The sequence below is a fragment of the Nuphar pumila genome, chromosome 11 (assembly GCF_984573655.1).
Source record: "Nuphar pumila chromosome 11, dmNupPumi1.hap1.1, whole genome shotgun sequence".
Taxonomy (NCBI): Eukaryota; Viridiplantae; Streptophyta; class Magnoliopsida; order Nymphaeales; family Nymphaeaceae; genus Nuphar; species Nuphar pumila.
The window spans coordinates 15,490,078-15,634,256 of NC_143259.1; the positions used below are offsets into that span (position 1 = coordinate 15,490,078).

Sequence of the window (144,179 nt, forward strand, 5' to 3'; positions counted from 1 at the left end):
CAAACATCTTATAAATTGACAATCCCAAAAAAGTTGCAAAATAGTTTTCTCTGCACATTGACGTAAAATGCATCGGCTCGCAAGGACGGATCCCCGACTCTTAACTGGCATTCCACGTTGATCTTCTGGTAGAGGATTTGAGATCCTCTAAGAGGTAGGCACCCACCCTAAAGAGACTTTTTCGAAAGCCAAATCATTGTTTGAAGGTGCAAAGCCTTATAGAGAGAGGAGAAAACAAACTCACCATCCGATGTCAATGCTCATCTTGGATTATCCAGTACCTATCGAAGTGTGAAATGCAACAATTTATCCATGAGATTGAACCATTCTTGACAAAACCAAATTTGATGGGGTCCTTATAACCACTACATCCCATTTATTCTCTGATGGCGACCAAACATATTTAACCAATAAGAACTTTACCCTCGTGGCTTCATATAAGTTTGGAAAGCATCCCTTAGTCTCCCATCTCCCCACCACCAGTCCTGCCAAAAGAAGGTGGAGCTACCAGATGACCTACCATTATACAAACATAGCGAGCAAAATCAGGTAGAGTGGAGGTCTAACCTTTCCGTCCCCTAAACCCTTTTTCCATTTATGATTTTCATACCAATTGTATGGTCAACCATGTAGTTAGTATTTTTTTCTTGAATAAAATTGCAATATGCTCATCATTTTTGCAAATCTGTCATAACCATTTTACCATAAGAGCTTTATTGAATTTTTGTAGGTTATGGATTCCCAAGCCACTCATATCAAGGGGTTGGGAAATGGTGGAAGACTTTGCCAGTGCGGTATATTTTTCATCTACTTTGCCATGCCAAATAAACTTTTGGAAGATCTTAGTGAGGCGCATGCCAACTTTTTTTGGTAAACTGAAAATATTCAAGTAGTGCAAAACCATGGGAGAAATACGAAACCTTACCAAAGTAATACGGCCCGTGCTAGATAAAAGGTGTGCAACACACGATTGAGTTTTCTTACTTACACGGTCCTCTAAGTTACTCCAATGAAGCTCCCTTGATACACCAAAGAATAAGGGGAGTCCAAGATATTTGATTGGGAGAGAGCCTGCTTCGCATTCAAAGATAGATATTGTCATTCTTTGCCAATGCCAATGACCAGTGGGGTCATTGAACACCACCACTTGGCTCTTAGCTTTATTCATGTGCAAACCCAAGATGCCAGCAAAGCACCTAATAATAACCCATAGTGCTCACATATTTTGTTCACTAGCCTCACCAAACACCAGTAGATAATACGCAAAAAGCAAATAAGAAATAGAAACTAATTGCAAGATCATGCATCCTTTAAACCACTCAGAAGGAAGCATAACTGAAATTGTCTCTATTGCCAAGACAAAAATATGAGGAAATAGCGGGTCACCATGATGAAGTCTCCATTTTGGCTTAAAGAAATCTCCCTTAAACCCATTGATAGACATTACAATAGATGATGCCTACAATAGTCCCATTATCCAGCATCATTTATCATCAAAGCTCATATTGTCATGGGCCTACTTTTTCAATAGGCCAGCACAGTGCGACGTTCCTAATCGCCGCAAGCTTTTCGATCGATCGCTTGCAATTCACATTTTTCTCTCCTCTATTCTCTCACTTTCTTGCACTTTCAATTATCAAAGTTTCCACAACTGCAAGCGAGCGAGCGATTCATGCCATGCTGGCCTATTAAAGAAGTAGGCATGTGACACATATAATGCATACAATTTAATAAATATTGCCAATCAGTTAAAGGCCTTTTACTTAGATGAATTGCTTCATGGGCCAATATGCAAGATTCATGTAATCTTTTATTCAGAAAGCTAGAATCTTATAGATAATTTTGAAAGTCGTGCCCACCAAGCAGATGGGTCTAAACATCCCTATCTCCACTGCATTTTGATCCTTGAAGATTAAAATAAGTAGTGATTTACCCAATGCATTAGGAATCTTTGCATTAGAGAGTAGGTCTGCTTTAAGAAAGTCCCATGATATCTTGAAATATTCAATCGAAAATCCACACCCAGAATTTTATCCTTCATCAAGTTCCAAACTGCAGCCTTAATTTCTTCCAATGCCAATGTCCCACCATAGGCCCAACAAACATCCTCACTGAGCGAAATGGCATGGAGGACATATTATATTGAAACACAATCCAAAGCTGAAAATGAGTTCTAAAGTAAAGAGTGGTGTTTGGAAGAATATCTGTACCTTGCAACAATTGACCATCGATCTCCATAAGAGCAATATGATTAATCCTCCTTATGTTAGAGGTGCACATATGAAAGTAAAGGATGTTCAATTCCTCTAATTTCAACCAATATGCCACGGCTCGTTGCCTTAATCCAATAATTTCACGCTTCCGCCATTCAACCATAAGCCCAACAAGATGTTTCTACTCCACCATTTAGAGATCCTTTACCAACACTTCATTAACCACATCCGCTTCATGAAGTTGAAGTTCATGTAGTTTGGCCTTCCAAGCCTCAATATCCTTAAACTTTATCGCACTCTTGGATTTATTGTAATACCATGTATTTTCTTATTGTCATTTTCTGGTTTTTTCAAAAAATTGGCTAAGTCGAAGAAAAATCATGTGAACCTCGATTTTTAACCGATGTTTTTTAGTCTAGACGTGGCCCATGTCTCATCAGCTAGGTCGAGATGAGCCAATCAAAACATGGAAAAAAGTTTACTTTTTGACTTTTAAATTTAAGCAAAATTTGAGTCAAAATTGAGTTATTTTTAGACGAAATTTAGAATTTGATATTCGTGTAATATGTCGTTGGATGTATCTCGACATGCTGAGCGCAATGGTATGTCACTTTTTCGGATTCGAGATTCGGTCGACCCAAAAAACGCATTTTTTCGAAAAAAAAAAAAAGGAGCAGATTATTGGTTTTGATCCGAAATTGGATTGGACTGGATCCAATAGTTTTGATCCAAATTGAAATGGATCTGAACTCTATCCAAGACCCACATTAATCTAGATTTTCTCCAGTCTAAAATCTATTTGGATTTTTGGAGATGGATTTGGATCTTGGATCCGGATCTAGATCTAAATCTATGCCCAATGATTTTCAAGCTTTAAATTCATTTAAAATCTTTAATTTGGAGCTAATTTAGGTTAGAAAGTTTCCTAAATTAATTTAGCTATTTTTGAAATTTTCTAAATAATTATTAATTATTTAATACTAAATAATTAATTAATTTTTATTAATTCCAAAATTCTTATTGTTAGGGTTGTTTAGGACTTCCTAATGAAGTCCTTGTACATGCCTAAAGAGACTTGAGTAGTTTTGAAAAAGACTTGAAAATTTTGAAAAAAGTCAAAATAGAGAGTTGAAATTTTTAAAAAGAGAAAGAGAGAATCCTCCAAGGAGAAAACTCTCCTTCTCCGACCCATTTAGAGAGGGTTGGGGAAGGGGGAGGGTATCACACCCCACCCCCCCCCCCACACACACACACACACACTTGTCTATATGAAGTCAAAAAAAAAAAAGAAGGAAAGAGAAAGAGAGAGGAAAAGAGATGAAGAAGGAGGAAGAAGATGAGGAGGAGAGCTGCTCCAGACCTCCACCCACGTTTTTCAACCTTCACCCTCATTTCTCTTTATTTTTTTATTCAAGGTATGGGTTTTCTCTCTTGAATCAAGAGAGAAATTGATATAGATTGGATTTCCATGCAATAATTTGATGAAAATCCATGGAAAGAGTATTTAAATCTATGTTTTCGTAAAAACACATGGATGATGATGCATAGATCTTCCTTCATGGTTGTGTTCTTAATTACTTTCTCTCTTTTATGCAATAAAAATTTTGTATATGTTAAAATAGAATGTTTATTAGAAGTACATATGCTTATTTAGATGATTCTTTTGGTGATCTTTGGTTTCATCTGATATTGTTTGTTTAATTTGATCTTTCAAAGTTTTTCGTTAGCTTTGTGATGTTCTTTTGAGACAATATATTGTTACTACGGGAGCTGGTCATGGCTTAATTTGGTTTCATATGATAAGCCTTGTTGTCTAAATTTTCCTTTATTGTTCAAATCTGAGACTTCTCTAATTTGGAGGTTTAGTGAAGAAATTGACTGGTTTTACATTGAAAGACACAATCTAATCTTTTTTTGTGTGTGAGGTAGATCAAGTGGACATGTTATTGGATTTCATATGGTATTTTGTTGGGAAAAAAAAGTCTGCTGATATGATCTAGTTTTTTTTACTTTGTTTTTCTCGAACATAGGTTGCTTGGTCTTTACTCGAACCCGGCTTGAGCTGCAGTTGGCTGAGTTCATGATGATTTGTTGGCTGCCCTTGGTTGACAGCCATCCTATTGTCTTGGGATTGCATCTTGTTTTTCAAAAAAAAAAAAAGGAAACTGGAGTTTTGAAGCATGGTGATCTGGGCTGGACTGACAGCCCCCTAAGGGACTGCTTTCTGTTATATATATATATATATTGCGGCAAAGTTTTAAATAGAGCTTTCAAAACTCTGTAGGTTGGTATGACTGGCAATCGGTCGAGTGGGTCTCGGCTGACTACCAGACCTTGGCAACATGACAAAGGGTGCATAGGCCTAGCAAGGTCGTGTGGCACCCATGTCAGGCCGTGTCGACTGGATCGTCTGGGTACTGGCCTATTCATATAACAAAAAAATGACAAGTTTATATTTGATTATATGATGGGCAAATATGAGACTAAGCTAAAAGATATTGTCCCAATGTAAATGATTATTTTGTTGAGTGAATGTACGTCCACTTCTGGCCTAGTTTTACATGAACTATATATATTTGACTATATGGGTATTGCAACCTACTTGGGGTTTTGAATTATGCTGGAAATGCAAGATTTTAATGTGCTTAAATGTGATGTGGCATTCTTAAGCATTGTGTTATATGCATCTTACTTCAAGTAGATATGTGTACATAAAACAATGTATGGTTTGGGCACATATGCATGTGTGCATTTTCAAAATTTAGCTCTCATAAAGGAAAGCATATATGTGAATGATTACACACTAACACATACACATGGTTGATGTGAACTTATGTATATGGATATTTAATAAATGCACATTGTTATTCGACATATATGAGTGTGCATGTTTGCATTTATTGGATGATTGTTTCAATTTTTGCATATGATGCATCGATGATCAATGGATCATTGCAGACCTGGTGAGCCCTGAGCTTGGTTTGCTCCTTTACTTGTGGTTATGCATTGTAAAAATCATATTTGACAATTTTTTCTATATTGTATTATTCTGCATTTTTACACAGGTTAAAAGTCACGTGATGAGCCTCGCATTTGGATATGCAAATTTGTGATATTAATTTAGCATGTTGAATTGCAAATTAATGAGACAACTATTAATAATAACGTAAAGAAAAAAGAATAGTGTAATGTACTTTCTGAGATGTCTCATCAGGAGTATGAGACTCTTGAAGTTACGATTTTGGGAAAACCGAAAGGATATAAAAACTCTGTGTGCATTGATCTTAGAGAGGGAGCGATACTTCTAGGAGGAGGACTCCGATGGAGGCTGTGCAAGAACAGGTGGCGGGGCACTTCTGTCCACTTACACAATCGAGCAAACCAGATGAATGGCTCGGGTCATGACCGAGGGATCTGAAGCCAACTAAGGAGGAGGGTGTTTGCTGATGAGAGAAGGATTTACACATGAACTGTCTAATCTTCAAATTGAACGATTCTTGTTGATTCATTGTAGTTTGCATATTTGACTAGTTTATATATTTTAGTCTCTCTCTCTCTCTCTCTCTCTCTCTCTCTATATATATATATATATATATATATATATATATATATATATATATATATATATATAAAGAGAAGTGTGTGTATAATGCCCCAAAATTTTTAACTTATAAAAATAAAAAAAATTGTAGTTAGTCCTTTTTTTAGTTAAAATAATAGTACAACAGAATATTTGTTCAAAAAGATCAAGTTAGCTCACCCTGGGTGAGTTACATACGAAGTATCAAGCAAATGGGTTAAGTCCCCAAATGTCTGGGATTTGGATCCGTGATTTTACATAATCATTTGATCTCATAATGATTTAAACCAAAGATTTATATTGAAATAGTTTTATACAAAAGGCCCATATACAAAACACCAAAATGAGCTCATGAGCAAACAAATAGAGAAAGTGGGTTCTTGATATTGTCGCATGGCACCATCGCCTGCAACAATGGTTTACTCATTACCTAGATCCCGTAGAAAGGGTCAGACTCATGAAAGTCTAGTAGGTATAATAATGTCATATAGTTGTACAAAATTAATGCATGGATGACGAATAGTCAAGGTAAACAAATGCGTATAAGTTATATCGATAATGTCATAATACATAAAAATGTACAATCTGTGAATTTGTATAAGTAGAGCATCATTTCCATTTTGATTAGCAGTGAATATCAAATCTTTGTTCTAATATTATCCTACAATGGGTATTGACAGGATGAATTTATAGAGACAGACTGAGACCATTCGAGAATTTATTATTTTATGTAAGTTGATACGTCGAATGACTAGCTAAATTTGTTTCAAAGGGGACAGTATAGCTATTGAGAGAAAATCTCTCAAAGGTCATGACAAACGAGGATGCATCCTAACTTCTGCAGAAGTTGTGAGATCTACCACCTAGGACAATAATTGGTAGTCTCGTCCCCTAATTATGATGATTAGAGACGTCAAGTCATTATTACTCATGGAGCATAGTTGTTAACAACTTGTCCATCAAAGCTTGTACCACCTATCCTGTCCAGATAGGCATTAGGGGTGAGTGAGTTATTGAGTCCTCTATGATTAAGGGGATTTGTCACATTTGCATATGTCTTCTTTCCATAGGCATCATCTACCCATTCTGGGTAGGTTCTTAAGTTTTTATTTTTTTGTAACACATTCTTTGTGCTCTGGTCTTTTAAATCGATCGTGCATCTTGTCGATGAAGGCAATCACAAAATTTTGTGTGCATGTATTTTTCCATAGTGTGGTACATTGTCGCACCCCGAGGTTCGACATAAACCTCAACTCCTTTATACTGTGGTGCATCATTGAACTACGAGGTTTGTCATAAACCTCAACTCATTCATCAGTGTACGGGCATGTATTGCATGTCTTGTAATACAACAGTGATGATAGTCAACTCGATTTTCAAAAATATCAATACTTTGTATTTGAAAACCAACAGGGGTATTCTAGAAAATTATCGTTGTCAAAAATGATTTTTTGAATCTCAAGTAGAGGTGAATCCAGGTTGTTCCTAAATAAATCTCAAAGAACTTGATGTACATGCGACCGAAGTCCACATAATCGAAGTCTTGCATTTGCCAGTTCAAAAATAGATTCTATTATATATTTATGAAATGCATCAAACTTATTCTTTTTTAACAACTTTTAAAGTTTGAACCACACAGGGTTAATGTTTCATAAAGTCTGACATTTGAAAATGTTTGATGCATGGGAATGAAAAATCTCACATGTGCTTTGAATAATGAATTAAAGCACATGTACACACATAAAAGTGTGCATACATAAGTAAATTACGCGTAATATAAATAAAACAAGCATACACAAAATTGTGTACATAAATAGATGCTCGCATAATTTAAATAAAGTAGTGTGCGCATAAATGCCATCATAAATGAATATGCATGTAATTTAAATAAAGCAAATGTATGCAAAACTTCATACCTAAATAAATCATATATATATATATAATACATATACCAGGAACATATAAATATGATCATCACATCTATTTTCTGTACCTCGAAGTATATGTGATTCTTTGGCAAATTGAAATGTAGGTGTAGGCTTGTCATGCCTCATAATTCGTGCCACTTGAATGGAGACACATGCAATTTTGCACTATAATGTGCATCTATTGATTGTGGGAATAAATCACACAACGGTGAAGGTGGAAATGGTGCAATACTCAAAGCGATTGCGATCATGAGGCCCACCTAACCTGATGGAGGCGGTGATTCGCAGGCCGTCCCTTTTTCCTTTTTTTCTTTTTTTGTCCTCCTTTTCTTTCTTTTTTTCCTCTTTTTCTTTGTTTCTTTTCCTTTCTTCATTTTTCTTTCTTTTTTCCTTGCCTCTCATGGCAAGGGAACTGAGCGAGCTCATTTTGGCCTAGTCGAGAAGTAGAGAGAGGGGATGAATTGGATGGTTCTTCCCTGTTGCCAAAAAAAAAACAGAAAAGGGGAGAAGATGGAGGGGATTCCTCTTCCCAAAAAAACAGAAAAGGAAAGAAGAAGAAGAGGGGGGAGTGCGGTGGAGGTATTGAGGAGCAGAGAGAGGGGCTTCCAGTCACGACTGAGGTGGCGGCAGTGCGTGCTTCTAGTGAGGAAGAGGGTGCAAAGGGCGCAGTAAAGGGGTAGCCCATCTAGGTCACCTTCGGCTGAGAAAGAGGGCATACAAGGGTGGCCCCGTTTGGGTTGCCTCCAACTGAGAGAGGAGAGGCGCACGATAGAGGTGCCAATGACCTCCACATTCCTTGATATAAAGATTAGCAAGACTCTCATGGTTTTGCATTAATCGAATAAGTAAGAAATGTGTTGACTTAGTAAATCTATCCACGATTACCCAAATAGCATCGTGTTGATGACGAGTCTTGAGTAGTTCTACTATAAAATCCATAGTGATATTCTCATGTTTCCACTGCAAAATATCGATAGCATGCAACAGACCACCAAGTTATTGATGCTCGATCTTGACTTGCTGGCAAGTCAGATACTTGAAAACATAAACTATGACATCTTTTTTCATGTCAGTATACCAATACCGCTATTGAAGGTCTTTGAACATCTTGGTACTGCTGGGTAGATGGTATATCCATATTTGAGAGCCTCGTCTAGAAGCTCTCACCTCAATTCGAGATTATTAAGTACCCAAATATGATCTTTCATGCGAATACCTCTGTCATCTCTAAGGTGAAAAGAGGTGTCATTCACTTTAGTAAGGGCCTTCAGTTTCTTACACTCAGAGTCCTTAGTTGAGCTATGATGATCCTGTCAACAATATCGGGTTGCACGACAAGACTAGCTAGCTTGATCGTGCTTGGCCCATTGCAAAGGCCCTCCAAGCGATGAAATCCTCTATTGGTTTTCATCATCTAATAATGCAACTCGATAGAACACCACTATACTTTCGGCTAAGCGCATCGGCCATAACATTAGCCTTACTCGGATGGTAGGATAAAAAGAAGTCATAATTTTTAATGAACTTCAACCATCGACGCTATCGCATATTCAATTGTTTTTTGAGAAAAAAAGTACTTTAAGCTTTTGTGATATGTTAACACCTTGAACTGCTCTTCATACAAATAATATTGTCATAACTTCAATGCAAAGACTACAACGATCAATTCAAGATCGTGGATCAGATAGTTGCGCTTGTGGATCTTGAACTGACGTGAGGCATAAGTTATGACCTTATCATGTTGCATCAAACTCACCCCAAACCCGTGCGTGAAGCGTTCGAAAAAACTATGAACCCACCTTTACTTTATGGCAAAAACAAAACTGGAGCTTATGTGAGTTTCTGCTTAAGCATCAGAAAGCTCTCATCGCACTTATCTGACAAGGGAGAGAGGGGGGGGCTAATGTTTTAAATGAAAAAAATCATGGAGGAGGAGGGGTTTAAATAGAGAAACAGAGGATGACAGTGGGGTACCTTGGATTGGGTTGGATCCTAATGGATCCAACCCAAATTGGGTATTAAGGGGTTGTGGTTCAGTGAAGGGGTGATGTGGGTATTGAGTGGGGTTGGATCCTAATGCATCCAACCTAGACACGGTTGAGAGAGAGGTAAAATGGATTGGATCCCTTGGAACCACCACATACGATTGGTATTTATAGTTTGGGTTGGGTCCAAATCAGACCAGCTTCTGGTTTTAATGGGATCGTGGATCCAACATTATATATATTAGTTTATTGTAGAAATGGTCCATTAAACAGATACAAATTTAAACCCGGGGTGTTTAAGACTTTGGATCACTTCTGAAACCAACTTATTTTGGGATTGAATCCACCTAATGGATCCACATCTCAGTCCTATGGTTTAAGTAATCTGGATCTTAGATCCAAACTTGAAACTATTCTTAACTTGGACTAGGTCCATTGAATGGATCAGTGTCCTTATCATATTGGTTTCCAAATTCAGATCTCTCTAGATCCAAACTCATTTCAACTTTGAGATCCAGTGGATCCTACGTGTTCCAGATGCATATTTTGAACTGAATTTCATGAGGGTCGATCCTTGTGGATTCTCCTTTGAGATCCAAATCCAAAGATATTTAAGGAACTCATAAATCTTAAATAACTTGATAAAATCCAAAAATCTTATCGATAATTAATTATTTAAAAAAATACCAAGATAACCCCTTGTTATTTTCAAAAATTATCCAAAAAATTCACAGCATGTTAGGCCCATTCAAAAATTATAGTTTTTGGTATTTTGTCCCACATCTAACACCATAGATGTGATCTATAGGTTTTGTTTACTGGGAACAAATCTGACTTCCGTACAGGTTTTTTCGGTAATCCAAATTTAATGGTTATGAAGGCATCAATTTTTTTTTGGCTTATGAAAATATATTTTTTATCAAAAACATGATTCAAGAGTTGATTCCAACTAAATCGAGCATGCTAAACACATCTAATAGTTCAGATTCATCATAAAACACTTCAAACTATAAAGTCTAATGAGGCAGAACGAGAAAAGAGAGCCTAATATGTTCAGTTCTCATACATTATATATAGGGTTAATATTGGCTACTAATGAAGGTACAAAACTAATAAGCTAAAAAATCATAGGTGCAAGTTGTATAGGCTCAATCTAATTCCATGGTTTGTTTGCTAAGGATCTTGGATTGTGCTTTTCTGATGTAAAATTGCGATCTTTTGAGTTACTAAATTTTGGCACATTGTAGGCCATTATTTTTTGATCCGTAATCGCGTGATTAGTTTGGTACCCCATATAAATAGTTAAGTTTGTTCTGTTTTAGAGAAAAAACAAATACAATTTTCAAAGTACAACAGAAAAGCTTTTGTAATTTTAGTTTAGCTTTGAATGTAATTTTTTTTTACACATTTCCCAAAAAGGGGCACCTTTTGAAAGGCGATCCATGGCAGTCAAGAGATCACCTCCAAGCATCTCCCACCATCAAAAAGCGAAAAAAGCACTAAGCACTCTGTGCTTCCGATTCCTCGCGTTAGGAACAGCTCTTTCATTATCGAAATGAAAAACTAATTTTGGGGACATGCCCGCAATGGGGTAAATGACCCGAAATTAACTTGCAACTAAAGTGGCCACGGGCACCAACATTCCCATTTCTAAAGTTTGTGAGAGAATGTTAGAACACCTCAACATCCCCGGTCAGCCTCACAAGTCAAATCAAGTAGCAAAACTTCCAAGCACGCGCTCCACGAACGATTTTCCCACTACCGCACCGACGGAACGACCAAGCCTTTACATTTGGGGTGGGGGGGAGAAGGAGAAGCCTCCTTCCACCCATCGGGTGCGGAACACACAGAGAGAGGGGTGGGTGGGGGCTCCAGGAATCGGGATCCACGTTTTGGATAACGAAGAATCTCCCATTCAACCCACGGCACAGAGAGGAACAAATCGGGACGGTACCTTGGATGCCGTTCATCCGTGAAATGAACGGCGATCCAAACACCATAGGCAGACTGCAGAGAGAGAGAGAGAGAGGGAAAAAAAATCGACCCACCAAAACCAGAGCTCTTAAGAACGGAAATAGTCGAGACAATGATGTACACGTAAAGAAGAGGAGAGAAAAAAGCAAAAACTTGTCTATGCAAAAGAATCTGACCGTCACCGCCGGCCCCTCTACTACTTCGATTCCGAACCAGCGGAAGAGAGCCCGTCGCCGTTGCAGAAGGCACCGCCCTCGATGGGGTCTCCGTCTTCTTGGGGCTGGTGGACGACGTCCCAGAAAAAGTCGGTCAGAACGGTCTCGTAGCACGGCATCTTGGCGTAGCCCGGGAAGTAGTTGATGTCGATCACCAGGTATCGGTTCCCGATCCTCACGTCCCTAATGACGTCGAAGTTGAAAAGGTTGAGCCCCATCGCCCTCCGCAACCCCCTCGCGATCTCCTCCACGAAGCTCAGGGGGGGCATCGCGCTCTCCTGGAGGCCCATCGACTCGTAGTACGCCTTCCCGCCGTGGTTCTCAGTCATGTTGGAGATCTGCGAGAACGAGAGGGATCCGACGGAGTTGATGAGCTTCTCAGCGGAGACGTCCGGCAACGACTTGCGCTTCACGCACCGGACGTGGTCGCCGGCGACGTACACCTTGAAGATGACCCCGCCGTGGTTCACAAACTCCTGCAGCACCAGTGGGGGCTTCAGCTTGGCGAGCCCCGCCGGGTTGAAGACGAGCGACATCTTGTGCGACTTCGCGCTCCCGTCGGCCACCAGAGGCTTTGCGATCACCGGGTACTCAAGGCCGGCAAGCGTCTTCAGTGTCTCGGCGTCGTAGATGACGATCTGCTTGGGGATGCCGAAGGTCTCGCTCTCCTGCGGGATCTGGAGCTCGGAGACCGCCTGCAACATGGAGATCCTGTTGTGGAGCCGCTCGATCGCCTCCGGCGGGTCGATCACGCGGGCGCCGGGGTTCCTCGCGGCAAATTCGCGCAGCTGGTTCCGCCATTCATCTCCGTAGATCTTGTGGATGACGCAGTCGAAGGGCCCCTGCTCCGCCAGCGGCTTCTCGGCGTCGATGTGGACCAGATCGATGCCCCGCGCCCTCGAGCGGTCGATCAGAGACTCCTGGATGAAGCTGTCCTGCTTCTTCGGCGCGAGGGCGTAGCCGATCCTGTACCTCCTCTCCGCCTCCCCACCTGCCATCAGAATTCCCCAAATTTCCCAGACTCTAACCCTAACGGACACCTCCTCCTCCTTTCTCAAACTGCCATCAGGAAAGAATCGTTTGGGCTCTTTGAATCCCCCCCACAAAAAAACTTGGGAAGAAGCAGAAAATAAGTACCACAAAATACCCGAAATCGTCCCCAAACGGCTTCCTTAACAAGAGATCCTGTCGATTTTCATATCCAATCTCGGTTCTCCCATCCAAACCCTAATCTGCACCAAAGGAAAGCACTAGAAATAGCTCAAAATCTGGAATTCTGCCCAAGGAAACCGGGAAATCAAGATAAATCTCGAAAATACCTGAAACCTATCTCAAATCCCATCGTGAAAGAGAATGCCAATCGTCGGTTTTCTCTCTCAATCTGCATCAGAACACCGTTAAGAATAATAGCTCAGGCTTCGAATTCCCCAACAGCGAAGAAAAAATAAAACGAGCAACACGACGAGAAAAACGCAAACATACCCAAAATAACACAAAAAATCACACTCCAAAGTCCAAACAAGAATTCACAATGAGTTCCGCGTGTGAGATCAGATTCCCAATCCAAAACCCTATGGATTCCAATTCTCGACCTGCATTAACAAAACCCTAAAAAATAGCTCAGGATGCGAAAACGTCATGACAAGAAAAAGCAAATCCCGAAATTGATTTCGAAATTTACCGAAAATCCCGAGACAAAATCACGTACCGAGTCAGGCGTTCGCGATTCCTCCTTAGCGTCTAGATCCGGAGATGGGGAGAGACGAGGCCTTTATATAGACGGGGTGGGCGAGGGCTAAACTGTGTTAATCGGGGTTAAGGATCTAACCTGGGTTAGGTTACCGGAGACCCTCGGCTCGGATTCTATCTCCACGTGGCATATTCTAGAGATCTTCGCTCCGTTCGGTTTGGTTCGGCGAGGGAGAGATATCAGCCGTTGAATTCCCCGGCTTGGACCAACCGACGGCTCAGATGAGCAGGGGCCGTGATTTATTACGACTGTTTTCAAGTTGCTCACAGGGACGCGAAAGTGGGCCCCCCCCTTTTTCCTTTCTCTTTTGGGCACGTTAATGTCTATCTATTGTCATCTGGGACCGAGCCAACACTGCACGTGTTCGAATCTCCAACACGTGTGCTAAGAAAAAAAACATTTGAATTTCGTTGGTTCGGGTCGGTTCCCGGTTTGATCTTCAACTGGATCAAGGCCTTCTATGCTAGATGTCAATATGAGTCTGGAAAACGTGAGTACCTGGATCTGGATCACTGGATCCATAACAAATGGCTTCATAAAACACTGACTGTTGACAGTTGTTAGGCTAGCATTGAAGCTCACCTTTGTCCAGATCCAATATCCGTCTCCTTATTTAAACAGGTCTAGCTAATTTTTGGACATGGGGAAAAAGAGACCGGATCTTAGGTTGGGAACGCAATCGGTATACTATATCAATTTTGTGAATGGAACTAGATCGGGATTAAAATCTGGATCTCATAATAAAATCCCAAATTTGGGTCTGATCTGTGACCCAGTGGTGCTGGATCCACTCAAATCGAGAAAAACATTTTTCACTTGAAAAGGATAAAATGGGTCTGGTTAGACGCGATTCTGGCCATATCCAAACGAATGCCTTCACAAAATTTGGCCCACACCTGATTAGAGCTAAAATCCGATCTGCTTAGGCTGAGCCGCCTCCCAATCTTAGGATTTAGGGATATAAACGGTTAGGATTTAGGTCGGATATTCAACTGAATCCAAATCCATTTAGTCGGTACCCAAAATAGGATCCAATTAATAACCAAACCCTAATTCAGTATCACGTTTTCCATTTGAAACTGAATACATGTAAATGTCGGATTTTAAGCAAGACATAACCATACTTAGTCTTGGCTGATCTCCATTCGACTCTGGGTCTGAATCTGGATCTGGTTATGCTATATGTGATTAAGTCAAACTCCATCATGCAGAGATCCAACCAGAGTCCCACCCGTTTTGTGATAATTAGCTATTGCAAAATTTGGCTCTCCCGGATCCAAACAGATCCGGCTTCCCAAAGTATTTTGAGATCTGAAAACCAGGACCCATTTGCATCCTTACTAAAGACTGACAGTTACCTCAAAACAAAAACTGAAGTGACAGTTTTGCCCTCTCTCTAACTCTCTAGTAGAGGTGGGAGACGGGCCTGAACCGACATGCGACCCGCCGGTTAAGGCCCATTAACGGGCCAGTTCATGAACCGGACCAGTTGAGATGGGCGGGTTCATTGAACCTGACCATTTGTGAGAAGGCCAAACCGCACTGGCCCAGTGGAACCGGCGTGGTTGGGCTGGGCTTAGGTGGATCGGTTCACGGGTTGAACCGGTCGAACCGACTGAATTAAAAAAAATCAGAAATTTGAAAAAAATAAAGATGGACATCATGATTTTACATGGAAAACCCCGAAGAAAAAAAAACCACGAGACCAAAGTCCAAAATTTCACTATGAAAAAAAAATTGCACGTAGATTGCAAATTAAAATTAGAAAGAAAAAAGTTTTAAATTATAAATATTACAACTAAAAATAAAATTAAGAATACTAGTCTTCTTTTTCAAATGGACTTGAACTTGAAACCATCTCTTGCTTTCTTTTCTCTGCGGTAAACCAATCCTTATAGCATACACACATTTCTAATGCATCGGGGGTAAGTCGATTTTTTTTTCATCAAGAATCCTATTAGCCGATTTTGATGAAATTGTGGACACCGAAGGGGTTATAGATCACGTGCCATTGCAGCAAGAATAGGATATGTTTTTTGATGTTCTTTCCACCATTCTAAATTATCAAAATTTTATATTTCTTCATTAGTCATAAAACTAACATAAACTTGTTGTAAATAAAAATTAATTGTGTTTGTGTTTGTTTTTGTTATAATTGTTAATGCTAAATTTTTACTACTATATTGATCAATTATGTTAGACTGTTTTTTACTACCAAATTTTATTTCATATAAAGTATACATGTCTCTTAATAAAGCTTTTGTTTGTTGTTTTAATTTTTTAATTTCAATAATTTTGAGTGCCATATTTTATTTAAAAGTTTGTAAAAGAGCATCTAATTCATTTTCTTTAATTCTTGGATCCATCATTGTAGCTAAACAATATAAAAGTAAAATATTTTTCCAATATTTAAAAAACTTCATTTCCATAAGATTAACAATATTTATAAAAATAGGATTTTTTTATATTCTATATAATATATACTAATATTTACAATTTGAGTGAGAATTAAATGACAAGTAGGATAATGACAACCAAAAAATATATTAGTAAGACTATAAAATACTTTTAAAAAATCACAAAGTGTTGATGCTTGAATCCAATCTTCATTAGTTAAAATATCATGTGGCATTCTTTTATTATAAAAAATACTAATAACATCTTTATAATCTAAACAAGATCTTAACATATCAAATGTATAATTTTATCTAGTTATAACATTTGTTTTAAATTTTCTATATTTTTTACCACTTTGTATACATAATTGTTTAAATTCTTTTTCTCTAGCTTGGTGTGATCTAATATATACAATAGTATTTTTTATTTTTAAAACATAATATTCTAATATTTGTAAACCATTTTGAACACATAAATTTAAAATATGACATGCACATCTTAAATGAAATTTTTGACCGCATAAAATAGGATTTAGTATTGATTTTAATAAATCAATTATTAAAGTATTATTACTAGCATTATCAAAACTAATAGCTATTATTTTATTTTCAATATTATATTTATTTATAGTATTTAAAATATGATAAGTAATGGCATTGGTGGTGTGTGAATATTCTAGTTGTTTAAAACTAATTATTGTTTTTTGCAAATGTCAATCACTATCAATATAGTAATATAGTGTGCAGTAACACAAATAAAACTATAACTATATGTAGATGTTTATATCTCTGATGTAAGTGTTATTGCATAAGATAGTGAAGTTAGTGTAGCTATTAATATTTTTTTATATTCATTAAATAATTTAGTACGCATAGTACTTCTAGGAATTTTAGTATATAAAGGTTCAAAAGAATCCTTTGCCATATGTTTAAATTTTTTGGATTTTGAAATGATAATTCATCTTGAATTATCCATTTTTCGATGTTATCCATAGCTCTTTCATTACAATAAAAAAAAATAGCTAATTCATTACTTGTGGTAGCTAATTGTGTTTGGGTGCCTTCTTTAATAGGATGTTTATTTTTAATATGACGGGTAAGTGTGCCTAAACCGGGTCCTATTAGATAGCTATATGTGTTACCACGTTCATTGCATATAGCTTTTCTTTGATTATTTATTGTTTTAATTCTAAAATATTTTCAGACTTCTGAGGTTTTTCTCCTAGTGCTAGTTGTGGGAGTAAATGTGAATGGAGAGGGATTTGTTGGTAATTGAGTGTTTTCTACTTGGTTGGAGCTAGTACACTCATCAATATAAGAAAAATTCATCCATTTTTTTAAATAATAAAATATAAAAATTTAGAAAGTAGTGATTTTATATTTTTTAAAAATAAATAATACACTATAGTGACTATTAAATTAGTAGTGTGTAATGACCTTTTTTAAAAGAAATGTAGAAAAGAGAGTTCGTGTTAAAAAGAAAGAAAGGTAGAAGAAGAAAAATAAAATTAACAATAAATTTAAATTACTTGAACCTTCAAAATTTGAAGCTTTTTAAAAATAATATCTTGAGCCCTTCTTCTTCTTGAAAGTTGTAAAGAGAGATTTGATATTTGTAGAGAGAGTAGTGAGAGAATGAGAGTTTTAGAAAGAGAAAATGTAGAAAAAATGTAAAGGGTTGGGGGTATTTATAGATTTTTCAAACTGTAATTTTTTTCAATTCCTTTACAATATAGTTGTTGGGAGAGTTAAAAATGTTTTTTGGGTGTTTTAAGTTTATTTGACCAAAAAATCCCTCAAACTAACCCTTTATAGCTGTTAAGAGGAGTTTGAAAAAAAAAATGAAAGTAGCCATTTTATAACCGGTACGGTTCACTGGACACGCTGAGGCGGGTTTGCGGGTTGGTCTAGTCCGGTTCACAGGTTAAACGGGTCTAAATCATAACGGGTTTTTAGGCCGGGGGGTCCGGATCATAATGATAGTCTCATTTGGAATATAAAATCATTCATATTCTCATTCATACTTTTATGCCATTGCCCCCAGCATGGGTCTTCCACCAAGCATGATATTCCAACTTAGAACAATCTGCAATGGCATAAAAGTATGAATGAGAATATGAATGTTGCCAACTTCATTAGAGATAGACATGATTCATGGACCACCAACATATGGTAGGAATAAATTCATCTTAAAGTATTTCTTGATTCTATCCCAAGGGATAAGCCCCCCCCCCCCTTACTTTAGGGCCTATAAAACAGTACAGGAACCTATTTTTATTCAAGACATCTTCATTATAAATTTAGAAAGAATAAGCAAGATGCTCCATGAGCCAACCGAGAAAATTCTCTTTTTAAGAAAAGGCATTGCTTATGAATTTTAACTTGCTTGTCAGCTTGAACGATTGGAGCAAGTTTTATTGAGAAATTTATGTTTGAAAGAATAGACACCAAAGGGTATTTGTCTTGATTCACAAGAATATAATAGGCCAACATGCAAAACCGTTCTCTGTTTATGATTATCCCGATAAAATGGTTACAGATGTGAATCCTTTTTGTGTCATTGTGTATGTAATCGTTTTCGTCCTCAGCCTCAACATGGAAAATTAACAAATAAAAAATTGAATTAAAAAAGAGAATGATGGCAAAGAAAGAAAATCTTTCCAAGATTATTGCTTATAGTTATAACTATTTAAACAGTTTCATCTTCACAAAGTAGCCTTGTTCCTTGGGCATCCTCGTTAAGCAATCTTTTTTGTTTTGGATAGCCCGGGGAATCACCTTAATCATTAGCTAGCACGTTGGTTTAAAAGCCCGAGGTCGCCTTTATCAACCATACTATGGTCATCGTAAAGGCAGCCTAAAACTAGGAGGCTACGACTCCTCTGCCCCTCCCCCCCCCCAAATAGGGGTGGCAATCGGGTCGGGTCGGCGGGTCAGAATACCTCAACACAAACCTGACCCGTTTATTAAACGGGTATCCCGACACGACACGGTTAACCCGTTTAATAAACGGGTCATGTCGGGTAAACGGGTTGGCAGGTCGGGTTGGGTTCGGGTAAACCGGTTGGCGGACGGGGTCGGGGCCGGGTAAATGGGTTGGCGGGTCGGGTTTGGGTAAACGGGTTGACCCGCCCGTCTAACCCGTTTATTAAACGGGTCAGTCGGGTTGGCGGGTTGGCATACCCCTAATACAAAACCCAACCCGCTTAATACACGGGTTAGGCGGGTCGACCCGTTTATGACACAAACCCGTTTAAGCCAAACCTGAACCCGGCTAAGAAGGGGGTTGACGGGTCGTATCAGATTTTGCCACCCCTACCCCCAATGCATATGTTAGGTGCCTGCTTGCCTAAAACTAGGAGGCTAGCACTGAACACTTGTTATACATCTAGCTTGGGAACTGTACATCATATGAACAACGAGAATTGGGTTCAGACGTATTTGCATCAAGTGAGATGGGAGGTGGATATTGAATATAACTCAAGAATTGTTCATATACAATCTGGTGAGATCTATGTGTGACAACTGCTCGGTTTACCTGGACCCAACCTTATAGGGTTTGGGTATTGTGACAAATAAGATGACCCAATTAAGACCCAGGCCCAGACCCAAAGGTCCGGTTAATACATGGACCTGATTATAGTTTGTGAAGTTTTATACCATACCTAGATCCGACCCGAGTTCCAATTAAGAACCACAATGATAAAAGATATTATTTTACCAGGTATGATCCGGATCTGGTTCATGCAGTTTTTATCAGATCATTCTCTTATGGTAGACCCAGGTTTGAACCTGATACCATACCCAAAAATCTGATCCAAGTCTGGTTCCACCTGGGTCAGAACCAAACCCAACCTGTTGGCACCCTAGTCTGATCTGTTCTCCATAGAGTGTTATAATCGCTTGGGTTAATATTAGATGCTTATAAATAGGATCGCTAGAGGGATTAGTAGACGTTGTGCAACTTGTTAAGAGCTTAAATGCCAGGGTTAGATGCGGGTAATTAGGGGTGGCAAAATCTGACACGATCCACCAACCCGACCCGCCAACCCGCTTCTTAGGCGGGTTCGGGCTTGGCTTAAACAGGTTGGTGTCATAAACGGGTCATTCTGCCTAACCCGTTTATTAAACGGGTCAGGTTCGTGTTAGGGGTATGCCAACCCGCCAACCCGGCTGACTCATTTAATAAACGGGTTAGGCGGGCGGGTCAATCCATTTTCTCGAACCCGTCAACCCACAACCCATTTATATATACGTTGCAAGGAAGATAACCCATATGCGATTTTCGAAAAGAATGTTTTTGCTTCTAAAGGTGCAGCAGAGCAGCTCACCATCTGGTCTTGTCTATTTAATGGATAAGTTCTTGACTCTTAGCTTTTAATGACATAATAACTTATGATATTTTGTTCATTGAATGGGTTTTCACATTTTCTTACTTTTTCTCTGCATTAAGGGTACTTATGTAATTTAGTGAGTCTTGAAGGTTCAAACTTTTGAGTTTGGCGCCTAGGATCAACATCTTTTGACTAAAAGAACGCTTGACAGGGGATGGATGCTGAATAGTTTGGGATTTAAATTTTGTTGGTGACAGTAATACCATTGTTTGATGCAAGGAAGACATAGGCTTTTTAGATTGGAAAGTTGGAGACAAAAGACTAAAGCACGAGGTTATTCTTGTCATTGAGGTTGAGTGCAATGTCACCATTCCCTAAATCTCTGATTCTTTCTTGTCCTTTAGTCTCTGGCAGAAATAATAAACTCAGGCGGTTCTGAGCATTTATGGTGACCATCTCTTGCATCATCAACCTATCTTGTCTTGGTCACTATTTATTTTATTTTTTATCTGAATGGTACTAACTTTTGCAGTGACAGAAAGGACCTACAATGTTTCATCATTACCAAAGCATTTTAACAGGCACCATTTCTTGAAAGAAGATAGAACATAATACAGATGGAGGTGTCATCGAGTCGTGTCGACCCAACCCGTTAATTAAACGGGTTAATCGTGTCATGTTGGGTTACTCGTTTAATAAATGGACTGGGTTTGTGTTTGCCACAGTCGACCCGTTTAATAAACGGGTTGGGTTCGTGTTGAGGTATGCTGACTCGCTGACACGACCCGCCAACCTAACATAATTGCCACCCCTACTAGTAATACCCTACTTCGTTAGCATCCCAATTGATGTGGGTCATACCTTCCCGCCTTTTCTATACCATCAAATAGGAAACAAGTGAAAAAAATGGTGCTTTTTTTCATGCGGGCCTCACTAGGGCTCCACTCATTTGGCATGGGCGACTTGTGAATGTCACTAAGTTGACCGGATGTCACTAAGGCTGTCAACAGGTCGGGTCAGGTTGACTTGGATCCAGCCCGCATAGGGTCAGGTGCAGGTTGACCCAAATAAAATTTAGGTCGACATTTTTCATGTTCATACCTTGGAATTCAGGTTGGGATCGGATCAACTTCCCAATACAAATTTGACCCATTGACAATCCTAGATTGCTGCAGGGTTGGAGCTGAGTATACTCTTGTGGAGGAGGGGCAAGGGGGACCTCAAGGGTTTTACCAATTGAAGGCCAACTAATGTGCAGTAATTGATAAAGTTTTTTTTTATGAATAATACAACAAAAAATGTGAAAATAAAAAAAAATACACAAAAATAAAGTACTTTTTGTGCATGGGCCTCACCAATTTGACCCACCCTCGGATCTTATGCCTAGGGCATTCAAACGTGCACCGAGTGAAAGTACCAAAGATCATTCGATGAGCTATGTGTATGTATTAAAGTTTATCCATAGATTGCAAGTGAATTGGGATTGGTTAGGCTTTTAATCCAAATACGAATATATGATAATCTTGGACTAGATAATCGGTCGGGCCATATAAAATACTTAAATGGTACAAAATGGTTTGCATCATATACATTTATCAATATTGAAATAAAAAACAAATCATAAACATATATGATAATTTTAGAATATTAGAAAATAATTTCTTTTTACGTCTATCAAGGAGAAGAAAGCCGCTTGAGAGAGATGTTATAAATAGTAACTCACTAATTTTTTAGAAAATTATAATGTGCCATGTAATTAATAATTTTTTTATGAAAACTTTATGCAAATACCCTTACAAATTTTTAATTATATAATCAACTAAAATGACAATGATGTCAAGAAAAAGTTATAAAGCATCAATTTTTTTGTAGATAACATTGCTCTTGTTTTATAATATTTAGGGTATGGGTCTTTAATTAAGATTTTGATGCAGAGCATGAGTGACAATCCAAGATTCATTTTTATTGTTTGGATCATTTTCTACTTGGATTTTAGTATTTAGATTATGAGTTTGGTAAGATATAGCAACAATCTGTTGTAAGTTTAGTTTTTTTTTATAAATAATTGTTGCTAAGGAATAATTTGTCAGATGAATGATTATATATATGCAATAAATTATATGTTCCATTAGAGATTCCTTGATAAATATAACATAGAATATATAGTAGCATAATATTTTAATTTTTTTTAAGGTTTCCCATCAGAATGTGCTCAGGTAAGGTCATGTGTCCATAAGGTGACAGTTGGGAGGTCATCTTAACAGTCACTTTTTTACAAAGGGTACCACTATTTACACATGTAAGTTATAACAGTTAAATTACAAGCAGATTAAATATAAAATAATCAGATAATAAGACTGCTGAAATACAATTACATGTATGAAACACCACAAAATATGCCTCTTGGGTTGAAGGGATTTCTCCCAGAGATGTATCCTAAGCTTCAACTCCTTACATAATTATAAGTGTAGTGTATTGTAGATGTATGATATACATACAGAAAAACAGTTTTTCAGTTCTCTGAATATAAAGAAAATCATTATAGTTTAAGAGGGTTGGAAAGCGAGGACCTTCCTAGCGATTCTGGGCGATGGATCCTTCTCGGTGAACGTATGCACCTCAGTTGGAATCTTGTGCATCACCCAAAAAAGACAAACAAATAATTGAAATGAAAAAAAAAAAATAAGGTTTGTCGACATTTTATGTTTTGCATTATCAAACAGTGATCATAAATCACTGTTTGGGAAAACTAGTTTATCGGTGTAATAGTTTTCATAAATAGAGGGCTTCAGAGAGCTGTCGACTGATGCCTTTGGGGTTCACCGCTAAGTGATCGGCCTACCAAAAGGGGCATCGGCCCGCTGGAAGGGCTCAATTCCTTTCCCACTATGAAAGGGAACAGTAAGAGAGATGGGCCACCCTTCTCACTAGTTTTTCAAAAAAAAGAAGGTTAGCACCTCCCTCTCTCTATTTCAATCTCAGGTTGCAGATGGAAACCCTTTGCTCTCTCTCTCTCTCTCTCTCTCTCTCTCTCTCTCTCTGAGGAAACGAAGTAGAGGGCATTGTGTACCTTTGATCTTCGTTGTGCAGCCACCGACCAAATATCTCACCCCTCGTCGAAACCCAAATAAAAAAAAAAAAAATTTAGTGGCTCCTTCTCTGTGTTTCTTTTTCGGTTGGAGAAGGAAGAGGCATTCACTCAAAGCACTCCCGTCGGAGAGGCATCCACCCAAAACACTCTCGTCAGAGATCACCTGCAACAGCACAGAGGTGAGGGTTGGGTCATTGAGACAAAAAAAAAACAAAGGATTACCTCTCAAAAGGAGGGGTTTCGGTAGTCATCCACCTTCACCAGTCGAATAGTGCTCCTCAAGCTAGAAAATTCAAATGGGTCACATACGACTTGATTTTTTTTTGCCCAGAAACACCAAGCTGACGTTGAGATCAAACACACCTTAACCGGATAGGTTGACTCTTCCACTCTGTCAGGTTATCACCAGAAAATCCATAGCGACAGAGGCAAATGAAGGATGCTCAGAGGCATAGGGACGCTCTGACGAATCATTGCCATGTACGTGGATGCTCTGTTGTCGTACATGTGACTCGTCCTTTCTGGCAAGTCATTGCCAGAAAATCGTAGGCGATGACGACGACAGTTCTCTGAGAAGGGGACAGATGTTAGGGTTTGGAAGAAAAGGGTCGAGAACCCTCTTCTTTTGATTTTTATTTTCTTTAAAAAAAGTGTTTAAGCCCAATAATTCTTGTTAATTTCATTAATGATCCCCTCTAAATTCTACACAAAGGGTTTGTTTTTTGAAAATTCTAGAAAGAGACTCAATTATAGATTTTTCTGAAATAAGTCTCTACTTATCGTTTTTTGCATAAATAGATTTTCTATTTTCTGAATTTACAAAAAGTGGGTTAAAACTTTATGTTTAACTCTGAAAGTTTAAATTTGAGGTTTTTGCTTTGTTTTTTTGCTTAAAGAGACTTCTACTTTTTCAAAATTACAGAAAAGTGGTTCTGCTTTTCTGATAAACTCAGATAATTTCATACAACATTTTGCTCTACTGAATATTTATATAAAGGGCTAATGATCTTTTTTAAAATTACAGAAAGAGAGTCAAAACTTTTTGTTTAACTCAAAAAGTTATAGAAATAGGTTTTTGTAGTTTTGCTAAAACAAAACCTCTTCTTTTGTTTTCTACAATTGCAGAAAGGTGGTCTTGAGTTTCTGAAAACCACCTAATACTTATTTTTGTCATTAAGTGCTTAAAATTTAACATTTTTGTGTATTTTTTGCACATTTAAAGACTCTGTTGCATGTTAAACTAGTTTGGAATAATTGAAATTAGTTACATTTAATATTTTTTTTATAATTAGGATAATGGTGAACCGAATAGTCATGGCTAAGTTATCTAAAATTGAAAAATTCAATGAAACTAATTCTGGAATGTGGAGGATGATGATAAAGTACTTATTAACACATGACAAGACCCTACATGTATTGAATAATTTGAAACCTTTACTAATTGATAAATCTAGTGAAGAAGAGAAGAAAGTTTATAATAAATTTATCAAGGACGATCAACTTGCTTGAGCAACTCTTCTAACATTCATGCAAGATGACCTCATCTGAGTACTTGAAGACCTTGACACCATGAAAAAAATGATTAAAGCATGATATGACTTTCGAAATATACATTCAACTTTTTCTACAACAATATAACTCATGCAGGATGAAAGAGTTGGACAATATAGTCGATCATGTGAATCGTATAATGGCTAAGGACTTAGTCATAGCGAAAAATGATATTCCTAAGCAAATGTAAATCTCCACCATACTAAACAACCTTCCTCCAACTTAGAAGATGATGCCAATTGCCATGAGATTGAGCTAGAAATGTCTCTCTAACCGAGCTTCCTCTGCAATTGGTTCTTGAGCAAGTGCACGTGTCAAAAGACAAAAAAGGAGAAATCATAAATACCTAAGAATCATTCCCAACAACCTTCCATAGGTTCAAGCCTAAGGGCACATTCTTCAAGAAATTTAAGAAGAATAAATTCAACAAGAAGCGTTCAATACAAACTAAAAACTGCAACCAAAGGGGTATGTTTTTCTTATGGATAAGTTGAGCATTTCAAGAAAAATTATTCAAATAGAACCAAGAAAGAGAATCCAGGAAAACAAGTAACTGGAAAGCGTGAAATAGTATGCACTGTGTCTGAATAATTAATCACAGATGGGGATCTCCCAGGATAGTGGATTGATTCAGGGGCGATGCGACATGTGACTAAGTCAAATAAAAGACTTGTGGAGATGAAGAAGTTGAAGCCTAGAGATCACAAGGTGTATATAAGAAATAACACCTACAATGATATGGTCGAAATATAGACCTACAGGCTCTAAATATAATAGACTAGTCTTCTACTGACAAATATACTTTATGTACCTTTCATAAGAAAGAATAATTTAGTAGTAGAAGACTTTGCTAAAAAGGGCTTCAAATTTTGTTTCTGGGGTGACATGGTCGCTATTGGGAAAGATGAAAAAGTGAAGATCATGAGTTGCTATAATGCTAGCCATGGTCTCTTTCGTTTAAATGTAACTCATTATATAAATAATGCAATGAATGTTTCTGGTTATATTGATTGTGCATTTAATGTTAATATATATTTATGGCACTTAAAGTTGGAACATGTAAATGTCAATAAAATGAAAAGAATAATTCATATGAGATTACTACCTTATCTTAAAAATATAAATTTTGAAAGATGTAAACCATACATATCATGTAAAATGACTAGACAACCATTTCCTAAGGATAGTAAGCCATGCAACTTACTAGTTTTAGTATACACAAATATATGTGGACCCTTAACGATAGAAATACATGAAAAAAAATCATATTTCTGCACATTCATAGATGACTACTAAAGGTATGAATATATTTACCTAATTTCTAAGAAATCTGAAGCTTTAGAAAAGTTTAAGGCATATAAACATAAAGGTGAAGGATTATTAGGAAGGAAAATCTAAATTATTAAATCTGATAGAAGAGATGAATATAACTCTGATGAGTTTAAGACCTTCTTCAATGATAATAACATAACTCGTCATACAATTATGCCTTATACACCTAAAAAGATGATATAGCAGAAATAATGAATATAACTCTAATGGATATGACAAGATTTATGTTGGCACATGCAAATCTTGCCAAAAAAAATTGGACAGAAGCAATATGCACGGCTATGTATATTCTAAATAAGGTTTTTTCTAAGGTTGTAGAGCTTACACTTCTTGAGTTATGGACTGACAAAAAGCCAAACTTGAGTCATTTACGAAAGTGGGGGTCACCTGAACATGTGTTGATTCTTAGTCAGATGAGGGACAAGTTAGATAGCAAGACTATCAAATGCATTTTCATAGGATACTCAAAGGGATCAAAGAGATATCATTTATATAATCCTGAGAAAGGATTTATAGAAAGCAAGGGGTAGAATTCTTGAAAACCAGATAAAGTAATTTTGATCATGAAGATAATGGTGTCCTTTCTGGATATCATAAATAATTGTGGGGTGCCTACTCAAGAGTTAGAGCATAACGATCCAAGTGTAAATAACGAACAAACTTCACAACTAGTAATTGGACAGAAAATAACAAGAACTCCTTCATCTTATTTGAATAATTATTATACATTTTTGAATGAAGAATTATGTTATTCCATAAACTTGGATGAAACTCTTGACAACTTGAGTTTTGAAGATGCAATTATTTTTAATAGATCTGAACTATGAAAGGAAGCAATGAAAGATCAGTTGGACTCCATTGAAAATAATGGAGTTTAAGAATTAACCACATTGCTTAATGGATATAGGGCAATTGGTAGTAAGTGGATTGTCAAGAAAAAACTCAAGGAATATAAAACTATTGATAAATTCAAGACAAGATTAGTAGTAAAATGATATTTTCAATGAGAAGGGATTGATTACAAAGAAACTTATTCTCTTGTGGTCAAATGATCATATATTCATATTATTTTGGCATTGACAGTTTATTTTGATCTTGGCCTATATCAAATGGATATAAAAACAACCTTCTTAAATGATGAACTAAATGAACTTATTTTCATGCAACAATAATAAGATTTTGAAATTAAAGGTCAAGGTGATAAAGTATACAAGTTGAGTAAGTCCTTGTATGGATTTAAGCAGTCACCAAGACAATGATATTTGACTTTTTATAATGCTATAACCAATTTGGGTTATAAGGCACATAGCGGACTACTGTATATATGTCAAGAATAGTGAGAATAAGTTTATTGTGTTATCTCTCTCTATTTATGATATATTAATTACAGAAAATGACATAAATGTGATAAATATAACTAAATCATGGTTAAGTTCTCAATTTTAAATAAAGGATATAGGCGAAGCTATAAATATCCTTAGAATTAAAATACAAAGAAATAAAAAATCAAAATTGCTATGTCTAAGTTAAGAAAAATATTTTGACTACATTTTAAAGAAATTTAAAATGAAAAGTACCATGATAAATGGTACTCCTGTAATAAAAAGTTTAAAACTAAATAAGAATGATTGTCCAAAAGATGAACAAGAAAAGTTGAATATGCAATTAGTAGCATGATGTATGTAATGCTTTGCAATATACTTGATTTAGGTTTTGTTGTAAGTCTAGTGAGTAGATATCAAAGTAATCCTGGGCTCTCTTATTGATAAGCAATAAAAATCATTTTTTGATATCTAAAAGAAACTAAGAAACTCAAGCTATTCTATCAGTTAGATAATATAAAGCTTTCAGGTTATTCAGATGCTGACTTTGCTGGTGATAGAGATAAAATAAAGTTCACCTCTAATTATATATTTATGTTAGGAGGTGGGGCAATTGCATGGTCATGAAAAAAACAAAGGTATGTGGCACAACATACTCAAAAACTGAATATATTGCGTGTAACATGACAACCACTTTTGGTGTAGATAAATCGCTTCATAAATGAGTTAAAATTAAATATTCAAAAAGATCATGTTCAATTTTATTGTGACAACAAAGTTGCTATAAGACTGATACAAGCAGGAGCTGATAGCTCTAAAAGTGAGTAAATTGAAATTAAATATTCATGATATGCTTATGAAAAATGAAATATCTATGAACTATATTCTTTCAAGTGACATGGTAGTAAATCCTCTAACCAATGCAGTTATTGAAGATGTTTTCACTAGACATGTGAGTCAGATGAGACTTAGGTATGTCTAAATGGTGAATGAATAAGTTCAAATAGATTAAGTGAATAAAACATCACTCAGAAAGTGTGTATGCAAGGTTTTGGTTGAGAACAAGAATAGAAACACAAGATATCCCTTATGGCTAAGTAGGAGATGTAAGGTCATGTGGTCATAAGATAGGGATGACAGTGGACCGGGGCGGGGGGCAAGGTCTTCACCTCCGCCTCATTTCAAAATCTGAACCTTCATCACCGCACAGGGATGGATTTTAACCTTCACCCCACCTCCATCCCCGATCCAAACAGGGGTGAGGCGGGTCAGGGCTCCGTTTTGCCTCAGTCTATAGTCATTCCTTAAAGGATTGGGGATGGGATGGGATGGGGCGGGGTGGGGAAAGGCGGGGATTGAAATGGGGATGGGGCGGGGCAGGAGAAAGCGTAAGTCCATCCCCGCCTCTATCCCCGTTTCATGCCCTTCATCCCCAGTCCAAACGGGACGAGGCAGGGCAGGGCCCCGTTGTCCCCCGATCCACTGCCATCCCTATCATAAGATGACCGTTGGAAGACCATTTCAACATTCACTTTCTCCCAAAGGGTACAATTGTTCGTACATTTAACAGTTAAATTATAAGAAGATTAAATATAAAATAATCAGACAATAAGATAGTCTCATAAATACCAAGAAATATGTCTCGGGTGAAAGGGTTTTTTTTTCCAGAAATGTGTCCCAAGCTTGAACCCCTTACATAATTATAAGTACAGTGCGTTGCAAATGTATAATATACATACAGAAAAAAAGTTTTTCAATTCTCTGAATCTAAAAAGAATTACTATAATTTAAGTGGGTTGACAAATGAAAACCTTCTTGACGATTCTGAGCGTAACAACACATGTTTCAGCCCGCACAAAGTGCGCTTCCGCAATTTATATATTTCTTATAGTTCTCATGTTAAAATTGAACTTATCTTGCCTGACGTTTTGGGTCTAGTATTCACAATATAAAACTCAATTTAGGATTCAACCATACCTCATTATATCTAGTTTGGATATTGGCACTTTCATCGGCCAGGACAAAGTCACATTAGTAAATCTCACCCCTCTATTGGCGTATTTGTTCCCCGGCTACTTCAGTGGCTCCTCAATTTTTTCCATAATCGATCTGGTGGCAGAACCATTCACTTGAGAGATGTGGCACAATAGAGTTCAAACACCCTTTTTTGCTATTACACGCTGCAACTATAATCAGTATTGAGGCGTTTTCACTTGAGCCCTTGTGCACCTGAAAATATCAGGTGCATAAATATTTGTTCATTACGCATATGATCACCCTCCATCTTGGAGACAAAGCGGTCAGTTGTGGGGGCTCAACGGGGATGGAGGAGGGAACGAAGGTTAAAATCCATCCCCGTTCGTGGATGATGGCGGGGAAGGACTTACACTTTTCCCCGCCCCACCCCATCCCCGGTCCTTCTAAAGGATGGCAATAGACTACGGGAAAATGGGGCCTCGCCCCACCTCACCTCACCTCACCTCACCTCATCCCCGTTTGAATGGGGGATGGAGGACATGAAGCCGGGATGAAGGCGGAGGTGGAGGTTAAAATCCATCACCGTGCAGGGATGGGGGTTCTAATCTTGAGACGGGGCGGGGGTGGAGACCCTGTCCCCCGCCCGGGTCCATTGCCATCCCTAGGTTCACGGAGGGCAATCAGGTGCTTAATGCACAAATATTTGTGCAACAATATTGCACCCGAATTGGACTCCACGTGTACGGTTCTGAGATCAGCCACGATGTGGCTCGTACTTTAACTCATTTTAACGTATGACCTAAAACAAAAAACATGCCACAAACACACGGGATGGACAATTCTTGGGTAATTTTTCATAGTATATAAATGGACACAATTAGGAATTTCAATCAATAGGATTTTATCTAATATCCAACCAAATTTGATTCTGTTTAGTTGCATTTGGCAACCCAAAATCATACCAATATGGTCTTGATTTTTTGCTATCAAATCCAACATATATCTGAATTGGATGAACATCCGAATCCATTTAAATTTTAAAAAGCAAATCAAGTATGAGCTTTTTCACCATACAAATCCAAATCCGAATTCAAATTCAAATTCGTTTAGCCCACATCCAAATATTGGCTACATCGGATCTGAATCTGAACCGTTTACATCCGTAGACACGAGTATCCGTGAGACGCAGCTTTTCAACACCACTTTCAGTTGGCCAACCCAGGCGTATAGTATTACCAATTTCGACCCGACCCGACCCGACCCGACTCGACCCGTCACATCTTCCCTGCGAAAGCCCTTCTTAAACCTTCCCGCTGAGTTGCCGCCCTTCTCTTCTTGCTGCAGAGCAACCGGAGTAGCAGAGAGATAGGAGGAAGAAGAAGAAGAACAATAAGGAGTGATGGCGAACGCGTCGAGCTACAAGAAGAACTACAGGAGCAGCGCAGCCTTTCAGAGGTTCTACACGGGCGGCCCCTTCGTCGTCTCCTCCGACGCCTCCTTCCTCGCCTGCGCCTGCGACAACGATGTCAAGATCGTCGATGCCCTCGAATCCTCCGTCAGGGCCACGCTCGACGGTGACTCCGGGAGGGTCACCGCCCTCGCCCTCAGCCCCGACGGACGCCTCCTCTTCTCGGCATCCCACAGCCGCCAGATTAGGGTTTGGGATCTTTCCTCCTTCAAGTGCGTGCGCTCGTGGAAGGTAACGCCCTCCGTTCCCTCGAATTCCCTGTTTTCGATCTTCGCTTGCGAAATGGCTGTTTTGTTTAGGGATGTGGGAGGAGAAGGTGATATTGATTTGATACAGTAGAATTGTTGCATGAAACCTGTTGGAATTTCCGGTGGATTTTGGAAATATATTTCTGGATTTTGGCTCATGGAAATCTAGACGAAAAAATCGAGTGCTGAAACGTGTTTGAACATCAAAATCCCTCAACTAATCATTTTTTCTCCACGAAGTTATAGAGACCTATACGTTCATATTAAGCCAACACTCTCAATTGTCGCTTTTGAAACCGTCTGGGACAGTTAGGAGATAAAACTGGCTAGAATCTACCAATTACTCTCTTATACGTTTGAGAAAATCGGTTCTGGTTCTCAACCGCGATACCATAGTGTGGTGCAATCTACCAAATAACCATAGGGTGGTGCGGTCTACCAAATGCTAGATCTAACCTTACATGTATGTTGTTAAGCATGGTTATTTATATGTTAGCAGGGAGGAAGAACATGACTTATTACTATGCTAGAAGGGGGGAGAGAGATTACATGCAATCAGGTCCATATGCTAATTGGATTCAGATTCAGACGTAAAAGCATAAAACACAATCCAACCGTTTATGGATCTCAAAAGCTTTACCTAATGTGATTGAATATGTTTGTGTCCGTGGGATATCTGACTCAACCTTTTACCATTGAAATATCTAGTAACTAGGACGCAATCAACAATTACCTTCATAGGATTTGTTTTATCTAATGAGATTTGGACGGAAAAATAATCTTATTGGTCTGCAGCAAGGAGAAAAGATTTGGGGCGTGAAAGTTAATAGTTGTAAAAAAGAACAATAAAATAGAACGATCTGCAGAGAAAAAAAATCTAGTGGTGGCGGAGTTCGTACCCCAAAAAAATGAACCCTTTCAGACCGTTAGACTGCTACTTGAGGCAATTGGTCAACTTGTCATCGTGATCTTCAGTTGATTGGGCGTCAGTTAGTCTCACATTTGACTAGATAGCTTTCAATCTGATTTTTTAAAGGATGATACTTTAGTTTCAAAAGTGCTGCAATCAGACATACACAACACAGAAATGGATGTAGAAATGTGTCACTAAAAAATGCAAATACTCTAGGATTGGCATTATGTGCACCCACATGAACATGCAGAGGACCATGCACAAAACATAGAATGAAAGCCGATTAGTCAATTGTCGGCAACTCATTTTAAGACCTATTGTACAGTACACTATTTACAAGAAATCACAATTATATCATTCCTTTTGAGTGTGTAGAGATGGATGGAAAATAGACATGGAAAAGCCAGTTATTCATATTTTATGCAATGACTTCTCAGACATGATAATGTTTTCTTGTGTTGCCTGCCTCTAGAGTCCACTTTTTTTGCACAGAATTTGAATTTTGATTCAGAAGACTTGTTTATCTTTTAAAAGAGAAGGAAAACCTTGCTGAATGTTCTAAAACTTCAAAGCACACTTAGATGATAATGTGTGGTGGTGGCTAAGTTAGTTGCTTGTTCATGTGAATTTATTTATTTATCTGGTTGAATTTGAATGCTTTTTATGTTGTATATTTTATTAGAACTGGCGATACATTAATGAAGTGGTTTAACACTGGTTGTTGAACCGTGCTGCTGGTGATTATTTAAATACGTTTTTTTTAAATATGTGTATCTCTTCTTCCTTTCACTATAAAAAAAAACTTTGTGAATCCCTTTAATTTATGCCTACGTTGTTGATTTGTTTCAGGCTCATGATGGCCCTGTGATGAATATTGCTTGTGACTCTTCTGGGGGAATGGTTGCTACAGCAGAAGACAGGAAAGTTTATGTTTGGGATGTAGAAGGTGGTTACTGTACACATTACTTTCAAGGGCATGAAGGAGTTGTGAGGACTGTCTTGTTTCATCCAGATACAAATCGCCTATTGGTATGGTTGTAAGGTTTTGCTGCAGTATCTTTGTGGTGTATGTGTAGTTTGGTTGTATGTTTTCTCTGGAAGATGTTGTTAGAGAACACTGATCAAAACATGGAGGTTGCTTAGATGCCATACTTGTAGATAATGCGATATAGGTTGCAAAACACGCCTTGAATTTGAATGGTTGGTTTTGGAGGTATTAAAGAATGACAAATATATACGTTGTTTAGGGGTCATTTTGATGTGCATTTGTTTGAAGATATTTATCAAGTTTGAATCTTCAAAATATGATTTGTCTGATGTCCACGGAGGCATCTTCCATCAGTATGATATAAAAAGCTTTTGTAAATATTTTGCACCAAAAGCATCATCACAGACCCTTGCTTTCTGTGCTGAACATGAACCTTCTACTCATGTTAAATGAGTTTGTCTAGCAGTCTCTTGTAAAGTGTAACTTCATCTAACATTATAAATGCTATCAGTTATTAATCAGTTCCAGAGCATTATGTCGGGGACTTGTTGCACTTTTTTTTAATAGTCTGTAGAGTGTAGATCTGATATAAGAGCATCACCCTTTTTGTCATCTCTGGTCAGCGATTGAAAGCCTGAAGCTGTAACTTATCTATGTCCCGCTTGCTCACTTTCCTAGTTCGTTCATATTAGCAACTTGTACCGAGTATTGGAGGTTATGCATGTTCCATCTTAGATCATAGTTTAGATTAATTTCTTGAATTTCTACCTGTGTATTTCCTAAAAAAAGAAAAAAAATGCTACCTGTGATTTTTTTATTTGTTGGCTCTGTCAATTGGCAATTTGCTTTGGTCCTTTGCAAACAAATTTTTTTCTCAGTCTGTCTAGATTCTAGAAGCAATAGATTTTATCTGTGGCTTATTAATTTGACCTGGGTTGGATAATACAGAGCAAGTAATCTGTCCACAGCTGAACTGAGTCCCAAGGGCTGGATTCTTTTAATTCTTTTTATCTTTCTATATTCTTAAGTGTGTGTGTGTCATTGTGAGTGTAGTTGTATAATTTCTTGAAATTTTTAATCTTTTTCATCACTTTGTCATAGGGCTGGTAAATGAGCCGAGCCCAGCTTGTTCGAGCTCGGCACATTTACCATTTAGCCCAACTCGGGCTCAGCTCGTGCTCATATTTAGATGAGCCGAGCCTGAGCTTCAACCAAGCCTGAGTCACCTGAGCCGAACCATGAGCTGGCTTGCATAAAAAAAATTGTATAAAATTTGAAGTTGCCAACAATGGGATTTGAACCCCAGACCTCTCTTTCACATGCTATATGCACTAAACAGCTGTATAAAATTGCTTTTTGTGATTTGCATTGCATTTTAAAACTAGATGTTATATTTTTACGAGCTTACATGAGCCAAGCCGATCACTCTTTTTTTGTGCTTGTCTCGTTTATGGTCGTGGCTCGGCTCGCCAACTACACGAACCAAACATGAACGAGTTTGTGGCAAGCCGAACCAAGCCGAGCCACGAGCTGCTTGCTTCGTTTTCCAGCCCTACTTGTTGATGAAAAAGCGTGTATGAAGAGGGCCTAAACACTGTCACTTTTGCTACTTAAAGTTCATTTGCTAGGAAGTTAGAAGTTTCAGATATTATTGACTTGAAAATGATTATTGCTATATTTTATGTGGATGATGACTTGGTTAATTATGATGCTTGATTCAGCTTTTCTCTGGAAGTGATGATGGGGCTGTTCGGGTTTGGGATCTTGTGACTAAGAAGTGTGCTGCTGTACTGCGAAAACACTTTTCAACGGTTACTTCGTTGGCTGTATCTGAGAATGGGTGGGCCTTGCTTAGTGCTGCTAGAGATTGTGTATGCATCTTTGCTCTTGACTAGAAATTGGTTGATCGACTTATATTGAATTATTGAAATATCATGTTTTGAATAGATTCTGTGCCTTCCCTATTATCGTGCTTTTAGTTGGGATTGGGCTGAATTGCACTACCTTAACTGAGGGATCTTGGGCATGAACCTCACCCAGGGATAATCCTCAACTTGAATTTACATAAAGAAATGAAAAAAGGGAAAAAAGAGAAAGCTATTTTCATCAGCATAATTTTTGAGATCTGTAATGATTTTAGTGGTCATAGCAAGGGAATATTTTCCTTTTTGGCCATTCATTTATTTATTTTTTCCTTGAAACGGCATAGAAAATTAGAAAATCATGTATGAATTGTATCTTTTTGCTTCCAGTTCTTCATGAATCGCTAATAGTGTTTGTTTCAGTGTTGTATTTTCAGAACTTAACTTTCTCTTGGTGCCATTATTTACTTCATTAACCACTTCTTAATTTAATTGTGCTGCTTTTGATAGATGGAAGAATTGATGTGGCATCATGTATGGATACTGGTCCAGTTGTTTGTGCTTTCTTGGAATGTGATGCATGTGATCTTTTATAAATTTTTCGAGCAATCTTTCTAATTTTTTTTCATAATGATTTTCTGATGCTAATGTATAATTTGGTTAGTGTCAAAGTTTATTTGTGTAATACTTATATGGAAGATCCATTTCCTTTTAATGTTCAATTGTACAATCTCTTAAGCATGCACACAAAACAAACATGGGGAAATTCTACTTGACACATCCATTTACCGGGTACCGAGTTTGGTTGAAAATGTGTTCAACAACTCGTCTAATATGGAGGAGTCACATGTATACCAGTGTCATTCCTATTTGGACCCAGATGAATTTTCAATTAATTAGTTGTCCTATTTCTGGAATATCTTGCCACTTCCTAAATTAATGAATCACCTTTACTTCTCAAAAACAAAAAAGTTTTCCTATTAGGTTCTTAATAAGTGTTGTATGTATCCACATCCAAAAGTCGCATTTTGTAAATATCACAACATTGTAGGAAAAATGTTCAAAATATGGAAAAGTAAAAAACAAAAGTGAACACTAATACCATGATAATTTCACAATGTTGTCATGATAATATCACAATCTTATCATAAATTTTAGTTTTCTTATTTTTTATATTCTAAACATGGTTTCCCCTCATTATTTTCAATTTTGTATTTCAAAAATATTTGATTTTTTATATGCACATTTTTTTGAAAAAGGTAATTACTAAAGCTTATTCTTCTGGTTCTTTATATGTTCTTTTTTTTTTACTTTTTGATGAATATTTCCTTGAAAATTTTCCTTGATTCTAAGAAAAATCCTTAGCATCACAAGATTTTCCCTTGTTGAGATATAATTGAGACCAATCACTGCAAGCAAAAGTTATAAGACTAGGTGCAGTTATTCATGATATTGTTGGTTACTTTGTTTTATGAATTCTTTTTTTGTGCATAGTTAACAATCATCAACAGTAAACTGATGCAGGCCTTCGATTTTGATGAGGAGAATATAAAAATTCAAATAAAGATTTGACTTCCTCTTCCAATGACCATACTTTGAACTCCTGATCAAAAGAATTCCATTAAAGTAAATTATGACTACTTGCATCATCTGTACAGAAATATGGGTCAGGTTCCATACTTCTTGAAGCAACTATAGAAGGCATTGCTTTCTCCTATAGGAGTAGTGATCAAGCGAAATAGAGCAATGCTGTCAGTATCATTGCGAATTGGCCTGAATCGACCGATTCGTATTGTATCAGTTTGCAACTGACCCGATTCGGATATTTTTCAGCTAAATAAAAAAAGCAAGACAATATTTTTTTAATATTTTTATGATGTGTGTCAGCTGTTGGTTAAAAGTTGATTGATTCATTTTGATTCAGTTGAGAATCGGTATTGGCCAATTCACTTGAATCGTTGGCCAAACGATGTGATGGCAGGTGCAATTTTGAAAACGTTGAAATAGAGTCCCATTCTACCTGTTAGTGTTCACAACGATGCGACTTGTTTTTAGGAGGAAATCCTTTTGGTTCGGGTGTATATTCATTTATAGGCACTGGATTGAGCATAAAAATTTAAAAGCTTGTTGATTTAAACAATTTAAAACATAACATAAATCGAGCGTGTTTAGTGAGATGGCTAGTGGGGAAGATGTTTTAGTTGAGATAGAAGTTACTATAGGCACTATGTGAATCAATAAAATAGATTCTGATGAAGACACCACAAGTAGGATTAGTACCACATGCATGAAATGAAGACAAACTAGTAGAGTTGTATGATGAATAGGTAACAATTTTATTCGAAGTGATGTTTTATAGTAGTACCATTTGTGGTGCTGAGTGTTGGGTAACAAAGAAATGGAAAGAAAATGAAATGCATAGAATAAAATGGATATCTAAAGAAATGAGGAAGGACAGGATAAGGAATGATAATACTAGAGATGCTTGTGTGTAGCACCAATAAATAACACTTCTAGGAAATGGCAGTCAAGATCATGTGGGCATGTTGTGAGGAGACATGAGACAACATCAGTACGGAGGGGTGATAATAGATTTGACAAAGAATGTTGAAAGGAAGGAGTAGAGTTTGGGAGACAGCAGGGAAGCGCATAAAGGATTATGACCTTGACTCTTAATTTACTTTAAATAGGAAAAGAATGCAGAAATAGAACTTGTAGAATAAAAAAATTACTTAGGGCACGTTTGGAAGTGAGAAAGATGTAGGAAAAGTGATACGAGATGGAAAATCCGTACCGTTTTTCCGCCCCTTCCAAACAAGAGAGGCTTTTTCTCTGAGAGTTTTTTTAAAAAGTACACTTTTTGATATGAAACATTCCTCCAGGGGGAGGTGGAGGAATGTTTCCTACCAAGAGAAAATGGTGAGGTTCACTCTCCACTGTTAACTTATGAATATAATATATATATGATTTGTATCATATATATGTATATATGTAAAGATATATATTTTTATTTTTCTGCTTTTGGTTGTAGACTGAAATACCCAGTCATTTCACATATGTAATAGGTGTCAGCCCTCTAGGGGCTGACTAGTCTTTTATATTTTCCTGTTTCTGGTTGTAGACTGAAATACCCATCAGGGATATTTCAATCATTTCTCATATGTAATAGGTGTCATCCCTCTAGGGGCTGACTGGTCTTTTATATTCTTTTGTCTTTTTCTTGTTGTCATTTTGTAACACAGCTGTTGGGCCAGTCCAACTAGCTGTTGGAGTGGTACCAACGGCTATAATTATAGCCGTTGGGCTGATCCAACAGCTAGTTGGAACAACCCATGTTAGCCTATTTAAAGGGGTCTCCCCCTCTTTGTTATGTATGCTTTTCTAAGCATATTTCTGAAATACATTGAGATTGTTTTTAACTGTTTTTGCTCTCTTGTAACAGTGAATGTATGTTTGGCTATTGACCTATAAGTGGTATTTTGTGTGTATACACTCTTTGAGTGTTTGTAGCAGCCCACAAGTGGCTTCTATTGTAAAAGATTTTGTATTTCGTGATACCCACCACCCATCTCACCATCACCACCACCACCCACCACCCACCACCGCCTCCTCAAGTTCACCGACTGCCACTGCAGCCCGCCGGGCCCAGCCCGGCCTGCTGGAGATCACCATCTGCACCTATCACACAATCGAAAACCCTATCCTTGCCCTTCTCCAGAATTTTTCCCAATTGAAGGCACAACCAGAATTTCGGCAGAAAAGCCCGCTTTTCGCTGTTTGATCACTGCCCTCACTTTGATCATCCATCTTCTAACCCTGACAACGGTCATCTTCGAGGCTGATTTCCATCCGGACTAGGAGCTCAGCCAAGCGGATACACCAGGAAGCTGCCAGAAAACGCCTGCGACCCGCAGTCCCATCACTGCAGATACACAGTCAGGCAACTGGCCGCCCTCTTCCACAGCATCAAGTCCCTTCTCCTTCCTCCTCACCCTCTCCTCCCTCTTCTTCTCTTCTCAGCCACACCCCTCTCTCTCCCCTCCTCCTCCTCCTCTTCATTCACACAAACGAGTGAAAATTTTTTATTTTAGAAAAATTATCATATCAAAACTTCTCATAGGCAAAAATTTCTCTTCCTATGAGTATGTTTCTCACTTCCAACCGTGCCCTTATGGTTGACAGGAAAACTAAACTGGGGAAAAACAAAATGGTTTATCATGTTACTTATGAAGAAAGGTGGATGCTTTGATTATTTTCATTTGTAATATGATTTGTTGGAGCATAGGTTTCTTACATAATTTTGGTGCTTCCATATAATACTGTTATTACTCTCTGTGTGTGTGTACTGAGACAGTTATATCTGCAACCTTTCATGGAGATTGTGTTGTGGAAATCATACTGTGAAGAATGTATATTTGATAGGTGTTGCTCTTAGAATCTGAGAATCAATATTTCTAAAAGGTAAGTAGAAAAAAAGATGAAAAGTTGCAAGGGATGTCAGATTGGTTAGGGAGAAGAAGAAGAGGAAGAGATAGAGCAGTAACTTCACTTTTAATTCATTGAGACGCTCATTCAAATAAGGATATGAAAATTTTCCTATGGGCATAAATGCCTCTTGCAAAGTATAAAAAATGTCAAAGCTATACAAAGTTCTGCTAAGAAGGCCAAAAAGAAAGAGTTTTGTACAACTGGCAAATCTAATATGTATTCTCTAACAGTTGCATTCTTAAAATGCAAACAGTAAATCTAATTTGAATATTTTAAAATTGGTTAAATGCCCTGGGTTGTGTCTATTATTGGAAGCAACACTATGGCATAGGCAAAAGAATTTGAGGAACTTGTTAGCATTAAAATAATACATAAAAAACCAGCCTAACCTTCCAGCACATGGTCATTGGGGAAGTCCTGTTTGACAGATTGTGTTTACACCCACTTGTAAAATTGCTTCTTTTTTGGCAATCTGATTGATTGTAATGACATGGAAAAATTTGTTACAGGTTGTGAATTTATGGAATCTGCGCAACTATAACTTCGAGAAGACTATAACAACATATGAAGTACTGGAAGCTGTATGCGTGATTCCTTCTGAATCTGTCTTGGCTACATGTTTAGGTCAAATCCAGCTGCCAATTATTGGGAAAAAGAACAGCAGCTCTCCTCCAATTTGCTTTTTAACTGTTGGAGACCGTGGCATAGTGCGTATATGGAGTTCTGAAAGGTGAACTTCTTGGCATACAGTCCATCTTTGATCTTGGGGTGCATATTCCCTGTTAAGCAAGATGAATGAAATATATTAAGTTATCCCCTTATTGCTATTTGCTTGCTCTTCTGATGTAGTATTGTATTACTTAACTGTTTCCATTTTTTGGTTATTGCAGCACAGAGTGCCTATTTGAGCAAAAGTCCTCTGATGCTTCCATTGTTTCAGATGAGGATTCTCAAAGGGGCTTCATATCGGCTGTTGTACTGGCCAAGGAACAGGGATTGCTCTGTGTTACATTTGATGAGCAATTTCTATTCTACAGCCCAGTGCAAGATGCTGGACGTATGTTTCAGTTAAGTTTGAGGAGAAGGCTCGTAGGGTCTAATGAGGAAATTTCAGATCTGAAGTTCTTGGGTGACAAAGAGCGATATCTTGCTGTAGCTACAAATGTTGGGCAGGTTACTGTCTCTGCTGCCCTATGAATCTGTCAGAATGATAGAGTACACTGAATGCTGCCATTATTTTAATAGATATTGTAATATTCACCTGTTTCTTTTGTGCTTGTCTTTTGCTTGTTTTTCTGGACCTAAACTCTTGAGACATGTATGCATATTGCATACACATAATAGGTTTTGTTCTGGGTTACTGTCCTTTGGTGTTTGTTTTGATTTTGGAGCGTGATCTGGAAGCTTGTTTTTACATTTTTCAGAAAAACATTGTTGGCAAGAAAGAAAGAATGTTATTTTATTGTCTTCTTGGTTTCTGGATTCTTACTTTGAAGTTTTAATACACTTGCAGGTGCGAGTGTTTGACCTTGCTTCGAGAACTTGTTCTTATGTCTTGGAAGGTCACACAGATATCATCCTGTGTCTTGACTCATGCGTTTTAACTTCTGGCAGGATTCTTCTGGCATCTGGGAGCAAGGACAACAGTGTAGGTCTCTAATATTTTAGGCTATTAATAGCTATCCTCAAGTTTCATCTGGTGTTATGTAAATTCTTTTCATCTTCTTGCACCAACTTCATTTTGTTTCAAGTAATATTGACCTGTTAAATTTCTCTATCGAGTGTCTTGCATTCTTCTTTGTAGACTTGAACTAAGACCTTGGCAACAATGTTGTTTTGAAAGATTTTCAACTATTTCAACTTTTCTCACTATCACCTGCCATTTATAGGTAAGAATATGGGACACAGAAACAAGATGCTGCATAGGTATGGCTAAGGGACATCTGGCAGCTGTTGCAGCTGTTGCTTTTTCAAAGAAGAAGAAGAACTTTGTTGTTACTGGTAGCAAGTAAGCACCAAAATTTTGAGTGCAATCTTTGGTGCTGGTTTGTTTGGGGACATGAATATCAGATCCTTTCCCCCCGCCTTTCATTGTCTCCATTGAGTATTATTGCATAAGTCTGATTATTCATTTTTTTGAAAGTTTAAAATTATCATTTGGTCTCTTTTAAAAAAAATGGCGTTATATTGGCAGTGACACATTTTTCTCATCTTTGTTGAAATGGGTGAGCATAATAGAGGACATGTAGACTAGATGTCATGGGCATTGCTTCAAGAGTAGGGCACATTAAGATCATAGACACCATAATACCTATGTCACATGGGTGCGGGTGTGGCGCGATTTTAAAATTTTTGGACACGGGGACTCGGCTATATATATATATATTTAAAAAAAAGGTGCAAAGACACAGCACAGTCACAGTCTGTGACTGTGCTGTGTGCACAGTCCACTGTGCAGCCCCCCCCCCCAAGATTTTTTTTTTAAATTCTGTAGCCCAGAAAATTTAAAAAAAAATCCAAAAAATATACCAAAATGACCCTGGGTGCATTGACCGCACCCAGGGTTGGGTTGACCGAGTCCGAGCCGCACCCGTGTCGGTGCGTGTCGACGCGGGTGCATCGACCTTGGAGCCGAGTCTGTGTGACATAGCATACTACCATAGGAAAAGAGGGATTAAAGTTGTAAATGCTACTAGATGACTAAAACAAAAGGGAGTAAACGGGAAGAATATCTTTGAGAAACAAACAAAAGTAAATATTGGAAACTATATTATTTACAGTAACACATCTACACAAACTTGTTTGCGAGGAAGAGAATTTGCTGAAGATAACTTAAATGACTTCATGAAGAAGCCAAAAGGTGAAGTTCTAGGGAGACATTTGGTCCAAAAACTGTGCTACTGATTGTTAGCAGTCTATGCTCTATGTGTCCTGATGAAATATATCCTCCTTGGCAACATAATGAATTATTATCACAAAAGAATAGCGTATAGTTAGGTAGCTAAACGTACTGTCCTACTTGACTGAGGGTTAACAAAGGCAAGTAATCTTATTGGTAGTGATTGGTTCGAGTTCAATCTCTAGAAGGGAAGGAAAAATAAGCTACTATTCTTCTTGCACCAAAGAAAACAAAAGAGCAAACAATAAAATGTCAGTTCGTCATCTTTTCCATTGTCAGCGTTGATGATGACAGTGAATGTGGTCTCATCAATATGCATCACTTAATGAGATAGAGCTGTCTCAAACATAGTCTTCCCTTCTTTAAAGTGTGAAGTTATTGTAATGCCAAGGTAGTGGGTTCACCTGACATTGAGTTTGGGCTAGTAGGGATATGAAATAAGGATTGGATTTGATAGTTTTTGGATGAAATTGTTCCAAGACCTGTAAACATCTTGGGCAAATGGAAAAAAAATCACTTTTATGCGCAAGAAGGCCATTATAATTGGTCAAGAACTATTTATCTTGAAAGTGAAAATCCAGGGTAAATAGTCAGATATAGTCGACGACTATCTTGGAAGCTCAAATCCAGGATAAATAATCAGACCCCTAGGGGTTTGATTATTTATCCTTGTTTCTTGGGAATATATGTAGTCAGAAATATCGGCCTCAATTGTATCTTGGGGAGGAAAAATCTTGGGATAATATCATTTTCTTGATAAATATCGAAAAAGTCTCTGAAAATAAAATTTTAAAAGTTGAAAAAATAAGAACAAATACATGTTAAGCAAAGAAGCAATAAAACATGAATATAAATATAAATAAGAATATATATGTTAAGCAAGGAAGCTATAAAACATAAATATAATTTTTTGAGATTTTCTTGATATTATTGTGATAAATTAAAACTCTTGATATTTTCAAAATATCACAATATTTTATCTATAAAATCGTTTTTTAATGCTATAGTGATAATATCACGATATTTTGTTGTGACTATGGAAATAATGAGATTATTTCTTTTGTATTTGCATGGGATGGGGAACTGATGTAATCCCATTGTCGAGATCGTAAAAAAATCTATATTACCACTACTACCTATGCTATGCTACGGAAAGCAAGGAATAATGGAAAATAGACAATAAAATAATTTATAAATTGAAAAAATACCATAAATTTCAATCAACTAACCCTCAACAAAACTCACTTAACAAGTATTTATAAAGAAATAATAAAACCCTAATCGTAAGAAGGATCTTGGGTAAAATAGAACAATGAAATAATCCCAAAAAAACAAAAACAAATTACGAACTACAGATTCGAATTGATCTTGGATATGCCAACTCTATCATCCTTTCTTCTTCTTCTTCTTTCGATCTTTGCAGCTCCAACTCCGATTACACAAGTGCATCATCTCGAGTTGGGAGGAATTTGTCTCAATGAATCATAGGAATTGGCATTGTCCCCACCAAGCATAAGTTCACACAATAAGCCATCTATATAAAACATAATTGTTTCTTCTTCATGCTCTTCATCTTCACCCTTTTTTGCGTCCAATTTTTCATGCTCCTCATGCTTTGTTAATTTGACCTGCTTAGGATAATCAGACATTGTGCTGCAAGGTGCTTGTTTCTGTTGCAATAAAAACATCTGTCGCTCTCAGTTGCCTTCATATGAGATTCCATATTCAAAGTGGGTCCAGAATCCTTAACTCGTGGTGGTGATTTGATATCCTTCTAGCTTGTATCTTTAACATCATCATGATCCGAAATGCACCCATGGAATCGGCGCTGAAGCATATTCCAATAATGTCGAGTTGCAAATGTCCAAAAAAAGAAGAAGAATAAAAGATGATAGATCCTAGATCCATTGGATATGTAGTTCATAACTTGGGTTTCTATTGGACTTTCAAATTTTTTCGTATTCAGATATTATCCAATATTCGTCATAGGATTAGGGTTTTGTTATTTGCTTATAAATACTTGTTATGTGAGTTTTATTGAAAGTTGGTTGATTGAAACTCTTGATATTTTTCTTTAATTTGTGAATTATTTTATTGCATATTTTCCATTGTTTCATGCCTTTCCTAGTGTAGCGTAGGTAAGGATAGCAGTAATGTAGTTATTTTTGCAATTTCGGCGATGGGATTGAATCAGGGCCCATGCTAAAAGGCGGAGGAAATGATCCTGGAAGTCCTTTAGTCACATACTCATTGGTCGGTTTGATGATGGACAAGTGACAATAATCTGGAGAAAAAGAAACAAAAAATAATTTATATATCAAAAGAAGCGCATTCATAGATTTTATGGAGGATAAGGGGATGTTAGCTGCTCTCTGGTGCACGAGTTCAGGATTCCTTAATCACTAAGGCTGCGTTTGATGCCCATGGGGGCAGTTCTGCTTGGGTGGGGGGGGGGACTTCTCCCAACGGGAAAAGTTGTGGTTCCCCACGCTACTTTTTCCCCTTTTTTGGGGGAGACCCCCCCTCCAAAAAAAAGCACAAAAGTTGGGAGAAGTTTCTCCTGCATTTGATTTAGTGCATGGACCCCACTTAAAAACGGGGGAATGTTCCATAGGCGGAACTTCCCCATTGGGCATCAAAAGCACCCGAAGTGTATGGTTCTTCAATCTAGTTTTGCTGACTTGGGCAAGATGGATCCACTTCTAGCATCTGAATGTTCTTATTTGGGGCTATAATGTCGATATAGATACCATAATCGTTGCTTGACTGGAGGCATTAATGCAACTAAAGTAATGATTTGTTGTCTGAGTGGTAGTTCTGATAGGTGTCTGTTCTAGTTGGTAGTGGCTGTCAGATGAGTTTAAATCAAAGTACAAGTAGTGGCATGAGGCCTTTATGAAGCCATGTAATCATTTGTTTTGTGCTAATGGTTATCTTGAGGGAGATCTGTGCATTTTTCTATGGTCTTTTTCATTTTTTATTGGAGTGCTTCAGCTAATTTTGAAGGCTATGTTTGTTTTCTGTCTAGGGATCGTACAATTAAGGTGTGGAGCTTGGATACTTTTTCTGATGATGCTGGTAATATTGTTAACTTGCAAGCCAAGGCCCTTGTTGCAGCTCATGATAAAGACATCAATACTCTTGCAGTCTCACCAAATGATGCATTTGTTTGCAGTGGTTCCCAGGTTTGCCTTTGAAAGTTATCCTTTTGGAAGCACCTAGGAAGTTGTCTTTTTCTCTGACCATTCCAAACTTTATTGTCTTCTTTTGTCAGGATCGAACTGCCTGTATATGGAGGCTTCCTGATCTTGTGTCTGTGGTTGTATTGAGAGGACATAAGCGGGGAATTTGGTCTGTTGAATTTTCACCTGTAGATCAATGTGTTATGACTGCTTCTGGTGACCGTACAATTAAGATCTGGGCTATAGCAGATGGCACCTGCTTAAAGACATTTGAAGGCCACACCTCTAGTGTATATCGAGCTTCATTTCTCAGTCGTGGTGCTCAGTTTGTTTCTTGTGGTAATTATAACTTTCTTCAAGTAATACACATCATGGTTCTATGCAAAGCTACCACATGTCAGTGTTTATGAGCTGCATTCCTTGCATCTGGCATCTTTTTCTTGCGGACATGGTTCTCTTTGTTAGAAGTACAGATTTTGAAAATTTCAGCATCTTCAGTTTTGTTGTTTTTTTCTCAGGTGATGACGGATTATTGAAATTGTGGACAATTAAATCAAACGAATGTATTGCTACTTATGAAAACCATGATGCCCAGGTTATTGAACTTCACATGCCTCTCTTATATTCCAAACTTGTTTTCCCTCTGCTTGGTTTCTCACCTTCCAAGTTCCAATGGGTACACGAGATCATCTTATTTTTCTTATTTCACTTCCAGATCCAATGGGTTTTCATAGCTTTTATCTTGTTTCTGTTAATTTGAATGTGGATCTAGATCCAGGTTTATATTTGCTTGTACACTCACATCATAAAATTTTATGGGTACACGTAGTTTTCCTAACAATACTTTTTCACTTTACCAAGTTGCAATCATGTGCCCACACGCACACACATGCAAACTCACACTCATTTTCCACCTTTTTTGTATTTGCCTTCCAAACAGGGAGAAAAATGTCACAAGGAAAAATAATCATGGGAAAAAAGTTTCTAGGACACAATCTAGGTGATTAATTCTCCCATACAAACAAACACACCCTTAACAGAAAATTTTCTTTTTCTCAATGGAAAAAGTATGCCACAGTTAGAATCGAGTCTCAAATTCCTATTGATAGGAATCCTAGTTTACTTGATGAGTTGATTTGTTTGGAAGTTTGAGCTATTTATTTACACCCCTCAAAATGAAAATTGCCTATGCATGCATCCTTGCGGTGCCTTCTCAGGTTGATGTATACCTTGTTGAAAGACTTGAAATCATGATGATTATTTGCTAGTACTTCGACAACATTTAAGATGTCTTTTAATGTAATTTACATGGTAGTGCTCATCCTGTTTAATTTGACAGATCTTTGGATTGGCTGTTGGAAGGCAGACAGAAATGTTGGCTACTGGTTCGACTGATTCCGTTGTCAATTTGTGGCATGATTGCACAGCTGCTGACATGGAAGCTGCTGCTCTAAAACAGGTGATTTTACTATGCTATGTCTTTCTGCTAAAGATATTCAATTCTTCATTTTTGTGGCACTTTGCTATTTTTTTAGAATTTCTATACAAAGTGGATTTGGATTTTCTGTTGTGTTTTTGTATCAATGAACGGCAATGTAATTGAACATGGTCTTTCTCAACTCTTAACCTGTACTCTGAACCAAGGGTGGAGCCAGGAATCTAAACTAGGGTGAGAACAAATGCACAGTAATAAACACTCACTTTCTTTGGTAAAAAAAGTATTAACCTACATTTGACTATTTCTCTAATCAAATAACCAACCAACCAACCAAAGTTTTTCAAAATCCTCCTAAAAATACATATACTAATGGTGAATAACAGGTATTTAACAAATGAAGGAGAACTTGAGTAAATTCAAATATTCAATATATGTGAAGTGGAAACAATGAAGTTTGTAAGCATACCAATAAAGTTAATGAGCTTCATTAATCTAGTCCGGTAGTACCTTTTGATAAAATGAAGTCCCAATTGTGCAATATCAATCCAATGTCTACATTGCAAAAATATTTGAATGGTTAAACTGTAATGAAGTAAGCAGAGTGTAGAACACTTACAAGTCCAACAATAGACAAGAAACAAAGAGATTAAACAAGCACTTTAAGTGCACACACATAAATCCACAAAAGGATAATGCCAAAAGGCAAAAAGATAAATATTATTGAGAATGAGAGAGAGAGAGAGCTACTTACAAATGAAGGGGGGACACCCCTATATATATACAAGAAAAATAGGAGGGGAGCCATTGGGAGCTCCCCACACTTGGAGTCGTTGGGGAGCTCCCAACGGTCATATTTATGACTGTTGGGGTCCCCAACGACTCCAATGGTGGGGTCTCCAATGCTTCTCAAAAAGAAAGAATAAAAAAAAAGATAAAGAAAAATGAAAAGAAAAATAAGTTGTTTCTAATAAACAACTTACTATGCAAGTGAAAAGACCAAAATACCCCTATCGGGTAATATATATATATATATATATATATATATATATATATATATATATATATATATATATATATATAAACACTCCCCCTCAAACTTTATGGGAAAAGAACTGAAAGTTTGCTAAGAAGAAAGAGAAAACAAGTAGGAAGAGCTTTGGTGAAGAAGTCACCCAACTGGTAGTGTAACACCCCCAAAATCTCGGACTTGTAACTTTTTAGGAAAATTTTGAAAGCATTGTAATCATTCATTTATCAGAGTTTTAAATAGTAATTCAGCGGAAAATGATGTTTTTTAATTAACAAGTCAACGGATTTTGGGCGCATTACTTGCGAAACCTTTCCTTTACACAACAGGTTTATAACTTCATACATACATTGAAACCCAATAAATTCAAAATGAGGTTTTGAAGTTTATACGAAAAGTGAAATTTCAAGAACCCTTATACCAAGTTACAAAATGTCCTCAGGAGCGAAGCGTTAGGGAAAGAGTCTCATCTTGATACCATCACGTCATTGTGCTATCGCTTGTCGTACTGATCTAATAATCACTTGTACCCATAAGACGGGCCAGTTTCATGAAAAACTGGTAGGTGCGCAAGTATACCAATTTAGAACAAAACTAACACATGCTTTATTTCATACGTAATATACAATTTAACATAAGTAAAGTGAACACGATAACTTTGTTTCGATATTAGCTGTCTTGAGGGTACACACAGGAGAAACGTAGAAACAACTGAGATTGCCCGGGGGTTTGTTATGCTATGTATTTTGATACCCCGAACAACTAGCTGAGTCAGCTTCAAGGGGACGACCAATGACCGAGAGAGAATTCTCCATAGGCCACTTGTTTAAGGGATGTATCCAACTTCTGCAGAAATCCATGTAAACTACCACTTAGGATAATTTTTGGTAGCTCTATCCCCTAACTTCGATAACTGGGGACACCGAGTCATTTGCTCGAGGGGTGGTTGTTAACAACCTGTCCATCGAAGTTTTTTTACCATCTTATCATCTTCGTTGACGAAAGCAAAGAGGCGAATGAGTACGTCAGGTTCTATTTTAACTGACGACCCATTCTACATGCTATGGTCTTTCAAACCAGCTCGAGCATCTTGCCTGTAAAAGCGATCATCACCATTTATGTGATTTCAATAATGTATATTTTGCACACTTCGAGGTTATTATAAACCTGTCATCCAATCATCGTAGTATTAATATGCCGTGCATGTCTAATAATACCACTACGATGAGAGGGGTATCAGTTTCTCAAAAAGAAACCCCAACTTAATTGTGTGATGAAAGAAATGATGTAACCATTTTAGTTTAATTTGACATGTTCTGATATTTCAAACCACTTTTATATCATTGTGCAATTTGCACATTACGAGATCACCATGAATTTCTCATCCAATTACCGTAGTATCAACATACTGCGCATGTCTCGCGATACTGCTTTAAAGGACTCGATGTGCGAAACTGCACATCAAGCTAAATAAATACGTAAGTACAAGAGGTACAAAATTGTACCCCGACTAAATAAATGCGTAAGCAATACATGAGGTACGAAACCATACCTCTTCCAAATAAATGCGTAAGCAGTAGCCTGTGCACATGATAGCGTGGCGGCAAAGTAAATGACATAAAGCAAGGCTCGATGTGCGAAACTACACATCGAGCTAAATACATGCGTAAGCAGTGCACAAGGTACGGTTTTGTACATTGACTAAATAAATGCGTAAGCAGTGCACGAGGTACGAAACCGTACCTTGGCCAAATAAATGCGTAAGCAGTAGCCTGTGAACATGATAGTGCAACGACAAAGTAAATGACATAAAGCCATGCTCGATGTGCGAAACCACACATTGAGCTAAATAAATGCGTAAGCAGTGCATGAGGTACAAAATCGTACTTCAACTAAATAAATGCGTAAGCAATGCACGAGGTATGAAATCGTACCTCAGTCAAATAAATATGTAAGCAGTAGCTTGTGCACATGATAGCGTAACGACAAAGTAAATGACATAAAGCAAGGCTCAATGTGGGAAACTACGTATCGAGCTAAATAAATGCGTAAGCAAAAGCCTGTGCACGTACAAGCGTGACAACAAAGTAAATGACATAAAGGAAAAACAAAAGGATAAGGATCACAAAACTGCGTTCTTGAGTTAAAAACGTACATATATATATAATTATGTTTATTTACACATTTTAGCATTGTCCTTTCTTTATTCTCCATGCAACTTTCTTCTACCTCGGAGATTGTCGGTTTGTCTGACCTTTTCGGGTGTAAGTGATAAGTGGCTCGTGCCTTGTGCCTCAGTGCACGCTTAGAGTTCGTTGCGCCGATGGGGTGCGCCAAAGGATTCGTCGTATTGCGAAAATAGAAAAAGGGAATCACGCGGTGGTGTTGCGTTTGGGTCGCAAGGAACGAAACCCGACCCTGGCCTAGGTTGTTAGGCTGAGCCAGGCTCTGAGTCGGTGTGTGCCGATCTAAGAAATGGAGGGGATCGAGCTAACTCGGGCGAGTGAGCCGGTTAGGTCACCACTAACAAAGGAAAAACAGGTGGTGGGGTGGGCTCGGCAACCAGGTCGAGCTTGGCCCCAACCCGGGAACGCAGGGGATGGGGTGGGCTTGGCTACCAGGCCGAGTCCGGCCCCAACCCGGGAACATAGAGGATGGGGTGGGCTCGGCTACCAAACCGATTCCGGCCCCAACCCGGGAACATAGGAACAGGGGGCAACTACCCTCCTGTGCTGGAAAGAAGAACCAAGAAGGGGAGACACCCCTCCACTGTTAAAAAGAAGCAGGGAGAGGGCGATGCCCCTCCTTTGTTAAAAAGAGAAGCAGGGAGGGGTGGTGCCCCTCCCTTGCTGCAGAAAAGAAAACAGGGAGGGCGGCGCCCCTCCCTGGCGAAACAGGGTACACACACACACACACACACACACATATATATATATATATATATATATATATATATATATATATATATATATATATATATATAGAGAGAGAGAGAGAGAGAGAGAGAGAGAGAGAGAGAGCACCTGGGGTCGTGCGGCTCGGATGGGGGGCTGAAAGTCCCGGCAAACGCAGTGCGAGGGGGAGTGAGACGGGAGAGTGAGAGAGAGAGCGAGAGTTTAGAGGGTCGAGGGGGAACTCGGGGAGAGAGAATGGGCAGGAGGAGAGAAAGAGCGGGGGTTCCCTTTTCACGTAAAAGGAGAATCCTCTGTGTGTTTATATAGAAAAACACGAGGGAGGTTTGGTCTGGATTCAAATCCAACTCGGATCTGATTTTTTTTTAAAAACCAGAGTCTTTACATATAGTCTGAGGTGACATATGGCAAAGTGATAGTTCCTCTTAAATATTCAACACAAACATAATGACAATCCATCTCAATATGTTTGGTGCGCTCATGAAAGCTATAATTGCTTGCAATATAGATTGCACTTTTATTGTTAGTGCACATCTTCGATGGAGTTGAGATGATGATACCCATATCACTAAGAAGACTTTTAAGCCACACAATCTCCATTGTTGTTGTAGCCATAACACGATATTTGGCTTCGGTTGAGGATTAAGATGCCTTTTGTTGTTTCTTGCATCTCATGGAAATTAACGAATCTCCTAAAAAATACAAAAATCAATAGTTGAGATTCTATAATTGGGATTACCTTGCCAATCAACATCAGTATAAGCAGTGAAATCAAAAGATGAGTAAAATGATGAGAAAAACCCTTTTGAAATGGTGTTCTTAATATATTGCACAATCCTTATTACTGCTGCCATGTGCACAGTGGTAGGGGCATGTTGAAACTGGCTTGCCGCATGAACATCACGAGCAATATCAGGTCGGGTGATGGAGAGATAAGAGATCCAATTAATTGACGATATGGAGTAGGATCTTCAAGTAGAACACCATCTTCGAGTCTTAATTTAGCATTTATAACTTCTGGAGTCTCCACCTTCTTTTCATTTGAGATCCTCGACTTAACACACATATCAGCAACTAATTTCATTTGAGAGAGAATATATTCTCTAGGTGAGTAAGCCACTTCAATGCCTAAAAAGTATCTCAAGAAACCCAAGTCAGACATATCAAAAGTTTTTTTTTAAAATTGTTTTAATTTCATTCACTCATTCTTTGTTGCTTCCTGTGATGATCATATCATTAACATATATAAGGAAAATCACAATAGTGTCACATGTTTTCTTGACAAAGAGAGAAATGTCAGTATAGCAAGAGATAAATCTCAAATTAATCTACACATTATTGAATTTGTCATACCAAGCCTTAGGAGCTTGTTTAAGACCATACAATGGCTTTTTTAATTTTAAAACTTTTCTATTTAAATTCACCCCCAGAAGGAGCTTCCATGTAAACTTTCTCACCAAGATCACCATTCAAAAAACATTTTTAATATCTAATTGATAAATATGCCATTTTTTAATAGATGCAATGGCAGTGAGAGCTCAAACACTTGTCATTCAAGCAACCGGGGCCAAGGTTTCATCATAGTCTATTTCATATTCTTGAGCATACTCTTTGACAACTAACCTTGCCTTATATCTTTCTAAAGACCCATCACTTTTGGTTTTTACTTTAAACATCTATCTACGTCCTATAGGTTTCTTACCTAGGGGAGGATTAACTGTTTTCCATGTTTTGACTTTCTTAAGAGCATTAAGTTCAAATTTCATAGCTTCATTTCAATGAGAATATTGTTTGGCATCATTATAATGAGATGATTCATAGTAAGAGTGAAGGGTTATTAAACATGCTCTAAAATTTGGAGAGAATGAGTCATAGGATACAAATCTATTTGATGCATTAGAAATACAATTCGATTTTTTAGGTTGGGACTTTTCTAAAGATATGTTTTGAGAGAATTTGTCAAGAGCACATGGATGATTACCTTCTCTCAATCTAGTATACACCTGTATTACTTGATATATGTTCATTCAAATTCTCATGTTGATTACTATCCTTATCATCAAGAGAATGTTCATTATTAGAACCATTGTCAAAAGATTCAAAAACCTCAATAGAGTTAGACTTATCATTTCTTGGTAATAAATCAAATAGAAATGAATAATCCATGTTTTCTCTTAATTCATTACTCTCAAACCCATTTTCATTTTCAAGAAAAGTAACATCCTTTGAATATAAAGTTTGTTATTTATTGGGTTAAAACATCAGTTTCCTTTTTAATTTTTTCCATCCTAAGAAAACACACTCAATGGCTTTTGGAGAAAGTTTATCATTTTTATGAGTAAGAACATAACACCTATAACCAAAGATTCTTAGTCATTTTAAAAAGTTTTTCAAATGGAGAAACATTGTTTAATGAGATTGAAGGAGTTCTATTAATTAAGTTGAAGTTAGAATGGCTTCGGCCCAATTTTTTTTTGGAATATTCTTGGAAATTAAGAGTCTTAGTGGTTTCTATTATATGTCTGTTTTCTTTCCGCTAAGCCATTTTGTTGTGGAGTTTTTGAACAAGACCTTTGATGACAAATTTCATATGATAAATTTCATTTTGTTTTAAGTAGTTTTGAAAATTATTAGACATATATTCTCCTCCTGAATCCGATCTTAGAATAGAAAGACTGCTTAAGAATTGATTTTTAATCATTATATGAAATTTTCTAAAGAAAGATAACACATTGGATTTATGATTTAGAAAATAAATCCATGTGTACCTAGTGAAATCATCAACAAAAATCACATAATATAAGAAACCTCCTTTTGATATGATAGGTGAGGGATCCCGTACATCCGAATGTACTAATTCAAAAGGTCGTGTAGACACAAAAGTTCTTTGAGGAAAGAGAATTGTTTTTATTTTTTAAAAATGCAATCTTTACAAGCTATGTTTTTTTCATTTCATGTATTTCCCCCAAAAGAAAAAAGAGACATCTTTGAAAAACTAGGGTGACCAAGTCTCTTATGCCAAACCTCAATACTTTTGACATTTACAAAATTACAAAATGACTTGGGTGGAAAAGACAAAAAGTTCATAAAATAAAGATCGCCTCTCTTATGGCCTTGCCCAATCAGCTTCCCTGACAGGAGATCCTGCACGGTGCAATCTTTAGGTGAGAAAGAAACTTTGCAACCATGATCGAAAATTTGAGAGACGGAAAAGATATTTAAATTTATTTTTACAACCACTCTTATTTTTGGAACTAAATTTTTTTGAGAATGTTTTGAATAAAGTATTCCAATACTTTCTATTTTCAAAGAAGTTTCATCGGCCGTTAAAACATAAGGTGGGGAAGAATTATAATAAACTTTAGAAAGAACATTCTTATGAGGTGTCATATGAAAAGAGTCGCCTGAGTCAAGAATCCGCATATTTGGGGGAAATGAGGACGATGCAATGGTGGCACTTGAAGTTGAAGATGATTTGAGAAGCTGTTGAAGTGCCTTCGATATTTGATTAAGTGTATATTTAATATCTCCATTTTTGTTTGCTTCTTCTTTCTTAGGTGTGATGTCATCGACGGAAGCAACTTTACCCTTGAGCTTAGGACATACCGGTCTAATATATTCCGGTTCATTACAATAATGGCAAGTGACACCCTTCCTATAACCACTATTATAGTTGGGTCCATTTCCATAGTTATTAGTTTTTGCAAAGTGAGGTGGCTTATAGGTTTTTACATTGGAATTCGGCTTAGTAACGATCAAAATATCATCACTCTTTTAAGTCATGCCAAGACGGGTTTCTTCTTGGCATACTTCGGCAAGAGCATCTTCAATAGGCATAGCCTTGCTCCTACGAAGAAGAGATGCCCTTGACCATGAAGGAATTAAAAAAAATGCTATTTTTCAATTTGTTCTCTTCTCATTTCAATGTCTTCGGGAGCCACCCATTTAGGCTAAAAATGAGCTAATTCATCCCAAAGAGGAGACAAAGTACTAAAATAATCACATATACACGTGCCCCCTTGCTTAGTGAATCTCATTTTATTTTGACAAAAATATTGTCTAGCAAGATCTTTTTGGGTATACGTACTTTTAAGAAAGAACCAAGCTTCTTTGGCTCTTCTAAACTCAAAAATGTTGGCACAAATCTTTATGTTAACATTGTTCATAAACCACGCCAAAATCTTAGCGTGGTTACTTTCCCAATCTTCTACCTTTATTTGATAATCATGAATGGTTTTAAGGCGATCCTCCCCAGTGAGAGCTTTTTCAATACCTTCTTCTCGATTTTGGTGAGCTCTAATGATGGTTCAAGAGAGGTTCTCATCACAAAGCTCCAAAGTTTCTTTCCTCTAAAGTCATTCTTCGTAGCCGATGCCCACATCAAGTAGTTTGATCCATTAAGCTTGAATGTGAGCTCTACCCTTGATTTATGCTCTACGACGATAAGAAAAAGATTGAGACAAAGAGAGTGATAATACCTTTGTCACGATCTTTAAATACCACAAGAAAGGCTTCCAAGATCAAGAGAACCCAATTGGCTCAGATACCATGTAATGAAGTAAGCAAAAATACAAATATAAGTGTTGAACACTTACAAGTCCAACAATGGATAAGAAACAAAGAGAGTAAACAAGCACTTTAAGGGCACACACAGAAATCCACAAATGAGGGGACACCCCTATATATATACAAGAAAAAAGAGAGGGAGCCATTGGGAGCTCTCCACACTTGGAGTCATTGGGGAGCTCCCAACGATCATATTTATGACCGTTGGGGGCCCCAACGACTCAATTGGTGGGGTTCCCAATGCTTCTCAAAAAGAAAGAATAAAAAGAAAAATGAAAAGAAAAATAAGTTGTTTCTAATATACAACTTATTACAAGTGAAAATACCAAAATACCCTCTTTAGATCATAGTCACAAATAACAGTCTTGGCTATATCTCGTCAAGCCAAATCTCGCGATAATATAGGTTGTGTTGATAAATCTCTGGAAAATCTTGACACTAACAAAATTTTAAAGTATAAAAATAACAGAAATAAGTAAGAAAAGAACACATGATAAACATAAACATAAACTACCTCCATAAAAGTATAGATCATAGTCACAAATAACAGTCTTGGCTATATCTCGTCAAGCCAAATCTCGCGATAATATAGGTTGTGTTGATAAATCTCTGGAAAATCTTGACACTAACAAAATTTTAAAGTATAAAAATAACAGAAATAAGTAAGAAAAGAACACATGATAAAGTTTTTTAAGAAATGTTTGAAATATAAAAAGTAATAAAGATAGAAGAAAAAACATAAAAAGTAAAAGTGACTGAAAATATCATATATTACTGTGATAATATCGTGATAATATCAGAATAAATTTAATTTTAAAAATCACACAATATTGTACCTTTTACATCATTTTCTCAATAAAAAGATTTATGTGGGCAATATTTTAAAATACCTCTGACATCTGTGATTATGGTTTTACCAAGTGACTATCCGCATTAACATGACCCTATGAGTTACTTGTTAGGCCTTGAGACCTGAACGACTTTTCTCTGTATCTTGTTTTCAGCATGATTATAGCATGATGCGTCCTTTACTATTTACACTTTCTTTGAACTATTTTCTTTGTAACAATGTTGTCTTTAATTGAAAAGACGTATTGGTTGTCAGGTTGATGTGGGGTATCAAAGGATTAAATGGTACATTTATTATTTGTATTTTGTAAAAGAAAGATGTCTTATTTTGTTTTCCTTTGTAAAATTGTTAAAATTCCCATGTTGATGACAAAAGTGTATGAAACCACCTTGTCATTTTTATAATTTGTTGTGGGTACGAAATTTGTAGTATAACTATATAACTTGTTAATGTTCACACATGGCCATTGACGTTAAGTTAGTTAATACATGCACATCCACATGCGTGCATGTATTTGCACCATAGTCACAAATATCAGTATCGGCTATATCTTGACGAGGCTATTTCTCGCAATATTATAGGTTTAGTGATAAATCTCGGGAAAATCTAAAATAACAAAAATCACAAAAATAAGAAAATATCTTGTTTAGACAAAAAATACACAAATAGTAAAAGAAATAAGTAAAAAATATAAAAGAAAGAAGAAAAACATATTTAAAATGCAATAAATAAATAAAAACAGTAAAACTATTTGATAATATCACAATATTATCAAATTAGCGATATTGTCAAAATATCACAATATTTTACCTATATTATCATTTTCTGAATTTACAGCGATAATGTCACGATAATTTGAAATATCACCAATATCTGTGACTATGGTATAGATTTGTGAAAGACCAAAACAAATCATTCAAAAAAACCCTAAAATTGTAACAGAATCAAACATGGAATCATGATTATTGCCAATTGAAAAACACAAATAAAACCCTAATAGAAATCAAACATAAAATCATGATTATTGTTAATTGAAAAGAAAAACGATCAAAGGAAATGATCAAAACCCTATTTAGACAGTCATGTCATTTGAAATAATGCAATCAAAAACCTAAATCACAAATCTCTCGTCTGTGTTAATTGATAAAAAACAAAACCCCTAGTATTCTAACCAAAACCAATCACTTATTAGTTCATGTTTAATACTAATTGAAAACGAAAAGCACATAAAATCCTAAACCATAATTAAACATTATTGTCATTAAAAAAATCAAAACCCTAATTCCTACAAACATCATAAATTATACATTTATTATAATTGATAAAAAAACTCTAATATTTTAACCAAAATCAAATCATGCAATATTTATGGATTCATTCTTAGTGGTAATTAGAAAAAAACACAAAAAACCCTAAAACCATGACTAAACATTTATGTCATTCTAAAAAAAACCAAATCAAAATCCTAAGTTCCTAACAAACATCATTCATAGATATGTTAATTGAAAAAAAATGAAACAAAACCCTTGATTAAATATTTATATTATTTGAAAAACCAAAATAAAAAACTTAAATACTAAAAAGATAATCAAAATAAAGCACCCATTAATAGAATCATGCTTAATGATAATTGAAAAGAAAAATATCATAAAAGAAAAAGCTAAAACCTTAGCATTCATCTCAATTGAAAAATTCCAAATCAATACCGTAAATCCTAAAAAAACATAGATTTATGGTAATTGAAAAAATGATACCCCTAATATTCTAACCAAAATCAAGCATTCATTATTCATGCCTAATGCTAATTGAAAAAAAAACACCATTCATAATGAATAAACATCATATTTTAACTATGAATGTGTTTAAAAAATGATAACACACCATACAAAAAGATATCTGAAGCTGAAGAATGTCAAGTACATGATGCAAGACAGTAAGGTGCACACATACAATTCACGTTCAAATGATGCATAAATGTGTTCAGAGCAGGGGCAGAACCACATTAGGGGCAGGGTGGGCACATGCTCACCCTGACCATGTAAAAGGTCGATTCAGGGTGGGCACAACCCGGACCCGACCATTCAAGTGCCTCTCTCTCCTGGTTTTCTACCCCATAACATCCAGGCATTCGGCGTTCGACAACGTCTCCAGCGCACACCCTCTGGTGGCCATGGCTGGGTCGTCTTCTTCTTGTTTCTAGTATTTGTTATTTTCAATATTCCTTAAATCATGAATTGATAGGGGTTTTATTTTAAGTTTTTTTTTTCAATTAGCATAATGTATGAATTATGATGTTTGTTAGAGTTTAGGTTTTTTATTTAGTTTCTTTTTAAATAACATGAATGTTTTTTTATACACATCTATGGTTAAATATCTTACTTATGCAATATAGATAGTGTGTTGTCATTTTTGAAACACATTAATGGTTGAATATCTTGTTTATGCATTATGGTAATGTGATATCGTTTTTGAAACACATTCATGGTTGAATATCTTGTTGTGCATTATGGATAATGTTTGATCATTTTTTAAACACATTCATGGTTGAATATCTTGTTTATACATTATGGATAATGTGTTATCATTTTTGAAACACATTCATGGTTGAATATCTTGTTTATGCATTTTGGATAATGTGTTTTCATTTTTTAAATATATTCATGGACTTCGTGTAAGAAGATGCAACCCACAATTCGAATCCTCAAATGATTTTCACAAAAGATCTTCCACAAGAACCATAAAGGTTCATAAGCAAAGCTCACTCACAAGAATCAATAAGATTCATAAAAACACCACCCAAGAAAGAATGCAAATATAATTTCATTCAAGTGGGACATAACCCACACAAAAAGATACAATTACAATGGGGTGAGACCCCACATTTATACAAGTAATAAAGAAGAGGGAGTCGTTGGGCTCCCAACGGTTCTATTTAGAGCTGTTGGGAGTCCAACGACTCTCTTAGTGCTTTATGCTTTTTGACTAAGTCAAAAAAGGCATAAAGCCTATTATATGTCCAAAAAGTAAGAAATGATGCTTTATGCTTTTTGACTTAGTCAAAAAGGCATAAAGCCTATTACATGTCCAAAACTGAAAAAAAGAAAAGCTAACTAAACTAAAAAAGAAACGCTACCTAAACTAAAAAGATAAACTAAACTAAACAAATAAGATTACATATGATAGTGGTATATTACATATGAGATTAGCTATGAGATTACAGTTTTAACATGTGTGAACGAGTACATGTATTTTAACACCCCTCCTCAAACTTTACGGGAAAATTTATGCCGAAAGTTTGGAAATACAAAAAGAATCTTGGGAAGAAATCAAATTCTTCAAAAGTCTTTAAGGGAAATCTCCATCTCTATGACATCTCAGCAAATTCTTTCAAATATAAGTGTTCAAAAATATCTTTATTGGTGATCATCCCCAAGTACCTTCATTGGTTGAATCCATGATGTATCTAAGACACCACATCTTAACAATCCTGTATAGAAAAAACAAACCAAAAGAAGACTCAAAGTACACAAGAGAAATATTCTAGCCCAAGAATTGCAAAAAAATTTAACCGCAATATATAGTAAAGCAAGAATAACATGGTTTAAATAGTAATAACTTTTTGAATCATTAAATATTAAGAAAGACAAGAGGCACATCCCTCAAGGATGAGATTAAATCACAATCAACTTATTTTTAGAACATGATCCATTAAGACAAGATAATTACTTATGCATAAAAAAATGTTTTTAGAAGAAATAGTGGTCTTCTAAGAGTCATACTAATCTCTCGAACGAGTGTCTATTAGAGAAATTTCAAACAAATCCTATAAAAGGATATGCAAAATGGAAGATCACAATAGACAAATGAATCTTTAGTTATCCTAAAAAAAAGTTTAAGCATTTCGAAAATGTGCACTATGTGAAAATGTCTTTAAGATAATCAAACTTAAACACAATTTGATAAATTCTCTATATTCTTAACGAAAGATATGTGCACTTAGGCACAAGAAATTGCTTACAAAGTAGATCACACATTATATGCATGTTCAATACCCATAAATCAATAATGAAAAGATAATTAATTTTATAAATAAAAGATGAGTTAATAATGACTCACACATCTTAAAATGAAATATTGGGAAAATACAAAAACCCACTTAGAAAGCCGAAGAACCACAAGCACTTAATGTGCAAAATACCCAAATTCCCTATAGGATAAATTCCAAAATTCCAAAATGATTTCCAAATATGCATATCAATGATACTAACTTTTATCGATAAATATTTTTCTATGCAAGGAAGAAACAAGTAGTAAGGATTAAAATTTAGAAAAAAATCCCATATGATAAATGGAATGATACATGCAAATCAAGACTAGGTTAAGAATTCCCATAAATATGGAATTTTGCAAATCTCAATAATAATTCAACCTATTACAAGCAATCATCTCATTATACCTCTAAAACCCACAAATCAAGTATATAAGCGACTAGAACAAGAATATAAATATAACGCCACTAAAGGGCCAAAAACACACACGAAGGTGTGGATAAACACCTCTTGTCTACATATAATGATACTTGAAATGAGTGTATCAGCGACTAGAACAAGAATACAAAAGCCAACTATGGGCTAAAAATTACACATGAAAGTGTGAATAAACATCTCTTGTCTACATGTATTGACACTCAAAATCAAGTATGTTCAGCGACTAGAACAAGAGTACAAAGCCACAAATGGGCAAAACACACACACGAAGGTGTGACTAAACATCTCTTGTCTACATATAATGATACTTAAAACAAGTGTATCAACTACTAGAGCAAGAACAAACAACCAACAATGGGTTAAACACACACACAAAGGTGTGTACAAACAATTCTTGTCTACATATGATGACACTTAGATGAGGGGCATAAAAAGGAAAGACAATTGAGACAAGAAAGCTTGTAAAAAATATCAAATTTTTAATATATCTAGAAACACTATGGTTTCAAAAGTTAGACATCCATCACAGGTATATATAATTAAGAGCATCCATAATAAAATTAATGACCAAAGAACAAACAAGTGATACCACACACTCACAATCAGAGATAACATAACATGTCTTTTAGAGTCAAACTACAAGTTGACAATCTAAAAAGACAACACGAGGTGCACATAACGCACCCCAACAAATATTTCTGTAATAATAATATGGCCAAGAAAATTGATGCATTATATAAAGTTTATGATGGACAATACAAATGCCATAAGAAGGCAATAAGTACTTACGAAAATAATTTTTCAAATAGGTGATTTTATAAAGAGAGCCGATTTGAAAAAGTCAAATCAAAGATCCAATAATGGTAGATAATCAATTTTAGATAAAGTGCACTCATATGCACAACAAAATGCCTTATGACAACAATTTTGCATAAACACGGATCATGCTTAACATAATCAATTCTTCAAAATGAAGTTAAAAAAGTATATTATGAGACAAACACAACAAGAAATATTATGCAAATAATGCATATGAAGTTTTTAAAAGGACCTCTTATAACACAATTATTACTAATCATGAATACTTGAAAGATAATCCAACAATTTATATAGGCGCTATGAAATTATGCCAATCATTTATTCATAATGCAATCTATTTTGTGTGATTATGACACATTTTTAGATAAAATTGAGTTAACACTATAAAATGTATTCAAGATATCCAAAAATCAAGCTAGAGATGAACAAAAATCTAGGATCATTCTAAAAATTTATCAATCTAAGAATTAGTTTTGTATTATGAAAAAACATCTTAAAGTTATCAATTGTAATTGTTGAGAATAGGTGGTTTTAAGTAAAGTTATTTTATAATAAGATGCCATTTGTATTTTTGTTTTTAGAATTGGGGCTTTATTGTAATTATGCTTCTTAAGCCTCTCTCTATTTAACATAGAGAGAGGCCCTAATATCGATATGAAGTTCTGAGTTTTTGTGCAGCCGTCTCTCTCTCTCTCTCTCCCTCTATCTCTTCTCTCTCTAGGTCTCGGGTTATCTTCTACATGGTATCAGAGCCACAACCGATCGTGGGAGTGTGATCGACTGTGACGTGAGAACGTGATCGATGCTCAGCCGATCGTGGGAGCGTGATCGACTGTGACGTGGGATTTTTTTTATCGAGCGTGATCAAAGCTCGACGTGATCGAGTGTGATCAAGGCTCGGTCGATAGTGAAGGCCATCTTGATCGTGATCAAACTCCTATCCCATGAGTAAAAAGAAATCAATACCTAATCAGGTCAACGATGAAAATTATTTTTTTTGATCTGATGACAGATCTGGCCATGCTACTAGTCGTGGATGCTTGCTGTGGGCTCGCAGCTCTTTGTTTTTATTGTTTCGTGAATACCTACTGCCTCGGTGGTATCTCCTGCCGTAAGTCTCGTGACTACCTGTTGGTATAGTTTACACTGAACATGTCGTGTGCGATATTGATATCGTTGCTGTTGGGAGTGTGATTGCTGTCAGTAATTCTATATATGGTTGGGGCCCTGTTTTGTTTATCTGGATATCGTTGCTGTGGGAGTTTGATTGCTGTTGGTACAATCTACTCCGGATATCGTTGCTGTGGGGAGGTTGATTGCTGTTGGTATAATCTGGATATCGTTGCTGTGGACATGCTGTGATTTCTGGTCGTGACTTCTGCTATTTTTTTTTTTGGCAGCATCCAACACGTAGTGGAACTGTATATGTCTGGGGAGCTGCCCCTGTTATGAAAAAAAAGTTGTTTTTGCTGCATATGCAGAAGTCATGTTAGTTGTGATTCACTGACGTGCTGAATTATTTTTCTGTTTGTGGGCTGCTGCTCACTACTGTCGTGGAATTTTTTTTTGTTCGTAAGTGAACAACTGCTGCTTGGAATATCAGTTGGTGTGTGAGTGTAACACACGGGTTTTCCTGTTTTAGCGTGGAGACTGTCCGTTTTTTTTTTAAACCAGAAGTATGGCTGAAACTTCGAAATGTGATTCAAAATTGGAGCATATTGGAGAATATAAGGCATTTGCCCATCCATTTTCGTATGGCTCGTCTGTAAGGCTAAATGAAACTAACTATGCCAGGTGGTCCAGAACATTTATGATGTCAGTATCTGGACATCGTCGAAAACATATCTTGTTGGAAGATGAACCCACTGAAAAGGTGGGAAAATATGTTACCTGGGATGAAGATAATGACATAGTTATGTCATGGATTATGAATAGTGTCGAACCCCATATTGCAGATGGTTTAATTTATTATAATACAACCAAGCAGATGTGGGATAATCTTCGAGATACATACTCACAAGAGACTAATGTGAGTCGTATCCTACAAGTTGAACAGGAAATATACAATTTACAGTAGGGAGATCAAACCTTGGCCCAGTACTATGCCTCAGTAAAAGCTGTTTTTGAAAGACTTAATGCTCACAGACCTCTTTGTTGTTCAAAACAAAAAGATCATCAAGAACAAACTATGGTTGCTAGGTTTCTTACAGGTTTATCTTCAGAATTTTCTGTTGCAAAAGTCCAAATGTTGACTGGTTCAGATGTACCTAGTCTTGCTGAGGCATATAACCGTCTAAGCAGACTTGCGATATCTCTTCCACATTCTCAGCCTGTGACTCAGTCATCTGCATTAGTTGTCTCATTTGGTTATGGGCGTGGAAATCTTCAGAACATCAGAGGACGAGGTCGTGGACGAGGTGTGGGAGGCAGGGGAAAGCTTCAATGTACATTCTGTGGGAAATCTGGACATTTAGAAGATCGTTGCTGGGATAAGCATGGCCGACCAACCTCCTCTTCATCTAAGTCATATGCTCCTAAAGCTAATACTACTACTCTCGAGGTAACAAAGGCACAAGAAAATATCTCTGCAAGTGACAGTAGTATAACTCTCAGTCGTGCTGAATATGATGAGCTGATAGCTCTTCGTCCTTTGAGTTCTACCTTTCCTGTTGCTGGTGTTGCCTATTCAACCGGGAATCTTCTTCATCCGACTGACCGTAAGTGGATTATTGATTCTGGTGCATCCAGACATTTATGTGGCAATTCCCTTGCTTTTTCAGATCTAAAGGATATTAAGGCTCAGCTTGGAGTCTCATTAGCCGATGGGAGTACCTCCCCGGTTGTTGGTCAGGGAAATATTTCTATATCCTGCTCATTACAGTTGAAAAATGCTCTTCATGCTCCAAAATTTTCTCAAAGTTTACTTTCTGTTAGTTGCCTTGTAAAAGAACAACACTGTAGAGTAATATTTGATCTAATGGGTTGTCATTTTCAGGATTTGCTGACGGGGAAGAAGATTGGTGGAGGCTATGAAGAAAATGGAATCTACTACTTACATCATCCAATGAGTACTGTTCATGCTGCAGTGGAACATTCAGTTAGTCCTGTTCAGTGGCATCGTCGTCTTGGCCATCCTTCATTGTCAAAGTTTCGTTCGGTCTTTCCTCAGATTCCCTCCACCACATCTTTTCAGTGTGAAGCATGTCAGCTGGGCAAGCATCATCGAAGTTCGTTTCCTTCGAGTCAGAGTCAGTCTAGTAATAAAGTCTTTGAAATTCTTCATGCAGATGTATGGGGTCCTAGTAAGATTCCTACTAGGACTCAGTGTCGATACTATTTAGTTATTGTTGATGATTTCTCTAAGTTATCATGGGTGTTTTTAATAAAGGAACGATCTGATGTTCCAAATATTATCAAATCTTTAATTCTTGAAATAAAAACTCAGTTTGAATCTACTGTCAAGATTGTTCGCACTGACAATGCTCTCGAGTTTAAATCAAAAGGTCTGTTACAATTTTACCAAGATAATGGCATCCAACCACAAACTTCCTGTGCTTATTCATCTCAACAAAATGGGGTGGCTGAGCGAAAACATCGTCACCTACTTGATGTTGCCAGGACCATTATGATTCAATCAAATGTTCCTGCAGCATACTGGGGAGATGCAATTACAACTGCTTGCTATCTGATCAACCGCATGCCCTCCTCTTCTGTGGGTGATCAAATTCCAATTCATATCCTAAAACCCAATACCCCTCTCTTCTCCCTCTCGCCCAAAGTGTTTGGATGTGTTTGTTTTGTACACAAACTTGGCCCTGACCGTGATAAATTAGCTGCTCAAGCTACAAAATGCATATTTATAAGTTATCCCAAAAATCAAAAGGGATATCGATGTTATGATCCTACTTCTCGCCGAGAGTATGTTAGTGCAGATGTATCTTTCTTGGAATCCACTCCATATTACTCCAATACCGGTTCCCCGCTGCAGGTTGATCCAGCGGAGTCTTGTCCATTACTTGTACCTCATTTTCCCTTGGAATCCGTGCCCTCATTCCAGAACCACACTTCATCCTCTTCCAGATTTCATAATCCTCCATTGGTATATGTGCGTAGAGATCCACCTCCGCAAGTGCTTCCATCTTCTTATTCTCCTGAGGTAAGTACTACTGACAATAATGATCTTCATGATGATGATAACATGCCGATTGCTTTACTCAAGGGGACAAGACAATGTACCTTATATCCCATATCTCATTTTGTCTCCGAAGACAAAATTGACAATCAGATGAAATCTTTTATTTCAACTTTATCTGCTGAAATTATTCCTCTGAACTATCAGCAGGCAGAGCTTGATACTCGCTGGAAGCTGGCTATGCAAGAAGAAATGGATGCCTTAATATCTCAGCATACGTGGGATCTAGTTGATTCCCCAGCAGATGCTGACATTGTTGGATGTAAATGGGTATATACGATAAAGTACAAATCTGATGGTTCAATTGAACGGTACAAGGCCAGATTAGTAGCCAAAGGGTATACTCAGACATATGGTATTGATTTCTTTGAAACTTTTTCTCCTGTTGCACGGATGGGTACCATTCGTCTTGTTCTCTTAGTAGCTGTTCAGCATGGGTGGAGCCTGTACCAATTAGATGTGAAAAATGCATTTCTATATGGGGACTTATCTGAGACTGTTTACATACAACAACCTCCAGGATTTGAGGTTGAGGGGGAGTGTCAGAAGGTGTGTAGATTGAAAAAGGAAATTTATGGCTTGAAACAAAGTCCTCGTGCATGGTTTCAGAAGCTGTTTGAAGTGATGTCATGTTTTGGCTTTAATAGGTCAGCAACAGATCATACACTATTCATAAAGAAAACTAGCTCTGGCATAGTTGTTATGGTGGTATATGTGGATGACATCATTCTTACAGGTGATGATGTGAAAGCTATTGAAGCCACAAAGGATCATCTTCAAAAACACTTTGTTACAAAAGACCTGGGTTCACTCAGGTATTTTCTGGGTATAGAAGTTGCCAGGAGCTATGAAGGGATGGTTTTGTCTCAACGGAAGTGTGTTCTTGACTTATTAAAGGAAACAAGAATGTTGGGACCTAACCATCAAATATACCTATGGACCATAAAGTTCAGTTGTTTGAAGAAGGGTCAAAACTGGTTGATAGCAAGAGCTATCGCTTCCTAGTTGGGAAACTATTGTATGTAACTGTGACCAGGCCGGATATTGCTTTAGCAGTAAGTAAAGTCAGTCAGTTTATGGTCAAACCAACTGAGGTACACTGGAATGCATCTATTATGATTCTCAGATATCTAAAATCTTCTCCTGGAAAGGGGTTATTGTTCAAGAAAGGTGGAACTCTGGATATAGTGGCCTATTCTGATGCTGACTATGCAGGGTCTGTAGTAGATAGAAAATCTACCACAGGATTTTGTGTGTTCCTGGGAGACAACTTGATCTCTTGGAGAAGTAAGAAGCAAAATGTGGTTTCTAGGTCGAGTGCAGAATCAGAATATCGGGCTATGGCCCAAACAACTGCTGAATTGATGTGGGTTCGTACTGTTCTTCTTGATCTTCAAGTGAAGGTTTCCTCTCCCATGACCATGATGTGCGATAACAAAGCTGCAACATATATAGCAAACAATCCTGTATTTCATGAGAGAACAAAGCACATTGAGGTTGATTGCCACTATATAAGGGATATGGTTCAAGCGGGTCATATCACTACCAAGTATCTAAAGTCGGAAGACCAAGTTGCAGATATGTTCACAAAACCTCTTGCTAGACCAAATTTTTCAAAATGTTGTGACAAGCTGAGCATGATTGATATCTATGCTCCAGCTTGAGGGGGAGTGTTGAGAATAGGTGGTTTTAAGTAAAGTTATTTTATAGTAAGATGCCATTTGTATTTTTGTTTTTATAATTGGGGCTTTATTGTAATTATGCTTCTTAAGCCTCTCTCTATTTAACATAGAGAGAGGCCCTAATATCGATATGAAGTTCTGAGTTTTTGTGCAGCCGTCTCTCTCTCTCTCCCTCTTTCTCTCTCTCTCCCTCTATCTCTTCTCTCTCTAGGTCTCGGGTTATCTTCTACAGTAATGAAATATAAAAAATACTCATTACAAAAGATACCACAAGAGAGTTTAACCGAAGCATATGAATAGATAAAAGAAACCATATGAGAGACCAAATACATACATTCTCATAGAGAGATCAAAAGCACTCATGCAAAATTAAAGCCACATGTCTCGTACAAAAGACATGCTTCCAATCAAGTTTAAGTATATATGCAAGTTTAAGCATGAACACATGTCTTTCAAAGATGAAATACAAATTGTACTTGACGATTATATATATATATATATATATATATATATATATGAAATGCAAGTTCAAACCAGTGTTTTAAAACTCGCCGAGTCAACTCGTCTGACTCGACCCTCCAGCGAGTCAACCCGACAAGGCAAACTCGGTTTGCCAAAACTCGGGCTTGACTTGGCCTGACTCGGGCGAGTTTTGGGATGTTTGAAATTTGTTTTTTGAGTTTCAAATTACAGTTTCAAAATATATAAGTACATATATTTTAACAAGGGTTACCCCCAAATTTTGTATAAAAAAGAAAATAAAAATCATTTAAAGATAAAAAAGCATTTAAATCCATAGAATAAAATCGCCATGTTGTTCGAACTACTGTTCACCCTGTGTTATCAACTTATTCTAGCAAAATATTTTAAAGAAATGATTCTCACTATATATGGAGGGTCAACTGTGCCTATGGGAAGTCACATTTAGGTTTCATCATCCATTTGTTATGTGAACAAGCATTCTACATATTCAAATATTTGTAGTCTTTTTATAGTTGTGCCATTAATATATTTCCTGCATAGTTTTATACATGAGAAAATTGCTTATTTATGTTGATATTGGGCATTCTGTAAACTTTCAATATGCACATATATCCCTATTTTACATTTATGGATTTGTTAGAAAGGGAATTAAAACTTTTAAAACAAGCTAGCATATATGATTGGCCATTTTAGGAACCTTAGGTAGTAGCAGACTGAACTCATGGTGACCAAATCCTCTAATTCAAGTCATGAATTAGTCAAAGTGCTTGTATAGATAACAAATTCAATTATTCAAGCAAACCTCTATAGCTCTTTGCAGTTGTTTTTATATTCTTACAGACATTTGGAGACTATGTTTACTCAAAAACATGGTTTCAGACAAATTATATATTGTTTTTCTTTTAAAATCAAAAGTTAACAAAACCCGGTCCGAGTCACCAAGTTGACCCACTGAGTCACGAGTCAGTAAAGAACGAGTCGAGTTCCGAGTCACGGGTTTTAAAACCTTGGTTCAAACAAGAATATATTTTGTGAAATAAGACATCATTATCAATTTATTTTAAGATAAGAATATGATTGACGAACCATCTAGAATTAATAATTCATGATTATATATATATATACGTATGTATATATATACATATATATATATATATATATATATATATATATATATATATATATATATATATATATATTAGAGTTATTTTCGAAAAAGCTTCGAGATTCAAACATGATACATATATTTTTTTTTCTTAAAACAAGTTCATCGATGATTAAAATACTAAAAATTTCAAAAAACATACATTTTGTTTTTTATTTTAATCATACAAAATATATATTATATATAAGTGTTTTTCTCATGCATAATGCATGGACTAAATACTTGAAAAATGTAAAAATACATGCCAAGTAACTCTAAGGAGAAGAGAGAGAATACAATACAACGATGTTGCTCAAGTCCTTTCCAACCAAATCCTCTTGTAGCCGATAGAGACGTGATAAAACACCCTTTTGGCAAGTGATGAAACACACCTAGCCAAGTAAGGAAGCACTCCTTGCAAGAACAAGGTGATAACACACCTTTGCAAATGAAGCATGGAAATCAAGGCGGAAGCTTTTCAAAATCTAAAAAATTCCATGGCTCTGATGCCATGTAAGAAGATGCAACCCACAATTCGAATCCTCAAATGATTTTCACAAAATATCTTCCACAAGAACCATAAAGGTTCATAAGCAAAGCTCACTCACAAGAATCAATAAGATTCATAAAAACACCTCCCAAGAAAGAATGCAAATATAATTTCATTCAAGTGGGATATAACCCACACAAAAATATACAATTACAATGGGGTGAGACCCCACATTTATACAAGTAATAAAGAAGAGGGAGAGGGAGTCGTTGGGCTCCCAACGGCTCTATTTAGAGCTGTTGGGAGTCCAACGACTCTCTTAGTGCTTTATGCTTTTTGACCAAGTCAAAAAAGGCATAAAGCCTATTATATGTCCAAAAAGTAAGAAATGATGCTTTATGCTTTTTGACTTAGTCAAAAAGGCATAATGCCTATTACATGTCCAAAACTGAAAAAAAGAAAAGCTAACTAAACTAAAAAAGAAACGCTAACTAAACTAAAAAGATAAACTAAACTAAACAAATAAGATTACATATGATAGTGGTATATTACATATGAGATTAGCTATGAGATTACAGTTTTAACCTGTGTGAACGAGTACATGTATTTTAACACTTCGTCCCCGTGTAACACAGACACTTGTATCATTGTCCAAGTGATGTAGGGTTGCATAGATGAGTGAGACTTTAAGTTTATTCAGTCTATAGGGCTTTTGATTGTTTTTTTGACTCTTCAGTAAAACCATTCCCAACTCAATGGAAGAGGCTAGTCAGATGACCCCAGACATGATTGCTGATCAGATGACCCTACTTGCACACCCATCAACATGCAGAGTAGAAGTCATTGAGTTGACCCTTATCTGCATTTTCGTAAAATCATTAGAAGTCCCGAAAAGATATGCCTTCTAAATCTGTAAAAGGATTGTAGCATTCTATGTATGCCTGTGTTATAAGATATGGAGGTGAATCATGCCTAATTGCAAACACTTTGGTGCCCATTTTTTGTACCATTGAAAACCAAACCTTTTCTTCACAAATTTTTAATTTTTTGTCTTACTTCCTAGCCAATTTAGCCAAAGCTTTCTGCAGCCATATCCCATGTGGCAATGATCCAAACAGATTAACTCCCATCTGGAGCTCTAACCAAAGTCCACCTTGTAGGATCCGGTCTGCACGCCATTAGTGATCTTGGTGGCTTTATCAGTGCCCATTTGGACCTGTAGATCAAGGAACCTGCAAGATCTGAACATATCATTGACATGATGTGGTGTATTAGTACCTTCATAAACTGTGTCTTTTAAGCTTTATTTCCTTGAACAGTTTTTCTTCCTTATGATTTGCAAGATATATTGCTGACATAGGAGGTTGGAAAATTTTCATTTTGCTGAGCTTAGTTGTCAAAGGCAGTAGGGGGGGGGGATCTTCGAAACACGAGCTTTGATTAACAAGAGCAAGTGTCAAGAATGACACTAAAGCATAACCCTTAAAAAGGGTATAACTGGAAACAAAATAAAAATAAAAATGTATTCTTTATTGATATGAAAAACCAATTGCTTAAGAAGCATTGGAGTCAAATACAAGAGGGGCTGCACCCCTTTATATACACAGCTGAAAGAGGACTCAATAGAGCTGTTGGGCACAGTCCAACAGCTCTATTTAGAGCTGTTGGAATGTGTCAGTCCAACAGCTCTATTGCTAGTCAAGTCTGGACTAGCAACAGTCATTCTAGTTCAAACTGAACTAGATGACATAAAGACAAAAAATAAAAATAAAGGAAAAAAAATATAGAAAAGAAAGAAATTAAAAATGTATTTATATATATATAATAATATAATATTATTATATATACATATATGTACAGTTTTACATTTTAACACTCCCCCTCAAACTTACGGTACAATGAGCGAAAGTTTGTCTAAGAGAAAGTGAAATCGGGGAGCAGCGAGAGGCTTTGTAAAGAGGTCTGCTAACTGATATTCTGAAGTGACATATGGCAGATCAATTATCCCGTGTAGATATTCCTCTCTGACGTAGTGACAATCCATTTCGATGTGTTTGGTGCGTTCGTGGAATGTTCTGTTACTCGCAATGTAGATCGCACTTTTGTTGTCACAACACATTTGTGAAGCCTTTGTTGCTTCAACTCCCATGTCAGCAAGCAGTCGTCGGAGCCAAACTACTTCCATGGTCGTGATTGCCATGGCTCTGTATTCAGCTTCGGTGGATGAGAGAGATACCTTCTGCTGCTTTTTACACCTCCACGAGATTAATGATTCCCCTAAAAAGACACAAAAGCCAGTGGTTGAGTGTCTGTTATTGGGATCACCTCCCCAATCAGCATCAGTATATGCAATTAAATCAAGAGAAGAGGAGGAAGATAAGAAAAGTCCTCGTGAAAGAGAGGACTTGATGTATCTGATAATACGCATGACTGCTCCCATATGAACAGAAGTAGGAGCATGTTGAAATTGACTTGCTGTATGAACAGCATGTGCTATATCTGGTCTGGTAATGGATAGATAGGAAAGTGCCCCGACAAGCTGTCTGTAAGGAGTAGGGTCTGCAAGAAGTTCTCCATCATCAATCTTCATTTTAACATTAACAACTTCTGGAGTGTCAACTTTCTTATCATCAGTAATACCAGACCTGAAAACAATATCAAAAGCAAATTTAGTCTGAGATAATAAATATCCTCTAGGAGAATAAGCAACTTCAATGCCTAAAAAATATCTCAACAAGCCCAAATCAGTCATTTCAAAATGAGATTTAAGAAGTGTTTTGATTGTTTCAACTCCCTGTTTATCGCTTCCGGTGATGATCATATCATCCACATAGAGAAGAAGCACAATGATCCCTGCATCAGAATTCTTAATAAACAAAGCAGTGTCAGTTAAACAGAATTGAAAACCAATATCAATCATAACACGACTAAACCTATCATACCAAGCTTTTGGTGCTTGTTTAAGTCCATAAAGAGCTTTTTCTAAGCGAAGGACTTTACCCTTAGGAATACTTAGACCAGGAGGGGGTTCCATATATACTTCTTCAACTAGCTTTCCATTTAAAAAAGCATTTTTGATATCCATTTGAAAAATAGACCATTTTTTGATAGAAGCTAAGGCAATTAAGGTTCGGACAGTAGTCATACGAGCCACCGGAGCAAAGGTTTCTTCATAATCAATCTCATATTCTTGGGCATAACCTTTGGCTACTAAACAGGCTTTATATCTTTCAAGAGCACCATCACTCTTGGTTTTAATTTTATAAACCCATCGACATCCTATAGTTTTCTTCCCTGGAGGAAGATCTTGAATATTCCATGTAGAAGCCTTTTCAAGTGCATCTAATTCAACTTTCATGGCTTTTATCCATTTGATATCATTTTTTGCTTGAAAATATGTGGATGGTTCTTCATATGAGTGAATTAATGCAATAACTGCCCTATATGTGGGTGAGAAAGACTCGTATGATACAAACTTTTCTGGAGGCCTCGAGATTCGGGATGATTGTCTAGTTGGAATGTTAGAATATTTCTCAAGTGCACATGGAGTATTAGACTCTTGTCGCCTGGAATATTGAATACTAGTATCTCTATGAACTTCTTCATTTTCAACATTAAGATCAATAATTCTTGGATCATCATCAAAGTTACAATCAAGGTCATATTCATCAGATGTTGATGTTAGATCTAGCAAAAAGGAGTACTCAGTGACGTCTTTTAATTTTCTAAAATCAAAGAAGCTCTCCTTTTCAAGAAAGGAAACATTTCTAGACACATATAGTTTATTATTTTTGAAGTCAAAACATCTATAACCTTTCTGGTTTTCAGCATATCCTAAAAAGGCACAGGGAATCGCACGAGGGGAAAGTTTATCATTTTTGTCAGTAAATATGAAACATTTGCACCCAAATATTCTTAATCTAGAGTAGTCTGGAGAAATGTTCATAAGTTTTTCAATGAGAGTGATATTTTGTAACGAAGAAGATGACATCCTATTAATGAGATAGGTGGCAGTTAAGGCACCTTCTGCCCAAAAGTCTTTAGGGACTTGATTTGCTATTAATAAAGTTCTAGTGGTTTCTATAATATGGCGATGTTTTCGTTCTGCCAGTCCATTTTGTTGAGGTGTATAAGGACAAGATCTTTGATGTGTGATGCCATGCAATTTAAGATAATTTTGAAAATCTGTGGATAAAAACTCTCCCCCTGAATCTGTGCGAAAAATAGTAATATCATTTTGAAATTTGTTTTTAACCATATTATGAAAAGTTTGAAAGTATGAAAATACTTCAGACTTATGTTTGAGAAAGTACATCCACGTATGTCGGGAGAAATCATCGACAAAAATAACATAGTAAACAAATCCTCCTTTAGAAATTACTGGTGCAGGACCCCAAACATCCGAGTGTATTAATTCAAGTGGTCTTGAAGAGAAAAATGTTCTGTTCTGAAATGGTAATCTTTTCATTTTGCCGAGAATACAATCTTTACAATCAAATGATTCAGAGTTACAAAATTTCCCTAGATTTGGAAAATGTTGGATTTTGGCTATATGTGGGTGACCAAGTCTCTTATGCCACAGTTCCAACTCTATTTTTAGAATATTATAACAAAAAGCTTTCTTCGGCATTTCCAAAAAATCCATGTAATAGAGTCCTCCTTCTCTATGGCCTTCCCCAATCAGCTTGCCTGACTGGTGATCCTGTACCCAACAACCATGAGAAGAAAAAGAAATATTACACCCATAATCAGAAATTTGAGATACAGATAAAAGATTTAAATTTAATTTGGGAACATGTCTAATTTCTGGAATAAAAAATTTTTTTGTTTTATAAATTTTTTCAAAATCTCCTATTCCTTCTATTTCAAGAGAAGTCCCATCAGCAGTAAAGACCTTTGACACACTTGTTTTATTTTTAACACATTTGGATAGACTTTGATTATTTGGGGTCATATGAAAAGATGCACCAGAGTCAAGAAGCCAAGAAATTTTACCTAAATCAGAAAAAGATGAGGCTGCTGCGCCGGTTGAAGCTTCAGATGAGGAAGAGGCACCTTTGATGAGAGGCTGAAGGATCTCCATTAGTTGGGCCAGGGAAACTGGTGCATCCTGATCTTTAGGCTCCGATCCAGCAATTGCAGCTCTTTTTTCTCTCAGCTCCTTAAGTTTGGGACATTGTGGCCTGTAGTGTCCCGGTTCATGACAGTGATGACAAATAACTTTCTTCTTATCATAGTCACCATTTTGTCGGTTAAAGTGAGGAGGCCTATATGATCGAACATGATTCCCTGGTCTAGACACGGCTAAAACGGAATCATCTTCAATTTTTAAAGAACCTTTCCGGAGACGATTTTCTTCCATTGTTAACTCTTCAATAGTTTCAACAATAGAAGGAATTTTTCCCCGGTGAAGTAGGGCCGATTTAGTGGTTTCAAATTCCGGCCTTAATCCAGTGATAAACTGGTAAAAATGTTCAACATCGAGTTGTTTCTGACGAAGCTCGATGTCTTCGGCACAATGCCACTTTGGTTCTAAAAGGGAAAGTTCTTCCCAAAGTTCGGACAACCCATTGTAATATTCACGAATAGTTTTGTCTCCTTGTGTCATCATTCGAACTTTTTCTTGGAGGTTGCACACGTGTGCAATATCTTTAAGGGAATACATATTCTTAAGGTATTCCCATGCCTTATCGGCATGATCAAATTTGGCATGACTTGAGCATTTTTTAATGTCAACGCTATTGATAAGCCATGACATTATCTTCGCATGAGATATTCTCCATTCTTTCCATTTCTTCTCGTATGAGGCAATAGCCTTGATTTTCTCTTCTTCCGATAGAGGGACGTCTTTATCTCCCTCCTTTTTAGTAAGAGATAGCTTAGGTTCCGAATCGGAACCATCCACAATCCCCCATAAGCCTTTTCCCCATATATGGTGCTTCATGATTGAAGCCCATGTTACATAGTTCGTATCGCTTAGTTTCATAGGCATGATGGTGACTTTATCATTGTCATCCATCGATTATAAGGAGAGAAAGAATAGGGATAGAAGAGAAACAAGAAGGAAAATGAGAAAGAAAAAAAAAAACAATACAACAAGATGTGAAATCTTCTCCAATGAAGTGATAAAACACTTCTCTTCAAGTGGCGAACACTTTTGCAAACGGGCACGGAAACCGAGGCAGCTTTTCCTCAAGATTTAGTACTTCCGCGGCTCTGATACCAAGAAATGAAATGGGGATCTTCGAAACACGAGCTTTGATTAACAAGAGCAAGTGTCAAGAATGACACTAAAGCATAACCCTTAAAAAGGGTATAACTGGAAACAAAATAAAAATAAAAATGTATTCTTTATTGATATGAAGAACCAATTGCTTAAGAAGCATTGAAGTCAAATACAAGAGGGGCTGCACCCCTTTATATACACAGCTGAAAGAGGACTCAATAGAGCTGTTGGGCACAGTCCAACAGCTCTATTTAGAGCTGTTGGAATGTGTCAGTCCAACAGCTCTATTGCTAGTCAAGTCTGGACAGGACTTGACTAGCAACCGTCATTCTAGTTCAAACTGAACTAGATGACATAAAGACAAAAAATAAAAATAAAGGAAAAAAAATACAGAAAAGAAAGAAATTAAAAATGTATTTATATATATATATAATAATATAATATTATTATATATACATATATGTACAATTTTACATTTTAACAGAGCCTAGGCGGTGGCGGACTAGTCGGTACCCCAATTTTTTTTTTTAAAATACATATAATATATAAACAAACTGCTAAAATTAATAACAAACATGTATACAATATAAAATCAATCAACAATAAGCAATAGACAAAACAAAACATGGCGAATATTGTAAAGCAATTATATTAATTAACCTGCTCAAAAAAATTAAGAATAAATGAACAATTGTAAACAAACCATACAACTAACAATATGAATAAACAATATACAAAAAGTAAAATCATGTATACAAAAGGATTAACAACAATATATATATATATATATATATATATATATATATATATATATATATATATATATATATATATATAAAGAAAAAGAAAGAAAAAACAGGAAGAAGAAGAAGAAAAAAATGAAAAATGAAAGAAAAATAAGAAGAAAAAGAGAAGAGTAAGAAGGAAAAAACGGAGAGAGAGAGAGAGAGAGAGAGAGAGAGAGAGAGAGAGAGAGAGAGAGAGAGAGAGAGACTATGCCTTCCCCCTTTTTATACCTCTCTTTTGGCATGGTTGACCAAGTGGTCAACCAAGTTAAAAAGAAAATGGACAAACATATGCTTTAAATCTATGCGAAAAAATAGGGCCCCACCGCCCAAATCCAAAAGCCCAGGCGGCGGGGCTGTGCCTAGGCCGCCTTTGACAACTAAGTTGCTGAGTTGAGAATAAATCTTCATGTGAGTTATTATTTTGGGGGATAAAGTGCCTTTATACCTGATCTATGAGACAGCATGTACATTTGACACTTGGCATGATCAAACATGTTCACCATTTTGTGCAGGAGGAAGGTGCTTTGAAAGATCAGGAGTTGGAAAATGCTGTGCTGGATTCTGACTATCTGAAAGGCATTCAACTTGCTTTCGAACTCCGAAGACCTCACAAGCTCTTTAATTTATTTTCAGAACTTTGCAGGTCAGCTTGGGTCTATAAGGATAATGTTTTTACATGATTAGTTTTGTTTTATGCATTAACATCTCAACTAATGTTCTTCTGCAGCAAGAGACATGCTGACGATCAAATACTTAAAGCTTTGCATGCCTTTGGGAAGGAAGAACTTCGTCAGCTTATTGAATATGTTAGGGAGTGGAACGCTAAACCAAAGCTTTGCCATGTTGCACAATTTGTGCTATTTAGGATTTTCAACATTCTATCACCAAGAGAAATTATTGAGGTAACCACTAGATTATTCACTTAATAGCGAGTCTCTAGCCCTTTCCAAAAATTTGCTCTTTTGGCTAAAGTTTTGCAATGGTATTTTCTTGGTTGTCTCCCATGTTCTGCAGTTCCACCACATTTTCTGAAAGTCTTTGTGTATGTTGAACACCTCGATTAAATTTAGTACCAGCAGCCAGACTATTGGAGTTTTTAACTTGCATTATATCTTCCAAGTAAAACTTAATTTTCTGGTACTGTATTAATTGTATGTATGTGTCTTGGAGACAACTTGAGGGCTATGTCACATGGGTGCGGGCGCGGGTGCGGGTGCGGGTGCGGGTGCGGGGATTCGGCACTTCCAAAAAACCCGGGTGCGGGGGTGCGGCAGGGGCAAAAATGTAATATATATATATATATATATATATATATATATATATATATATATATATATATATATATATATATATATATAAAGGGGGTCAGCTGTCTGTCCGCTGCTGTCAGCAGAGCTGTTCTGACAGCTGCTGCTGCTGTCAGCAGCTGACAGACAGCTGCTGTCAGCAGCTGACAGACAGCTGCTGTCAGCAGCTGACTGCTGTCAGCATTACTTTTTTTTTAAAAAATTTCGCAGCCCATTTGGGCAATTTTTTTTAAAAAAAAAAAATCCAAAACAAGAATGGACCTAAATGATCCTGGGTGCGGTCAACGCACCCAGGATAGGGTTGACCGCACCCGGTGCCACACCCGCACACGCACCCGCGTCGAGTCGCGTCGACGCGGGTGCGAAACCATGCTAGCCGAATCCCTGTGACATAGCTTGAGGGTAAAACACTATGTTTAACTGTGGTTAAAGAAACTGCTGGTCTGTTCTTTAGCTGGGCTTCCTTGTTTTGTCCAATAAATGCTTATCATTAGAGGACGACTCCCTCTATAAACTAGGGTGATGTTGTAAACCTGGGAATATTTTTTCACTGCAAGTTGAGAATTCTTTCGACTGTTGCAATCCTTGATAAACAAGGGAAAGATTTTGCCTTCAAATATTTCGGTTGGTACTTTTGGCTATTTGTAATTTCTTTCATTTGCAAACTCTTGTCACATTTTCTCTGACCACATGCACATATAGAGATGCATAGACACTTCTGGGTATGTATGATGCACCAAGTTACTATGTCAGGCCGATACCCTCTCTCTCTCTCTCACGCGTGCATGTGCACATAACACACCTTGTTCATGTGGGTTCCGTCCTCATATGGGTGGCCCCACCTCTTGAGTTATCTTTTGTAGAGAACCAAATATAAGGCTTGACTTATGGAAGTTTATTTTTTGCTATGTTATGAGTAAATGGGTAATAGCGCCTTTAGCCGTAGAGAGAGAGAGAGAGAGAGAGAGAGAGAGAGAGAGAGAGAGAGAGAGAGAGAGAGAGAGAGAGAGAGAGAATCCTCTACAGGCTTTGTTTAGGTGCCAGAACAAGAGAAAGAGAGGCCTACTATCAAGAGAGTATAAAGGAGACCTATGGTACCTGAACACTCCATTTTACTCTCCATACACGTGTCGACACCCGAACACGCCATTTTACCCTCCATACATACAAGTTTGTATTCAATTTATAATTTATAATTATATTTTCAGTTTATAACTTCATATTTTTAGTATGTAATATATATTTTAGATATAGCACATATATTTAGATTATATTAAGTTAATTTTGAATTTATTTTATATTTATGTGATATATATATATATATATATGTGTGTGTGTGTGTGTGTCCCCGTACCCACATTTTTTGGAATTGCCGTGTCGTACCCATACCTTCACCCACACCCGTATCGAGGTGACATATTAGGAGCCATTCTTCTGTGCAAGGAGAATATACCCTTAAACTTGAGAGCTACATAGGGTAGGATGATGGTCTTCTTTATGTACTTTTCACGAATATAGCGACAATCCATCTTAATATGTTTGGTGCGCTCATGAAATGTATGATTACTGGCTATGTAAATGACACTTTTATTGTCAGCATAACTTTGAGGGTGATTGCATGTGCACCCCCGTGTCTTTCAAGAATCTTCTCAACCACACAATTTCAGATGTTGTGGTGGCCATGGTACGATACTCAGTTTCAGTTGATAGCAATAACACTTTCTGTTGCTTCTTGCGTTTCCAACTATGCTATCAGTATCGACCGATATGCATCGTATCACAAAATTTCGATACGTTGCAGGGCTAATTCGGCTAATTTTTAATCAATATAAAAAATACCAAAAAGTATTATTTTAATGGTTTTAACACGTGTCACATAATGATTGACATGTAATAAATTTTTATTATTTTTGGGCCAATCCAAAACGATTCAGCTGAGTATCGGTATCGGCCGGGTACTGACAAACCCTAAACCCACAAAAACTCTTTATTGAACACTCACAAAGGAGCATACATGCACAAAGGCATGAAAAAATAATGAATCTCTTTATTGATGAATGAGAGAACCTCTTACAAAAAGGATGATTTTACAAGGGGGAAGACCCCATTATTTATAGGCAAAAGGAGACCCAAGGAGGGGCTCCATATAGTTATTGGAGCCCCTTCAACGGTCACATTTGTGACCGTTGGAGGGTCCAACGCCTATATGGTGGGCCCCTCCAACCTTAAAATACAAAAAGAAAAAAGAAAAAGAAGAAAAATAAGAAAGAGTAAAAAGAAAACAAGAAATGCATATTTCAAATATGCGTAAAAGAGGGAAATGGCCATTTTACCCCTAGAGGATATTTATAAAAGGAAAAAATATATATGTATCTATCTATTCATATATATATATATGTATCTCTCTCTCTCTCTCTCTATATATATATATATATTCTAGGACATCAATGAGTCACCTACACACAAAAACCTGTAATTGAACGCCTATTATTAGGATTTCCTCTCCAATTAAAGTCAGTATAAGCAATTAATTCGAGTGGGGAGGAGGAAGACAAAACGATCCCTTTAAAAATAAAATTTTGTAAATATTTAATGATACACATAATGATACTCATATGCACAGTGGTAGGAGAATGTTGAAATTGATTGACTGTATGGACTACACCTGAGATATCGGGTTTGGTGGTGGTCAAGTATGTGAGGATTCCAATAATTTGGCGATAAGGAGTAGGATCGTTCAGAGGTGTGCCATCATCTATCTTCATTTTTTCATTTATCACTTCAGGGGTATTCACCCTTTTCTCATATGTAATTTCAGACCTTTTATGATGTTAGAAGCAAACTTGGATTGAGTTAGAAAATAGCCACGAGCAGAATATGCAACCTCAATCATTAAAAAGTATCTAAGACTACCTAAATCAGTAATTTCAAAGCTTTGTTTTAAAATATTCTTTATAAAATTAACTCTCTGTTTGTCTCCTTTAGTGATGATCATGTCATCAACGTAGAGAAGAAGGATAACAATACCTGCATTAGATCTCTTAATAAACATAGCAGTGTCAGAATAACAGGAAGTAAAACTTATTTTAACCCTAACAAAACTAAAGTGATCATACTAGGCTTTAGGTGCCTGTTTCAAACTATAAAAGACTTTTTTTAAGTGAAGCACATTTTCAACAAGAACCTCATATCCATTGCAAAAGGCATTCTTGACATCCATTTGATAAATATGTCAACATTTACTAGCAACAATAACTATAAGTGTTTTAATGGACGTCATTCTAGCTATTAGAGCAAAAGTTTCATCATAATCTATTCCATACTCCTGATAATAACTCTTGGCCACTACTTTTGCCTTATGCCTTTCTAAAGTTCCATCACTCTTGGTTTTGATTTTAAACACCCATCTGCATCCTATCGTTTTCTTTTCGTGAGAAAGTTTTTTTATATCTCAAGTTTTGGACCTTTCTAAGGCTCGTATTTCATCATTCATAGCGCATATCCATTCAAGATAATTCTTGACTTGGTTGTATATGGAGGGTTCGAAGTAAGAAAATATCTTGTCTAGACAAACTCTATATTGAGGAGTACATTTTTCATAGGATACAAATCTATTTGGATGGCTTAGTCTTCTTTCTGATTTCCTAAGAGTGCTTTGTTTTTTATTTTCTATGCTAAAATATTGTTTTAAGGCATTGGGATATCTATTACCAGTTCTTCTATACTGGATAACTAAAGGTCCACCATCAATGTCATGACACTCACCACACTTGATGTTACATTGAGGTTCATCATTAACAACGTTGTTGTTTAACATTTTATCATTTAAGAAATAATTCCAAAAAGGTATAATCATAATTTTCTTTGTTAGGCACATTTAAATAAAAAAAACTTTCTTGCTCTATAAAGGTAACATTCCTTGATATATAAAGTTTATCATGTTTAAAATCATAATATATAAATCCTTTTTTGGCTTTCCCCGTAACCAAGTAAAATATAAGGAATGACTCTTGGCGAAAGTTTATTATTTTTATTTGTAAAAATAGAACATTTACATCCAAAGGTTCTTAGTCTGAAATAGTCAGGGGATAGTTTTGTAAAGGAGAAATATTTTGAAGTTCGACTGAAAGAAGTATGTTTATAAGGTATACCGAAGTAAGCACAACTTCAGCCCAAAAATATTTTGGAACATGTATAGAAATAAGTAGGGTTCTAGTAGTTTCTACTATATGTCTGTGTTTCTTTTTTGCCAAACCATTTTATTGAGGCATGTTTGCATAAGATCTTTGAAGCAAAATGTCATGATTTTTCAAATAAATTTTAAAGTCATTTGACATATATTTTCCCTTGAATCAAAACGAAATATAAAAATATTGGTCTTAAAGAGATTTCTAACAAGCTCATGAAAAGTTTTGAAAGTTTCAAAAACTTCATATTTGTGCCTAAGAAAGTAAATCCAAGTGAGACGAGAATAATCATCCACAAAAATTACATAATAAGTAAATCCTCCTTTAGAGGCAACAAGAGCAGGACCCCAAACACCTGAATATATTAATTTAAGTGGTTTGGAAGCAAAAAAAATTCTCTCTTGATAAGGGAATGACTTTCATTTTCCCAAGAATACAATTAGTACATTAGATTTTTTCATTACAAAATTTTCTTAAATGAGATAAATTGGATAACTTAAAAATGCTAGGATGACCTAGTCTTTGATGCCGTAAAAAAATATCAAATTTTTGTACGCTGAAACAAAAAGTATCATTGAGAATGATCAACTGGTCCATGTAGCAGAGGTCTCCTTTATGATCTTTTTTTATCTGCTTGCCAAACTAGAGATCTTGTATTAAACATCAGTCATAAGTGAAGGAAATATTACAACCTTGTCAATAATTTGGGAAACTGAAAGAATATTTAAATTAAGTTTTGGAACGATTCTGAGTTTTGGAATAAAAAAATGTAAAGAATTTATAAAATTTTCAATTCATTTAATTTCAAGAGCGGATCCATTTGCAATAAAAACATTAGATCTACTTGAATTAGCACTACAATCAAAGAGCATAGTATTATTAGGGGTCATATGAAATGAAACACCAGAATCTAGGAGCCAAGAAATTTTATCGAGAGGTGAGGAAGAGGAGACCACGACACCGATTACGAAGGATGGTTCTTTGAGGAGTGGTTGTAGAGCTTCCGTGGGTTGGGACAAAAACATGTTTTTGTAATCGAAGGTGTTGATATCTTTGTCTTTGTAAGGAGCTTCTAAGGTAGCTACTCTTTTAGGGCAATATGGTTTGATGTGCCCCGGTTCTCCACAATTATGACAAATAATTTTTCTTTTTCTACTATCATTTCTCTCGTCATATCTCCCATTATTGTTCCTTGGCTTCTAGAAATTATTCTTGTTAAAATGGGAATGCTTATAGGAGTAAGTATTGGCACCAGGTCTATATACCGTAAATACATTGTCATTGTCTCCTTGGATTCAATCATGAATTTTAGCCTTGATTCTTCCATGCATACTAGGGCTAACATCTCATGTAAAGATGAAAGCTCCTCTTTCTTTTGATTTCTGTGGATGATTGAAACCCAAACATGTTCAAATTCGGGCTTAAGCCCTGCTCATAAATTGAAAAATTGTTCACTAAGGACTTGGATTTTCCTACGACGAGCATCATTAAGGGTATCTCAAATAGGATCCATTTTAGTCATTTGGTCCCAAAGTCTTTTGAGAGTTCCATAATACTGTCTAACACTTTTTTTCCTTGCTTTCAATTGTGAATCTTATCTTGCAATTCCCATTTATGAGCAGCATCATTTTGTGTGTAGGTTTGTTTGATAAAACCCTCATATTCTAATATATTTTCCCAAGGTTCTTCACATATACTTCTCATAAATAGTGCTAAAACCTTGGCATGTCCAACATCCCATTCTTTAATGGTCTTTTTTGTAGTCTAAAAGGAATTTTTTTCTCTCTGTAAGAGGTTACACCATCTTTCCTACAAATAAATTTAGTGAGAATAGGTTGAGGTTTCGATATAGAATCATCAACATAGTGTGAAAGTATCTCCAACAAGATACTAATATCAAGACCTTAATATTCTTGATATTGAACCCACCACGAAAGCACAATAAGAACACCTTAGAACACTTGTGCACAAAAAGCACAACCCACAAATAACTCACAAATGCACAAAGGCATAAAATAATGGAATCAATTTATTGAGAATTTGGGCTTTGACTCAAAGCCATGAGAAAATACAAAGGGGAGAACCCCTATTTATAACACCACAAGAGGGGCCTTGGAGGGGCTCCACCCATAGTCGTTGGAGCCCCTCCAACGGTCACAAATGTGACCGTTGGAGAGGGCCCAACGACTATGTTGGTGGGCCCCCCAAGGTACCTTTTTGGTACACATACAAAAAGAAATGAAAAAAACAAAAAATAAAAATAAAAATAATTACAATCACATCCATAAAGTGAATGTGCGCAAAAATAGGGAAAAGACTAAACTACCCTTATGACTAAACAAATAGAAATATATATTATATATATATATGTATATGTATTACCATATATATATTACTTTAAATGATTATGTACATAATTTAACACCCCCCCTCAAACTTAGGGCAGGATGACCGAGAGTTTGCTAAGAAGGAAGTTGAAGCGCGGAGCACACAAGGCTTTAGTGAAGAAGTCCGCCAACTGATACTCGGACGTGACATATGGAAGGTCAATGATTCCTTGGAGATACGCCTCCCGAACATAGTGACAGTCCATCTCTATATGTTTGGTCCGCTCATGAAAAGTGTGATTTTTAGCAATATAAATCGCACTTTTGTTGTCACAGCAAAGCTTGGTAGGCCCTTCAATTTTGATTCCCATATCTTCCAGCAACTGATGAATCCAAACAATTTCCATGGTAGTAGTCGCCATGACACGATATTCAGCTTCAGTTGATGATAGAGATACCTTTTGCTGCTTCTTGCATCTCCATGAGATCAATGAGTCTCCTAAGAATACACAAAAACCAGTGGTGGAGTGACGGTTATTTGGGTCACCTCCCCAATCAGAGTCAGTATAAGCAATTAATTTTAACTCAGAAAAGGAAGACAGAAAAACTCCCTTATTAATAGTGTGCTTTAGGTATCTCACAACACGCAAGATAGCACCCATGTGAACAGAAGTTGGTGCATGCTGAAATTGACTTGCCGTATGCACCGCATGTGAGATATCTGGTCTGGTGATACTTAAATACATCAACGAGCCTACTAGTTGCCTGTAGGGAGTAGGATCGGAGAGAGGAACACCATCATCAATCTTCATTTTTGCTCCTACTATAGCAGGAGTTTCACAAACTTTATCATCTGTAATACCTGACCTGTCAATAATCTCAGATGCAAGTTTAGTTTGAGACAAAAAATACCCTCTATGAGAGTATGCAACCTCAATACCCAAAAAATAAGTTAAGAAACCCAAATCAGACATTTCAAACTTATCCTTTAACATGGACTTTATGCTTTTAATCCCTTTAGAATCACTCCCAGTAATAAGCATGTCATCCACATATAGCAACAGAATAACAATCCTTGCATTAGACTTTCTAACAAACAAAGCAGTATCAGTAAAGCATGATGAAAAACCATTATCTAACATCACAGAGTTAAACCTATCATACCAAGCTTTGGGAGCTTGTTTTAAACCATACAGTGCTTTCCGAAGACGAAGCACTTTCCCTTTAGGATACTCCATTCCAGGAGGAGCATCCATATATACTTCTTCGTTTAGATCTCCGTTTAAAAACACATTCTTAACATCCATTTGATAGATGTTCAATTTATTTATTGAAGCAACAGTTATAAGACATCGGACGGTGACCATCCGAGCAACGGGGGTAAAAGTCTCCTCATAATCAATCCCATATTTTTGACCATACCCTTTTGCAACTAAGCGGGCCTTATATCTCTCAAGAGACCCATCACTCTTAGTTTTGACTTTAAACACCCATCTACACCCTATTGCTTTCTTATCTTTAGGAAGGTCTTGAAACTCCCAGGTTTTTGCTTTCTTTAGGGCTTCAAGTTCATTGTTCATAGCAACTATCCATTCTGGGTATTTTCGTGCTTCCTCAAAATCCCTAGGTTCTATGTACGAGTGAATGACGCTTAGACAGGCTCTATATTTTGGTGAAAAAGACTCATATGAGATGAACCTAGAAGGGGGTTTTCTTGATCTTTCGGTCCTACGAAGATTTCCTTCACTTGAAGGGGTAGACTCACTATCATATCTTTCGAGGGCACTTCTAAAAGTACTCCTATCTCTATGAGAGTAGGTTATAGGATCTCTATGTGGTTCTTCATTAATGGGTTGATCAGTATGAGTTTCATCATTTTGATTTTTTTCATCATCGCTAGTATCATCATCTTCAGTTAATAAATCAAACAGAAAAGAATAATCTATATTCTCATCATTAGTTTCAAGTTTTTCGAAACCACTAACATTTTCCAAGAAGCTTACATTTCTGGAAACATAAAGTTTATCACTCAACATCATAACAGCGAAAACCTTTATGAGTTTCAGAGTAACCAAGAAAGGCACAAGGAGTGGCCTTAGAGGAGAGTTTGTCATTTTTATCAGTAAGGACAAAACATTTACATCCAAAAACCCTTAACCTGCTATAATCAGGTTCTTTTTCGTATAATTTTTCAAACGGGAAAATCTTGTTCAAGTTTTTAGATGGAAGTCTATTTATGAGATAGACAGAAGTAAGAGCGGCCTCCGCCCAGAGTTTTTTCGGTATATTTTGAGAAATGAGCAAAGTTCGTGTGGTTTCAATAATATGCCTATGTTTCCGTTCAGCCAACCCATTTTCTTTGGGGGTTTTGGGACAAGACTTCTGATGAAGAATTCCATAGTTTTCAAGATAGCTTTTAAATTCATTGGAAAGGTATTCGCCACCCGAATCGGTTCTAAAAATTTTCAAATTTCCATTGAATTGATTTAAAACCATCATATGAAATGTTTTAAAAGTTGAAAAAACTTCATATTTATGTTTAAGAAAATATATCCAACTAAACCTAGTGAAATCATCCACAAAGATAACATAGTAAGAAAAGCCTCCCTTGGATATCACCGGAGCTGGACCCCATACATCGGAGTGAACGATTTCAAAAGGTTTTGTTGTAAACATGGATCTTTGAGGAAAAGGAAGACTTTTCATTTTTCCAAGAATACATTCATTACAAACAAATTTTTCATTACAAAGATGCTTAATAAAAGGCAAATAAGAGATTTTAACAATGTTGGGATGACCCAATCTCTTATGCCATACATGAATATCTTTGTTTTGAGCAACATTACAAAATTGATTCTTGGGAATTTTAAGAAAATCAACATAGTAGAGGTCTTCTCCTCTCCATAATGGGTGAAAAAGACTCCCACTTCTCCCTTGGTTTTAAACTTAGTGGTTCAAACTACCATGTTTGGGCTGGCAACATGGAAGCCCATATCAAAGGGAAAGGTCTTTGGGGTTATGTTCAAGGATCCATATCGGAACCCGAACCCAAGCTTTCTATTATAGAGAAAGGGGAAATCAAAATTCTTGAAGGAGAAGATAGACAAAAGGCCTTAGAAGAATATTCCAAAAGGCATGATGAGTGGGAAATGAAGAACTTCAAAATATTGTCTTGGATTTTTTTCGTCCGTTGAAACCAAGATCAATGCCAACATCATCAAATTTAAAAGGGCCTCCGAAGCTTGGTTATACCTTGAAAAAATGTATACGTCAAGAGACTTGTCTCACAAATACTACCTCCAAAAGAAAGCCTTGACTCTTCAACAAAATGATTTATCTATTCGGGAATATTTTGCCGAATTATCATCTATTTGGGACGAGCTTGCCATGCTCGAACCAAAATGGAGTGGAGAAGCTATTGAGTTAAGGCATAAACAACTTGAGGAAGATCGTTTCTTCAACTTCTTAAATGGTCTTAGACCCGAATTTGAGCAAATTCGGTCCTCCCTTCTATCGGCTTTTACCTCCCCATCTATTGAAGATGTCATCACCAAGCTAAGTGGTGAGGAAACACGTATGGGGATTAGTAAAAATAACCCAAGCATTCTTGCTGCACCTTCTCAAAATGACTATGAAGTGGTCAATGCCGTGTCAAGACCCGGTAATAATTTGAAGACCTACAAACCACCCCATTTCAAAAATCAAGGGCAAAATGATCGATATGGCAAGAGAGATTATAGCAAATTAACTTGCCATTTTTGTAAAGAACCGGGACATATCAAACCCAATTGTCCTAAATGGAAGAAATTCCTCGCCGCGGCTTTAGCATCCCAATCGGAGGAACGGCCTTCAACATCAAATGAACCTCTTTCGCTTCATCAAATTATGGATGCTCTTCAACCTTTTCTCAAAGGAGGCACTTCTGGAGCCGCCATGTCATCTTCTTCCTCTCTTGGTAAGACATCTTGGCTACTTGATTCTGGTGCTTCGTTTCATATGACTCCAAGTCATTGTTTTCTTTCTAATTATTCTGAAAATCGCCTTCCATCTTTTGTCTCAACCGCGGATGGAACCCCTCTTGAAATTAAAGGAATGGGCAATTTAAAAAAACAAGATTTTTTTATCCAAAAAATTCGTCTTATTCCAAAACTAAACTTAAATTTACTTTCCGTTTCTCAACTCTCGGACTATGGTTGCGATATAAAGTTCTCTTGTAATAAATGTTGGATACATGATCGCCAGTCCGGGAAATTGATTGGGGAAGGCTCTAGGAGAGGAGAAGATGAAAAATAAAGCGTACCTTAACGGATTTTCAACCTTTTCTTGACAAAAGTTGCTTCTAAAATATTGCCCGGAGTAAATGCTTTACTCAAAAACTTCACTAGCTTGAGGGCACGATTTTCGAGGTGCTTCACAAGAGGCGAGATACACGATCTTCTTTCTTCCAACGAGGCTCTGATACCATGTGAAAGTATCTCCAACAAGATACTAATATCAAGACCTTAATATTCTTGATATTGAACCCACCACGAAAGCACAATAAGAACACCTTAGAACACTTGTGCACAAAAAGCACAACCCACAAATAACTCACAAATGCACAAAGGCATAAAATAATGGAATCAATTTATTGAGAATTTGGGCTTTGACTCAAAGCCATGAGAAAATACAAAGGGGAGAACCCCTATTTATAACACCACAAGAGGGGCCTTGGAGGGGCTCCACCCATAGTCGTTGGAGCCCCTCCAACGGTCACAAATGTGACCGTTGGAGAGGGCCAAACGACTATGTTGGTGGGCCCCCCAAGGTACCTTTTTGGTACACATACAAAAAGAAATGAAAAAAACAAAAAAGAAAAATAAAAATAATTACAATCACATCCATAAAGTGAATGTGCGCAAAAATAGGGAAAAGACTAAACTACCCTTATGACTAAACAAATAGGAATATATATTTTATATATATATTTGAGTAGATACATATACATATATATTAATATATGTATATGTATTACCATATATATATATAAAATATATATATTACTTTAAATGATTATGTACATAATTTAACACATAGTCCCACAAGTTTTTGCCAACCAAGATTCTTTTAATAGTGGTGATCCACATATTATTATTTTTTCTCATCAAACTTGACGGGAACAATCGTAACCACTTCTTCTTCGGTCATTGTAACAAGAGGAGAGAGTAAGAGATGAGAAGAGAAGAGACAAACAAGAAGATAACAAGACAGTGTTGAGGTGGGCGCGCTTGAAGTAATGGACAATGAACCAACGTTCTACCGATCTCATGAGCCTCCTCTTCACCGTCAAGTTACAATCCAAGAGCACCGGGGCTCTGATACCATGCAATCAAATACAAAAGGAATAGTAGAGTGCCTCTTATGGGCTTTACAAACACACAAAAGTGTATACACAAGGACCACTTATGGGTCAGAATACATTTACACAAGCACACAACCCACAAATGGGCAAGAAACAAAGAGTAAAAAATATAAATCTTTATTGGAGATTATTGCTCAAGTCAAGCATTACAAAGAAGAGGGGTTCAACCCCTTTATATACACAAAGAGCAAAGAAGGGAGCCTTGGGACCCTCCCCAACGGCTACAAATAGAGACATTGGGGAGGTCCCAATAACTCTTTCAAGGTCTTAATTTTCCTTTAGCTTTAGCTAAAAGACATTTAAGTAAACAAAAAGAAAATAATCAAAATAAATTACTGCCTATTACAACAGGTGAAATTACAAAAATACCCCTTATGGGTATTACCTATTACATATATACTTTAACACAATGCACAGTGTTTTCAGAGTAGGAGGTTTCATAAAGGGGCAATGTGTCGAGACCTGTTTTGTTCTCCATGATTTGTTATTTGTACTGCGTCTGCAGCCTCTGTTGTTTTTGGTGCCAATGGGAATAATTTAGTTTCTCTTTTGCAACCCCTCGTACCATGGTTTGCACAACACGCTTACTTGGTAGTATAGTCACCAAATATCACACTATTTTAAATGTATCATGTTTATTAAGCGTTTTATTTGAAAACGATAAGTTGAAAATACTGTAGCAAATAAATATCCCATATTAAGTGGTGTCATCAAGAAGCCTTTTGAGGATTTTTTTTTTCCTATTTTTATAAAATTCCCGACAATTTTCTTGTAGAAAACCTTGCTGGTATTATTGTTACGTATTGTTGACTATGCTTGGCACTTGGCAGCTAGTAAAACTAAGGATTAAGTTTGCCGCTGAGCTGGCTTTGAAGTGTTTAATTTATCAAATCCATGAAGATTTACTCTTTGCACTTGTTGGTTCAGTATTCTGTAATTTGTTGTTTGCATCGATTGCAGATAAAAGGCATCAGCGAACTCCTTGAAGGGCTTGTATCCTATTCGCAGCGGCATTTCAGCAGAATGGACAGACTGATAAGAAGCACGTTTCTGTTGGACTATGTCCTAACAGAAATGTCTGTAATCTGTCCAGACCATGTCAGTAAAGACTCTGATGAAGACAACACCAATGGGTTACTAGTCACGAGTCATGAAATTGATTTATCGCCATCTGAGGACAATGAGCAAAAGTCAGTTCCTCAGTTGGCAGAACGAAGTTCACTAAAGAAGCAGAAGTCAAGTGATGGCACCGTCTATGCGTTAGCTGAAGAGAATCATGAAATTGAACTAGTGCAAGATGAGACGTCCAAGGAACAAAAATCAAGTCAGTTGCCAGAAGGAAAAAGTTCATCGAAGAAACGAAAGTCGATTTCATCAAGAGAAAAGGTTGAGAAGAAAATAAAAAAGGCAACAAGCACGAAGGTCCCAGCTATTTCCTTGCAAGCTTGAAAATTAAGGGATCATCTTATCATCTGTACGGTATTATTTTTTGTCCTGTTTGCTCATTTGAGTATATCTGTACATTTTATGTGTTGTTCGGTAACATCTTTTAATAGTTTCTTATATATTAAATTGGTGAACAGATGATTTTCTATTTGTCTGCGGTAAGATGGAATAGGAAGATGGGAAACAAATGGGCTTTAAGGAAGTCAAGGTCTTGCACTATGCGTGCTGTGTCAGAAGGAGACGGTGAGAGGATCAGAGTCGGGCTAGTCTCCTGCACACACACAACAGAGAGAGAGAGAGAGAGAGAGAGAGAGAGAGAGAGAGAGAGAGAGAGAGAGACTTTAACGTTTATTGATTACAATTTTGCTATTATAGTGCCGGGTCTTTTATCATTTGCCTTGAGGTGGTGTAAAATTGTGCATTGAAATGTTATGTTGATTTTCAAATTCTAATTACTATAATACATTTTATTTTTGAAAAATGTGTGACTTGTTTTTCTTTTCAAGTCAAGACTCGCTATGATGTTAAGAAGATGAAAGCCTCCCTTTCATATGAAAGAGGCATCCTTTTCAAGATGGTTGGAAGGATGACAGAATTTATGATGTTTCGTACAAACCCTCTGTTTCATGTAAAACCGGTGTTTGGACCTCTCTCCCATCGAGAAAAATTTTCAGGCAGGGATCTCTTTTGGGTGAAGGTATTGTAACAACAGATGCACTTAAAATTTGAACTATATTTTTAAAAATGCTATTGCTTTCAAAAGTGTTTGGATTGTTTCATTCAATTGAGTGTATACACACACACACACTATCTTAAATCCTAAATATTATAAAAGCAAAAGCAAGAGTCAAAGTGCACAAAATTAAATGCTTGTTATGGGGTTTCAAAATGTAACTAAAAGTTTGTATGGTAATTTGTATAAAGTTTTCAAAGAAAAAAGTGTTACATGCACTTGTGTGAGTTTTGGCACAGATGAATTTATGAAGTGGTTCATATTTAACCCTCTCAAAATCACTTTAAAACACCGCAGTTTTTCTTTTCATAACCGAAACCCTCCATCCCGTCTCTCTCTAAAACTGAGCCATCTCTCATTGCCCTTTTTTTTATCTCATAAACAGCATTAACCATGACACACGTTGCTGTGTGGCCAATAGATGGTCTTATCCGTGTGAGACCTACATCCTATACGTGAACATTCCATTAATCAATGCATGCATATGAACCGTTTGAAAACTCACCATTTTGTAATTAAACTACCTTTTTTGCATGCATACAATTTTGGAAACTCATTCCTCTTATTTATCTTCCATTGGAGGTGTGTAGTTGTGGGGCGTTTCAGCACTAATCCATAAAGGCAAACAATTGGGACATATGTGACCACCGAGGTGGTATCCCATGTCGTAAGCGGGGTCCTGTGTCAAGCTGAAGGGCCAGGATCGAATCCCTACATGTGGTGACTGTTGTTCTGGTAGGGGTCAGCCTAACCCCAGCTTGCCTTTCAAAAAAAAAAGGGAAATTGGGACATATGTGAGAGCCATCCTAACTGAGAAATTATGGATTGAAGAATGGATCGAGGGCAGATCCAAAGATCATATTTCAACAGTGCCCTTGAATGATCTTTCTTCTTTTTCATCAAGATCCTGCATAAGGTATACTTGGGAAACTTTTTGTTTCTCTTTATCTCTCATGGTCAACTCGACTTTATTCCCCCTATGTAGGGGTGTCAACAGGTCGAGTTTGACCCTGACCTAACCAGTTCCAAACCCTATAGGTTTGGGTTTGGTGATAAATAAGAAGACCCGATTAGAATCCGGGTCGGATCCGAAGGGTCTGATTAATACATGGAGCCAGGTATGGTTTGTGAAATTTTATACCAGACCCAGGCCCGACCCGAGTTCTGATTATGATCCACAAATTTTCAATATAAAAATGATAAAAATACTATTTTACCTGGTCTGGTTCATGTAGTCCTAATAGGATCCGGGCATGGTTTCTCTTATGGTGGGTTCGATTAGACCCGGGCCCAGACCCAGTACCATCATCTCAAATCTGGTTTGAGTCTGGTTTCACCTGGGTCCCAACCAAACCCGACCGCTTGACACCCCTACCCCTATGTCTATGGCGGTAGATGGCATTTCATGTCCAAGGTTTTTTTATGGTTGGTGGTTTTGGTCAATGTCATCAGTGTCGGTGCTTATCCTCCAATATGCATCGTATCATCAGAAAATCGATACACTGCAAGCTTGGATCAGGTATTTTTTAATAAATATAAAAAATACCAAAAAATAATTTTTAATATTGTTTTAAATTTATTTTAATGGTTTTAACACGTATCCATTACGATTGACAAGTAATAAATTATTATTATTTTTAGGCCGATACAGAACGATTCACTTGAGTATCCATTTCGGCCGATACAGCTGAATGGGTGGCCAAACGATTCAGGACCGATATCGATACTGACAACATTGGTTTTGTTCACGTAGACCAATCACGATGATGGAGATATATTCTTGCTTGCCACATTAGTTTTGTTTTATTTTTATTTTGTATTTTTGCTTTATGTATATCTTCCCAATTTTTTATTTTATGTCTGCCAACATTTTGTTGATAAAGACCAAGTGTTGTGTAGTCTTTGATCACTTTTGATTTTAATGAAGGAAAATTTGAAATACAGGTTCGGTTATTGTTGTTCTTCTGCTTGCTTGATAGTCCATCAATTTGATGATGGTTGCTTAACTCTATGTCTATGGTCGTGCCATGTTATAATTTCTTTGATGAATCTCATCTAAAATGTAAAATTGTAGTGAGCTTTGGTTTTTCCGTCATGGTTTTATTTCATCTTGGTTAATCTTGTTTTGATCTAGTTTTTAAAGAGAACCATGAATTGGTAGTTTGGGTGGATTCCTTTGTATGTGAATGTGGGAACTTACTAAATTAGATTCTAGGGACTTTTGAACAAAAAATTTAATGGGTACCATGATTTATTGATTTTCATGACAAACTATCACATAGGGAAGGTCTTCATAGTCTCTCTTTCTGTGGGATTGGGAAGACCCATTATACTTCTGAAATGATTTTTGTGTTTTGTTTTTGTACTGCATGATAATATGTTGATTGTTGTAGTCATTTACTTGGGTTTTTAATACTTTATCAATTTCTCTTTTCAATTGATGATGATATTCCCACTTAAGTTTGGATTATTAAGACTTAAGTGCTAGCAAATAAGAATTTCTGGGATTAAAATAGATGAGTAATTATTACCGGTGACTAATCAAGATGACTTCTTTTCCATTCATGGCAATAAAAAGGCTCTCTCTCTCAATTGCACTGGAACTTTGCTTGATTTGTTTGATTAATCATTGAATTAACCATCTTTTCATTGAATTACCAGTTCAGATATTATTATACTATAGTGCTTTAATATTTTTTTAATATAAGTCTCTTTAAGAAAAACCATTTTAGTTCAGTCATATGCTTATTTTTATACACTTACTGATTTTATTTGTTTTCATAATTCAAATTTTGCCATAACATAGTACCTATCTAGAGCCCAGCTATATGGACAAAACGCTTATCATTCTAATATACATAAAGAGAGGAGAGGGAGAGGGAGAGAGAGCTAGTTGCTAATCAATTTTCTAGCTTATCATCCTTTTGAAGTTTTTTTTTTTTCATTTTTTTCTTAAATCTGACCATACAAAATGTGTTCGACATGGTCAATTTAGTAGAGAACGACACTTGAATAATTTTTTTTAATAAAAAAAATAAGTTTTTTTAAGCTTTGAATATTTATGAAGGTCTTAGTCCATCAATTTTTAACTTTATAAAGACCTACTTGTGTATAAAAATCCAAGAGTCAATTCTTATCAAATCAAGCAAGGAGAACACATCTTTATGATCAGATTTAAGAAAAACAGCAAAAAACCCCTTCAAAAGCCCGACATAAGGCCATTGGCATATCATATTCAAAGTGTTAGGAGATGCACCACAATGTTGAACGTAGACAGGAAACAAAGAACATGTTCCAAAGGTTTAACACCCTACACGGAATCATGAAAATAGTGTAGCAGTTTGCTTATGGAGAAGAGTGCTGGAGACTTTTCATGATCTGCACCCTACCTTACGTGGACACCTCTTAAAGCTACAGACACACCTGTGCGTAGGGATGGCAGTAGACTGGGCGGTGGCCGGAGCGGGGGACAAGGTCTCTACCCCCGCTCCGTCTCAAAATCCTTCCCTCCATTCCACACGGGTTTGGATTTTAACCTCCATCCCTGCCTCCACCTCCTTTTCATATCCTCCATCCTCGGTCCAAACGGGGCAAGGTGGGGTGGGGTCCCGTTTCCACTCGATTCATTGCCATCCCTAAAGAAGGATTGAGGACAAGATAAGGTGTAAGTCCATCCTGCCTCCATCCTCGCACGGGTTTTGATTTTAACCTCCATCCCCGGTCCAAACGGTGCGAGGCAGGGCAGGACTTCATTTCCCCCCGTCCACTGGCAGGGGTTTGACTCGGCGTCTTTGTCTCAGCACCCTCACAACCACCCTGCAGGCTACACGGGCGACCCAGTGGTGGTAGCTGGAGGGTATTTGTAACTTTGTTTTGGATTTATAACTCGAAGAAACCGCACCCGGCATGAAGACCTGCTCGTGCTGGCTCAACCTGCCATACCTGCAGTCATGGTACTGACAGTGTAAAACTCCGAGGCTAGGACCCGCTCCCGATACTTATGCTATGCATTGGCTTATGCAGAGGGGCGATGCCCATAGGAATCGAACCTTGACTGCATATCTTGCCGCCAAGGCCCCACCCACTAGGCCAACCCCGCTTGGGCCCGGGTATTTGTAACTTGCAAGTGAATTTATGATGTCATGTCCCTTCCCACTAATAACCCACTCCTTCCAAAGGAAGCAATTATCTACAAGGTATCATTCTCTTCCACTAGCTTGGATAATCTGAAACCAACTGGTCTTGCAGGTTACTTACTCCGTTGAATTTATAATTTTATTGTTGATTTTAAACAGTAGATTTGAATGCTCTTTATGAACATTAGTCATTAAGGTGGATAAATAAAAAGGGTTATTTATTAAAAAGTACTTGGTTTCGTCAGATGATTCAAATTCATTCCCAAGTTTTTGCATATTAAAAAAGCCGCCCAAGGTTACCCTCAAATTCATTTAATCGTGATAGTAAAGTGGTTAAGAAAGACAAAATTTTCCTCTATCCTTTGAGGTGCATCTCTCTCTCTCTCTCTCTCATGTGCATCATGCATTTTTTTCCATACAGAACAGAGAAAATACCCGAGTAAGAGACCTGGCTGTGGTGGACTTATTTCAGCCAACCTGCTATCGCTCCTCCGAGCGCTTAAAATTGCAGAGCACCTCTCCGACTCCCCTCACAGAAGTGCCTAGCTTCAGCTTAACATGCAAGGGGCTTGCAAGGATGTACCTATGCAGTGTCGGATGGATTCCCTATTGATATGGGACGCTTGCAAGGATGACCTATGCAATTTACTAGGCTAGTTTATGCTTCCCTAACCAAGGCCTTTGGTAGGTCAGCTAATTCCAAAAGAAAGTTCTATAGACAATTTTGTGTTAGATAAATAGTGTGGGCCTACGTATGTTTAATTATATATTATATGCTGTCTAAGGTTAAGGTCTGTATAAAGTGATCATATACGGTTGGGATATATGATATCACATATGGTATGGTTATAGACTTCATATGCTCTTATTTGTCATTTTTTGGTTTTATAATAGGTTAAAATTGAAAAAAGACTATAAGGTGGTTACAATTAGGTTATAATCCTCAAAACTATATATAGTGACTATTCTCTTTTGCCTCTCCATCAAAAAATAAAATTGTCCCTCTCTTATAAGGTTTATAAAAGAACGAAAGGTTACATATAGAGGTTATGGAAGATCAAACCTCAAAAAGATTTACCAAAGCATCAATGGATTCAGGTACACTTTCACATCAAGTTTCATTTCTGATCTTTTTAATGATTTAGCATGAACAAGTTTAATGATCAAATAAAGCTTTTCGGTAGATTTAAAATCCAACAATTGGTATCAGAGCACCTTGTTCCTGTTGAATCGTTGAAATATTTGATTTTGCCATTATATTTTTTTGTTGGGTTCGACGATCCACTGTAGACGATTTTTGGTGCGAGCACCATTATGTGCCTACACGATTCTCGAGGAAAAAAGAAGGACCAGACGATCATCCGATCACTCACCGATTTTGGTGAGGGACCAGATCCTCCTCCTTGGGTTTCTTTCCCAATCGACGAAAGGGTGCAGACAAAGGAAGGTAGAGCGACTCTCCTTACGCCATTCGGTTGTGATCGGAGAGGAACATCCCTCCCCTTTTTGGGTCACCAGGATGGGAGGGAGGGTTGTTCGACCCTCCCATTAGGTCATTGAACGGAAGGGAGGGCCGTTCGACCCTCCCACCTTTTCAGTTTGCTGAATAGGTGGGAGGGCCGATCGGCCCTCACACCTTTTCAGGTTACCAGACACGGCAGGAGGGTCAGTCAGCCTCCCCCTTTTAGTCAGTCGAACAGAAGGGTCGATCGACCCTGCCCTCTTTCTTTGTCTGCTGAACGGGAAGGTTTCAAACCCTCTCTCTTCTGGATCGTTGGACAAGAGGTCGTGGCAGGCCAGTTGGAAACTGACGGTGGTCTGGGGCATTCGGTTCACCCTAGCCACCGCTAGTGACCTTTAGGGGTTGGCTACGTTCGACAATGGTGTGTGGGGCATTCAGTTCATCCCAACCATAGTTGTCAGGTGGTTCAGGGTTGACGATAGTCGAGATTTGGTTCGGTGGCACTCAAAGCAAGGTTCAACCATCACCCAGAGCCGATTTGGTTATTTGGTGGGTGGGCCGGTTCAGCCATCACCCGAGCCAGGTTCAGCCTCCATCTGCGACCCGAGCCTGTTTCGGCCTCCAGTCGGGGTTGGGTCGGCTGATTTGGTTCGATCCCCGTTGAGTTACGGGGACTGAACCAGGTCAGGTGGTGCCCGTCTGTGCCAGGTCGAGTCGGGCCTAGTCAGAACTGACCTGATGGTCCAACCCTTTTTCAGCTATGATATGTTCGGGCCTGACCCATGTTGGGTTAGGCCTCTTTTGACCCAATTATTGGGTCTGACCCAATCCCATGGGTCAGACCCTAGTATGTGCCTTGAAACTCGTAATAAATTTTTTTTAAGGATTTTATTATTGGATTCAAGGCCATTAAGTATGCATTTTGGGTCCCTTTAGAGGGTTGTCTTCAGTTGCTTTTTGACCCTATACCGATTATGATTATATTTTTTTTATTTATATGCATGTATTGACATATTTGAACTATGGTATTCTTTTTAGAATAATGGTCTAATATTATAAAAATGAGTTGATTGAAACAACATGTTATCAAAGTAACCACTCTTGTCTAGATTGACTTGTTTGGAATATTGAGATGCGTATATATTTGAGTTTCATGCGAATAGTGATCGGCCCAAAGAAAGATTATAATTTGCTCGAGCTCAAATATATATATTTTCAGTAATAAATATGGGATGATTGTACAATTTTTTATATGAATAACGAGTCAATTCAAATAAAGGCTCGTTGTTTGACATGGTTAATTATTCACATTTGATTACTGTGATGAGAGTATCACTTACAAGTTAACATTTATGTTAAAAGACTAAATATCACTGTTGTGTTGGGTATCTTGTAATGAGATTCATCACAGTTTAAATATATTTGTTTATGTTTGTGCATGTGAATATATATGTAAATTATGAGCTTATCTTGTTCTTGATTTAGTTAATACCTATGCTTCTACGATATCTGCAAATATAAATTGGATCTCTATTTTGAATAACTCTAACTTCAAAAACTAGAAAGAGAACATTATGATTGTTCTCGGATGCGTGGATCTAGACCTTGCACTTTGAGAGGATCAACCACCTACTCTTACAGATAAGAGTTCTACTGAGAATAAATGGAACCATGAGCGGTGGGATCGATCCAATCATATGAGTCTTATGATCATGAAACGTGTAATTCTGAAAATCTTTAGGGGCACTATGTCAGAAGAGGTTAATGCCTAGAGGTTCCTTGAGGAAATCGAAAAACATTTTGCTAAAAACGAAAAGGCTGAGACAAACACTCTCCTTTCGAGTCTTATTTTAATAAGGCATAAAGGTAAAAGGGACATTAGGAAGTACATTATGGAAATGTTTCATCTTGCTTCAAAACTAAAGGCACTAAAGTTAGAGTTGTCTGACGACTTACTCGTGCTCTTAGTTTTGATATCTCTTCCTACACAATATAGTTAGTTTAAGGTCAATTATAACTGCCAGGACAAATAGACTCTTAATGAGCTCATTTTTCACAGTTGGTAAGAAGAAGAAATGATAAAACAAGAAAAGACAAAAAATGATCACTTGGTAGTAACCTCTAAGGAAGAATTTAAGGAAAAGAGAAAGAATAAAGAAGCTGCAGTGGACCCTCAATCGCAGAAGAAAAAGAAAAAACATCAGGATCCAAAGTCCAGTTCTTTCTTTTGTAAATAGGAGGGTCACATGAAAAAGGACTGTACTAAATATCATGCTTGGCATGAAAATAAAGGTACACTCCTTGCTTTGATTTATTTTGAGGTTAATTTAACTTCTATACTCAAACACACTTGGTTGATGGATTCTAGTGCTACCACTCACATAAGTGTATTAATAAAGAGTTGCCTAAGTTGTCGAACGCCAATTGATGCTGAAAGATTCATCTATATGTGTGATGATAAATCAGTTAAAGTTGAGGGAATATAGACATTTAGGTTACTATTAAAGACTGATAGTTATTTAGATTTAAAAGAAACATATATTGTACCATCATTTAGACAAAATTTGGTTTCTGTTTCTACATTAGATAAATCTGGTTATTCTTGTTTGTTTGAAAATAGTAAATTTAAGTCGTTTCTTGATTCAAATCTTATTAGGACTGATTCTTTTTCTATGATTGATAACCTATATTTACTTAATATTGTTGCCTTATATAATGAAACCTTGCATTCAAGTTCTCATAGTGCAAAACAAAAATTAACAAATGAGAATTCTACTTTATTATGGCATAAGCACTTAGGTCACATTTTTAAACAAAAAATTGAAAGGGTTATGACGAGTGAAATCCTTGATTCCCTTGATTTTATCAAATTTTACGTTTGTGTTGAGTGCATAAAAGGAAAACGAACAAACATAAAGCAATTATGTGTCGAAGGAAGAACATACATCTTAGAATTAATTCATACAGATATTTGTGGGTCATTCCCTACAACTTCTTGGAATGATCAACAATATTTTATTACGTTCATAGACGACCATTCTTCTTATGAGTACCTATATTTAATTCATGAAAAGTCTCAGTCCCTTGATGTGACCAATCATCTAAAGGCTGAAGTTGAAACCCAACTTGGCAAAATGATTAAGGTCGTCAGATCTGACCGTGGTGGTAAATACTATGGTAGATATGATGGATCAAATGAATAACGTTCAGGGCCCTTTACTAAATTCTTAAAAGAATGTGGTATCGTCTCTCAATGTACAATGTCAAGCACTTCTAGCATAAATGATGTTGCTGAGAGATGAAACATGACCTTAAAGGATATGACAAGGAGTATTATTTCTCATTATACTTTACCAAAGTCTCTCTTGGGAGAGACATTAAATATTGCAGCTTATGTACTGAACATGGTACCAACTAAAGCAGTAACCAAGACCCCATATAAAATGTGGGCAGACAAAAGGCATAGTATGAAGCATTTTCATATTTGGGGATGTCCAGCTGAAACTAGGCCATATGAAAATAAACTAGATTCAAGAACGATTAGCTGTTATTTTGTTGAGTACTCTGAAAAATCTAGGTGTTATAAATTTTATGACCCCGTGAATAAGTCTTTTTTTTAGATGAAAAACACTTGTTTCTTTGAGGATGATGAGTTTAGGGAGAGTGATAAGGTAAAAGACATTACTTTTGAAGAAGAATCTGTTTTTCTTCATACAGTTGTTGTTGACAATAAGCAAATTTTAATTTCTGACATTATTTAAATAAGTCCAGAACAAGGCAATGTTCAAGATCTCTTTATCCAAAATCAAGTTTTTCCTCTTAGAATACAAACTCAACAACCTTAAGAAAAACCTCTAGTAATACCTCAAGTAACTCAAGAATAAGTGCCATTAAGGAAATCCACTTGAGAGAGGAGAAAATAAATTTTGGATGATTATATATTTTTTTCAAGCACATGAGGGTGATACTAGCTTAAGGGAAGATGATCCAATCAACTTCCATCAAGCTATACAGAGTTCTAACTCTCAAAAGTGGATAAATGCCATGTATGAGGAGATTAAATCCATGAAAGACAATGATGTATGAGATCTTGTCCCATTACCTGAAGGTGTGAAACCTATTGGTTGTAAATGAATATTTAAAACCAAGAGGGATTCGATGGGTAATATGAAAAGATATAAGGCACGTCTTGTTGCAAAAGGGTTTACACAAAGGGTAGGCATTGACTATACAGAGACTTTATCTTCAGTTTCTACGATAGACTCTTTCAGAGTTATGATGACACTTGTGACTCATTATGATTTGGAGCTGCATCAGATGGATGTAAAGACTGCATTCCTTAATGGCAACATTGATGAGACAATATATATGGTGCAACCAAAATATTTTGTCTCAAGCAATGCAAAGGAAATTATTTGCAAATTAAAGAAATTCATCTATGGACTTAAGCAGGCTTCCTGTCAATGGTATCATAAATTTTATCAAGTTGTCATCTCATTTGCTTTTGAGATGAATGTGGTTGATGAATGCATATATCATAAGTTTAGTGGGGGTAAATATATTTTTCTGGTTTTATATGTCGATGACATATTACTTGTCAGTAATGATATAGGCATATTGCATGAAATCAAAAGATTTTCAATAAAGAAATTTGAAATAAAAGACCTTGGTGACACCTTTTTTGTATTAGAGATCCAGATACATCGAGATCATTCTCAGGGTATTCTTGAATTATCATAAAAGAGCTATATCGAAAGGATTTTTGACAGATTTGGCATGAAGGATTATAAACTAGGTGACACCCCTATTGCTAAGGGAGACAAGTTCAGTCTCGCTCAGTACCCCAAACACCAGTTTGAAGTTAAGGATATGAAAAAGATTTCCTATGCGTCTGTTATAGGGAGTCATATGTATGCTCAAGTGTGTACACGTCCGGATATAGCAAACATTGTTGGGATGTTAGGCATATATCCTAGTAACCCAAAGATGGATCATTGGAAAGCAACCAAAAGGAGTGCCAAGCAGATACTTATTGCATCTTCCACTATGGCAGCAAAGTTCGTAGCCCGTTGTGAGGCATCTAATCATGAAATATGGTTATGCAATTTTGTCACTCGGCTGCAGATTTTGGATAATGTTAAAAGATCGCTATTTTGTGATAATAATTCAGTAGTGTTATATTCTAACAATAATAGGAGCACATCAAAGTCAAAGCATATTGACATCAAGTTCCTTGTTGTTAGAGGAAGTGCAGAATGGTCAGATATCTATAAAACATATTGGCACAAACTCCATGATTACGTATTCGCTTACCAAAGGTTTGCCACTCAAGATATTTCACGATCATACTTCTCGAATGGGTGTTTTATCATTTAATGATATGCTAATTTAGTGGGAGTTTATATTTGAATGTTCTATGATATAATAAAGTTTCATTTTACTACTTCAGTATAAAGTTCAGGTTTCAGTTTTATTATTTACTCATTTGTTGTTATCTCATTAAAGAATAAGGCAAGACCAGTTGAAAATAGACATGTTTGGATCACATTACATGTAATTTCCATACTTCACATCCATACTTGATCTATGTCATTTTGTTATGTCAATATACATGATCATTGATGAGTTTAATTACGATGATTGTAATGAAGGCCGCTTTGGTTCTATATCGACATGATCAATGGACCAGATTGTTAGAGATGTCATCTGATAAGACAATGTGTTTGAGCTCATAAGGATATAATACATGTTTGTAAAGTGACATATGTATCCCAAGTGGAAGATTATTAGATAAATTGTGTGGACCTACATATGTTTAATCACCCATATAAAGTGATCGCATACGGTTGGGCCATATGATATCTCATATGGTACGATTATATTATGTGTAGAGACCTCATGTGCCCTCATTTATCAATTTTTAATTTTATGATGGGCTAAATTGAAAAAAGACTATAAGGCCACTAGAATATGATGGGCTAAATTTTGAAGAAAAAAAGAGATTTTTAGCTCATTGGTTTTGTACCTTCATTAGTACCCAATATGAACCCATATATAGGGCCACTAGAATATGTTCACTAGAAATATATGAGCTAAAGTCTCAACCAGATTTTCATGGGTTGTTTTATTTTTTTTCTTAATTTTCACCATACATATGTGATCTAGATGTTTGGTTTTATTGAAACTCACTCTTAAATCATCCAATTACGATGCATAAGAAGGATCTTTTAAGGCTTGAAAATCCATGACCCATAATTTTTATAAATATTCATGTACACAAAAATCATATTTTTTCATCAAAAATACATGATCCAACAGTCAATTCCTAACAAATGGATCACATCAAATGCATTTGCATAATTGAATCTAAAAAAATGTCAAAAATGCCTAGTTTACACTCTGGTTCTCATATTTTCAGTTAGCATATTCTACGGGCTATATATATATATATATATATATATATATATATATAGAGAGAGAGAGAGAGAGAGAGAGAGAGAGAGAGAGAGAGAGAGAGAGAGAGAGAGAGAGAGTAATGGAAGCATGGTTGATGAGTTTTTCAAGTTTTTTTCATTTTATTTTTAAATTATGACCATATAACATGACTTACATGTTTAATTTTATAGGAATGTGTTTTTTTGATACATAGATAGGTTTTATAAGGTTTGAAAAATCGATTGCCCAAAATCTTCATAAAATTTTGAGGCTCCATTTATAATTTTTCATCAAAAAAGCATGATCAGGGTGACAATTCCTAGCAAATAGACAAAAAAAAATAATGAAACATGATTGTACTGCATGATAAAAATGATGCGCTTCTCAAAATGCCCTATAAGTTTTAAAATCCCTCTGATGTCCAAATTTGCAAAAAATGACCATTACAAGAACCTTTTTATCATTTGCATAAGCGAATTTCTTCCAAATATGCAAACCACCTCCCAAATACGAGAATATGCAATTTTTTTTCTAAATATGCAAATTTTTTCTCAAATATGAGAATATTGAATATTTGGCAGAAGACCCTTTGTATGACATGTCCTGACATTCACAAATACATTATGTTATTCACAACCATGAGTTGCAAATGTTCCCAAAATGTGTGAACCTCTTTTTACTAATATCACATAAAGGACACTGGTAGTAGAATGCTCATAAATATGTGAGGGCATTCACGTGCAAAGGTCAAAACATTATTAAATGTGAGAGTATTTAGTTAAAAAAAGTGTACACATTTTGGGAACCTTCATAACTCATGATTGTAGATGTCCTCAAAATGGGCACGCCACTTTTTAACAAAATAGAATAAGGGGCACAAGCATGAGGACATTCATAGGTTGTTTATATGTCTTGTTTTGTTTTGTTTTGTTTTTAGGATGAATATCACATATTTAGGAGAAAATCAACATATTTGAGAGAAAAATCACATATTTAAGAAGAAATTTGCATATTTAAGAGAAAATTCATATATTTTCATATTTGAAAATGGTCGTATTGCATAACAAAAATGATGCATTTTTCAAAATGCCCCATAATTTTCACTATTCTATTCATGTCCAAAATCACAATTATTCTATTTTTAAAAGTCTTTTTTATACACCGCACATACAAACTTCCTAAATATATGTGATTTTTCTCTCAAATATGTGATTGTTTATTACAGAATAGTCTCTGTTATGATATCGAAAACTTGTGTTTTTAGTCATTGGAAAGTTGAGACAGGCCTGCAACTTTTCTGTTTTGAGTCAGAATTAAAAACCTCTCTATAGTTTCCATTTATGAGTTCTAAAACCATAATAGAAGCATGCTCTACAGAGTGGAACAACCAAACAGTCTATCTTTTAGAAGATGTTTTAACAAAAAAACATAAAGAATTTTAGAAAAACAAAGAAACTAGACAAAAATACATTTCCAACGACATCCAAATCGCTGAAAAATGATGAATGAGTGTTGAGATACATTCCTGACAACATTCTGAAAAAGAAGATAAACATATGCGATTGTATCAAGCTCAGTTATTCTATGTTATTTTTAGCTACCTGTACCAAAAATAAAAAATACATACAAATCGATTTGTTAGCTTTCTAACGCCACCAAGATTGCCTTGATCTGATTAGCGGTTTGAGAGAAATATCCTTTGGAAGATAGATTTTTTGATTGTATCACACCTTTTGACTAAAAGATAAATTTGCATGATTGTTTTTATGGACCTCACGATGTTCACATAAAATATAGGAAAAAATTAACCAATATTTGTGAGGATGAGGATGTTCACATATATTTTATGCGAGAATGAGGAAGTTCACATATATTTTTTAAGAGGATGAGGAAGTTCACATATATTTTATGTGAATATATGGAAGCTTGTATATATTTTATGCGGACTTTGTATGGTCTTTCACATAAAATATATGCAGACATCCTCATCCACATATAAAATATATGCAAATCTCCTCATCAACTTATAAAATATATGTGAACTTTCTCATCCACGTATAAAATATATAAGGACCTCCTCATCTATACATAAAATATATGCGAACCTCCTCATCAATGCATAAAATATATGCGGACCTCTTCATCAATGCATAAAATATATGTAGACCTCCTCATCTGCATATATTTTTTGCTTATATTTTATACGGTCTTCATGTGGTCTACAAAAAAAATCATGTGAATCTACATTTTAGTTAGATGATGCGATGCAATTGAAAAGTTTATCTTTTAGAGGACGTTTCACCTAAACCACTCATCAGATCAAAGCAATCGTTGTGGCGTTGAAAAGCGAAAGTGTCGATCTGTCTGCCATTTTTATTGTTTTTCTGGATTTCTAGTGCAGGTAGTTGAAAAATAACATAGAATGATTGGGTTTGGCGCAACCGCACATGTTCATCTTTTTTTTTTTAGAATGTTGTCGAGGATATATCTTAGCACTCATTCATCATTTTTCAACGATTTAGATGTCGTTGAAAATGTATTTTTGTCTAGTTTTTTTTTTGTGTTTATCCAAATTCCTTCAAATTTTGAGTAAAAAATCAGTAGTAAAGCCTGTCACAGAAAAAAATTCTCATATTCTCAAGAGGTCCACACATGCGAAGGTTAAAATAGTTATTTTGACGTCTAACATTTGCGATTTTGATCATCGGACAAATTTTGACAAATAATGGGTTTTTTAAAGAAATGTATTAGTTTTTTTTATCATACAGTACAAAAAAATTTCGTTCCCATATTTGGGAGTAACTTCACATATTTGGAGAAAATTTGCTTGTGTGAAGGGTAAAAATATCATTTTGAAGTAAAAACTTTATGAATTTGAACATCAGACAAAATTTAAAAATTATAGGGCATTTTGAAAAATATGTCATTCATTTATCGTAACAAGAACAACAATAAAACTCTAAAAGAAAACCCATTTAGCATGCTTATATATATATATATAGGTTTTATAAATTTATGAGCCTAAATTCAAGTTGATTTGCCCGTAGCCAATCAGGATCAGTTAGCTTGGATGCAGGTTAATTGGATCGGCTCCATTATGTGTTTATGTAAATGCAAGCTATAAATAAGTGCGATTAGATTAATTATGTAAGATTCATAATATATATTTACTCTAAATATACCCTCAAGCAACTAATTAAGATTTGGATCCATTTTTTGGCACTCCCATGCTCTATAAGTTTAGTCAGCTTGATTTAGGTCAAATATTCTATCCGACGCACCTTTACTACCAAATGCACCTAATTTGCAACTAATTAATGTGTCCTTATCACTTTTATTTCTAAGGGTGTGCAACAAGTCCATAGTGTTCACCCACGTTGGACTTAAAAGTTTTGACTTAAGTTCACGTGAAATTAACCTTCATTGGAATATTATGTGCCCTATAGAAAGTTGATCAAGCTCCAATGTAATACGGACCATGTGGGTCAACATGCATATCTTAGCTTGGATCCATTTCATACTAGGCTTGTCTAGATGGGCGACATTGGATATGAATCTAATTCTGACTTAGATCCATGTGTTATTGGACTCAAATTGAATCCAATTGAATTAAGGAATTATGAATTTATAAGGGACATTACAATCCATTGAACCCCACTGGAGCTAAATGTGTCCAACTAGAATCCAATTCTTGATATGGATTCCATGTATGTTGAATCAAATTGAGTTAAACCAGATCTAAATGATATAGAATTGACATCATAGATCAAATATAGTGTTCAAATCAACTCCAGATTATCCATGCCCATACCTAGGGGTGTCAACAGGTTGGGTTAGACCCAGACACTACCTGTACCAAACCCTATAGGGTCACAGTTTGGTAATAAAGAAGGAGGTCCTATTAGAAACCAGGTCAGACCCAAAGGGTTCGATTAGTATATGGAGCCGAGTATGGTTTGCGAAATTTCATACCAAACCCAGGTCTGACCCGAGTTCCGATTAAGACCTGTAATTTTTCAATATAAAAAAAAAGATCAAAAGTATCATTTTACCCAGTGTGGTTCATATAATCCTTATAGGACTCGATATACATTTGGGTAATCACTTTGATTGGAGGAGAGAACCCAAGCAAGCATTTCTCATTCTCCCATTGGTTGAGAGGGTGTTTGGTATAGTTCTTTGGATGATAAAAGAGCACGCTCCCAATGGGGGTATCCACGTATACAAATGATGACGTGGCACTTTATTCCACGAATATGCCTCTCATCAGTATCGGGTGACCTAAAATTTTAGTATTCCTCATAAAGGGAATGGGAGTAGTCCCTTCCAAGATAAAGAAAAATCCAATTCTTTAGTAGCTGGATTTTATTGATGAATTACCACAAATTATGATGGCAGTGGATCGGGGCCCTGCCCCTCCTCGCCCCGTTTGGACTGAGGATGAAGGACATGAAACGGGAATAGAGGCGGGGATGAAGGTTAAAATCTATCCTCGTGTGGAGATGGACTTATGCTTTCCCCTGCCCCGCTCCATCCTCAATCCTTCTAAGGGATGACAATAGATTGAGGGGAAACGGGGCCCGCCCTGCTCCGTCTCGCCCCCGTTTGGACTGGAAATGGGGATGGATGGAGGTTAAAATCCATCCCCACGTGGGAATGGAGTGTATTATAATTTGGAAGAGGCTGCAAGTAGAGTCTTTGTTTGTAGTTAATAAATTAATTAATTTAGTATAAAATGACAAGTTTAAACTAAGGTTAATGGAGACTAAAGCCAAACACGTCATTCTCCATTACTAAAAAGAATCCGGAGATGGAAATAATTAGATTTCATGTGTTTGGTAGCCTATTATTCGGTTAGTCGGAAAAACATGTGCCCTTAATTTAAAAAAATTGGTTGCTTCCATGTAGGGATGGCAGTGGACCGGGGCGGGGGAAAAGGTCTCCACCCCCGCCTCAAAATCTGAACCTCGAACCCCGTCCCCGCATGGGTTTGAATTTTAACCTTCATCCTCGCTTCCATTCCCGTTTCATGTCCTTTATTCTTGGTCCAAACGGGACAAGGCAGGGCGGGCCCCCGTTTCTCCTCGATCAATGGCGGAGCTAGGGGTGGGCATGGGTGGGCGGCCGCCCACCCTAAAATTTGAAACCGAGTCGGCTCATGACTCGAAAAACCGAGTCGAATTGGGACTCGTGAAACCAAGTCGACGGGGACCCAGGGTCTCGATGAGTCTAGAGCCTGCCAAAAGGGGCGAGGGGTAAAACCCTCGCCAGTTTTCTAAAGCTCTGCCCCTCCGTTCCAGCGTTCCCCTTCTGTCACAGGCAAGGCAGCAACCCCATTCGCCGACAACCCCTGTGCTCTGCAGTGCCGCCGGCCTCCCTTCGGTGAACCCGCAGTGGCGGTGCCCCCCTCCGAGCTTCTCCCTCTCTGCTGCAATCTCCGGCGATGCGAGGCACCAGTGTCGTAGTCAGTCGGACCTTCGCCAATCTCAGGCGACCATCGCTAGCAGTTTGAAGAAGACCCTCTTATCTCCTAAATTTGAGGGTGGGTTTTGTTCATGTTCAGTGGCTCTGGTGATACAGTATCCAGTTATCCATTCTACAGGAGCAATACAGGCCAACCCTTCAATTTGGTTCTTGGTCCTTTCTTTTTGGGGCACAACTGAACGTGGGTCTAGTTTCTTTCCTCCTTTTTGGGCGCAACCTCATTAGAAGAGTCAATCTTGCGATCTTTTCTTGGTCATCGTGCGTGCATAGGACTCTCTTTTTGTGCCTGCTGCTAAAACAAGGTATGGATGTCTATCAATGTAACGAAGGCAACGGATAGTGTATCTTGTCTACCAGATAGTTGGTGTGAGTGAATTGCTTGTTCTCGATTGTCTAGGATTCTTGTAGTGAGTAACTGTGGCCATTGACAGATTTTAATAATTGGGTGTCTGTATTTTTTGTCTAACAGGCATTTTTATATTCTTTTTGCTTGAATTCTGCATATGGTGCATGTTGGTCATCATTGGTGTCATATAAAATGTATTCATTTTTTAGCTTAAAGTTTTTTCTGGGTTCTACGACCAATCTTGGTGGTCAGAGGCGGAGCTGGGGGAGGGCGGGGGGGGGGGCAGGACTGGGCTGTAGCCCAGTCCTGCCCCCCGAAACAGTTTTTTTTTTTTAAAAGCCCAGTCCTAGCCCAGCTCAGCCCTGACTGCAACAAATAGTTTGATTTGTCCATATAAAATAGATTTTTATTAATAATTGTAGCCATTTTTTATTTTATATCAAAAAAGAAAAATTCGGGGGCGCTGCCCCCAAACCCCCGACTATCACACCGTTTTTTTTTTTTTTTGCTACACCCCTGTTTGCCCACCCCTCACATCAATCCTAGCTACGCCACTGTCCTCGGTCCATTACCATCCTTAAAGAAGGATTGGGGATAGGACAGAGCGGGGATCCGGACAGGGACAGGGCAGGGCGAGGAAAAGCCTAAGTCCATCCCCACAACGGTTTTGATTTTAACCTCCATTCCCACCTCCATACTCATATAATGTCCTCCATCCTCAGTCCAAATGGGACAAGGTGGGGCGGGATCCCATTTTCCCTCGATCCATTACTGTCCCTAAAAAAAGATTGGAGATGGGGGCAGGGCGGGGCAAGATAGGAATCAGGATGGGGACAGGGCAGGGCGGAGGGAAAGCGAAAGTCCATCCCCGCACGAGTTTTGATTTTAACCTCCATCCCCACTTTGATCCCCATTTCATGTCCTCCATCCCGATCCAATCAGGGCAAGGCGGGGCGAGGTCGGTTTTCCACCGGTCCACTGCCATCCCTACTTCCATTGTGCATATCACATCCATATCTAACTTAAAATCTGCCTTTATTTGTTAATTAGATGTTTCATTTGTTGGATTTCATTATTAGTGAAGGTAATCATGCATACAATAAGATGTATCATGCTCATGTTTTGGATCTGTCACCATATACTTATCTCATGAAAAGGATCGGTCGTGATTCTTAAGCACATTCTGCCTTGGGTAGTTGCATGCATGATTGAAGGATCACATGAGGTATTTTATAGAACCATTCAAATTGCTTAAAGCCATCTATTTTAATTCCCCTAAGATGATTATCATGGTATTAATGTTTTTTTATATAGTTTGGGTTGACGACAAATGGAAATAGATTATTTCACGTGTGTGAAGTTTTTTAGAAGATTTGAGAGGTTCGGTACCTGGGGTTCCGCCATCAAATTATATAATGGAATAATTTAAAATTGAAGCATATATAAACAAGGGGGAGCTTTTTTCTCTCCGTGGTTTCTCTACCCTTTAAAAAACTTATGACCAAACACAAACTTTAGTTAAACTTTTAAATTATTAGAGTTAAAACCAACTGGTTTATTACACAAATTCAAATGGCTGTTACATTAAATATTTGACAAACAACATGTATTGGTCTAATTGAGTTCTAGTTTTATAAAACGATGTTGAAAATGGACATATGTATGAAATTTTCCTAAATGTCAAAACAGAGAATATGAAGTACATGATTTGGATCTAATAACTCAACATGATTCAAACTCAAGATCAGATAGCGGATCCATATAAGCAAATTTTTGAGGGTTTTTTTTATATAGTTTTACTTGTTATACTTGTTTTTTCTCGAAAGGAAAAGTTTTTTTTTAAAAGATGGACTTTTTTTTTTTTCAAAGTTTTAGTTTTACTAATTATGTTAAATGTTCATTGGAATTTTTTTAGCACTTATTTTTTTAAACTTTTTGGCAGTTTAGGTTCAAATCTCATGGGTGTCACCCCTTGCTCAAGCATAAGCATGGCGACTCCCTGAGAGCACGAGGGTAAGCCCACAAAGTTTTCGGCCGCCAAGACAGTGACTATAAGTACGGCAGACGGCTTTCTCCATGTAAATATATAGGGATTGCTTCCAATCAGATTCGAACTCAGATCCCTCTATTAATAGACTACGACTGTAACTAGCTCTCTATAAAACATAAAGTGAGCTTGATGATCCTAACATTGACCGCATTAGCGACTCATAAAAGTGTTGCTAGAGTAGCAAAATGTATTATGGATCTTGTAGCCATAATGAAACACACAAGTTTTTGATATTGTTACACACACTTTGAGCTTATGCTCCATTAAAAACACATTTTTGTCAAATTAACTTGGGTTGTCACTAACCTAAGTTAACTTAAGGATAAAGTTACTGATATACGATCAAAACATTAATTCTTTTGAAAAAAAAATGCACTTAAACATTAGGTGATCATAAAAAACGCACTTAAGTTTTGGTAATTATAGCATACATTTAATAACTTTGACTTAAGTTATCCTTTACTTTTCTTAATTAATCATAAAAAGCTTAAGTACGTTTTTTAACAATATTTAAAAATTATCGTCCAAAGTTGAAGTGTATATATTTAATATAATTTATTGTAGTTACAATCTAATTGAGATGTCACGATGCAAGCCATTTTGACTCGATCTAAGCTGGTATAAATGTTCAATATGTTCGATCGAGTAGGATTTGACCCTTATATTATGTTTTTAAACAAAAAAAATATATGTTTTTTTAATAAATATAAAATAATAATAAATTAATGTTTTAATATTGTTAATATTATTTTAATGGTTTTAATATGTGTCATGTTCTGATTGACACGCAATATTTTTTATTATTTTTAGCCGATACAAAACAATTCACTTGAATATCGATATTGTGAATCAATGGCCAACCGATTCAGGGCCGATACCGATACTGACAACATTGGTTTGTACTTACAAAACGATTGTAGGGGTATGTAGTTGGAATGGGCCTCAGCTGTTAGATGGGCCAGTCGGGTTCGATTCCTGGGGGCATTATTCCTTTGGAGTAAGCCGAAGTTGATGGTTCACTGGGGTCAAGGGGTGCTTCTGAGCTTCCACTCCACCCTAGTGGTTTTCCTGTTCCTATCATAGTGACAAATATCACAAGATTTTATGAAAAATCATGAGAAATTGCCCAAAAGTTTAAAACTATAATTTCTTGCGGGATTTTCAAAGTATCAAGATGGTTATTTATCATGGAAAAACCGTGTGTTTTTATTTTTAAATAATTTTTATTAATATTATTTCATAAAATTTATTTTTTATTGCCAAAATTTTGCCAAAAAACGTGAGATTTATGAAAAAAAATTCAAATTCTCGTGTCCCTTTTTTAACTTTTGTCACTACGGTTCCTATATGAAAAAAAACTTTTGAAAAGGCTTTAAGCTTTTAACCCTTTTAAAAAACAGAAAAGAAAAGAAAGAGGGGCGTTTTTGTTATTTCTTTGAACAGTAGATCCGTATTTCTGCTCATAATAGAAAAAAGGATAGTTTTATTTATTTATTTTATTGGTTTGTCTGATTGTTTGTTATTCATATTTAAAAGCAAAGCCAACGTTGATAGAACTCTGCAAATCTCTGCAACCTCCTTTTCTCTCTCAAGACAAAGAAGGAAGATAGAGAGAGAGAGAGAGAGAGAGATTTGGGGGAGGCGGAGATGGCGGAGGTGCGAGAGGTGAGCAAGGGGATGGGCGTTGGGTGCACCACCGTCGTTTCCTCACCGCCACCCAAGTTTCCCCTGACCACCGGTGAGGTGGCGGTGGCCTCCACCATCGTGGCGGGATACGTCCTGGCCCTCTTCTGCGTCTACTTGACGATGCCCTCCTCCGATTACGCCTTCCTTAGGTTCCCACAAACGCTTGAGGATCTTCAGCTCCTCCGGTCTCTCTCTCTCTCTCTCTCTCTCTTTGATTAATTGGGCTTCTTTGTGTTCAAAGATTGATGATTCCCTTATACGGTTGATTGGAAATTATTGGGTTTTTGTTATATTTATTTGGGTTTTTTTTGTTGATTTTGGTTTTGTGCGTATCTCCTTCAAATTTGCTGGATGGAATCATCATCATTGTTGTTGGTGTTGTTTGTTATTCTTTTTTCTTAGGAAAACAAGAAGATGGTCAAATTGTGAGCTTTGTTTAAGATGAATTAGGGCTTTTTTTCTTGATGGGATGGGGTGAAAAGGAGGAAAAATCTTATTTTTTCCTTTGCCTTTCATCGATTTGACCTTTGTAAAGGAAACCCGATCATGGTCGTAAATAATTTTGGTTTTTTACATTATTGATCTGAAAATTGACTGATTTAATTGGGTTCCGTGTTGGGATTTTCTTGTGATAGTTTCAGAACTTTAATGGAGGTCTGGCAAAGTTCTCTGAGTTATCTAAGATAATGTGTATTTAGATGAGGTTATCGAGATTCTCATGGTGGTATTCTTTACCGTCAGCAAGGTGATAACCTTTAAAAGAAGCTAGATCTATGAGTTTGTATGCTTCCCTTTATTAAGCTCATTTTCCTCACCGTTTTTCTGTTATTGCCCTTTAGTTTTCTAGGTCCCAGTTTTCGGCACTAGGTTCTACTCACTTTTGTAATCTACAATTTATATAAGTATCGACTGCCGATGTTTTAATTTTATGGAGCTCTTCATTGTTGTTTCTTTGTTAGTTTTAGGGCCCTTTGCGGTTTGAGACCGGAATGCTTACATTCTAACTTTGAAGGATAGGGTTTCATATTTGATCAAGCATATCAAGAAGCCAGGGTTCTGTATTTTTAGCTTTATTGATATCCAAAATGTCTATTCTCTGTCCTTTTGCAAATTTATACAATCTGAAAATATATTCTGAAACCTCCAGATTTGTTGTGCATAACTATGCCACCCATTTTTGTTGAATTATTTTGTCAGTTTTTCGCGAGAGTGTCATCTTTGAAGAGCTTCTCTTGTCTCATTATACAGCTTTGTAGTAATCTGACCAATCACTGGTTGTCCCGTGAGATTGTATCATAGCATCTTGATTGCAGATTTGTTTCAGCAATCTATTGTTTATTTTCTGAAAATTATAATGATTCTTAGCCATGTCATAGGTTTGATTTTAAATGCACTACCCTATGAACAGTCAGGTCCAGGTATAAATTAACTATCTTGAATGACGTGAGGAATGTCTTGTGTTTCTTGAACAGTTCACAAGAGCTTCTGTGTAACTTACGAAGAATGCTTTCCATGTTACAGGAAGCATGCTTCCAAGGACTTGGGGGACATTGGAGTTGTACTTTCATTAAAAACAACACATTTACATAAGGAACTGTAATTTCTAGCAAAAAGAAACTATAGTCGGCTTTAATAGAATTAAGGAATAAAGAACAAATCGTAGCATATTTCCAAAAATTCCTTCATAACATGAAATGATGAAAAGATCTACTTACTTTATTAAACTCAAAGGTTTATTTGGCAATTTATTTAAAAGAATAAGTCGAGACAGAAGTGTTTGAAATTTGCTTCTCATTATAAGAAGAATGTGTACACTATTATGTACTTTTCCGTATAATAGATGGACTGTACATAATATTAATGCCATAAAGTATGACAATTTTGACTTTTTGCTTTTGAATTCGCATCTTAAGAATTTCCAAGCTGTTCTTTTTTCTTGCTTCATATAAACCTAAAAAACACTTGCTTCTTGCATTCATTTCCCATATCACTTGTCGATTCCACTTTCCTCTTTGGCATCATTGGCTTTTAGGAGGTTACCCTTATGTGGGCTTACTGAAGGTTGAAAAAGAAATGTTGGGTGGCTGAATTCGATCTTCTGCCATATAACGCCTTAAAGCAATTTTTATGGCCTGTATTTAGCATTCCTTTCGCTTATAAAAACAACGAGTGAAGAAAAGCCACATCTTATTCTGTAAGATGCTGCCCAACACTTTTTGTGCAATTTTCTAGAGGAACAGGTCATTGTTTCCAGTTCTTTCTTCCATTTTATACAGACAAGGAGTTGGAAGATGTTTAAAAGTTGAAGAGTGACCATTGCATGTGAAGCCACAAGACTTCCATTTTGTTGTAAAATAAATTAAGCCAAATCTTATTGTTGAACAGATTCAAAATATTACATGACGAACTGGAAGGATGAGAACCACTAAAAACATGGGATATGGAAGTGAATAAAAGTGATTTACTAAATACCTGCTATGTCTTAATTTACTATGTGTTGATGCTTCTCTCTACAATTTTTAACCATCCAACTACTGGAGCTGATTGTAAAAAGTCTGATCTCATCTTTCTCGTAGGGATCACCTTGAAAGTTACACAAGAGATTACACCATACAGGTGCTGGTGGGCTACTGTGCAGTCTACATTTTTATGCAAACATTCATGATTCCTGGGACTGTATTCATGTCCTTGCTTGCTGGAGCGCTTTTTGGAGTCCTTAAAGGTGTTGCTTTGGTTGTCTTTAATGCCACTGCTGGTGCATCATCATGCTATTTCCTATCAAAGTTGATAGGGAAGCCCCTAGTCTTCTCATTATGGCCAGACAAGCTGAGCTTTTTCCAAGCACAGGTTAGGGTGTGAAGCCACCTCAGGAACTCCAAATTATTGCCTTGTGATCTCTGAACTCTTCCATTTCAGGTTGCTAAAAGAAGAGAGAAGCTTCTGAACTACATGCTCTTTTTAAGAGTAACCCCCACTCTGCCTAACACATTCATAAACGTAGCATCACCAATTGTAGATGTACCTTACCATATATTCCTTCTGGCAACGTTCATCGGACTTATTCCAGCTGCTTATGTGACTGTAAGGGTATGCCATAGAATGCATTTTGGTGGTTCCCACTTTCAGTTTAGTTCATTTGGCATAAAAAATCAAAGTTTTTTCTCGTCTATTTATGCAGGCTGGGCTGGCTCTTGGTGAACTAAGATCGCTAGCTGATCTTTATGACATTCAGGCCCTTGCAACACTTTTCTTCATTGGAATCGTCTCAGTAACTCCGACATTAATAAGCAAGACTGACACTTCTTCCCGAACATGACATCAATATTTTATTGTGCAGCTCTGTGCATTATGAACAGATTGCAGGTGTTGGAACAATCCATGTATTTGTACAGTTGAATTTACTGACCATTATTGCCATAGACAAATTCTTGGGATTCTACCGCAGCGCATGGGAAAGAAATTTACATACCAGTAAATTGGCAATTGGTGAGTAATTCTTATGCAGTTTGGCTTGTTTGAGTAACATGTGACTCAATCAATACTAGTGAAATGTAAATATTAATGCAGTGATATAGTGTTTTCATTAGCTAATCCTGAATTCCTGTGATGGCCATGGGCAATGCTTTGCTTTCAGATGAATTGAAGTTGTATTTCTGTTGGGTTCAAAGCACAAGTTAATTGTAAAGAATCAGAATCATGTTTCCATAATTTATTCAGTTTGGTGTGTACTGTTTTGGAAAGTTCTTTGTTGTCTGTAACATGGTCGCCAGTGGCGTTCATTGCGGTCAAGGGTCACCAAGCCCCAAAGAAAACCCCATATCCTATAGTAGCATCCTTTGAACTAAAAAGGACTCCAGTATGCTTGGAATGCTAAATTGCAGGCCACTAGTCATAGGATAAAATATTGAACCTGTTAAACTGTTTGTAATTTAATTTGAATCACAAATTAAATGGTGAGAGAGAGAGAGAGAGAGAGAGAGAGAGAGAGAGAGAGAGAGAGAGAGAGAGAGAGAGAGAGAGAGAGAGAGAGAGACACACGTGCCAATTTATACCTTTTCCAGAAAATGGGCTAAGGCTAAGCTTGCATGTACCTCTGGCATACATTTGGGAAGTCCCAGGTTCAAGTTCTTTTCCTCTCTGTTCTGTTCATAAAAATTATTAAAAAGATGCCTATCTTATCTTGGTTCAAGCTCAGCAGACCTCAAGCTTGAAACAGAATGTTCTCGGCTGTGCTTCAACAATGTTATTCTTTGAGCTTGCATATATCCTTGCCTTCCGCTTCAAAATTTATGCATATGACAGGAAACCGACTGGATTGGCTTGAATAAACGCTAGTCCAATTCAAACACAAGGCGATTATGAATCTATCCCATTTAAGCCCTGCGAGAGCCTTGCATAGATGGAAACACCATCTCCATGTGTTGCCAAATATGTTAAAATTGGAATTGTCAAAAACATCCTCTTGTGAATTGTGTTGAAATCCTGTGTTTGGTTGCCAGCTCGATCCCGAATGCAGTTTTGGCAACACAACTGCTCTCAAATGACAGAAATCACAACGCACTGCTCGCAAACAACACAGGGTGTTGGAAAAACTCTAAGGGACCTCCAATTCAAGACTCCCATTCAGAGCTTACACTTTACAGTGCATAAGTTGCAAAAGAGAGCACAAGTGTCATGAGGATGGTCTTTCTTTTCTCCCAAACACCTTACAGGTGGAATTAGTAAAAGAGTGGCCAGACATCCCCAAACAGGTATAGTGAATGTGCCAAATCCATGAATTTCCACTTTACTCGTGGAATCCACATAAGAAACCCTGACGGTTGACTCCTAAACATATGTAGTCAAATTTCCTCAACCTCTTCGTTTGTTAACTCCCTAATCATGGATCTTTGACTGTGTTTGCATGACAGATCCACAATATTTATGATCTTTGCACATTCTTCAATATTAACCTATCATCATATAGAGATGAAAATAAAGCTCTGTTTGGGATCCTCCAATTAGAGATGTGTTATGGTTTCCCCATTGTTTTCATGCTCTCTTGCTGTTTGAGAGCACTGGTGTTGCCAAAACATTGCATTAGGAATGGAGTTGGTAGCACTAACACCACATTTCAACACCATTCACAGGAGAATGTTTTTGGCAGCTCCATCCTTGGATGCAACATTTTGACAAAACCATATTTCGGCAAAAATGGTGTTTTCGTGCCAATGCAAAACTCCGAAAAATAGGCTAAGATTTTACAAAATGTTGCTTCTGTTTTTTATTTGTGTAATGCAATATGTGAAGAACAAAAACAACAGACACAAGCAATGTGAGGGAGGAACTAATCGTTCATAGTTGTTGAATAAGAATAGTCAATACCAGTAAGAACAGATATGGTGTCCTCTCTGTCTGGTAAGCGCTTTGTTGGGTAGGGCTGTCAATGGGAGGGTTTGTATACCCAACTCGACGTAAACCTGAATACCTGTTATGGGCATAAAAAATGCTAAACCTGAATCAAGCAATATGTGGATTGGGTTCACGTTACAATTTTTGTTGGATATCTGAACCGACCTAACTTGATTTGAGCATTTTATGTGTATTTTTTTTAATAAATATGCATCTTTAGAACTATTAATTATATTGGTGGGGTTTGTAATGTCAATTTCTTGGACTAAAATAATCCTAGACCGACTATTTGTTATCTGGCCGGGTTTGGGTACACCTTGATGGGTAGAATACCTGACCTATTGGCACATCTCATATTCGGTGCTAATCATGTACGGTCTCTTTTGAGTTGCCCTATAAGCTCATATATATTGAATCTCTAGAATATGAGAACTAATTGTGAACAGCTATTTTCATAGATTTTGTCCCTTTTGCTTGAATCTAACCATACGGATGTGATCTACATGCTTGGATTTATAAGAACCCTCTCTTGAATCATCCTATTTTGATGCATAAATGTGATTTTTTTAAGGTTTTAAAATCAAAGGCTCATAATCTTCATAAATTTTCAAGCATTCAAAAATCACATTTTTTCATCGAAAATACATGATCCAATGGCTGATTCCTAGCAAATTCACCATGCCAAGCACATCCACACGGTTGGATTTGCAAAAAACCTGTTGAAATGTTCATATTTCTAGTTCTCATTTTCTTGTTCTCATATTTTAGTTTTCATATTCTAGTTACTATATATATATATATATATATATATATATATATATATATATATATATATATATATATATATAATGGGAATGAAAACCTCTCCAATGATTTTTTTTAATGTTTTTTTCAAAATTCTAATCATACAGATGCGTTGAGTATGATTGATTTACTATAAATGGACACTTCGATCATGAATTTTGAATACAAAAAATGGTATTTGGAGCCTCAAAAATTTATGAAAATATATGTTTTTGATTTTGAAACTATAAAAACCTATCCATGCATTAGAATCAAATGCTCGAAGAACTGATTCCTATAAAAAAAAACATATAGATCACATCTGTAGGGTTAGGATTTTGAAAAAAATACCAAAAATCCAATAAAATGTTCATTGGGAAGGTTTTCCATTGAGGAGGTTTATATATATATATATATATATATATATATATATATATATATATATATATATATATATATATATATATATATATATAGATAGATAGATAGAGAGAGAGAGAGAGAGAGAGAGAGAGAGAGAGAGAGAGAGAGAGAGAGTTTAAATTTGAAACCAGAAATTCCTGAAACATAAAAGGAGAGGTAAGAGTGCCTGTAACATGAGGTGGGCATCTTACTAGTTATGGTGCGGTTGTATTGGGAAACCTCAAATTGGGCTTTGCTTGCTCGTTGGACTAACATTTTTCTAGACCAGGCCTTGGACCCAGACCCATCTTGTGTAGGGATGTCAACATGCAGATATTATCCGACATCAAACCTCAATCAGAATTGGATTAGGCAAATCTGGTAGCCAAAGTTGAGTTTGAGAGTCCGATTAATAATTGGATCCCACATTTAGTATTGAGTTTTGCATTTGAAACAAAGTATGAGTATGTCTAAGATCCAAATTCGAGTACATGTAATTGTAAGGTGTTGTGCTAGTCATATCCGAACTTGATTTTAGTTGATCCCATCCCAATCTGATTAGGTCATACTCAATATTGTAGTGTAAGTAGGTTCCAAGAAGTTAGGTTTCCTCCTACTAAGATGCATTATCCAGTGGTGAATTTTCTATCAATTTTGCTTCCTGCTTAGTTTGTGTCGGAGTATACCACGATATTGTGATGTTCGTTTCTTTTTAGCCAAATGCTTGTTTGAGAGTTTTCTTGATGTATCTTATAATACAATCTATGGTTAGCATATGCAGTTGTTTTAAAGCATGCATGAATTGATTGACCAGACTAACGACATAGGTTATGTGATGACAGTGAGATAAATGAAAATTTTCACTAATCTCGGGTAGTGCTCGATATCCTTTACTGCTTTTTCTTTGTAATGCCCCAAAATTTTAACCTAAAAATACAATAATTTTTTTTAATATGCACTTTAATACGATGTCTCACATATGATATTGCCTTGACCAAATTATGTGTTAAGGAGTCAGCTTGTGCACCAACAATGAATAGCTCCCTAGAACCGAATTCAAGAAAAGACATCCACTTGACAAAACCCTTTATCAAATGATTTTGAAATCACAGCAAAAATCATTAATTTAAAATCAATTAAACATTCTGGGTGAGTTACAGTGTTCAAACATACCACCATTCATAAAATTAAAGCATCAATCAAATAAATAAAAGTTATTACAATCTAGTTTTAAATTTAATAATCATTAAATTTAAAATCAAGTTTTCAATATTTAAATTGTTGGTTTATATGGCACCCTCACAACATCACACAACTACTCTATCAACCTACTAGTTATTTGAAAAATTATAAAGTAGGGTTGTCAAACTACAATGAGTCTCAGTAAAAAACATCATATTAAGCATATATATACAAAACTAAGTGCACATAATATCCAATATAACCATTATATTGCACAATTAAGCCACAATGCATTCAACTGAACACACATAAATCATATTTTTATGCAAGATGCCATAAATAAAAAATAGTATTATGAATATGCAGTTGACTTATTATGGCATATCTTTATACAAGTTTTCATGCATAATTATGATTGACTTTAAGGTTTTAAGTTTTTCTCTATTACCTTCTTGCAAGTACTTGTAGTACAATTGTAGCCTCATAAGAAACCACTCTAGTGCTTGTTCTTTCAAATATTTTAAATATTTGAGTGACTTACTAAAACTGATCCACTGAAGGCAATCCATGACCAAGAAAAAATTTACCAGTGGTAGAGATTTCGATGATGCACCCAAAATCTTCTGTAGAAGACATGGACCTACCACCTATGACACATGGGCAGTCTTGACCCCTTAACTCCGAGGACTGGGACCAAGTGAGACTAGGGGTGGACATTGAGTCAACCCGATCCGGCCTAACTCAATTCTAAAATATATAAATGCTTGATTGAAATTATGGGTTAACGAGAGAATAACAAGTTCCCATGCAACTAATTCCTAATTAGTACAACTAATTAGATAAATAGTAATAATTAACAAATAACAAGTTCACATGCAACTAATTAAGTAAATAATAATAGTTATCCAAGTTACTATGTAATAGTTAATTTTTAAAATTTTATATTATTAAAAAATAAAAAATAAAAAAATAACTTAGGCCTATCGAGCCGGCTCGGTAGCCCATGGGCCGGCCCGAACCCAACCCACGTATATAACAGGTTGGGTTTCTGCCTGGTACCTAACGAGCCTAGGCTTAAAATCATGACCTAAACCCTGCCTATGGTAGGCCGGGTCGGCTTGGCCTATCAGACTGCAGGGAAGGTTGCCCACCCCTTATTGAGACGCCATTGCTCTCAACTAAATACAAAGTGGTCCAACGGAGTTTTATACCACTTACCATCTCTAAGACCAAGTTTGGATGAGTTGCTGGTTTTCTTTATTGAAGCAGAGTTTCATACATTTTCATAGCAAGTGCCTACAAATCACTGCAAAGCTCAAAGGCCCAAGTACCTCATCAGGATGACTTGCTACACTGTCTTTCAGACAAGGGCACCATACTGCCCATGTAATAGTTACACAGTTCATTACATAACTCATTCAATATGCTCATATTCTTCAAACCATTCAAGCATCTTGCGTGTGAAGGTGATCCCATATTATTAAGTATATATACATGGTGTATTTATTTGCATAGCTTAGTGCACCTCAGCACCCCACTAAGTTTCTATCAAACTCCTTGCTCACTCATGAGTAGTCCTGTGTACATACATGTCTTACATGTAATATAGCACAAAAACACTTATGCCACAACCATATACATTTGTGCACCCATGACACTTCATTGGTTCCCTGAACCATACAACATCAATTGACATGTGCAAGCATATAGCTCTATGTCAAATTGCACATTTACGTATGCATATGCAACATTCACAACTTATGCTTACTTAGCATGAATCAATTCCTTGAATTCAGAAGCTCATCATAAAACATTCACATATGGAATATGCAATTTATGTATTATAGTACATAATCATAGCAATTAACATCTTGATGCATGCCCTAACATCATATCATAAGCATATATTGCATATTATTCTCACTCAAACATTTACACATAACATGCATTCATTTAGCCTTGTAATTGAAAGTTACAACACAAGCATAATCACATGAGCATAATCAAACACCAGGATACCGTACCCAAACAAGGTATGTGTCCAATAGGTCCAACTCTAGAACTCATTTAAGTCAAACTGGTTCATACCCAAAACCATGACACCACATGATCACACTTTTCAAAATTTGGATAGCATGGGCAAAATTTATGAGACGTAAATTATGCCACGGTCTGAATATAAGGCATCAAATTCTAAAAATTTAACAGAAGATAGTTTGATATGTTCACTAACTATAGACACAAATCTGCCCAAATTGGATATAAAAATTATTCTATCAAAATTGTTTTTCTGCTGACTGAAATAAAACTGTTCGATTTGGTCTCACCGAAAAAGCAACAACCAACAGAAATCTAGAATGAGTTAAATTCTGTCATTTTTATTATAGTTAACTTGATAAATTCTTTCATAGGAATCAAGTCTAAACTACATCCCATCCATGAATTAAAATTTACTCACCATAATATGTTTATGTTCTTGGACAGACTGTGTTTTAATTTTTTTTAGGTTTTAGAACTATTTTGCATGATTTTTAATTCACAGATTGTAATGAATTAGTAAACACAATTTTTATTGAAGTTTTTTCAATGTATCATCTAAGACATAAAATTTTTAGTTGTAAATATGAAAGAAAATTGAAGAAATAAATTCAACAAAGTCAGACAGTCATTTATAGAATTTCTATTGGGACAAAAATTTTGTTTTGACTTGCAGAAGTCGTATTTCCCAATCCAAACCTCAAAAAAAGCCAAGTTTTTTTTTTTTTCTGAAACTTCTATTATGTGTTTCTAACATTTTTTTAAAATTTAATTTTTTTTAATTCACCATTTGAGAGATCCAAAACAGGTCAAAATAAAATTTAGGACAAAATATATTTTTTTAACTAACACTCCGTTAAATACATGTTTTTTATAAAATAATTCATGCAAACATGCATAATTAAACATAAATGCATTCATTAAAGCATGTTAATATCTCAAAATTCATGTTCATAATAGAAATTCATAAGGAATCAAGAACCTTAGATAACCGATTTTCCAAAAAAAAAGCTTTTACAAACCAAAAATTGGTTGGCCTCTTTCTCACGTAAGTGTTGTTTCTCTACTTATGTTGCAACAATTTTTCTAGTACTAAATTGATTGCAAACAGTTTTCAGCTTAAGGGCTGATGTGCCGCCCTTTGTCAACATCGGAGAATCTCATCAGCCAATGAAATGAAGAACCTGTCAGTGGCTCTGAAACCATAAATAAGTACAAGTACACACAGGAAAAAGCATGAAACTACACCAGGAGAAGACACCTACGTCCACCGTAGACACTTTCACACACACTACCAGTTTCTATGCGTGAGGTTCCACTATAAACATTGAATTACATGTCTTTTAGAGGTCCTTAGACCTTCTGAAAAATTGTCCTCCACTATTGGAGTCACCTTGTTTGTTAGGATATCCATTACAATATAACAAATATAGAGATTTCCTCCTTATCTGGAAGATTGTTACATATAGGATGAAAGAGATTTTATGATAACACTGCTTATCCTCATCTCTGGGTGGCACCATTTTTGGAGGAGTCTTCTTATTTTGAGAGTGTGGGGATCCTATCAGGAAACTTCCTAGGTGGCGCAACATTTGGTCTGGGATGAAGGCTTAGTTGTAGTTGTTGTTGTGGTTGTTGTTGTTGTTGTATCCTTATCTTTATCGGCAACATTTGGTCCTGGATCCAAACTGTATTGGATTGGATCCATATCTTTAACACTAACTACCAAACCAAACCTCAATAACTTGTCTGCTCTTTAAAACAAAGTGTTTCTAGTTTTAGTTGTGCTTCAAAACAATTTTTGTGTTGGTCAACCGTTCGTGCAACAGGCTCATGTCAACTCATAAGTGTCATGAACAAACTCAGGTTGAGAAATTTGCATGCAATGAAAATCCTGATAATATCTTGAGACGTTAAAAATCTCACTTGTTTTCAATAGATAGAGATTTCCATTTATCTTTTTGAATGCCGAGGGCACTAGAACCAAAGTTCAGATTTGGCATGAAGCCCATATCAAATTTCTGCTTTTACAAGTAGAGAGGATTTCATATCTTTTTTATTTTTCTTTGACCTATCATCAAGAAACTGCAACTATGATTTGAATGTCCCATTGTCGGTCGAGAAGTGTCACATTGTTTGTTTAGCCTTTTTTTTTTTTCATAGGAAATGGCATGAAACAAACACCCCATTAGACGACATAAACCCTACATCGAACTACACTGTTTGCAACGATCCCCTGTTAATCATGCTTAAATTTCAAGATTAACGGTCTAGATCCAGTCTCACCGAAGATACGCTAGCGTCCCACTTACGCAATGACCAGTATTGAAGAGTGCCCTACAAAAGCGGATGTAGGGGTGCTTCTTACTGTGAACTTACTGGGTTGATCTGAAGGAACAACAAAAAATAATTTGCTGAGAGAGAGAGAGAGAGAGAGAGGAAGGAGAAGATGAGGAACGCTCTCTTGAGGCATCTGTTGCTGCTGAACTCCGCCAAACCAAGACCCTCTCTCTCGCACGCGCGCCACCCTCCGGCCCCTTGGTCGTTCAGCGCCACACGTGTGAGCGCCCCTTTCTTACTTTGCACACACTAGGAAACGATCGAATCTTGCTTTTTTTCTTCCCTGATGAAAATTTGGTATTGGTTTAATTCTATCTAGGGTTTTTGATCGGTGCTTCTTTTGTTTTTTGTATAATGTTATCTTATGATTCTGATGATGATTTTTCTGTCGGAATGTGAATCGATCAGACTGCAGTTTCGGCGGCGGTAGCTGAGGAACAATCGGAAAGCATAGTGTTCCCAAGGTAACGATCTCTTCGCGCGAAGATGAGACTCGCTTTATGTTTAATTGGGTTATCGTTTTGCTGATTATTGTGGCAAAAACGCTGAAATCTCGCGGCAAGAGTCATAAAATTTTGTTGTTGTTGTTGTTGTTGTTTTTCTTACTATAGAACGCGAATTATCGATCCCCAGAATGGTATTTTTTCTACCTTTCCTTTCTATGTTACGCTGCTACCGCGAATCATCGATTCCCGAAATGGGATTTTGAGCATCGTAATTTGACGAGAATGAAAACGACGAATTTTGTGATCGTTTCTTTTTGCAAATGCGATGTGCCTTGCGTTATTTCTTTTATATTTTTATAAATTTTCGGACCTGCATTTCTTTTCCTGCAAATTTCTTGGTTTTGGTTCAGTTTTGGGATTAAGTTCATATATTTCTTGACAAATTTTGACTGTTTTTTCGCCTTCTAATAAAGGGAGGGCCTGGGAGTATCTTATGGACTCAATTGGGCACTTGCTGGAAGAGGCGTAATTGTAAAGGAGAATGCTTTCCACAATTTGAAGTCTCATGATCTTCATAAGAACGGTGCAGCTGTCATAGGTAACAAACTTCTTTTGGTGGTCCAGAGAATGATTCGGCACATATATATAGGATGCATCTTTTTGCATATGTGTTCTGGTAATAAGTTCATTTGGGTGCTCACCAGATCCTGTAAAGGGTGTCCCAATTTTTGTTAGAGGAAGCTTCTGTAAGGGGGACAAGGAAATTACCAAGGCGCAGTTTGGTAAACTTTTGAAACAAGTACGTCTTCCAGTGGTGCCTTGAGAAAACAATGCACGACAAATATTCAGTGTTCAATGTTCAATTATTATCACGATTATGAATGCTCAGGCTTCTTTCTTTCATGGTATTCTCTTGGTTTATGTGCACTGAACAGTGGTAATTTTTGGCATAGACTGCTATCGACGTGTGCTAAGGTTGAGGCCTGCATGACAGCTTTGTCATTCTTAACATGGGTATTTTAATTAATATATAGAGTTGATTCTTTATCCTCATCAAAATGAATGTACAACTTGCTTGATCTGATTGAACTTACTAGGATAATCATTTGACCTGAATACAGGCTATAGCTTTTTATGATGACTGAATCTTTGCAACCAAATGTGTATACAACATTTGAACATAAAAAAGGTTGGTGTATTGGCCACCTTTTGTGGCTTACAAGCAATAGGTGACAAGTTCAAATCTTCTCGCAGTTGTATGAAAGTTAAAGATACAAAAATAAACTTTTAATAAAGTTGTCTCGATTTTGAAAACTACATTCCTAGCTCATCTCAAGCTCGAGACTGGATCAAGTGGTGTCAAGTCTAGCTTTTACCATCCAAGCTCAGGCTCTGCTCAGGTCATGTACATACCTGTTTATATTTGTAATTTTATTTAACATTGTCCATGCACTTATAGATTAATTATTATTATCATCAATATCTGATTCAAGACCATATAAATACATTATTTTAAGAAGGAAATGGATAGAAAAATCATATGCTGCAGGCTAAAAATGAATAAAAAGTCATACGCCATGGGCTATGTGTTAGTCACATAGATGCACATGAGAGAGAGGACATAGAAACTCCCGCAATGTGCCTGTTCACTTTGAAAACACATAATCACAGGCAATGATTTAAAGAGTTGAGAAAAGGTAAGTCTTTTCAGAAAGAGGCAATAAAGCTAACAGAATGACAAGAATAAAAGTGGCTTCAAAAACAAAATCAGAACTTAGCAAAAATACTAGAACTCAAACATTCCTGGACAAATATTGGAAAGTAGCTTCTTGAGTACCTATAATTCCTAGTCGGGTGCATGTAGAAAATATCTTGATGACTTTGGATGTTTCAAAGTCTGATATATAACAATTCTATTGCAAGTGCCAGAAATTATAGCTTCAAATAACATCTGAATGTTGACAAACAATTCACCTTCAGCATTTCACTTAGTTGTCAAAGGTGCTAGGCAGTGAGCCCCAAAAAAGACTAGGCGGACTAGTCGGTACCCCAAATAAAAAATTAAAAGCACAAAATATGTAAACAAACTACTAAAATTAATAACAAACATATAAACAACATAAAATCAATCAACAATAAGCAATAGACAAAACATAACATGTCATCGAACACTGTAAAATAATTATATTAAATAATCTGCTAAAAAAATAAAGAATAAATAAACAATTGAATAAAAAAATCATACAACTAACAATGTGAATGAACAATATACAAAAAATAAAATCATGTATACAAAAAAATTAACAAGTCAACAATAGACATAATGTAGGCAATATACAAATAAGAAGAAAAAATGAACAATTGAATAAACAAGCCATGCAACTAATAACCTGCTCAAAAAAATTAAGAATAAATAAACAATTGAATAACCCAACCATGCGACTTATATATATTTACACAGAAAACAGATATATATGTGTGCAACTGCACATCAACATCTGTTTGTGTGGAGTGTGTGTGCATGTGAAGTGTGAATTCTGAAAAACAGTAAAACAGATCATATATGAAGTACACACAAAGATTTATAATGCAGAAATATAACTTACAAAGACACAAACATAACTCAGAAATAGTCAACCAGAAATATAACTCACAAACATAACATTGGAACCAGTCAACCACACAATTAGCTAAGAAATATAACTCAGAAATAGTCAAACAGATTATTTATATTATAAATTACATTACATAGATACAACATTATATATGAACAGATTATATTAAATTACAAACAGATTATATATAATTTACAGTACATACATAAATATATTTATATATAAATGCAATATATATAATATATAATATGTTGAAATATAGTATTATATATGCTGAAATACAATATAATTAACAGGAAGAAGAAGAAAAAAAATGGAAGAGTAAGGAAAAATAGGAAGAAGAAAAAAATGAAAAGGGAAGGAAAAGGAAAAAAGGAAGAACGAGAACAAGAGAGAGAAAAAGAGAGTGAGAGAAAGAGAGTGAAAACTGAGAATGAGAGAGAGAGAGAGAGCAAAGTGAGAATGAAAGATAGTGTGAGAGAGAGAGGACATACCTCTTGGTCCTCTTCTTTTTCTTCTTGCAAAAACCTGAGAGAGAGAGAGAGAGAGAGAGAGAGAGAGAGAGAGAGAGAGAGAGAGAGAGGAGGTCGTACCTCTTGGTCCTCTTCTTCTTTTGCTTTTTGCAAAAACCTGAGAGACAATGAGAATGAGAGAGTGAGAGAAAGAGAGGAGACAAGGAAAGAGTGAGAAAAGGGAAAAAGGGGAAAATTAGGACCCCTTTTTTCCTTTTATATGGGTCGTTTGGTCAACTCAAAAGGCGACCGATTTAGGCTTAAGCCTAGGAGGTCCCAGCCTAGGCATTGAAATAGGGCCCAAACCTAGTCGCCCAGGTGATGGGGTTGTGCCTAGGCGTTGCCTTTGACAACCAAGGTGCTTCTTACCCGAGTTCTCCTCTCACTAAAAGCCATGACAATTTACATAATTATTTTGGTCCTTGGGTACTAGGCTATGTAGTCAAAAGCGCTAGACGCTGCCTAGATCGGCTAGGCAGACTAGTTGGTAGACCCCTAAAAAGACTAGTGGAGGACTAGTTGGTACCAGAGTTGCCGGTCGAGGAAGCGAGGCACTTTGAAAATTTTAGGAAGTGGGAAGCATGGGACAACTTAAAAGCGAATCAGGAATCGTCTCAGAAGCAACCTAGGAAGCGAAAAAAGAGAAAATAAAAATATAAAAAAGAATGAAAAAGGGGGAAGCGAGTTTCCCAAAAAATGAGAAATGCGCTTCCCAAAAAATTTTTGCGCTTCCCAGCCCATTTTGGAAGCGCGACTTTTCGCGCTTCTGAAATGCGCTTCGGGGAAGCGTGCTTCCCCAGTGCCTTTGGTGTTTCCCGTAACTCTGGTCGGTACCCCAGTCAGAATATAAAAAAATATGCAAATATACATAAAAATATGTTTTAATTTTTTTACTAATAAGATTTTTTCGTCACACAAGTACAAAATTACACATGCTTTCACAAAATATATTAATATACCAAACCAGAATATATATATATACATATATATATATATATACATATATATATATACATATATATATATATATATATATATATATATATATATATATATATATATATATATAGTCACTAGAATATGAGAACTAATGTGTGAACTGTGATTTTCATGGATTTTTTTGTTATTTTCTCTTGAATCTAACTATATAGTTGTGATCTACATGCTTGGTTTTATAAGAACCCGCTCTTGAATAATCCAATTTTGATGCATAAACAAGATTTTTTAAGGCTTTAAAATCAATGACTCATAATCTTCATAAATATTCAAGCGTTCAAAAATCACATTTTTTTCATTGAAAATACACCTGCGGTTGATTCATAGCGAATTCACCATGCCAAGCACATCCACATGGTTGGATTTGTAAAAAAAAGTGTTGGAAATGCCCATATTTCTAGTACTCATATTTCAATTTTTATATTCTTGTAACTATATATATATATATATATTCAATTATTCATAACATATTCAGTATAATTAGGGGTGTCAACGGATCGGGTTTGGTTTGGACCCAGGTGGAACCAGACTTGGCCTCGATAATATCGGGAATATATCGCGATATTTTCAAAATATCGCCAAAAACAAAATATTGCAATATTTTTTGAGAAATTTCTTTTTTTTTGTAAATTTAAGTTTGCATTTCCTATTTTTTTGTTTCTTTTATATTTTAAAACCTTTGAAACATGTTTCTTTATATTTTTGAAAGAAAAATAATGCGAAACTTATTATTTTCTTAGTTTTTTGTTGTTATTTATATTTTTAAATTTTTTTAAACTCCCAAGATTTTCCTTAGATTTATCAAAATTTGAAAATCTCTCCAACAAATACCCTCACCGAGAAATTACTTTTAGCGATATAGGTGACTATGATATATATGTATATATATATATATATATATATATATATATATATATATATATATATATATATAAATAAAAGCATATTTTCATCATTTTATAGAACAAATCATACAAACACACACATATAATTATATATACAAAAAACTAACAGAATATATATAATAATAAAAAATAACTAAATTGCCCTCATGTCTAGGCGGGGTCAGCTTAGTCGCCAACTAGGTGCCTTAGTCGGCAAAATTGGTACCTTTTAAGGTACCCACATAGGAATTGCAAAGCCTAGGTGTTTTACTTACGCCTAGACCGACTAGGCAGAATTGTTGGTGCCTAGTCGGCGCTTTTGACTACATAGGTACTAGGTTCATTTTTAGTTCAAATTTTCCTACTAAGGATACCGGTCTTTTTGGGCCTTGATGAACTACAAATCGTAACCCACGGCTTTGGTGATGATGTCTCATACAATGTCAGTTCACTAGCAAGGAAGCAGAAAATGAAAACCAATATTGAAAGTGGAAGCCAGTAGAAAGGATGTTTTAGATCTATGTAAAGTGAAATCAGGAAGTGTTTGAGAAACTTTTTTGAAGGCCTATCAATGCTTAAAGCGAGTACTTGAGCTGATAGAAACAAATTATGAAGTATTTATAGATTCAAAAGTTGTGGGAGTCAAAGTATCTTAGTGTATGATGTTACTATCACAGTCCAGTATTTATTATCTAAATTCTTATTCGAGAAACATAATATCTATACTAATATAACACTTAAGCTTTTCCTACTGTTAAGTTGATATGTGTAGCAAGTGTACATGCAGAAAATAATTGCTCACTGATACCATGCCAGTAATTAGCAACTAACAGAAGAGCTTTAGCCTTCAATGTATGAGTCACATTCATATTAGTATATCTTTTACACATTCTTGTACAAAATCACCACCACCATCATCATCATGCTTTATCCCCGCTACGTCTTCTCTTTCTACTCTTTTCTATTTAATGATACAATCTCATTGACCCCACATCCTTTCATATCTTAATCAAAAGTGCTAGTCGGAGCCTAGGGAGAAGACTTCTAAAAGGCCTACTCGAGGCCTAGGCGGGGCTAGTTGGCCTAGTCGGAACTTAAAAGTGAAAAAGTTAAGAAAATACATAATTTACAACAATATATATTTGTATAAGACTTAATAGAATCTATACATGCACACACACACACACACACACACACACTCACATATATACATATATCTCAAGCAAACAGAATATATATTCATGTATTTGTAGAAAAAGAGTTGATATGCATTTAAAAATGCAAATATATATATGAAAAAAACATATAGTATATACATATATAGATGGTAAAAAAAAGTAAAGACAACTTTGGGCCGAGGTGGAACTAGCCGGACTAATCTGGACCTTTTAAGTACAGAGTGCCTGGAACCAGGTGTTGACACAATGCCTAGGACAATGTGGCGCCTAGTCACCGATTTTGGCTACATAGCTTGTATCCCATATTACAACCCTTCTCCAAGCCTTTTCTAGTCTTCCTCTTTTTTTAATTCCTTCTAATTGCGTCATATTAGCCTTTTTCAGTGATGCTATGGCAGATCTCTGTGCAACAATGTCCAAACCATTTCAAATGACACATTTATTTTTGAAAAAATTATTGGTAGTACTAATAAACATCTTTTAACATTTTATTTCTATTCGTCTTCCTTTGTTACTCTATAGTCTATACTCTATAAATCCATCTTAACATATGCATCTCCATGATACGTGTTTTCTCTTCTTCTTGCTTTTTAGTAGTCCAACACTTAGCACCATATAAGATTGTTGGTTTTACATGGTCTTGTAAAAATGTCCTTTTAATTGTAAGGCACTATCTTGTCATAGATTTTTCCCTCTTATTTAACCGACAAAAAACCTACCAGTATTATCTTCTCAAACTTGTCATTTTGTTGTGTACTAGAGTTTAAGTGTTGAAACCTTTTAGCCTTGTTGTGCGGCAACATAAGACATTTAATTTAATAATTAATAGAATAACCAGATCATTTTGTGTTTAAATAGACATATCTTTCATTTCAAAGTTCCACATAAATTTGGTAATCAATTACCTCTAACCTTTAGATTCATTATTTCAATTATTCTTGTATTTGTATTTACAAAATCAAAGCAACTCACCTTATGATGATAGAAATTGAGTGTTTAAATAGAAATAGCTTCCATTTCAAAGTTCCACAGAAATTGGGTAATTAATTACCTCTAATCTTTGGATTCACTATTTCAATTATTCTTTTGTTCACATTTAGAAAATCAAAGCAACTCACCTTATGATGATAGAAAACAGATTAATTCTTCCAAAATGTTCCATTTCATTTTGGTGAAACAATTCATACCATGATATTAATATCATTATAGACATATGTGATGAAGAGCAACAATCCCTATTTTATTTCTTTCCCTCTTTTACTGTTTTAAGGTTGAGTTCTTCTGCTGTTATGTTGACACAACATCTACTTTATACTATAGGCAACTTGTATGACTTATTTTTAAAAGAAAAACAAGACATTTGTGTGTTATAAATATGAAAATATCTTTTTTTTTTGGTTTGTCTTATAGAAATGATCAATTTTTGTGTTCTTTCTCATTGTTACTGTGAATCTCAAATCATCTTTCCCCTTTTGGTAGAAGAGGAATTCCCAAGTAAAAGGTTTTTTCAATATTCTAAAACATTTATGCCCACATAGTTACTTACTGATGATAGAGGTAGAAAATAAAAAGATGCACAAAACTATAAAAAATTTAAATGACTCGTTTTTCTTGATTATAAATTTTTACAACAATAAAAAAGTAGAATTTTTTGTTGGACATCTGCAAGATGGCCCTGCTATCATTCAGTGGTTGGCTTTTGCATTTGAGCCTTGATTAAAATCACTGCCTGGGAAGAGCTCTTAAAAAGTGTCACTTGTATTCCTTACGGGAAGGGCAACAAGAAATTATCCAAGTAAGATCAACCCATCAAAGCAAGAAACTGACTAAAGTCATGATAGCAAAGGGAGCATGATGCTTTTAGGGATTTTGGTTTCAAGACCACGAAGGTATAAGAATGCCCAAGATGGTATTTTGGGATTTAACTCTTCTATAGGTTCATCTGATGCTAAAGACCTATTTGTACACTTAAGACCCTGGGTGCATTGACCGCACCCAGGGTCGGTTTGACCACACCCGCACCCAGGGTGCGGCACCCGGCTGGCCGAATCCCTGTGACATAGCTTGGGTGCTGGGTGCTGGGTACTAGGTGAGTTGTTGAAGTGAACCTTGCCTAAGCTTTTTTTAGATGCATTTTGTCTTTTTGATTTTTTTTGCAAGAAAGTCAAACGCGAGCCATTCCCATCAACCTTCAATAGACGAGCTCTCTCTCTCTCTCATATGCAGTGGAAAAGTAGGGCAAAAGGTGGGTCACAAACTTGCTATAAAGACAGAAGGGAAGGGTGACTAGATTGGCGTAATGATAATGATGATTTAGTCTTCTTTCAATGTATTTTGGAATCTTGAATTTTATTTAGCTTTATAAATGAGATTATTATAAACATATCGTTATAGATGTATATTAGATACACTTCATTGATGTTTTTTTATTTGTACAATGTCAGCTGTGATCTTACGTGGTAAATGCATATTTTGTATGAGTTAGATGTAACTATGTCTTCTAACTATATAATCTTACTGATTATCAGATCTTGAATTTTATATGAAATTATAATTTTTTTGCATGTAATGTTACAAAGCATAAACCATAATTTAGTAATCTTCTATATTCTTAAAATTTTCTTGGGGTCAATCACCTAGATGGCACCAAGCTCTGTTGAGTAAATACGTTTGAAATTTGAATGTTATATTGTCGTTGTAACCTTAAATGAATAACATGTCCTCCTCAAATAAATAGCGAAGAAATAAGCCATCTTTTTAGGTATATTTCTTAATTAATAACTACTTGCAGGTAAACTAAATAAATATCCAGGTTGAAAGTCTGCTGTTTCACCTTGTCATACTCTTGTATTCAATCTCTTATCTGGTCTTTCCTGTTTTATTGATTGTTTAATTTTATCATCCTTCAACCAGCAATTCATTACTCAGCAATCATGGTCCTCATCAGACTGCATTTCTTTCCAATCAAAGCCACAAATGATGTTATTTCTTTTTTTCTTTTTAGATAAACACAAATGATGTTATTTCTCTAGCCAATAGGTTTCAATAATTTTCAACTCATACTTCTTTAGCAGGGGTTGAATAAGATAGCTGGCCCAGTTAGAGTTGTGCTATCTTAGATTGTTAACTGAAGGATCTAAGGTTCAAAACCAATTTGAGGCAAACCCTAGATTAACTATACAATTAAAAAAAATTTAATCCCGTGGCATACTGTATGGAGATGAAAATAAACTGTCCAAGTTACATGATCAATTTAAATCATAGTCGTCAGAAACAGGTATTAGTATTGGTGCAGGTACAATTTATTGGTATTGGTACAATAGAGTCTAGAATGTTTCAGTGAAATTTTACTGAAAACACATATTGATACTGTTCCAGAAAATTGATTTAAGTTTTGATAAACATTGATAAATTTATAAAAGAATTCATATAAGTTTTAAAAAGTTGATGCAAGGTTATGAAAAAATAACATTCCAGTAGATATTTTTTGTAAAGTTACCTAACAATTAAAATATCTAACATGCTTATTTGATACTCGTTAATGATGTAATAGAAATGAGTTTCTATTAGAGATGTTGCAAGTTTCTTAGATATTTGATACTTCTATTTGTAGTTTTCAAATGAGTTTGTACTAGTACGCTTTATTTGCAGTACACCAGGGTGTATCAAGGGCCAATGCAACCATGTTCTAAATCTGCCACCAACTTAATGAAGCCATAGAATAAATAACAAAGAAACCTATGAATGGAGTTCAGTGACAAATACAATGCCGCTCATTCCATATGTGCTAATAATTGGAGTGAATAAAGGGCTAGTGACAAATCGATATGCTCATTGCTCCAAGCTCAGTAGCAGTCAAGTCACATCTTTGATCCCTAGTCATCATATTGGTGATATATATTCGCCATGACAATTGAATGCCAACCACATTTTATTGTGGTTGGGCAAGTCTACCATGCTGATGTATTGTTTGTTTCCAACTTCTATTTTGCTTCATTATTGCTACTTAAGGATGCATGTTAATCTCATTTGACTAATGTAGAAGGTGGTTTGAGTATTCATTTAATGTGTGCACCATAGCAATTGGCAGTTTCTACTGCTAGATACTAGTTTACTTGTTTTTATATTGATCAACCTTCTTAACATATGAATCTTATTTGTGTAAATCACTTTTTGGTAGGTCACTTCTCATATTTCTTCAGTCTCGAATATCTTTGTTCATGATGGGGGTGTTGGATCATCTTCAAAGAGTGATGCAAAAGTGTGTGTTATTAGTGATCACGCTTCACCTGTTTTATTGCTTTCCAACATCCTTTGGAGAGTTCCTAGTCGAGCGATTTCGCATGATTCCTGTCCTTTGACTGTTTATGTTGCTTCCTCCATGAGGTACGGTATGAAATGCTTTGCATGTCATGTGATGTTCCCTAAACTGTTTTAGCATCTCATTCAGTATAGCAATGTGAAGGCTGTTCTGTGAGTAGACATAAACAGTTATACTTGATATCATTACAAAAGTTAACTATCTTGCTTGTTATTCTATATAAGTAAAGCATGTATCACTCATTGGTCGCTTTGGAAGAATCATGCTATGTGCTCTTTACTAACTGAAATTCAAATGGGAAAGATGCCTTTGTTCAATGTATGGTAGGCATCAAGTTATATAGAATTTGCTGAATATCCATATAATAGCTTCTCTCAAAAGAGTCTCTTGTCCTTGCAACAGTAAAAAATAAGACTTCAGCCTTTCATGCACGGTACATTTCTTGTTGCCTACTTGCATCATGCTATTTTTGTACCTGGTAGAAAAATTGCATTTAGAAGGCTCCCTAACTTGTTGGCTGAAGCTAAAAAGAATACAATGAAATAGAAATAATGAGATCTTTTAAAGTGTGGAATACTTGTTAAATCTTATTATTAATTGATTGATGCCTTTTTTATTAGTTAACTCTTTTCTCTTTCATTTTTCCTGGACTAATGCTGATCATTAGTAGAAGGGTATCCTTTGCAGTGGAAAACAGATCCAAGTGAACCACAGATTCCTTGTTAGTGCAAGGTTAACTCAGACATATATACTAATTTCCACTATCAGGAGAAAATGATCCAGTGCAAGTTTTTGTCCATGAGTACTATTTATTGATGCCAAACTCAATTGGCCTTTGTATACTAGCTTGTGCTGTACTCCAAAATCAAGAGAGAGAATTTGAAACCATTTACTGGTCTGCAACAACTTATTGGTGCATTACTGTAGTGTCTGGCTTACCTGCATCAACATTCATAGGATCAGCATAGTTTACCTAGTCAGACTAAATCAATGATACAATACTTATGACAATGTGCTAAACTGCTGATTTGATTTGCTTGAATTTCCTCCCTTTCATGACATATGCTACCTTATTCTTAGGAAAGGACACAGTTGTGTCTTATGTGGAGAGTTATCTAATGAACTTTCAAAATAAACTTTCCTGATACATTGCACATGTTAAATTTGCAATTTGTGACACAATGCAGCCCAACTGTTGGGGAGACACTTGGCCTTGGATCACAATCTAATGCTGGATTTATAGCAGCTGATTTTGAACGTTCAGCCCTTGTCTTGTGTGGCAAAGCTTTTGCAGATAGTGCTGGCATTAAAGATGCACTAGCTGCTTTGGCTGCTCCTGTTATATATGCAAGAGGTGGCCTTCCTATTTCTGCAAGGTAGTGCCATTTGACTTTGTTTTAATTTTAATTGTGATCCTTAATTTGCTTACTACTGCTGCATTTTTTAGGTTGCTGGTATTTGGTGATTCTGTGATTCTGCTATTTGCTTCTAAGGATACCATTCAGAACTGCACAGAGCTGCATAAGATGATGGTGGCCAAGGATGAGGGTGTTGTGCTATCTTCTCATGGTGTGGCACCATTATTCCGAACCAAAGATTCTAATTCACCAAGCCTTTATAAGCAACCAGCTTCGGTGATCATTGCTTCTGCTGATAGGCAAGTGTTAACCTGGTGACAATGTTTTAAAGCAAGTTCTGCAAATTGAGTTTTGTTGACATTTGCATTGTACTTTTTCCTTTTCTTCATCATATATATAAAAGAAGCCTAGCACTTGCCTTCTGTATCATAGTTTTGAAGCCAAGCAAGTTATGGCTGCAGTTTTCTTACATAGTGGTCAATCACAATGATCAGATGAGGACTGTTGAGATATTTTAATTAAACTTTTGTTTTTTATGAAAATCAGATCTGGTGCCCTTCCTTTGGTATCCAAACTCTCCCCAGGCCAAGCAGCATATCATTTTTTGGCTGGTTACCAGAGTGGGAAATTTGTTCCAGCATATCATGATCAATTGTTGTCTCTTGACCCATTAGAGCTTGCTAAGAGACTTTCAACCCAGGTTTTTTTCTCTAAACCCAGGGAACTTGCATTTGTTATATGTCAAGCAAGCTAACAGGCAGTTCATGACCCTTTTCTGTGGTATGTGTTGCAGTTGCAGAGCAGTGAGGTTCCATCATTTCTAATCAATGTTAGTGAAGGCGAGAAACACATGGCTGGTACTGGTCCTTAATCTTTTGTTTCTCTAGATTTCCACCGTTAATATGATCTCACAACACACACACAAAAACATAAAAACGTTCCATTAGCATATTTGTTAAATGCTTGTATATTTTTAGGCTACAAAAATATAATCACATGTATGCCTACTCATTTATTCACTCTATATTAATGACAGGTTTAAAAGCAATCATGCAGAGGGTTCCTACTCATCTAATCCTAAACAAGAGAGACTGTGTGTGTGTTTGTGTGCACACGAGCGAGAGAGAGAGAGAGAGAGAGAGAGAGAGAGAGAGAGAGAGAGAGAGAGAGAGAGAGAGAGAGAGAGAGAGTACTGTTTCAATGAGGATATGGATTCAAAAACTAGCAAACATAAAGTTATCCTTGAATGGGTGAAAGATATTCAATCTGCCATCCATACTCATGCATTTGATATTTAAAGTTTAGATTCACATTATCAGGTTTTTCTCAGCAAGGAAGTATTCTATAGTATTCTTAAGAAGCCTTTTTTATTGTGAAAATATGGTCGACAAATGAAGAAAGAACATTAGAAATGCTATGTTAGACATTGTAAATATTGTTGCAAATTTTAAATGGGAAATAAATTGAAATAAGCAAAATATTCTTGCTTTCAGCATTAAAAGTCAAAGGATATCATATATTATGGCAATATTTGTAACAAAGTTTGATCTGTATATTTTGTCATCTATTCTTTCTGTTAAATTTTTTATTGCAGTTATTTTTGGGTATTCTTCCATTTTGTTTAAAAGTTGACTTATTGTTTATAGAGCAAAAGCTCTTTGCTTCTGCTATTGTTGAACCGCAACAGTGTGAGGCGCTTGTGCATCATTCAAATTTGACCGGGATGGAAACTGAACATTTTTTGTAATGTATGCTAGGCAATGAGTTTGTTAAATTAGTGGAATCAACACTTTCGAAGAGTGCACAGCCAAGTGGGCAAGGAAAGGCATCTGAATCCATAGGTAAATTGTTTATCCTGATGTAACATTTGCGTTCTAGTATATTGTAAAAAGGGGAAAACCAGTTAATTGTTGTCTCTTTTCAGCTGCAGAGCTCAAAACAAAGTATAAGGATTTCTTATCAAGCAAATACCTGGAATTGCCTGAAGAGTTTACCTTCTAATTTTGCCCATTCCTTTGTATCCATTTCTTCCTGGGCTGGCTAGGTTGACCTTGTTTTTGTATTCCTTAAATAAAGGTTCCTGAATTTTGTATGTTTCCCGTGCATTAACAGCTGGTTCTGTTGAAAGCAGCACTTTAGGCTTTGCATAAGATCCTCAGTTTATCGCTGAACTTCCCACTGTAACTGAAAATGAAACTTGTATAGAGCTCATGGGGCTGAAATTCATCATTAGTTCAGTGAATGGTCCATGGTTTACTCTTTCATTATTTTGAGAACTGGAATGGTCCATGGTTTGCTCTTTCATGATTTTAAGAACTGGAATGGTCCGTGTTTTGCTCTCTCGTGATTTTAAGAACTGCAGGGAAACATAATCTTTTTCTTTTCTTTTGGAGTCAAGATTCTTCACTCATTTCAGGGTTAAAAGAGAAGAAAAAAAAATTTGTTCTTTCTAATGTTTTTGAAATTTCTTAAATCCGAAGTCTTTTAGGAGAAATTTGTTCTCCCTGGATGATGAACACAAAGACCTGGCCTTGCTTTGAGAGGACGAGTTTCATTATCATCAGTTGTCATCCATAGCAGATCCTTGTCTAGACAACTTAATGCAAGTGAAAAAGTAGGGTACCTTGTTGGCCAGGGCTGAGGAAAGACTTAAAACATGCATTGAGATGACATGGATTGTAATCCGATTAATTTTGGAAAAATCAAAGAGAAACATGGCAAATTGTCAACAGGGAGAAACACAATACAGGGTCTGGTTTCATCGGTTTAAAGTTCCAAAAACAATGCAGCATAGCTTCAGTACAAAGAACTGGAAATAACTTTATTTTTTGAAGGCAAGCTGGGGTTAGGCGGACCCCTACCAGAGCAACAGCCGCCCCCATGTGGCAGAGGGATTCGATCCTGTGCCTTCAGCTTGACACAAGACCCCGCTTACCACATGGGATACCACCTCGGTAACTGGAGAGATCTCTATCCTGCAGTAACGGTGCCCCCTGGCATCTTCAGCAAATATTATAAGGTTTAAATAACCACAAGAAATGATAAAAAGATGATTGGCTTCCCCTGTGCCTCACTGCGTGTGTTACTAATTACTGTTTGCTCTTGAAATCCTTTCTTGCTTGTATGCAAACGATATTTCTCCCTTCATCGCAATGGAGCTTACTTTTCCTGCCTCTCTCTCTCTCTCTCTCTCTTTGCTTGCAGGTATGAATTGGGCGAGTTGGTACTCTATTTAATGATCTTTCTCTTATATTCTGAGTTTGCATGCCAAAAACTTTAAAACTGCTGCAAACTGTTTTAAGGCTGTTTCAATCTATAATGGTTATCTTGCTTTAGTTTCTGCACCTTGTTGGGTCGACCAGGGGATTTCCACCACCGGTCTTGTGCCCCGGCCACTCAGCAACCACCAGATCCGGCGAAACCCCTGCAAAAAACAAAACATATAGAATGCAGGAGCATACCTGAGGCGGCCATTGCCGAAGTGCGAAGGACGTTGCCGGAGATTCTCTGCTCAGCCGGACTGCTGCCCTCCACGAGCCCAGGCTTCCGGATGCAGTCAGTGAGTAGACCCGTATTTCCCTTCTGCACTCTTCTCTTGGGTCGCTCATGATACCCAGTCTTTATAAAGCATATGGTGAAAACAGTTTGCGTAACCGTTCCCCCTTATCGTATGCTCATTTATCGAATGGATCATCTTTGATGTGGGGATGTATCCACATCGTGGATAACCACCACGTCAATCGTGGTGGTTAATCCAACATTCTCCCACTTGATCCGACGATAAATATTTTAACCAGAAAACCTTATGGGAATAACTTGATGAATAAAATGACCTTTATAATATATTCTAAAGGTCCTTAGTTGAATCTCTAATCCTTAGGAGATTTACAACAACTATAATGAGAATAAAAAACTGAAAGTGATCACTTTATTTATATGCATATGTCAAAAAGAGTTTAACAATCCCATCCTCATTACATGTTCGGAATATAATCCCGGTGCTAGCCCTTTAGTAAGAGGATCAACGATCATCTCTTTGGTACCAATATTGACAATATGCACTAAATGATTCTCCGTCCTTTCTTTAACAGCAAAATACTTCAATTCTATATGCTTGCATGACGTAGTACTTTTGTTGTTGTTCGAAAAGGACACCACAACTTCATTATCACAGTAGACCTTCAGTGGCTTCCCAATGTAATCGACCACCTTTAACTGTGATATGAAGTTTTTTAACCATATAGCCTGCGAAGTAGTCTCGTACAATGCTATGAATTCTGCCTCCATGGTGTGGGCAACAATGGTCGTCTGCTTTCTACTCCTCCAAGAGATCGCGCCCCCAATAAGTAAGAAGACGTACCCAGTAGTAGACTTTCTACTATCAAGGCATCCTCCTAAATCTGCATCTGAGTAGCCAATGACCTCGAGATGATCAACTTTATGATACGTTAACATATAGTCTTTTGTCCCTTGCAAGTACCGCAAGACTTTCTCGGCAGCCTTTCAATGGGGTAAACCTGGGTTAGACTGAAATCTGCCAAGTACCCCTACTGCAAAAGAAATATCTGGTCGAGAACATGTCTGCGCGTACTGCAAGCTGCCAACAACTGATGCATATGGATAAGCACTCATTTGTGCTTTGTCAATATCGTTCTGTGGACAATCTTTTAGGCTCAGCTTATCACCTTTTGATATGGGTGTAGAACTAGGAGAACAATTCTCCATCCCATATCGCTTTAATACCTTATCTATATAGGATCTCTGGGAGAGGCCTAAAACACCTTTTTCTCTGTCTCGACGAATCTCTATGCCAAGAACATAAGCAACCTCACCCATATCTTTCATATCAAAATGTGATACAAGAAACTGTTTTGTCTCTGAAAGCAACTTTATATCGTTGGTTGCAAGTAAAATGCCATCCACATACAACATCAATATAATGAATTTACTCCCACTTTCCTTAAGGTATATACATTGATCAATAATGTTTTCTGTAAAACCGAAAGTCACAATGACTTGGGAAAATTTAATATACCACTATCGGGAGGCCTGTTTAAGTCCATATATTGATTTGTTAAGCTTGCAAACCCAACGATCATTTTCAGAGAAACCAAGAGGTTGTTCCATGTATACCTCTTTATTCAGATCCCCGTTGAGTAACGCTGTTTTCACATCCATCTGATGTAGCTCTAAGTCATAATAAGCTACAAGGGTCAAAATTATCCTCATTGACTTCTTAGTTGAGACAGGAGAAAATGTCTCATTATAGTCAATACCCTCCATCTGGGTGAATCATTTAGCAACCAATCCTGCTTTATATCTCTCTATGTTACCTTTGGAGTCCTTCTTGGTCTTAAAGACCCATTTACACCCTACGGGCTTTACTTCTTTAGGTAACGTGACAAGATCCCACACTTGATTTTTAGCCATATAGTCTAACTCTTCTTTTATGACTTATATCCAGTGCGAAGATTGTTTGCTTTCAACAGCTTCCATAAAAGTCAACGGGTCATCATCCATATCTATGAAATCACCAGGCTCCTGAAGGTACACCACATAATCAGGATGTATGGCAGATCTCCTAATCCTTGTGGATCTCCAAACAGGTCGTTCCTCAGGCTCATATTGAACCTGATCATCCTGTTTGTGCTCTTCCGCATTGTCCACAATAGGTTCACTTTGGATTTGTGCATTAACAATCGAATGATTAACCACACCATCATTAGGAATAACAATGTGGTATCTTTCGATGTTTTCCTTAACAGGTGACGAAACTAGATCCTGTACTTCCTCAAAACCATGGCTTTGAAGTGCACTTAATCCTACTGAACCATCTTCTAGGAATTTTGCCTTATCCGTTTCAACAATCTGTGGTGAGTGGGATGGACAATAAAACCTGTACCCTTTTGATCTTTCTGGATAACCAATGAAATA

General features: G+C 36.5%; 4 protein-coding genes across 8 annotated transcripts; 3 read left to right on the forward strand and 1 right to left on the reverse strand.

Moving 5' to 3' along the window:
• Positions 1-11,745: 11,745 nt before the first annotated feature.
• On the reverse strand, positions 11,746-13,643 carry LOC149822087 (inositol-tetrakisphosphate 1-kinase 5-like). Of its 4 annotated transcripts, none has more exons than XM_089980951.1 (5): positions 13,604-13,643; positions 13,378-13,487; positions 13,215-13,276; positions 13,043-13,127; positions 11,746-12,954 (listed from the first exon to the last, which is right to left on the reverse strand). In XM_089980951.1, exon 5 carries the CDS (start codon positions 12,891-12,893, stop codon positions 11,877-11,879), a length of 1,017 nt encoding a protein of 338 aa, XP_089837077.1. In that variant the 5' UTR covers positions 12,894-12,954; positions 13,043-13,127; positions 13,215-13,276; positions 13,378-13,487; positions 13,604-13,643; the 3' UTR covers positions 11,746-11,876. The 4 variants fall into 4 exon arrangements, with proteins under 4 accessions (XP_089837077.1, XP_089837078.1, XP_089837080.1 ...); XM_089980952.1 differs by having other exon boundaries at positions 13,033-13,127; XM_089980954.1 differs by having other exon boundaries at positions 11,746-13,127; positions 13,378-13,503; positions 13,604-13,636.
• A 17,342-nt stretch (positions 13,644-30,985) lies between these two features.
• TOZ (Transducin family protein / WD-40 repeat family protein) lies at positions 30,986-91,949 on the forward strand. 2 transcript variants are annotated; one of them, XM_089980668.1, is made up of 15 exons: positions 30,986-31,347; positions 33,127-33,306; positions 34,987-35,136; positions 40,125-40,345; positions 40,506-40,788; positions 41,129-41,263; positions 41,505-41,623; positions 45,543-45,699; positions 45,789-46,035; positions 46,215-46,291; positions 47,036-47,155; positions 77,313-77,443; positions 77,528-77,702; positions 90,983-91,501; positions 91,606-91,949. In XM_089980668.1, the coding sequence occupies exons 1-14, from the start codon at positions 31,048-31,050 to the stop codon at positions 91,469-91,471; spliced, it is 2,784 nt and encodes a 927-aa protein (XP_089836794.1). In that variant the 5' UTR covers positions 30,986-31,047; the 3' UTR covers positions 91,472-91,501; positions 91,606-91,949. The 2 variants fall into 2 exon arrangements, with proteins under 2 accessions (XP_089836794.1, XP_089836795.1); XM_089980669.1 differs by having other exon boundaries at positions 90,983-91,496.
• A 21,751-nt stretch (positions 91,950-113,700) lies between these two features.
• Positions 113,701-117,508, forward strand: LOC149822089 (putative membrane protein At4g09580). Its single transcript, XM_089980985.1, has 4 exons — positions 113,701-113,985; positions 116,377-116,647; positions 116,717-116,887; positions 116,979-117,508. Exons 1-4 carry the CDS (start codon positions 113,762-113,764, stop codon positions 117,114-117,116), a joined length of 804 nt encoding a protein of 267 aa, XP_089837111.1. The 5' UTR covers positions 113,701-113,761; the 3' UTR covers positions 117,117-117,508.
• An 8,455-nt stretch (positions 117,509-125,963) lies between these two features.
• Positions 125,964-140,508, forward strand: LOC149822090 (uncharacterized). The gene is made up of 11 exons (XM_089981451.1): positions 125,964-126,155; positions 126,344-126,399; positions 126,855-126,979; positions 127,086-127,180; positions 136,747-136,952; positions 138,075-138,263; positions 138,335-138,544; positions 138,792-138,945; positions 139,039-139,102; positions 140,003-140,086; positions 140,170-140,508. Exons 1-11 carry the CDS (start codon positions 126,045-126,047, stop codon positions 140,244-140,246), a joined length of 1,371 nt encoding a protein of 456 aa, XP_089837577.1. The 5' UTR covers positions 125,964-126,044; the 3' UTR covers positions 140,247-140,508.
• The last annotated feature ends 3,671 nt before the right edge of the window (positions 140,509-144,179 follow it).

Coding starts and splice junctions, on each gene's coding strand:
- LOC149822087 (XM_089980951.1), bottom strand. CDS start 12,893: ATGGCAGGTGGGGAGGCGGAGAGGAGGTACAGGATCGGCTACGCCCTC.
- TOZ (XM_089980668.1), top strand. CDS start 31,048: ATGGCGAACGCGTCGAGCTACAAGAAGAACTACAGGAGCAGCGCAGCC. Junction 40,789..41,128: donor TAGCTACAAATGTTGGGCAG/GTTACTGTCTCT, acceptor ATACACTTGCAG/GTGCGAGTGTTTGACCTTGC. Junction 46,292..47,035: donor ATGAAAACCATGATGCCCAG/GTTATTGAACTT, acceptor TTAATTTGACAG/ATCTTTGGATTGGCTGTTGG.
- LOC149822089 (XM_089980985.1), top strand. CDS start 113,762: ATGGCGGAGGTGCGAGAGGTGAGCAAGGGGATGGGCGTTGGGTGCACC. Junction 113,986..116,376: donor GAGGATCTTCAGCTCCTCCG/GTCTCTCTCTCT, acceptor TCTTTCTCGTAG/GGATCACCTTGAAAGTTACA. Junction 116,648..116,716: donor TGAGCTTTTTCCAAGCACAG/GTTAGGGTGTGA, acceptor CTTCCATTTCAG/GTTGCTAAAAGAAGAGAGAA.
- LOC149822090 (XM_089981451.1), top strand. CDS start 126,045: ATGAGGAACGCTCTCTTGAGGCATCTGTTGCTGCTGAACTCCGCCAAA. Junction 126,400..126,854: donor GAAAGCATAGTGTTCCCAAG/GTAACGATCTCT, acceptor CTTCTAATAAAG/GGAGGGCCTGGGAGTATCTT. Junction 138,946..139,038: donor CTAAGAGACTTTCAACCCAG/GTTTTTTTCTCT, acceptor TATGTGTTGCAG/TTGCAGAGCAGTGAGGTTCC.